General features: G+C 43.9%; 2 protein-coding genes across 3 annotated transcripts; both read left to right on the top strand.

Annotated features, from left to right (window-relative positions):
• Positions 1–22,998: 22,998 nt before the first annotated feature.
• LOC142767038 (uncharacterized) lies at positions 22,999–137,199 on the top strand. The gene is made up of 6 exons (XM_075868255.1): positions 22,999–23,080; positions 36,397–36,549; positions 47,708–47,739; positions 55,150–55,211; positions 89,729–89,821; positions 137,005–137,199. Exons 2-6 carry the CDS (start codon positions 36,397–36,399, stop codon positions 137,154–137,156), a joined length of 492 nt encoding a protein of 163 aa, XP_075724370.1. The 5' UTR covers positions 22,999–23,080; the 3' UTR covers positions 137,157–137,199.
• LOC142767591 (uncharacterized) lies at positions 115,598–127,013 on the top strand. 2 transcript variants are annotated; one of them, XM_075869561.1, is made up of 5 exons: positions 115,598–115,967; positions 120,932–120,994; positions 123,143–123,231; positions 126,408–126,567; positions 126,665–127,013. In XM_075869561.1, the coding sequence occupies exons 2-5, from the start codon at positions 120,991–120,993 to the stop codon at positions 126,925–126,927; spliced, it is 516 nt and encodes a 171-aa protein (XP_075725676.1). In that variant the 5' UTR covers positions 115,598–115,967; positions 120,932–120,990; the 3' UTR covers positions 126,928–127,013. The 2 variants fall into 2 exon arrangements, with proteins under 2 accessions (XP_075725676.1, XP_075725677.1); XM_075869562.1 differs by lacking the exons at positions 115,598–115,967; positions 126,408–126,567 and having other exon boundaries at positions 120,580–120,994.
• Positions 137,200–144,179: the final 6,980 nt, after the last annotated feature.

The raw sequence follows: 144,179 nt of genomic DNA, 5'->3' as shown, positions 1-144,179 counted from the left end.
GTTTAAATTTCCGGAGCCCTCCACTGTGGTGTCTCTCATAATCTCTTTGAGACGTTACACCCTACATATATATAAAATTATTTATGCATTTTACAGTGCACGGGAATCAGCGTTTGCAGACAGGTTTAATACATGCCACTACCATGTGAACTTTTAGGGATGCAGTGCACATGTGTGAACTCGATGGGTTAGCAGCCAATAACACCCGAGGTCGTGTCGTGTTTAATTGTCATAGAGTCTCCCAGTTGTGTAAACTTTCTGTCGCTACGTACCAACAGCTCCACTTTATGTAACAATATTTTCTTCAAGCTGAAAACATCTGCTCAGGCTAGGATGGACTGCTATGAATATATAGATAAGCACTGAGATGTATCTACCAACTAGGTGTATTAGAAATTTATAGACTTTTATTGATGATAAAACGTGTTGCGTCATGCCATTTCAGATTTATTTTGATGTTTGACGTCTCCATAGCATTCGGCTCTATGCGGTGCAATCGACATTTTTTCTGCTTTATAGCTTTTTTGCAGAAGTACTCAAGCACTAAGATGAAAAAGAATATTCACATGGGTGTCTTGTCATTGCAAGTCAAAGCACAACATCATCCCGGCATATGCTTCTTGTTTCGAGCTGTGAATCCATCTAACAGCCCTTGTGCCAGTGAATGGTAGGCACGTATTTAATAAAAAGCAGACTCAGACCGCGCTAAATTTTAACTGTTATATCTAGCCTACTGAACGGACAACGTTACACTATGGCATGGCTTCACCGATAAAAAGAGAGCAGAGGTTCTCTGACACAGCGTCAACAGCACATAGTCTGCTTAGGTGAGTACAATGAAACTGATGACTGCCGTGATATGTAGCTAGCGTCTCGGGCGCTGACAACGTTTGTTTGAAAACATCATGGCGGGACCATGCGGTTATAGGTTTTATAGGTTATCGACTCCTGGCTGTGGCGGCTGAATTTCTGATGGAGGCGGAAACGTTTTATGCCCGTGTGCTCAAATTTGAATGCACGTTAATAACTCCAAGTAGTCCAAATTTTCGGAGCTTTCCACTACGGCGTCTCTCTTAATCATATCGTAGTTTTTTGACGTTAAACCCCACATGTCATATAAATAAGCATTACCACGGAGTGAGCGATGGCGAGTGAAGCGAAGCATTCGTCCGTCCATCTCTCCATCGGTCTGTTTGTCCGTCTGAGGTCGAGGTCTGTTTGTCTGTGTGTCTATCTGTCTATGAGTCTGTCTGTCTGTCTGACTAATTCTTCGTCTGTGTGTGTGTGTGTGTATTATTTCGAAGGACATATGCGCGCAACGCCATCTATTTAGCAACTCATAAATAAATTAGAGGTGGCTACAGACTACTAAAAATACGAGTACTACAACAACAACAACAACAACTACTACTACTACTACAACCACTACTAATACCAATACTGCTCCTGTTAAGTATTGTTGAGTATTTATTGGAAGAAAGAAGAGAAAAAAGTGTGCGCATGAGCGGAGAGCTCGTGCCGGGGCTCCTAACGAACGTTTTCCCAACACTGGACGCATTTTTAGCTCGTCGAAGCCATTAAACCTTTGTTTTTCTCTGACTACACGAGCGAAGACACCCTTTCTTCTACATTCTATGGTGGAAAGAAACCCGGGACTGTGCCTTCCAAGTGATCCGACGAAAGGACTTCGCCCGCAACGAAGATGGAGTGCACCAAAGACAAACGAACGGCTGTGTGAGCTCTGCCCACGCGCTTACGAATTGAAGCACGGCAACTGATCTACTCCAACCAGTTGACTCATCGGACCCACATGTGGTGCATGACCAGCTGAAGGCATGCAACGAACGCCTGCGGACACTCAACTTAAAACTCGTTGCCCACCTCATTGATCAACCAGCTGCCGAAGATTTTGCCTTCGTGGCAGAATATAAAGACATCGTTCAGTCACCATATGAAGGAGCTGAAGGCGTCGACGTCCGGAATCCGCAACAGTATGGCAACCAACACTGCGAACGAAGGTATGCCACTTTAGGTAGCGATGTATTTAGCAATCAGATGCCACGCGGGTTCGTCGGCTCTCGTTTACCTAAATTTGAGCTGCTTCACTCCAACGGAAGCCCAACGCGGTGGCAACCTTCTGGAACTTGTTCAGGCACACGGTTCACGAAAACCACGGCCTATCGAACATCGAACGGTTCCACTACTTCAAGTACCTGGTGATTGGACAGGCATCGAAGGTCATCGACGGCATTTAAGCTATGGAGCAGTCATACAAAGACGCATTCACCCTACTAAGGGACAACTCTGTAAAAAAGAAAATCATCGAGCTACAATACCTGTGAAACCTACGATCCCTCAAGGAAGTAAAATCCTCCAGCGATGTGGCTTCATTGCGAAACCTATTGGACACCGTCCATGTCGATATCAGAGGACTTAAGGTGCTCGGATCTCTCAGCTTTTTTATGCTGCCATGCTCGTCGAGGTCCTCACCTCAGCGATCCCCGTAGATACGTTGGTGGAATGCTTCAAACAACAGAGCCGACGGACGAGCATCGATGCGGTTGCTACGTCAAAACCGAAAATGCGGGAGCTACTCGAGTACGTGCGCATGGAGGTGGAAGCTCGTGAAAGAATTGCCTTGGTGGACGCCAGCGATCGTGGTGTTCGAGATCACCAACAAGGCACCTTTCACAACGCTTCACCTATGGCATCTGCTCTGCGCAGCCACGCAACAAATAGGAAAGGTACTTGTTTTTTTTTTTTGATGTCTTCGGCGCACATGACAGAGGCATGCCCTTTCGACAATATTATTCAAGAGAAAAAGAGTCGGTTAGCCAAGGCCGGCCGATGTTTCAAGTGTACCAGCAAGGACATTGCACTTAAGAATGTGGTCTCAATCTGAGGTGCTCTAAGTTTAACGGAAGACACGCAACCGTTTTTCGCGACCCTGAATGCGCTTTAAAGCAGCGCACAAACAAATTAATGACCCCTAGCTTCCATATAAAACCAGTCAAGCTGTCATCGCGAAATTCGGAGAACATAGTGCAGTTACAAACTTTCGAAGCGCGGTTGACAAACTAGTGTAAGTCCAGTTTTATGAGAGGTGTCTTTGACAATGAATGCCAATGAGCATTTATTAAACAAGACATCGCTAAGAAGCTGAGAATATCAAAACTGCGCACCATCGAAATGGATGTCATGGAATTCGGAGGAGCTAGCGGTGCACCAGAAGAGCGACTCAGCATTGTCAAAGTGACATTCATGAGTCAATTTTATGATTAAAAACATGACATAGAAGCCGCAGAATATTGTACATTTGTGAACAACTGATTGAAATGACAGTGAAGAACAGGTTCTTACACCAGATGTTAAAAGAAACGAAGAACATCGCAGATATGGTACACATCACTGGATTAAAAACGGAAGACGGCGTATGCTTGCTCGTTGGAGCGGACCAAACTTGGAAGTTTTTGACTAAAAAGTTTTGCTAGACGAGTAACAACAAGGCCCAGTGGCGATCAACACCAAGTTTGAGTGGACCTTTCAGGGACCGATTTAATGTGAAGGGCGTCATTTTAAACGTGCTGCTACTGCTCAGATCTGTGTACAGCAAACAAGTTGCGTAGACGAATAAGTGTCACGCGCTCTTAATCAATTCTGGGATCTCGACAGTATTGGTATCTTGGACGCACTCACGAAAGACAACTATGACAATGCTGTAAATGAAATATTTGCCCAACTCTATCCAGAACAGCAATAGACGATATGAGGTGTCGCTGCCTTAGAAGCCGCTAAATTTTACTCTCACAAAGAATCGACCGGTGGCCACGCGTAGAGTTAAGGTTTGTTACGACGCCTCTACGAGCTTATGCAACGAGCTTATGCAACAATATGACAAAGCTATCAGACAGTACGAAGCAAAACAGTACCCACGACAAAAAATAAGTTTGAAACCGTAGAACCACTCAAATGTAACTACATGCCTCATCACGCAGTCATTTGGGAATCTTTAACGACGTTTGAGGGTGATATTTGACGCCTAACCTCACGCGCATGGCGTAACATCGCTGAATGACCACCTGAAGAAAGAACCGAAGATAAACAGTGACATGGTAAAGGTGCTGATCAATTTTAGGTTGCATAAGATTAGAGTTACCACAGATGTCCAGAAAGCGTTCCTACAGATAGGCATCAACAAAGAAGACAGAGATGTTTTACGATTCAGTAGTTTGAACGTACACCAGCAGCAGGTGAACCCCTGCCTAAAATTGAAAGCTACAGAATGAATCTAGTTCCATTTGGTACGACCGCAAGTCCATTCTTACTAACTGCGACATTACAGTATTGATTCAAGCACGTGTAACCAACCTTTGAAGATACAGCGAAATATCATACTCTGAGACATCATCTCAAGCTGCCAAGACAAAGGTTCTTGGTCTCTTGTGCTACACAAATGATGATCGACTCCGATTTACCATTGAGCCCATGTTAATATTTCTGCTAAATAAAGAAGGTACCAAAAGATTTGTGCTTAAGACAACCATGACAATTTTTGGTCTTTTGGGTGGCTATCTCCCTTTCTTTTCAGGATAAAGGTCCCCTTCCAACAATGCTTGCAGCACGGGACAAAGTAGGAAGAAACTGTGCCCGCACCACTACGCGAAAAATGGAAGAATTGATGTGCAGAACTTCAAGACCTTCTAAAGTTTTCACTTGCATTTTGTGAGCTGAAGCTTTGCTTAAATCAGTCCGCAACTTATAAGTTTCACCTAGCTGTAGGTGTCAGCACGAGTGCTTAGGGAGTAGTAGCATACCTCAAGGTTGTAGAAAAAAGTGGAATCGCTAACATAAAATTATTAATGTCTAAAAACAGAAATATCACAATGAAACAAATATCTTTGACACGTTTGGACCTGGTAGCCACAGTTTTAGCTGCTGGAATGCTAACGTTCTAACGTGTTGCTCTCGCATTAGAAACAGGAAAATGAATGAGTACTGTTCGACAGATTCAACAGTTACACTCCGCTGAATTTGAAGCTCAGCCATCAAGTGGAAGCAATTCGCAATTTGCGTCAAATGGAGTAATTGAAATACAACAAACAACTGATCCAGAACAGTGGAATCTTTGCCCTGGTATTCGAAAGCTAGGTAATCTGTTGAATCAGGCAATTCCACTGAAAGATGCTTTGAATAACCATTTGTGGTGGAAGGACCCTGACTGGCTGCCCAAATCATTAGACTATTGGCCCGCGATGGACAACCTCACTCCTTCGATGGCGTCAGATGAACGGCTAAATAGTGACTTAAAGACAGTTGTTCCAGCCCTGATCATTGTAACAACGGAAGCGTTATTTAGCCCTGAGAAATACAGCTCCTTGGTGACAAAAGTTAGGGTCACTGCTTGAATCACGCGCTTCCTGAACAACTGCCGTATAGCCAATCGCCACCGAAATGGAGTGTTATCGCCTCAAGAAGTTCAAGATGTGAAATAAATTTGGTTTTCAAAAGTGCAAATAGACACCTACGGGAGAGGAATAGCTTAACTCAAAGCGGGACACAATTAGGAGAAGAGTTCATCAATACGCGAACTACACTCATTCATCGATGAGAAGAGTGTTATGAGAATACGAACACGCTTTGACAACGCGGATCTCACGTGCTGCGAGAAGACACCAGAGCTACACCCGAACCATCATAATGTGACTCACCTCATTGTTATGCGGGCTCACAATACAGTGCTCCACGGCAGTGTTGCTGCAACGCTAGCCGAAATTCGTGCTAGGTTTTTGGTGGTGTGAGCCAGACAAGCCGTGAAGCGTATAATGGCCGAGTGTTAGACGTGTGCACGGTTTTGCGCGTAGGCGACAAGTGTACCAGAGGCCCTTCTTCCGAATGATGAAGCGCTTAACTGAAGGTCTTTTGAAATAAAGTCGTAGATTTTGCAGGACCCGTGCTCCTGATGGACTATGGTGGTGATGCTAAGAAAGTGTATATCATGCTTTTGTCTTGTGCATCATTGAGAGATATTCATACAGAGCATATACTGGATCTTACTGCAAACTCTTTTCTTATGGCGTTCAAGGGGTTCGGCGGACACCGACGGACATCACGCATTATTTACTCTGACCATGGCCCAACTTTTAAGAAGGCTGCTATAGAATTAGATTTGATGCACCATTTGGTACGAAAAGACGAGGTTGTAAACTACCGTGTCGACGATAAGGGGACTTCAAAGTTCTCAGGAGAAAAGGCTCATTGGTGGAGTGGTTTGGAAAGATTCATTCGAATAGTAAAAGACCGACGTTGCAGGTGAGTTGGTAGACGCATGTTAAACTATAGGAAATGATAACGTTTCTAGCAGAAACGGAAGCAGTGGTAAACTCTAGGCCTATTTCACCTATTTAAGCCGAAACGAGGCAAACGTTCTGACTCCATCTCGTTTTTGTTAGGACGCAGATGGCTGTCTACACCAGGAAATCTGGAAAAGCTTAGGGTAGAGACAACATTTCTGAATTTGTGGATTCACCGACAGCGTGTACCAAAATATTAGTGAAAGCGGTGGCTGCACGAATATTTTCTTCTACATCACAGTGCACTTTTGAGAAAGATACACAGTGATAACAGCGTTAAACAAGGTGATATAGTGATTATTTATGAGGATAAAATACCCATAATGTTTTGTAAACCGGCTATAATAAGTGAATGTATAAAAGGTAAAGATGAACTGGTCCGTGCGTGTAGAATGAGATTGCCACAGGGATCCAAAGCTGTGCGACCAGCGCAGAGATTGTATCCCCTCGAACTGTTCAAAGTTCGAGGGGATACAATCTCAGTTCGAAAAGTGTGTTAAAAATTGTTGAAAATTGAACGGAAGAAAGAAGAGAACGAGGTGTGCGCATGAATGGAGAGCTCGGGCCGGGGCTCCGAACGAACGTTTGCTGGACACTGGACGCGTTTCTAGCTCTTCTGACTCAGTAATCTTTTGTTTTTCGTTCACTCCACCATCAAAGACACCTTTTCATTCAAAACTCCTCCTACTGCTAATACTAGTGTTACTACAACTACAGAGCAAGTAACGACCCACACATGAAGGAGATTCGCCCTAAATGTTTGGAAGATTCCACGTACCTTGAGAATCGATTTTGTGGGAAGCTTGCGTACGCAACTTGACTGTGTTGTAATTATTGCGTGAACCTATACGAGTTTGCGCTAAACATATGTAAAAATGCACGCACCGATAGACGTGGAACAGCCGCATGTTTTATATAACCAGGTTACACCAGTTGTGTAAGAATGCCAACAGGAACCTGGATATTAGCAACACCAGAAGCGGTAAACTGATATAGAGCGCTGCTGCTCGCGAGAATCAATTAAACCCAAGTTCACCCAAGTTGTAGAAACCTGAATACAACAACTGATGTGTCCGCTTTATTGTATGAGTGTATATATATATATATATAAATATATATATATATATATATATATATATATATATATATATATATCTGTGTGTGTGTGTGTGTGATACCTAAGGGCTTGTGTTTCTGTGTTCTCACACAATATTAGGGCGATCTAACAGACCATAATGTCAAGGATTGTATAGGGGAAGTTAATAAATTTAATGTAATGTAACTAAGAAGAAAGAAAAGTTGCTGAAAAAATAACTTGCCGTTGGGAGGAATCGAACCTACCACCTTCGAATTACGCATTCGATGATCTACCACTGAGCTATTAAGGCGGCTACCCCCCCCCCCGCCACTTTATCGGGTTTTTATGTGAATGTCAACGCGGGAGTGTCAGTCAGCGCCATGTGTAGCCATGGTGGCGAGTATGGAAGACTCTTTTTATGAGCCTATATGGCGTCACGTAGCACGTGAACCTATTACGAGCTGGCAGCTGATCAATAGTCCCTCGTATACAACCTAATGGCGCCAAGTCTGCCAACACGAGACCCTCGTTAATAAATAATACAAAGACGTGTATACAGAAAGGCTTTTTTTCCGTGTTTTCACACAATAATATTGAGATAAAACAAACAATTTTGTGAAGGAGTGTAAAGGGGAAGTTAATAAAATTATTGTAATGTATATAATAAGAAAGAAAAGTTGGTGAAAAAATAACTAGCCGTGAGGAGGAATTGAACCTACGACCTTCTAATAACGCGTTCGATGCTCTACCACTGATTTCTCGCGACGGATATATATATATATATATATATATATATATATATATATATATATATATATATATATATATATATATATATATATATTGTGAGGAACCGCATTATTCAGCCTGGCTCGAGCTAAATCACGCTGGTGATGATATTTACAGTTGAAGAAGATGTACAGGGGATGGTGTTATCAGAGAATAAAGAGTCATTCGATCGCTTGTCGCGCTCACACTACCTTCCCCTCGCGGTGTAAGCGGCTGCCTGGTCGCTTGACAGTATTATGAAATGCGTCGCGCATAAGGCTTGAATCGAGATACGTGCATTATCTGTGTTCCTCGGCAACGATGATCAGGATTAGCGCTAAGAAGAGAAACGCGGTAATTGACAGGAGATGTCTGTTTGACCACCGTGTACGGCCGAATTAAGTGACAGTTGAATTTGTCGCATAGGCCGGAGACGCGTAGTGGAGTCCACAGAAGAACTTTGTCACCAGGGGAAAAACTCACAACACGGCGAGACGAGTCGTAGCGAGATTTTTGAGTGTGTTGAGAGAGGCCGGTGTTAACACGGGCATGGTGACGGCAGAGTGCGAGACGAGATAGAAATTCTTCAGAGAAAGGACCCGTCGAGGGTGCAGGGGCCGAAAGAAAAGAGACATGCAGAGTGAAACTCGGCCAGCGACCATGGACGAGAAAGAATGGTGAAAAGCCGGTAGTGCGTTGAGCAGCCGTATTATAGACGAATGTCACGAAGGGTAGAATTGCATCCCAGTTCGTGTGGTTGGAGTGAACGTAGATGGCGATCATGTCTGATAGAGTCCGATGAAACCATTCAGTCAATCCGTTGGTCTGCAGATGGTAGATAGAAGTGGTCTTGTGAACAGTGTTCGAGGCACGCAAAACTTGCTCTACAATGGAAGAGAGAAAGACTTTGCCACGATCTCCAGGAGAATGCGTGGAGCTCCATGCGAAAAAAAGATGGGGTGAAGAAAGAAATCGGCGATCTCAGTGGCAGTCCCAGATGGTATAGAATCTGTTTCTGCGTAGCGTAAGGTGGTCGACGGCCGTGACAATCCAGTGATTACCATTGGATGATATAGGAAGAGGGCCATAGAAGTCAATTCTGACGACTTCAAAAGGTGAGGCGGGACAAGGAAGAGGTTGAATTAAGCCAGCCGGAGCAGTTGTCGGTCGTTTTCGCCGTTGGCAATAGGCACAGGAGGCGACGTACTTGGCGACAGCTGAAGAGAGGCCACGCCAACAACAACGACTTCGTATTTTGTCGTAAGTCTTGTGATAGCCTAGATGAGCGGCGGTTGGATCATCATGAGGCTTCCAGAACTTCACGTTGTAGAGAACGTGGGATGACGGGGTACCCAATTGTTGCCATTGATGTGGTAAATGTAGCGACATAAAGCATCACAGACAAGCCTAAATTGTTTAAGTTGTCGATGGAGTCTGGCGTTAAGAGGAGTAGTAGAGCCGGTCAAGCGGTCAACAATGGTGCGGTAGTATGGGGCGACACGTTGTTGTGAAACAAGGACGGATAGGGTGGCAGGTGATGAACTTAGTGATGCGATTGGAGAGGTGCTGTCATTTTGGAGTATCGATGGTGAGTGGCTTCCGCTGGGCAAAGAACAGCGCGATAGAGCACCAGCTTCTTGATGCTTCTTCCCAGATCTGTAGGCGACATCGAAGTGATACCCCCGCTAGCTAAACGTCCAGCGACCGAGGCGACCCTATCAGTTTCGCAGCGATGAAAGCCAGCATAGGGCGTTAGGGTTGGTCACAATGGTAAAATTACGGCCGTGAAGATATGGTCGGAATATTTGCACTGCCCAAACAACAGCAGTGCACTCCTGCTCGGTGATAGTGTAGTTCTTTTCTGGAGCGGTAAGAGCACGACTTGCGTAAGCAACGACGCGTTCGCGTGAGTTTTTGTCACGCTGCAAGAGTACCGCACCAAGACCATGGCTACTTGCGTCGGTGTGAAGGATGGTGGGTGCGGTGGAATCGAAGTGGCACAGTACCGGATCCGACGTGAGGGCGTGCTTCAGTGCCGTCAAAGTGCTTTCGCAGTATTCGGACCAAATAAAGGGGACGCTCCTTGTGAGGAGTTGATGGAGCGGAGACGCAAGTTCCGCAAAGCTACGTATGAAGTGCCGGAAGTAAGAAGATAACCCAAGAAAGCTGCGCAGGTCCTTTTGACGTAGTGGACGAGGAAAATTGAGGACGGTGGCAAGCTCCTCAAGGTCGGGCCGAATTCCTTCTTTGCTGACAAGGTAGCCGAGAACCTTGATTGTCTTGCTAGCAAAGGTACATTTCTTGGTGTTAAGCTGTGGACCGGCTTTTGCAAGCATGTGAGGACTTCGTCAAGACGTTGTAGATGCTGCGAGAAACTGGATGAAAACACTACTATGTCATTGAGATAGCACAGACACGTTTTCCATTTCAAACCACGCAATACGCCGTCTATCATGCGTTCGAAGGTGGCGGGAGCATTACAGAGTCTAAAAGGCATCACAATAAACTCGTACAACCCATCCGGCGTTGAAAAGGCGGTCTTTTCTTTATCAGACTACGACATTGGTATCTACCAGTAGCCTGACCTGAAGTCGGGCTAGGAAAATACTCTGCACCCTGTAATAAATCCAGTGCATCGTCGATCCGAGGGAGGGGATAAACATCCTTGCGCGTTATTTTGTTTAGCGCACGGTAATCGACGCAGAAACGCACTGTCTCATCTTTCTTTTGAACGAGAGCAACTGGGGATAACCAGGGACTCAAGGAAAGACGTATGATGTTGCGTCGTAGCATGTATGAGATGTTTTCCTCGATGATCTTGCGTTCTGCCTGAGACACACGATATGGACGCTGATGTACAATACGAGAGCCGTCAGTCTGGATGCTGTGAGTAGCGGTGGTAGTCATGCTGAGGGCAGGCGAGTTCAAGTCAAATAGAGAACGGTGTCTTTTTAACAGGGCGAGCAAATCTTTAGTTTGATCAGGTGTTAAGTCAGTGCTTATGGTTGCCGACACAGGTGTGAAAGAGGCATTGAATGGCAGTGATTGTGACTTTGAAACATCGTTGTGGTTGTTGTTCGGAAAAGTAACAATCGCAACAGGCTCACTGTCGACCGCGCAAGATACTTTTGAGCCACAGGGGAGCAATACACACTCGGGCGTTTCATTTATGGCGGTTAGGTACGTAGACCCATTGAAGAAGCGAATAAGCCCTGGTGTGATCACAGTGCCCCTACGTAGGGTATGGCCGTATGGGAGAATTAGTACGTCACCATCCGCAATGTAGGTGCAAACAACACTTATAACTTGTTCGGTGTATGACAGAAGTACATATTCTCACGTGTGGACAAGGCGGATGCGTTCATCGTGTTCAAGTGGAGAAGAGTCAGTGGCATTTAGATGCAGGAGGCGCTGATGACAAGATATCAAAAGCGGACGCAGAAGACAAGAAATCCCACCCCAAAATGAAAGCGTGGGTGCACTCACGAAATACCACGAAAACAATGTGATGACGAATGCCTTCTATGCAAATACGAATGGTACAGTGTGCAAGTGGACGAACGAGAGCGTTCGTCGCCGCACGTAGAGATGGGCCGCCATAAGGCGTGGTGACTTTTCGAAGGCGCAAAAAAAAATCAGCACAAATAATCGAAACGGCAGCGCCAGTGACTACAAGAGCCTCAGTGGGTACACCTTCTACAAAAACTACTATCAAATTCGATGGCTGCTCAGGAGAAATTGTTAGCTGTCCGGTGGATGCAGTTTCCCCTCCTAAAACTGCATTGGGGAGTTTTCCGCGTGGGGGTTCGTGGAATGGGAGGCGGGCCGCAGAGGCGCCACTGAATGGCGACCTGGCGAAGGCGACCTGCGGCGAGACGTACGGTATTCTCAGGCATGTTAATATGGTAGGTAGGAAACGGTGAACGGTAATAGGACGATCGGGAGGGTGGTCGTAGGTAGTTCGTGATCGGACGGAAGCTTCGTTGTTCTTCAGGAGCGTAGCCGCGTGGCTCGTCTTGTTGGCACCTTCGACAAAACCGAGCGATATGTCCTCGATAGCCGCAGTTGTAACAGATTCGTCGAGGTGGGCGCTGAATTGCGTAGTAAGGTGGTGCACGCACTGGTGGTGATAACGAAACCACGGGCGTATGGTCTTCTGTTGTGGGCACAGAAACAGTGGGTGCAGCAGAGAGCGCGGCAACTACGGCGGACGTGCGCGTCTGGCGCACGCAGGGACCGTTGGAACACGTCGGACGCTATGCGGAGGTGATCTTTGTTTAATCAGCTCTCGCAAGCTATCTTTTTCAGAAGGGAAAGTAACCTTGCAGCACAGGAAGAGCAGCGCCCCTGAAGCTCTTCACGAACGATGTCACGAATAAGCGCATGAGAGTCGAGGGGTGCAGGCAAACGAATGTCGGCGACATCGTAGCAAAGGCGAAGAGACTGAAGCTCGTCAAGTCCCTGACAGATGGTTGCCACGTCCTGGGTGGTGGCAGAATTTTGCGTGGCCAGGGCGTTAAAGTCGACGGTGTTAATGCCTTCAATAATGTGGCGTATTTGGTCGTTCTGAGACATGCCGGTGTTCACCCGCTTGCACAGTGCAAGGACATCCTCAATATAAGAAGTGTGAGACTCACTCGGCAGCTGCGTGGGTTCAGCGAGCTTCTTCTTTGCTGCCTGAGTGCGAACTGCAGGGGCACCAAATATCTGATGAATTTGTTGCTCGAAAGTGTCCCAGTCGGTAAGATCCGGGTGGTGGTTAAAGAACCAAGTTTTCCCAACGTCAGACAAGTAAAATGGGACGCTGCGCAACTTTTGTGGATTGTCCCATCTATTCAAATCGCTGACGAGGTCGTAGTTCTTCATCCAGTCTTCGACATCATCGCCTCTGAGACCGGAAAACACAGGTGGATCACGCAGGCAAATGTTGTTGGGCGGAGCGGGTGTCGGTGGCTGCAGTAGGACGGCGACGTTGAATGGGCCAGGGTTTTTTTGGGCCGCCATGGCAGCAAGTTGTATGCGATGACCCGAGCGGCGCTCCAGCGAGAACGGGCGAGAGGACTTCAGGGAACGAAAAGCACCGTGCACCACTTGTGAGAAACCGGTTTATTCAGCCAGGCTAGAGCTAAATAACGCTAGTGATGATATTTACAGATGAAGAAGATGTACAGGTCATGATGTCATCAAAGAGAATAAAGAGTCATTCGCTTATAGCGCTAACAATATATATATATACATATATATATATATATATTTATATATATATACAGATATATATATATATATATATATATATATATATATATATATATATATATATATATATATATATGTGTATGTATATATATCTATACTATAGTGATGGGCTACTTTAATGCAAAGGTAGGGAAGAAGCAGGCTGGAGACCAGGCAGGAGGAGATTATGGATTCTGCACTAGAAACGCCACAGGAGAGCTACTAGTAGAATTCGCAGAACGCAATAATTTGCGGATTTTGAATACCTTCTACCGAAAACGAGAAAACCGCAAGTGGACATGGAGGAGCCTTAATGGCGAAAATAAGAACGAAAAAGACTTTATAATGACTGCACACCCAGGAATCGTGCAGGATGTGGAAGTGGTTGGCAAGGTACGATGCAGTGACCATAGAATGGTGCGGTCTCGAATTCGCCTAGACTTGAAGAAGGAACCACAGAAACTGATACGCAAGAAGCCAATCAATGAGCTAGCACTGAGAGGGAAACTACAGGAATTCAGAGTGTCGCTGCAGAATAGGTACTCGGCTCTTAGTGAGGAAACCAAGATTAGCGTAGATACAATGAATGATAATCTGTCGAGTATCATTACGGAGTGTGCAGTGGAAGTTGGAGGCAGGGTAGTTAGACAGGACACTGGCAAGCTTTCCCAGGAAACGAAGAACCTAATTAAGAAGCGTCAAATTATGAAAGTGTCAAGTACAACAGACAAAATAGAACTGGCAGAGCTTTCGAAGTTGATTAATAGACGTAAATTATGCGATGTAAGAAGGTATAACATGGAGAGAATTGAACACGCTTTGAAAAACAGAGGAAGCGTCAAAGCAGTGAAGAGGAAACTTGGGATAGGCAAAAGTCGGTTGTATGCACTAAGGGACAAAGAAGGCAAAATAACTACCAATATGGATAGGATAGTTAAAATAGCGGAGGAGTTTTACAGATATCTGTACAGTAGCCGAGACAACAACAACCTTAATACTATACGAACTAGCAGTAACCCAGACGACAACCCTCCAGTAATGATAGAAGAAGTCAGAAAAGCTTTGGAGAGCATGCAAAGAGGCAAAGCTGCTGGTGAGGATCAGGTAACATCAGATCTGCTGAAAGATGGAGGACAGATTGTGTTAGAAAAACTAGCCACCCTGTTTACGAGGTGTCGCCTGGCGGGAAGGGTACCGGAGTCTTGGAAGAACGCTAACATCATCTTAATACATAAGAAAGGAGATGACAAGGACTTCAATAATTACAGGCCGATCAGCTTGCTCTCTGTGGTATACAAGCTATTTACAAAGGTAATTGCTAACAAAGTAAAGAAAACATTAGAATTCAATCAACCAAAAGAACAAGCAGGATTTCGAACAGAATACTCAACAATTGACCACATTCATACTATCAATCAGGTAATAGAGAAACGCTCAGAGTATAATCAAACACTATACATAGCCTTCATAGATTAAGAGAAAGCGTTTGATTCAGTAGGAATATCAGCCGTCATGCAGACACTGCGGAATCAGGGCGTAGATGAAGTATATATAAACATTCTGGAAGAAATCTACAGGGGATCAACTGCTACCATAGTGCTTCATAAAGAAAGCAACAGAATACCAATCAAGAAGGGTGTAAGGCAGGGGGACACAATCTCCCCAATGCTATTTACCGCGTGCTTACAGGAGGTTTTCAGAAGCCTAGAATGGGAACAGTTAGGGATAAGAGTTAATGGAGAATACCTTAGTAATCTGCGCTTCGCCGATGACATTGCATTGCTGAGTAACTCAGGGGACGAATTGCAACTCATGATTACGGAGTTAGATAAGGAGAGCAGAAAGGCGGGTCTTAAAATTAATCTGCAGAAAACGAAAGTAATGTACAACAACCTCGGAAAGGAGCAGCGCTTCGAGATAGGTAATAGTGCACTTGAAGTTGTAAAAGACTATGTCTACTTAGGGCAGGTAATAACCGCAGAGCCTAACTACGAGATTGAAGTAACTAGAAGAATAAGAATGGGGTGGAGCACATTCGGCAAGCGCTCTCAAGTTATGACAGGTAGATTGCCACTATCCCTCAAGAGGAATATATATAACAGCTGTATCTTGCCGGTACTTAGCTACGGAGCAGAAACCTGGAGACTTACAAAGAGGGTTCAGCTTAAATTGAAGATGACGCAGCGAGCAATGGAAAGAAAAATGGTAGGTGTAACCTTAAGAGACAAGAAGAGAGCAGAGTGGATTAGGGGACAAACGGGGGTTAAGGATATCATAGTTGAAATAAAGAAGACGAAATGGACATGGGCCGGGCATATAGCGCGTAGACAGGATAACCACTGGTCATTAAGGGTAACTAACTGGATTCCCAGAGAAGGTAAGCGGGTTAGGGGGAGATAGAAGGTTAGGTGGGCAGATGAGATTAAGAAGTTTGCTGGTATAAATTTGCAGCACCAAGCACAGGACCGGGTTAACTGGCGGAACATGGAAGAGGCCTTTGTCCTGCAGTGGACGTAGCCAGGCTGATGATTATATATATATATACATACATACATATATATAATGCCACGTTCCATTTCCCAAGTTTCTGTTATCGTCCCAAAACACCACACGATTCTCAGCGCAAACCGCGCCTGCAGTTTTATAGAGGGTTCCGGACTGTAGTAGATCATTTCGATAAGATCACGCCCACTGTGCGAATGGTACAGATTGTTCTGGAACGTACGCCACCGCCAGCGATAGTGCTAGAACATTCGACGGCGGGAGTATAAATGCCGACGCGCTTCACCGCTTGTCAGTTGTCGATCGAAGGCCGACGCTCCGTTCGCCGCTATGCGAGACTGCTGCTGTAATTGGACTTTCTGTTTACCGGGCACAGGTTCGCCCAAATAAACAGTTAAATTCCAAGAAGAAGTCTCCTGTCTTCGGCCACGTCACGACCCCGTGACATTTGGTGGAGGTGCTGCTTCGTTCATGTACCGGACGCCCCCGTCAAGCCGTGAACCCAGCCCACGTCGCGGAGAAGACACCGACGCAAACCAGGAGCAGCGAACAAGCCGCCGACAGCAAGGGCTACCACCGGAGTACGGGCTTCTACACGACAAGCCGCGGAAGACCAAGGCCATGACCGCGACTGCTGCGACAATGACAACCGCAGCGTCCCAGCCCACAATGGTCATGCATCAACCCAGGGAACCACCAATTTTCCATGGGTCATCGTTTGAAGACCCGGAGTCCTGGCTAGAGACATACGACCGTGTGGCCGCCCTCAACCACTGGGACCATGACGAAAAGCTGCGTCGTGTGTTCTTCTATTTAGAAGACACCGCAAGTACCTGGCTCGAAAATCGGGAGTCCACGCTCCGAACGTGGGATGTTTTCTGCGGCGCATTCCTGCAAACGTTCGCGAGCGTCGCTCGAAAAGAGAGGGCCGCTGCTTTATTAGAGACCCGGGTTCAGCTACCAAATGAAAATGTCACCATTTTCACAGAAGAAATGACCCGACTATTCCGTCACGCTGACCCAGACATGCCTGAGGAGAAAAAAGTTCGTTTCCTCATGCGAGGGGTCAAACAGGAGCTCTTCGCAGGGCTGATGAGAAACCCACCGAAAACCGTCCAAGAATTTGTAGCCGAAGCGACCACTATTGAAAAGACCCTGGACATGCGCACCAGACAGTATAATCGTCGCCTGACTGCAGACTGCGCTGCTGCTCAAGCCGGTAACTCCGGAGACCTGCGTGAAACGATCCGAGCGATCGTGCGGGAAGAGCTGCGCAAGCTGTTGCCTTCGGCGCAGCCTCAATTGGATTCAATTGCCGACATTGTGCGAGAAGAAGTTCGGCAATCGCTTCAAATTCCCCACGCACCGCTGCCCGAGCCGGAAGCTATGAGCTACGCCGCTGCACTGCGCCACAACACTACTCCCCGTCCACGCCAAAACGCCGCCCCATCGCACTTCCGTCGACAGACGCCACCGCCGCCACCACCGACGTCATACCGTTCGCCAGCGGCCCAGCGCAGTGCACCGAGGAAGACTGACGTCTGGCGCACCCCTGACCATCGCGCGCTCTGCTACCACTGCGGCGAGGCCGGACACACATACCGCCGTTGCCAGTACCGACAGATGGGATTGCGTGGCTTCTCCGTCAATGCACCGCGCCCACAGCCAGGAGAACGACCACGTGACATCGCCGACTACCTGACAGGAACTCGGTGGACACCACGAAGCCCTTCGCGTTCGCCGTCGCCCAGCCGCCGCACGTCACCGCACCACCGACAGTACTCTGGCCCAGCGCGGGGCCGGTCTCCTAGCCCGTATCCGGGAAACTAAGGGCAGCAACCGGTGGAGGTGCGGTTGCTGTGCGACGAACTACCGAAGATCCGACGACGACGACGACGACGCGACAAAGCTTTCCGAACACAACGCCAACCAGGCAAAGCCCTGGCGGCGAAGCTCACTTACCGGAGGTGGCCTGACAACGCAACATGGAAGCAGCGGAACAAGCCGACGCAGCCGTGACCCGACGCCACGCCCTAACTGTAATGCGAGACGGCGAATTAGCGACCTCGACGTTCTTATCGACGGCCACAGTGTGACCACTCTCGTCGATACTGGAGCCGACTACTCTGTCATCAGTGGGTCGTTCGCCGCGAAGTTAAAGAAAGTTAGGACAGCTTGGAAAGGCCCTGAAATCCGCACAGCCGGAGGTCATCTCGTAACGCCTGCAGGAATCTGCACAGCGAGAGTCACCATTAACGGCCGTATTTATCCTACAGACTTTGTAGTCCTACAGCGTTGCTCGAGAGATGTCATCCTTGGCATGGACTTCTTATGCCTCCATGGTGCTGTCATCAACCTAAAAACAAAGTCGATAACGTTATCCACAGAAGAAGCACTACCGCCGCGCACGCCGTCTAGACACCATGCCTTGAATGTGCTGGAAGAACAAGTCACCATTCCGCCTCGCTCAAGCGTCATTATTTCAGTCGGCGCTCCTGAATCACCTGACTTCGAAGGCGTGATTGAAGGCAGTCAGCATCTGTTGGTCACCCGAAATATTTGCGTCGCAAGAGGAATTGCAGAGTTGCGGGGAGGCAAAGCAACGGTTATGCTCACAAATTTCAGCAATGAGTACAAACATGTGAACAAAGGAACAACGGTCGCATACATCGAAGAAATTGTCGAAGCCACCAGTGCTTTCGCCCTCGCCGATTCTGCGGAACCTGCTCGGAGGAACCAAGCCCCTCCCATAGCTTTCGACGTCAATCCCAGACTTCCGAACGATAAGCAAGAACAGCTCAAGGCCCTGCTCCTGCAATACGAAGATTGCTTTTCGTCGTCATCGAAAATTCGGCAGACCCCAATCACGAAACATCGCATCATAACCGAAGAAAGTGCCAGACCACTCCGTCAGAGTCCGTACAGGGTTTCGACGCGAGAACGTGAGGCCATCAAGAGACAAGTTGATGAAATGCTGCGGGATGATATTATCCAGCCGTCCAACAGCCCATGGGCATCCCCCGTGGTGTTAGTGAAGAAGAAGGATGGGACCCTACGTTTCTGCGTCGATTATCGCCGCCTGAACAAAATCACAAGAAAGGACGTGTATCCTCTCCCACGAATAGACGACGCACTTGATCGGCTCCATAACGCCAAGTACTTTTCATCAATGGACCTCAAGACTGGCTATTGGCAAATCGAAGTCGACGAAAGAGACCGAGAGAAGACGGCGTTTATAACACCGGACGGCCTCTTCGAGTTTAAGGTGATGCCCTTCGGCCTTTGCTCAGCGCCTGCAACTTTTCAACGCGTTATGGATACAGTACTGGCAGGATTGAAGTGGCAGACTTGCCTTGTGTACTTGGACGACGTCGTCGTGTTTTGCTCGAGTTTCGACGAGCATCTTCGGCGCCTTGAAGCTGTACTTCAAGCCATCAAAACTTCCGGACTCACACTGAAGCCAGAAAAGTGCAGATTTGCATATGAAGAGCTCTTGTTTCTGGGGCACGTTATCAGCAAGTCTGGAGTTCGTCCTGATCCACGGAAAACAGCCGCCATCGCCGAATTCCCGCCGCCCACTGACAAGAAAGCCGTGCGCCGATTTCTGGGCCTATGCGCCTATTATAGGCGGTTCGTGAAAAACTTCGCCCGCATCGCCGATCCTCTCACTAACCTTACCAAGGCCGACGTGGAGTTCAAGTGGGAAACTCCACAGGAACACGCTTTCCAGGAGCTCAAACATCGCCTCCAGACGCCTCCGTTACTTGCCCATTTCGATGAATTCGCCGAGACAGAAATACATACTGACGCAAGCAGCGTAGGTCTTGGCGCCGTTCTTGTGCAGAGGGCTGACGGACTTGAAAGGGTTATTAGTTACGCCAGCCGATCGCTATCCAAAGCAGAAGCAAATTATTCCACAACAGAAAAGGAGTGCCTCGCCATCATCTGGGCTACGTCGAAATTTCGCCCATACCTCTACGGCAGGCCCTTCAAAGTTGTGAGCGACCACCACGCCTTGTGTTGGCTAGCCACTTTGAAGGACCCTTCAGGTCGCCTCGCACGATGGAGCCTGAGACTTCAAGAATATGACATTACTGTCATTTACAAGTCCGGCAAAAAACACTCCGACGCCGACTGTCTCTCTCGTGCGCCTGTCGACCAACCGCTACCCGACGACCCGGATGACGACTACTTCTTGGGAACGATAACTACCGACGACTTCGCTGAACGACAGCGGGCCGACCCGGAACTTAAGGCCCTAATAGAATACCTCGAAGGCAGGACCGCCGAAGTCCCGAAGGTATTCAAGCGCGCACTTGCGTCGTTTTTTCTACGAAACGGTCTTCTACAAAAGAAAAACTTTTCACCGCTTCGGGCTAAGTATCTCCTTGTGGTGCCTTCAGCTCTGCGACCAGAACTCCTGCAGGCCCTGCACGACGATCCGACGGCAGGGCACCTCGGTGTTTCTCGCACGCTCGCGAGGATACAAGAAAGGTACTACTGGCCGCGTCTTACAACCGACGTCACTCGTTATGTGAGGACATGCCGGGACTGTCAGCGACGCAAGACACCGCCGACAAGGCCAGCGGGACTTCTGCAGCCAATTGATTCACCTTGCCGACCTTTTCAGCAGATTGGTATGGACCTATTGGGGCCGTTCCCGACGTCGGCTTTCGGAAACAAGTGGATCGTGGTAGCCACCGACTACCTCACCCGCTACGCCGAGACAAAAGCCCTGCCAAAAGGCAGTGCATCCGAGGTAGCTAAGTTCTTCGTCGAAAATATCGTCCTACGTCACGGCGCCCCGGAGGTCCTTATCACCGACAGAGGAACGGCATTCACTGCCGACTTAACTCAAGCGATCTTGGCATACAGCCAAACAAACCACCGCCGGACGACAGCGTACCACCCACAGACCAACGGCCTCACCGAGCGGCTTAACAAGACGATCGCCGACATGCTGTCAATGTACGTCGATGTCGAACACAAGACGTGGGATGCCATTCTTCCGTATGGGACCTTCGCATACAACACGGCGGTGCAGGAGACGACGCAGATATCTCCATACAAATTGGTCTACGGAAGGAGCCCGGCAACGACGCTCGATGCCATGTTACCCAACGTCACCGACGAAGAAAACCTCGATGTGAGCGAGTACCTTCATCGCGCCGAAGAAGCCCGACAACTTGCGCGGCTCCGTATCAAGAATCAACAGACGACCGACAGCCACCGTTACAACCTTCGACGACGCTTCGTGGAATACCAGCCCGGTGAACGTGTTTGGGTGTGGACGCCGATACGCCGACGTGGACTAAGTGAAAAGCTTCTGCGACGGTACTTCGGACCGTACAGGGTGGTTCGACGTCTCGGCCCACTTGATTACGAGGTTGTCCCCGACGGCATCACGAACTCTCAACGACGCCGATCGCGACCTGACGTCGTCCATGTCGCACGCCTCAAGCCGTTTCATGCGCGTTAACAAACTGAAACAGTGTTTTTTTGTATTATTGTATCGTAATTTATTCATTGTACTTTCTTGCATTATTATTGTACCTTCATCTTTAGTTAAAGCATCGAGGCGATGCCTTTTTCAGAGGGGGGCAATGCCACGTTCCATTTCCCAAGTTTTTGTTATCGTCCCAAAACACCACACGATTCTCAGCGCAAACCGCGCCTGCAGTTTTATAGAGGGTTCCGGACTGTAGTAGATCATTTCGATAAGATCACGCCCACTGTGCGAATGGTACAGATTGTTCTGGAACGTACGCCGCCGCCAGCGATAGTGCTAGAACATTCGACGGCGGGAGTATAAATGCCGACGCGCTTCACCGCTTGTCAGTTGTCGATCGAAGGCCGATGCTCCGTTCGCCGCTATCAGTCTGAGACTGCTATCTGTGCGAGACTGCTGCTGTAATTGGACTTTCTGTTTACCGGGCACAGGTTCGCCCAAATAAACAGTTAAATTCCAAGAAGAGCCCCGCCGCGGTGGTCTAGTGGCTAAGGTACTCGGCTGCTGACCCGCAGGTCGCGGGTTCGATTCCCGGCGGCGGCGGCTGCATTTCCGGTGGAGGCGGAAATGTTGTAGGCCCGTGTACTCAGATTTGGGTGCACGTTAAGAACCCCAGGTGGTCAAAATTTCCGGAGCCCTCCACTACGGCGTCTCTCATAATCAAATGGTGGTTTTGGGACGTTAAACCCCACAAATCAATCAATCAATCAATTCCAAGAAGAAGTCTCCTGTCTTCGGCCACGTCACGACCCCGTGACAATATATATATATATATATATATATATATATAGGGAAGAAGACGCACGTACGAAGTGATTTTATTAATAATAATAAAATCACTTCGTAGGTGCGTCTTCTTCCCTATACAAATAATCTTTCCCGGACCCAGCATCACTTTTGTTTTTGGTATATATATATATACATATATATATATATATATATATATATATATATATATATATATATATATATATATATATATATATATATATATGAGTGTGTGGGTGTGTGGTGTGTGTGTGTGTGCATGTGTGTGTGTTCATATTAAAATAGGAAAGGCACCACCGACACTACAAATAGCATTTGACGAACGTTAAGGTCTGCTGGAATGGTATTTCGAAGACCTGGCGTGGCTCTGGGGTAGAATAGAATGCTTCATTGCCATGCCGAATACTAGTATTCAATTCCAGCTGGGACAATGACATTTAATGTTTGCATTCATCTAGTCGACAGTGCTGCTGTCCGCTTTTTCTAACTGATGAAACGGTAAAATTACCCATGCGTGTTCTTCACATTCCATTATTTCAACAAACTGTGAAACATCTGTAACACAAGTATTTGAGAGCTTCGCCGCTGTCAGGTGTCCTACTACACTGCTCTGAAAGTGCAACAGAACCTTTTACTTAGAGATAGCGCAGCAGGCTAGCATACCTATGCAAAGGTCGATTCAAATGTAGACGCTGGACCATTCCTAATTGTATATTTGCTAAAGACGTCATATAGGAATCATTTGAAAAAAAAGAAACCATACCATATTCATAGAATAAATTATGATTAGGGGCAAAGCTAGAGAGGGGAGATCATCGGTAAACCACCACTCTGCCGTGAAAAGTTAGCCCATAGCATCATTAGAAGAACGTAAGACTTTTCATATATTATACAAATCAAGTTTTATTATGTTCTTCTTCTTTTGTTGTTTCATTTCTACGTTTGTTCTTTTCATTTCTTTGTTCTCATGGCGGCAGGATTGCGAGGTCTCTTCATTCATACGACTTTATGATCCGTGAAATGAAGTGAGAGATGTCCTTGTATTAGCTGCAGTGGAAAATTATTTAACACTAAGTATATGGGCGTCCCTTGGATCATGGCTACATATAGGTACATCTAAGGGCGCATTAGAAAAGCATGTGCTGCAAGAAGCAGTCATTGGAAATGAGGTCCATTCATTCGTGCGTATGTTCGTGCGTCTGTTCCTGTGTCTATCTGTGCGCCCGTGCGTGCGTCAGTCTGTTGGTTTGTCTCTGGATATATGCGTCTGTACGCCGTACGTCCATTCAACCGTCCGTGCGTCTCTCCATGCGTCCGCCTGTCTGTCTGCCTATCTGGCATCTGTCTATCTGCGTGTCCATTCGTCCACTCGTCTGTTTGTCTATCTGACCATTCGTCTGTTTCTCACTTACACTAGCACCACCTGCTGAGTGAGTCATACAACTAGGTGGTTACAAATCGGTCACAAAGAGACATGCATGGACAGACCCACAGCTTTAGGACCTTCGCCCTTCAAAGAATAGGTCTGGGGTGTGGCTTCACTGGGGACCACCCGCCGATAATTTCCTTTTTTTATGAGAGCAGGATTGGCTACCCAGGTTTAGTACTTGACCTATAAATCCTATGACTGAAGCCATAAATCCTTGGCCCTCAGTCCCTATCGTCTTCAAAAGATATCCGTGGAGTGAGCGATACCGAGTGGGGTGCAGGATTCATCCGTCTGCCTTTGTCTCTCTGCTGGTCCGTTCGTCCGTCCTTCTGCCTGTTTGTGTGTCTATCAGTCCAAGGTGGCGATCAGAGAAGGGTGCTAAGAATCTATTGGCCCAGACACGCCACCATTGGAATCTGAACTTGGTTACGTTCAATGCTAGAACGCTGTCTAGTGAGGCTAGTCTAGCTGTGCTTTTTGAGAAATTATAGGGTGTGAGATGGGATGTAGTAGGGCTCAGTGACGTTTGGAGGACATATGAGCCTTATACGGTTCAGTTAAACGGACGCGTTTTATGCTACTGTAGATAAGCTGACAGAAAAAACTAGGGGTGGCGTATCTTATCAATAAGGATTTGGCTGGCAATTCAAAGCATTGCAATACCATTAGGGCGGCAAGTATTATAACAAAACTTTAAAAAGGTACAAGATAACTATGGTACAACAGAATCGAAAGTGGGGCTAGTTGTATATGCATAGTATAACTGTCAGTTCAAGCGCACGAATAAACAGAAAGAAACAGAAGAGAAGCGCTTTCTCGCAGCTAAACTGTTTATTAGAAAGGGAAGAGTGATTTTCTTGTGTTCAATACTTCCTCAAATTTTACGGGAGATCGTGTGAATATTTTCCTTTGAATTGCCGCGCCTTAAGCAACTACAATGTCGAGATCTTAACACTGTTTTCAAACCCCAGCATGTTTGCTGGTAATATTGTCCTAGATCCGTAAAGCTTATACTCAATTACAGGTCGAGTCACTCTAAGCTAGTGAAGAGAAGTATCGTTACTACGAGTTTAGGTTTTGCTCTGAAAAAGTTCTGTCAACACAGAATGAAAATGAGCTTTGATAGTCAAGTAAGCAAACTAGTACAAGCAGGGTATCCTAATGATGCCATCACGTCCGTTTGTAACAACATGATTGAGAAACTTAAATTTGAAGGGAACCACTCGGGGCGTCGTGATGAGAGTAGAAAAGGCAGGAGGATAGCAGTGATTCCTTACCTTCATAAGACATCGCATCAACTTAAGCAACTCGCTAATAGATATAAAGTCGATGTGCTTTTCTCAGCCAAAAGCAAACTGTAGTCTATTTGTTCACGCATGCGCAGAGAGTTTCCGCAATGTCGCATGAAACACAGCAAAAAGTTCGTGAACTGCGCAATTGGCGTTGTTTACATGACTCCTTTTAGCTGTGGTAAAATGTACATCGGTCAGTCGAGAAGGTGCGCCAATGTTCGTCTCAGAGAGCATAATTCTTCTTTGAAGTCCTTGGGTGCATCGCATCTTGCAGCTGATTGCAGAGAATGTGGTTGTTATCCTCTTTTTCTGGATACTGAAGTGGTCTTTTGATCTAACAATCAATTAACTCGTGAGTTCACAAAAAATTTTCACATAAGAAAACGAGGCTAACAATGCGTAAGCTAGCCTTTGGTATTGCTGCACGATAAAGAGTTTGCTTTTCTACATTACGTTTCGAGATAATCTTTCTTCTTTTACCCTGTGTTCGCGATGTGCCAGGGGTGTACGTTTTTGCCTGCACACACATGCGTTGTTTTTTGATTGCCTGTTTATATATCCTTCCCTTTTTATTAAACAGTTTAGTTGCGAGAAAGCGCTTGTCCTCTGTTTCTTTCTGTTTATTCGTGCGCTTGAACTGACAGTTATACGATTACGGTACAGGCCTGGGTGCCTACATCTAGTCATGATGATAACTTAGTTGAACATTTCCATGAAGACGTGGAGTCAGCTATTATTATTGTAAAGACACAGTCTACTTTTCTTATTGTCGACAATAATGCTAGAGTAGCCAAGAAACAGGCCAGATACCATGCAGTAGAGGCAGATATCATCGGCTCTAGAAATGACACAGGTTTTATTGGTAGAGCTCGAAGACGTGATAATTTACGGGCCCTAAACATCTTTAAACAGCCTAACTCTAAGGGGGCATAGCGAAGTCCTAATAGTGAAACTAAAAATTAAATAGACTTCATTCTGTGTGCACACCCAGGCATTGATTAAGATGTAGAAGCAGTTGGCAACACTTCTTGCAGTGATCATACAATGGTAGGAGCTCGTATTCTAGAATTTAAAAAGCAAGAGCCTAAACTGATACGCAAGAAGCCAATTATTGAGCTAGCGGTGAGAGTGAAAACACAGCAGTTCAATTTTGATGCAGAACAGATTTGAGGCACTAACCAAGGTAACAGACGTTAGCGTTGCCACAATAAATGATGTTCTTATTAGTACCATCAAAGAGTCTGCAACAGAAGTCGGCGGTACAGTCAATAGATAGGACTCTGGTAAACTTATTCAGGGGATCATATATCTTATTAAGAGAGAACAAAGCATGAAAGCCTCAGATGCAACCGACAAAACAGAGCTAGTAGAGCTTACAAAGTTAATCATTAGACATTAGTTAGCCGACGTCAATAAATATAGCAGAGAGAGAATGGATCAGGCTGTAAAAAGCAGAACAAGCCAAAAATCTACAGAAGAAATGCGTACATAGGCGAAAATCGGGTGTGCATTAAGGAAGAATGAAAGCAATGTCATAATCAATAAAGACAGGACAGTCAAGGTGGCAGAGGAGTTCTACAAAGAGTTGTGCATAAGTCGAAACCGTCCGGATGATATTGTGAGAAAGAAAATTAGTCCAGAGGAATTCTACATCTTACCAGTAACGACAGAGAAGTAAGGAAAGCTCTAGAAGGAATGCAAAGAGAAAATGCCACTGGTGAAGATAAGATAACAACGGACCTCCTGAAAAATGGCGTGAAACTGTGTTAGAAAACTGGCCACCTTATATACGAAGTGTAGCTTAAGAGGAATGGTACAAAATTTTCGTAAGAACACCAACCTATTCTTAATCAATAAACAGGAACATGCCAAGGCCTTGAAAAATCACAGGTTAAGCAGCTTACTGTACGTTATCTAGATATTTAAAAAATATTAGCTCATAGAATTGAAGCGACATTACATTTCAATCAGCCAAAGGACCAACCAGCATTTCGTTCAGGCTACTCCACAAGAGACCATATTCATACCATCAATCAGGTAAGAGAGAAATGCCGGGAATACAACCAATCCTTATACGTACCTTTCATAGATAACTAGAAGACATTTTACTCACTCCAGACTTTCGCAGTAATGCATATTATATGGAATCAGGGCATCACAAAACTGAACGTAAAAAATTGGAGCAGTCTACAGTGAATATACTGCCACCTGAGTTCTTTATATAAAAAGCTAGATAATCCCAATAAAGAAGGGTGTAAGCCAGAGAGACACGTTCGATGCTATTCACCCCGTGTTTACAGGAGGTTTCCGGGACCCTAGATTGGGAAGAAGTAGAGATAACAGTTAACGAAGAGTATATAAGTAACCTGCGGTTCACTGATGACATTGCCTTGGTGAGTAACTCATGGGACGAAATACAGCTCATGATTACTCAACTGGACACAGCTGAAAAGTAGGCCTGCAATTTATTATGCACAGAACTAATGTGCAATGATCTCGGTAATAAACAGCCGTTCGTGATAGTTGCAGAGACGCTGGAAATTGTAAAGGAGTATGTCTACCTAAGATAGGTAATAAATGTGGACCCGAACCATGAGGATAAAAGAACTTGAAGAATAAGGAGGGGATGAATCACATCCGGCAAGCATTTTGAAATCAATAATGGTAGTACTCTACTAACCGTCAATACAAAGGTATATAACAACTGCACTTTGCTGGTAGTTACCTACTGCGCCAAACCTGGACACTTACACAGAGGGTTCAGCATAAATTCAAGACTACGAAGAAAGCAATGGAAATGAAAGGGATAGGTGCAACCTTAAGATACAATGAAAGATAGAGTGGATAAGGCAACAAACTAGGATTAAGGATATCCTAGTTGAAATAAAGAGGAACAAATGGACAGGGGCCGGCCACGTAGCACCTAGGCAGAATAACTGCTGGTCATTAGGGGAACTGACTGGATTCCCAGAGGAAGGCACAATCAAGAAGGGGAGAGAGGAAGTTAGGTAGGCCAATGAGATTGAAAAGTTTGCAAGTATAATGAGGCAATGAATAGCACAAGATCGAATTGTTGGCGGATCATGGGAGAAGATGCCTTTGCCCTGCAGTGCGCGTAAAGATATTGATGACGACTATGACGAGGATGAACCACGACAAGCACAATCGAGAAGTTGCCTCATCACACGTAACTACGTAGACGCTTCCGGCCCTCACCAAGGGGGGTGGTACACGGCTGCAGTTGTCCGCAAAAATATCGTGGTGAATGACCTCACACTCGGAGCATTGCACATAACAATTTCGGAGAAAGTGGTCATCACGCTAGCCGCCATATACCAGGATCCACACGTCATCTATATGGATTAGAGAAGCGCATGCAGAAATATTGAAGGTGGGTACGTCTGATACCTGGAATATCACATCTTACAAACCAGCAATTACGTCGGAGCCCCCACGTTCCGTAGGATCATTTAGGCTCTAGTCAAACAGGCCACAAAGGAAATGGAATGGCTGACGCCGTTGCCCGCGCGCTTTATCTCCGGGTAAAGCCTTCAGACCTTTCCGAAGATAATACCGAACCCAATCTAGCCCTAAATATTTGAGAAACTACTCAATTCTATTGATTCGGCCATGAAATTTATCATGAACCCTGTAAGGTCCTTACAAAGGCAAAGAAACTCTTACTCCTCCACCTTTACACCAAAAAACTGCTCGGCAGAGAATTTCTCGATCCTGCCTGTCCCGGAGAATACCCGCCCTGTGAGGAGAAGTCTTCTGAAATTTTCTACATGATGTGGGCATGCCAGTCGACTCCGCACCTCACCACAAAACTAAACTCCACCTGATAGGGCTTGGAGGCATCCCTGCTCAGCTGTTCCGACCTTGCGAGCCAGAACACCCTGTTCAACCGAGCTCGAGTCTGGTTGCCTGCCAAATGGACTTCTGTAACAAGGAGCCCACCTAGTAGCCTGCTACAAGCCACCTCCCTCATACTTTTGGTGCATATATATATATATATATATATATATATATATATATATATATATATATATATATATATATATATATATATATATATATATATATATATATATATATATATATATATATATTCTCCCCGCCACGGTGGTCTAGTGGCTAATGTACTCGGCTGCTAAACCGCAGGTCGCAGGCTCGAATCCCGCCTGCGGCGGGGTGCAAATCATGTAGGCCCATGTGCTCAGATTTGGGTGCACGTTAAAGAACCACAGGTGGTCGAAATTTCCGGAGGTCTTCACTACAGCGTCTCTCCTATTCATATGGTGATTTTTGGACGTTAAACGACACATTTCAATCAGTCACTCTATATATAATTATATATATATTGTTGTATACGAGGGACTATCAGTTAGCTGCCAGCTCGTAATAAACCTTAAACTTCACGTGCTACGTGACGCCACCCAGGCTCATAAAAGAGTGTTCCACACTCGCCGTCATGGCTACATATGGCGCTGACTGACACTAGCTCGTTTAAATTCACATATAACCCCAATAAAGTGGCTGTGGGGATAGCCTTAGTGATAGCTCAGTGGTAGAGCATCGAACGCGTTATTCAAAGGTCATAGGTTCGATTACTGCTCACGGGAAGTTGTTTCTTCACCCACATTTCTTTCTTCTTATATACATTAGATTGATTCTAATAACTTCCCTTATACATTCCTTGGCAATATTGACTGTGAGATGTCATTATTATTTTGCCAAACACAAAAAACGAGCCTATATATATATATATATATATATATATATATGGGAAAAAACTGTATACCTAAGGGCTCGTTTTTCCGTGTTTTGACACAATAATAATGAGATCTAACAGACAAATATTCCAAGGAATGTATAGGTGAAGTTATTAGAACAAATGGAATGTAAATAAAAGGAAAGAAAGGTGGGTGGAGAAATAACCAGCCGTGAGCAGGTTACATATATATATATATATTTATATATATATATATATATATATATATATATATATGTAGAGAGAGAGAGAGAATGTTTTTTAATGTTTTTCTGTTTTTATTGTCGCCCGTAAGTGTTCACAGCGGAAAGCAGAGTTTGCACTTGTGCATCTCAGACTGAACAGCAGTTACCGACGCGCGAGTAGAAAGAATCTCGCCAGAATGTTTCGAATAATGACGACAACTATATTTTATACAATGCAAAAATAACAGAGAGAATAAAAAGCATATCATTCTCAATCCGGCAGAATATTAAAACCGATCGCAGCACTCAGCGATATTTTTATACGAGCAATAAAAAAAAGTGGCCTACATTGCAGTGAACACTGCTCCTCGACGAAAATGAAGTTCTTGCGGGCGATGTTTTGCAACCAATGCTTCTAATGCAGGCCATCGCGCTTACTTATAATATCATAAGATATGCTTAACCATTTGCACTTTGGTTGTTTCTCTTATAGGTGTTAGGGCATGGCATAGGCTGATGCTTATAGCCCAGTAAGCAAAGCACGTTAAATGTTCGCTTCGCCGAGCGAAGGTTCAGAATGGTGTGAGAAAAAAAGGAAAATACTTACAAAATGAAAGATCTGCGCCTCTTCAAGGCACCAGGAAAAAAGACGGAGAACGGTTGAACTCAAAAACAGTGAAGAAGAAAGAAAGTTTAGCACGTGGTGGCAACTACAAATGCATAGTGGTGTTTCTCTACAATCAGGGAGCTTTGTCTTCACGGTACTGAAGTGGCAGATTCTCCTGATGAGCAGAGCATGCAAATTTAACTCGAATCAGCTATCCTCATCATCGGTGATACTTTAGATTACCTCAGACTTGAGCTGTCACCTGAAAAGGCAGACAAAATTGATTAGCAAGTACAGAAAAAAGGTGACTACAGCAAGCGAATAACACTACTCAACGATGAAAGCGCTATGACGTCTGCTAACTGAGAAAGTAGGGTTCTTTTAGCACAGACTGCTGGTTACGAAAGTCCCCAACAATGATTCCAAGCCTTGAGACGCATGTGGAAACCAACGCTGCACATGTTCCATCGCATTTCCAAAAAGCATGGTGGAGAGACGGAAAAAATTCTAAAGACTTGCCAGAGCTGTTGCTGTCGAAAGGATTACTTACGGGGCACTGGCTTACGAACTGCATAATCAAAACCTCCGTGGCATTGAAAAGTTACACAGGGCGATCCTTCGTACGATAGATGAGCTCCCGAAAAATACAAGAAACGAGAAGCGGTTCAAACTTGAGCCACTACCTCCAATGAGGGACGCAATCAATTAGGTGAGGATTCACACGCGACGCCAGCTTGCAAACATGCCCGAGGGCAAAGAAATCATGTAAGGGGACAACGGACTTCATGCGTGGTCAGGACACAAGGAAACGACCCTAGCACCACCATGGGAAGGCCCGCTGAGAGCACAGAAACAACTGCGCCCTATCGCCAGGTGCAACACTATCATCAGACAACTCTTCGGAAAAAGGCAGCGCCTCCGCAAAACTGAAAACACAGTTGACACCTACACTGATGCTGCAATTACAGACGAAGAAGCTAGTATGACATGGGTCAGCACATTCACATCTCTCCACAATGGTTGTCATAGGTGAGTGAGTCGTTGAGAATCACCGCGGTGTCTGTACATGTTGTGGTTGCTAGAGCGATTGCCGATTCTTCTGCGGCGTCTGAATTGAGTGCGTTGACCGTGGCCAACGCTAATTCTCAGCCTTGAGAATTGACGACGCTGACAGCGTACGCGTTTCTATGCGGATACTTGGCAGCGTCAGTGTAGCGGGCGTCCGGGTCTTGCTTGAACTTTCGTCGAATAGCGTTAGTTTTAGCCTTGCGTCTACTTTTGTGGAAAGTAGGATGCATGTTGCGTGGAATAGGTGCGATGGACAGCGACTCTCTAATTGTACAGCGGGATGCGCTTTTCCCGTCAGCATCGGCGATGAACGTGTCGCTGTAGTTGAGGTACCGGAGCACCGACCTTCCCGTGGGCGTCAGCTTGAGCCTCTCCAGCTGGCTGTTCCTATGCGCTTCGATGAGCTCTTGCCACGTGTTGTGGACGCCCATATTTAGGAGACGTGTGGTAGAGGCCATTGGTGGAAGTCCCAGAGCTACTTTAGTGGCCTTTCTTACCTTGATATGAATTTTTTCAAGTTCAGCGGTTTTCAAATTCAGGAACGGCGTGCCGTACGTAATGCGGCTAATGAACAGACCTTGCATTATACGTAACGTGTCGCGCTCTTTGTGCCCGTTTCGTTGATTCGCGATCCTCTTGATGAGGTGCGTGAGTTGTGATAGTGTCCGTTGGAGTCTAGGTATGGTAAGGCACGTTGCCGGGCTAGTTGGTTGGGATTCATCATTTTCACTGGTATAGCGCACCACGACAAGGACACACACAAAGGAGAGATTCACACACACACAGCGCTAACTTGCAACTAATGTTTTATTTGCGATCACACACGCTGTTTATACAACAGGAGACGGATAAAACATGGATAATGTCACGTCAAGAATACAGCACAGCCCATGCACGTGTCATCACCGATAGCGACAATCTACTCCAGCCCGTCAAAGCGAAAATTCCAGATACTTCTTTTCTTTAGATGATAATGCTATGGAAGCCACACTCACACATTTTTCTTTCATTTTGTCTATTTCAAAAGCTTCAATAATTTCACGTGTGGTTCTGTCACGGGCCTTAAAGAGTATACGTGTGTTTTGGAACATAGGGACGCAACCGCACCTCTGACAGTGAAGGGCCAAATGACCACATATAGCTCTTTCTACATTGTACTTGTGCTCCTTTAGTCTTTCATTCACACACCTTCCAGATTGGCCTATGTATTCGCAACCGCAAGTCAAAGGAGTGCTATAGACAATACCACAACAACAATTCACAAATTTCTCCCATTATTATCATTATTGGCAACGATCAGATAGATGACTATCTGATCGTTGCCAATAATGATCATAACAATTTTGACGCAGTTGTCACTGAAACTCTAACCATGTTTTTGACAGTGTTATCTCCCTTGGTGCTGACGCATGAAGTACCACATGACAATTTCATAAAATGTCTTGACCTCGGGCTGTATTTTTCGCCAGCAAGAGTATGCTGGAGCTATGAACCGCGAGGGAATAAACCGGTTCTTCCGTTCACGTCCGCTCATTCGAAATTGGTAAAGCGTGCGGTGATAAAATCCTGTTTTCAGAATTCACTGATGAAGTCGTGCCACCACAAACTTGATGAGAGCTTGTGGGCTCAAGCAAAACGTTTATTAAACTCTGGCTACCCCTCGCACTTGTTGACCGCTGTCGCCGAATCTATAAGCAGGAAAGGAAGGGCAAACGGCAAAGACCAGGCAACCGCCACTAAGGCAGGCAAGGTTGCTGTAGTGCCTTACATGCATGCCATTTCGCATAACTTGCGAAGGATAGCAAGGAAGGCGGGTGCGGATGTAGTGTTTTCTGCTCCCGAAAAGTTGCAAGGAATGTGCAAAAAGGTCAATGCAGAGAGTAGCGGGAAACAGGTTTGTAAGATTAAGCACCGGGAGAAATTTGTGAATTGTTGTTGTGGTATTGTCTATAGCACTCCTTTGACTTGCGGTTGCGAATACATAGGCCAATCTGGAAGGTGTGTGAATGAAAGACTAAAGGAGCACAAGTACAATGTAGAAAGAGCTATATGTGGTCATTTGGCCCTTCACTGTCAGAGGTGCGGTTGCGTCCCTATGTTCCAAAACACACGTATACTCTTTAAGGCCCGTGACAGAACCACACGTGAAATTATTGAAGCTTTTGAAATAGACAAAATGAAAGAAAAATGTGTGAGTGTGGCTTCCATAGCATTATCATCTAAAGAAAAGAAGTATCTGGAATTTTCGCTTTGACGGGCTGGAGTAGATTGTCGCTATCGGTGATGACACGTGCATGGGCTGTGCTGTATTCTTGACGTGACATTATCCATGTTTTATCCGTCTCCTGTTGTATAAACAGCGTGTGTGATCGCAAATAAAACATTAGTTGCAAGTTAGCGCTAGGTATGGTAGCAGCTCCAGATCCATCCTTGTAGATGTGAACTCCAAGCACTCGCAGGGTCTCGAATTTTGGAATTAAGGTCCCTTTCAGCGTTACAATAGGGTCGGGCTCGTCGTTTATGGGGGGGGGGGGGTCTGCCCCTTGTTCTCGCTTTGAGGACGAGGTGCTCGGATTTCTCGGGGGATTAGCAGAGACCGCAGTTTCTGAGATACTGTTCGATGGCATCTACGGCAATTTGTAGGCAGGTCTCTTGTCTCACAGAGTTCGAAGCCCTAGTCCAGAGCATGATGTCATCAGCGTAGATCGCATGCAGTAAATCAGGTACTTTGTCGAGAATTTTTGGCAGATTGATCATAGCCACATCGAAAAGTAATGACGAGAAGACCTAACCCGGCGGCGTTCCTTTTTACGGTAGTTGGAAGCTTTCGCAGCGGATGTTGCATATGCCCACAGTTGCCGTACGGTCTTCCTATTTTAAATGCAAAAGAAAATCACACTTGCGCAAGTTAGGTGCGTTTCAGTTAAGCTATTCTTTTTCAAAATTTAAAGAAAACCACTTGACTCACTTTTTGCGCACATTTTAGATCAAATAGGCCGCGTGCCAGAAAATTGCTGTTTTGTAGTTTCGTCCAAGTTTTCTGGGACAAAAATAAAATAAGAGAAAATAGTAAATATAGCCAAGAAGAATCATACATGAAGGAAGGGCATTAAAAGTGAGGATGCCTGAAATAAAATAACTTTGCCACTATTAAGCAGAACAATAAAGGCAAGAGCTGTGAGGTAAATATGTAACTTCGTCCAAGAATACATCAATAAACTAATAATTGCCGAAATTCAAAAATAAAATATTAACGTTTGCAATCATTTTGTGCAGCATTGAGATTCATATTGTGTTTCCGGCTATTGTAAAAAATTAGCAGATCCTACCTATTGTGGGAATCGATGATAAGCAATGCACGAATGAGTAAGATAGATATGTCATTTTAAATGAGCACAACGTTACGAGGTAGACGTAAGTTACGCCGTACATGACGTCCATGCCATGACTATATAATGTTTAGAAGTGTCATTTATCTTCGTTGTCTGTTCACGTCACGTAATACCGAATTTTGTATTTGTGGAGCTAGTGAACCGGCATCGAGCACAATATAAACATAGCAGGTAGCCATGTTTTACATGAAACGCATATCAAGATTGTCATGTTTGGGCGTGACTTTTACCTTCGTCGTCCATTCACGTCACTTAATACCTAACTTCATGTATACGGAGAAAACAAAACGGCCACGAGCACGCTATGAGCGTAGCATGCACTCAAGATTTACATGACACGCATATCATGATTATCATGTTTGGACATGTCAATTACCTTCGTCATGTATTCACGTCACGTGATACCAAATATCGCATATGTGGAGCAAATGAAACAACTGCGAGCGGGCTATGAGCATAGCATGTATCATGTTTTAGATGACACGCATGTCATCATTATCATGTTTAAACATATCATTCAACTTCACGTCACGTATTACCAAATTCAGTATTTGTGAAGCTAGCGAAAGGGCTGCGAGCGCATCTTGAGGGTGGCATGTAGTCATGTTATTACATTGCACGTATGCCATGATTATCATGTTTGCCCCAGCCATGTATCTTAGTCATTAATTCACAACCCGTAATACCGAATTTGGTATATGTGAAGCTAGTAAAACGACCGCGAGCGTATCATGATCGGGGCATCTAGTGAGGATTAGTCAAAACATGTAAATTATGACATGCATGTCATAACTTCCTCGGGGAAACCTGCCTCTTATGTTCGCTGTCAAGTCAGGTGATACCAAACCAGTTTTGCTATAGGTCATGTGAACGAAATCACAGTAAAAGCAGAAAGAAGATTACATGTATATGATGACATTCATGACATACCTATCATGATTTTCATTTTATGAATAATCATTTATGCTCGTAGTAGAGTCATGTTATGTTATAACAAATGTTTCACGATACCATTATCGAGACGGTAAAGAGAGCTAAAAGTCATAGTTGGCTAGATAGATAGGTAAATAGATATATAGATAGATGTAGATAGATAGATAGATAGATAGGTAGATAGATAGATAGGTAGATAGATAGGTAGATAGATAGATAGATAGATAGATAGATAGATAGATAGATAGATAGATAGATAGATAGATAGATAGATAGATAGATAGATAGATAGATAGATAGATACGCTCAAAGACGCCAAAGTTCGCTAAGAAAGCTTCGAGTTTAAAAACGATGAGCAGTGACTTATTCAGTGAAAGAAGAAAAATAAGGAAATTATACACATTTCTTTCCTTCGAACACATAAAAGATAAGCTTTTATGCAACGACACTTAATGTTTTTCGCACTTACTGCAAAGAATGTGAAATTCTCTATTATTTCATTGCAGATGCTGAACGTCACCGAAAAGAACCTGATTTTATTTATGGGGCAAAATGGGATACTGATGCGGAACCAGCGCATTTGTTGGAGCTCATCGTTCCTGTATATGGCCGGCATTGGAGTGATGCACAAACTGATGTTTTTTCAAAAGTTCACGGTGGTAAGACCTTAATTAAATCTGCTAATAGCACGTGGTTATCGTCTTTAATTGATTATTCATTTATCAAATAGTTTCACAATTTCTGCTGGGCTTTTGAGAAGTGCTTTAGCAATCACAAATGTGGAATTCAATATTACCTGAAGTGATATTAAACAGATATGCAAAAAACTCATTGCCAACTGGATCTTCTGTAAAATCTTACAGTGCAGCAAAGAAAAATAGTTACTTTATACTCTAAATTAATGGCAATTGTTTTGAGAGACACCAAAATATTGAGCATATATCGTGCTTTCACGAAGGAAGGAACAAGCCAGTCAATAGGCGCGAAAAATAAATATGTAAATGCACTAATTTCAATCTGCACTGATGAAACGTCCATCCACACTTCAGCCTGTTTAATTATTTTCTTTGGACTCTGCGCCGATATATATGGTTCGTCACTTTGTCTGCTTTTCTGTACGTTTCCTCACAATTTTCTGATATATTACGACTTTGCGCGTTCATGCTTAGACTGTGCATTTTCGTTGCTGCTATTGACGCCAATCGAGATTTTGCGCACTCTAGGTAAGGCTTCAAACTCGAAAAATGTTTGCACGGTATACTCATACAACTACACAACTCTGTGCTTACTACCGCAGTACACCCTCACAGGAGCATGATTGTTCTAGCACTTCTCTCTAAGAAAGCCTTCAATAACGTGAAGTCCAGACATCTTAAACTAGCTCACTTGGGTGCCAGTGAGTCTGGCGAGGATGCCTTCAACTACTTTTAATTGTAGTTTTTTACTGACCGAGCTGCATACATTCGCATTCAAGGTCAGTACTGCGGTCTTTATCTATTGAACGAGCGAGGCGCACAACAGGGTGCAGGGTTTCCACCACTTCTTTTCAACAACACAATAGTGCCCCTCCCAGCCCAACTGGTCGCTGCCGATAAGCTAAAGCATCGCTTTTGGCGGATAATATCACCTTGTTGGCCACAGAGGGAAGTCCACATGGACAACAACCTGATAACTACCAATCATAGAGTGGATGAACGTCTTCCCCCTGGGATACCACTTTACGATGTATTTTCAGAACTATAGTACATTCAACCCTCCCCAAATAAACGTCGTCATTTATATTTGCCTGCACAGTAGATATCATTACTAAGCACAGGATATTCGTGTCCTTGGTGTTAACTTTAGCTACGACCCCAGAGTACATAGAACTCTTTACAAGGTTCGTAAGGTTGAATAACAGGTGGGCTGCATGGTGCGTCAAGACTGCAACATAAGAAAGTGTGTGTTACAAAGCAAGCACACATGGCATCTCGCGCACGCTTTTGTCATTAGTAGCCTCTTGCAATTCACTCTGTCCATGCGCTTACAGAATTACGGTGGAGATCGCCCTCCTCAGAATCATCACTCGAGGCCTACATCTGCCCATTTCTACTTTCCCGTGCGAGACTTCTTCCCTTGGGGGTAAAAAAAAATTTGGTGGGACCATCGGGAAGCGCACTTAACAAACAAGTACGCCCGTCTGGCGCTAACCCCCTCAAGGAGAAGATTACTGGATTGTCTAGGGAGGTGTGAGAATGGAAAGTGAGGGTAACGAGGAGTGGTGCCAGAGATACGACGAGTCGAAAGAAGAGGTTAAAGTAGAGTATAGATGTACGTCGTATGGTATAACGAGGGATGAGCTAGTGAGAATGCGAAGGAGTGACGAGAGGATGAGGGTAAGGAAAGAAAATAAAGGTCACCAGCTGCACTTTTCTGACAGTATTTACACCAGTACAGTGTGGCAGCCCCAAATTAACCTTTCAATACTCATTTTTTTATTGCACGTCTTATTACTTCGTATAGTGTTTTCAATAAATATTGGTCTGCGGCTACAAACTGCAGATGCAAGCATCTCTTAGAATCGAGATATTTCTTTGCGTACTTCAAACACATTTAGCATCTATCTATCTATCTATATATCTATCTATCTATCTATCTATCTATCTACCTATCTATCTATCTATCTATCTATCTATCTACCTATCTATTATGAGTTACCTTCGTCTGGGCGTTCTCATGATTGCGTATTGACTTGGGACGCACCAAAATAATTACGCGAGGGTAAGATGGTTTTTCAAATACGTCTCGCTGATCATGTCATGAATATTGTCATAATCTGGTCACCTACATCGTCAAGCACTTCCCAAAAAAAAAAGAGTAGCACATACCTGGGGGCAGGTAGGTGCCACTGGTATGCGGGGATTTGCCACAGGTGATAGAAAGTTTATATCTAACCAGCACCGGTGACTGCTAAATCAAGATGGGATCCCGCAGATAGAAACACGTAGTAGGGTAATCAGCGTGAACAGCCTGAATGCCTAAGACAGGCTGGCCCACGTTTCGATAGGAGGGCTTAGCTATCTTTGTGAATGGCGCCTTGTCATCATTGGCGTATAAATTGTAAGTGGGTTAGTAGTGACGTTGTTTCTCGGTGATGGCATCTGTACCTGTTAATAATCACCCTTTGAAAATAAAAAAAATCTAAAGCAAAAGAGTGCAGCTCTCGATTTATTTGAGGTCATGTTGCAATGGTACAAAGTATTCTCTTCTGGGAGGTTGGGGGAAGGTAAAGCAAAAAGAGAGGAGAAAGGCAGAAAAGGGGTGGACGCAAGGTAGGTATGGTGTGTGACAAAGCGGTGGCCGCTAAAGAAACGAACGATGAAAAATGGGAGAATTACTTTCAAAACAAGCTGCTGGAAGGCACCGCAAAAGTATGTCGACGAAAGCGGCACACGCCTATTTCCAGAAAGCTATGAATGGGAAGAATAACAAAGAAGCAGTTACAGGAATAGCGAGCAGCAAGTGGTATATCTCTATGTCAACATCATCTTGACCTTTAAAAAAATGCCTCCTCCTTCTCGTGCAAAGCGATAAACACATACACATGCGTGCCCACAAACACACCCATTCACAGCCTAATACAGTTTTTTTTTTGCACAAATCACACAACCACCGAAAAAAAGGAAAGAGCATAAGACGCAGGCCTAGGAACTAGTTTTTTCGTTGAAAATCCGCTCTTCGTTTATACATCGTTGTCCACGGGAAACGTTAACGGCAAGGAAATTTCTCCCCTTCGATGATCATGGTCTTCGCTTCGACAATTTTACGAATGCACTTATCTTTGTAATAGGTGATAAGGATACATTTTCATTTCATTTCATTTCATTTTATTTTATTCGGACATTTCCGCAGAAATGCCCACGAAGGGGGCAAAAGGAGAGTGTGTCTCCTGACTTGGCCCCTCTTCGCGAGGCACCTCGGGCAGGTAGAGCAGGACAGTACAAAACACCATAACATATTTTGAAATACAATACAAGTTGAAAAACAGTGAATACTATAAATATTACATACATTACATATTTCCTTTACATACACTGTAGACTTGTGTTCTGTTTATTACATTGTAAATTCGTTTCTTAAATTGTGTTATGTTTTTAGCCTCCTTAGCGTATTCAATTATTTCAGGAATCCTGTTGCACAGTAGAATGATTTGGTTATTAATTGACTGTACACCATAGTTAGTCCGGCACATTGGCCCGACCAACGCAACAGTACGCAGATTATACGTAAGATCTCTGCTTAAGTACACATCAGAAAAAATCTGGAAATTATCTTTAATTTTTTTGAAGATTAACATGGCTAGTTGCATCCTATAGCACTCTGGGAACGGGAGTACATTATACATATAAAAAAGAGACATATTAGTGGGGACCGAGGTACTTATCAAACCTAGTGCGCGTTTTTGAAGAAGAATTATACTTTCTGTATTTGTTTTGTTACACGTACCCCAGACTAAAATGCAATAAATGATTTGCGAGTAGATAAAAGAAAAGTAAAGCTGCCGTTTAACTCTCCCTGGAAGGAGATGCTGTAAGCGTCGAATTAGACCGATCGATCTTGATATTTTTATTCGCAGGTTGTCCACATGGTGGGACCAACTAAGGTCACTTTGAAAACACACACCCAGAAACTGAATTTTATTTACCTGCGCAATATTTTCTCCATTAAAAATCAGAGAGATAGCATAATCTACAGGCCTATTTTTTTGTTTGAAGAGCATAAATTTAGTTTTTTTTATGTTTAGTTCTAGCTGATTGACTGTAAGCCATGATTTTAGTTTATCCAACCAAGAATTTGCAGTTATTTCAATATCGCGAAGATCTAAACCAGAAAAGAAGGCATTGGTATCGTCGGCGTACATGACTATGTTTGGTGTGAACTGAATGTTAACTATGTCATTGATATAAAGTATAAAAAGTAGAGGACCAAGTATCGATCCTTGGGGAACCCCATACTTAATTACGCCCAAATCAGATTTATAATTGTGGAGCTGTACATATTGTTTCCTGGCCCAAAGATAGCTTTTCATTAGATCAAGCGCAATCCCGCGTATTCCATACAGTTGAAGTTTCCTAATTAATATATCGTGCTTTATCGAGTCAAAAGCCTTACGGAAATCGAGAAATATTCCCACAGTGTAAAATTTTTTTTCAAAGTTATGAAGTAGGCTGTCCTTAATACGGAGTAAAGCAGACTGAGTTGATCTACCTGGTTGGAATCCACACTGTTCTTCACAAATGACATTTCTGTTTGCTATAAAAGAAAATACCCTCTTATATATCAGGCGTTCCGCGACCTTAGAGAAAAGCGGCAGAATAGAGATTGGGCGATAATTTTGAAGTTCATTTTTATCACCTCCTTTAAAAATTATTGTTACGCGAGCTATTTTCATGGCACATGGAAAAATTCCCGTCAGGAAGAGTCTGTTGCATATGTAAGTGAATGGGGCGACAATCAAATCAGCAACTGCCTTGATAGGTGCTGCGGAGATGCCATCTTCTCCTGGTGAGCTGTTCTTTAGTGAGCATATGACAGTGGCTACTTCCTCCTCGGTAACGGGTAATAAAAACAAAGAATTAGTGGAAGAGCTTTCAATATAGCATTCAGCCGGTTTAAGGTCAGTCGCTTGTGTTATATTACTTGAGGATCCTGCCTCAAGAAAATGAAGGTTAAATTTGTCTGCCAGTGCCTTGCCACTGAAGTGAATATCGTTTATCTGTATATAGCTAGGGACAGTGGCTTGTTTTCTTCCTATCAATTTATTAACCGAGCTCCAAACCATTTTTGAGTTGTTAATCACTGTAGAAAACTTGTAGGCATAGAAATCTATTTTCGCCTTCTTGAGGTCTTTGTTTACTTTGTTTCTAAAATTTTTAAACTCAATGAGGTCAGTTTGTTCTTTTGTTTTCAAAAAGTGCTGGAAAAGTTTGTTTTTTTCATTTATCCGCTTAAGAAGTGCCGGCGTAATCCACTCCTTTCTTGCTCTCTTGTGTTTCTTTACAACAACGTACGGAAAAGCAGTATTGTAGTTACTAACCATTTTTGACATAAACAGGTTGTATGCCTTAGACGGATCAGGTTCTCGGTACAGGTCATCCCAATTGCAGTTAAACATTAGAGAGCGAAAACGGAGAATATTTGGATCGTTTATATCTCTATGCATGTATTTTGGAGAATTCTGCAGTTCTGGCATTGTTAATAGTGCAAAAAAAGGTAAGTGGTCACTTATACCAGAGCTGAATACTCCGGCTAATGCACTGTCAGGGGATAAATTAGTGAAACAGAGATCAATGATCGTTTCTGATGTGCTTGTTATTCTGGTAGGAGTGCTAATGATGTTTTCGCAGCCATGAGACAACATTAACTCCATTAGTTTTAGCTTAATAGGACCATCTTTTGATATATCTATATTAAAATCACCAAATGATATCACGAACCATCGATTAGAATTAGCATGATGTTGAAGCTTCTCTAAAAACTCAAGAAGTGAGTCAGTATTACCATTCGGGGGGCGGTAGATCAGTACTATTACAACCTTGTTGTGTATCACAGTAACTGCTTCGAAATCACTACACACAACACAATAGTCGGGCCACGCCTCATAGGGCAAATTTTTTTTGATATACAAAGATACACCGCCACCGCGTTTTCCAGTTCTGAATACTGATTCCATATTGTAATTTCCCAAACTGACCACGTCTGACTGTGAAGAAAACCATGTCTCCGAGAAGCCCATGATATCAAAGTCATAGTTGAGGTGTACTAATTCGCTTTCAATTTCCTCACCCTTGTTCCTCATACTCTGTGCATTAATATGATAAAGGGAAAGACCACGTTCAGAAAGAAAGTTCGAGTCCTTAATCAAATTCTTGAAAGAGACAGCATTGTAATGCATCGACTTGATCATCAAAACAGAAAAAAGCCATAAAAGGCGATAGGTACAGTAAGTGTTTAAACAATCTTGTTTAGATCATCTTCAGATGCAATTCGGATTGCGCGTGCTTCTGAATTCTTTCTGACAAAAATCTTTCCCTGTGAAGACCAAGTGAATCGATAGTTCATCTCGGTGGCTCTAGTCCTTGCTATCCAAAGGAGCTTCTTATTTGCAGGAGTTAAGTTATCAAATAGCTGAACATTACTGTTTTTTTCTCTTAGTTCGGCACGTTTAGCAAGCCATGCTGCCTTCAAGCTCAGTCGAGCGAATCTTATCAGTATAACTGGGGGTTTCCCTTTACGGGGTGGCAAGCGATGCATGCTTTCAACGTCACAGTCAGATAGTGTCTGCAGGTCAAGCCTCTTCGCAAGGTCGTTAACTCGTGACAGGGTATCCTCTTTTTCAATAAACGGCATGCCATGAATTTCCAGATTCTGGCGGCGACTATATTGCTGAAGGTCATTTAGTTCTAGGTTTAGCTTGCGAATTTCTTTTTCGTCAAAATTTTGTTCCACAGCTTCTACTCTGTTGCGGAGGCTTTCTATGTCTCTATCGTGCCTTGCGCTGATTTCAAGAAGCTTGTCATGCGTATCTGACATGTGCTGAATGGATTGTTCAATGCTGGTGACTGTTTGCTTTAATTCTGTAAGGTCATCGACCTTAGTTGTCAAGTGCGCCAAGCATTTGTTAATTTCCGCAAGTTGCTGGCTCAAGGCTTCCGTTAAAGCTGATTGATCAGCGTTATTATTCATCTGAGTGTTCCTAGATGAAGGCACACGGCAAGTCTGACATTTTAAGGCTTTCTTTGCCTCTTTCCCTTTCTTTTTATAGGTACGTTCACTTATTCCGATACATTCTCCGATGTGATAGCATTGCCGGCATTCTGCACATGTTATGACATCCTCATCTTCAGAAAAGTATTGTTTACAGGATTCACATACGTCACTCATTGCAGCACTTGTCTAGTCACAAAATACAAAACTCGAGGACAGCAGTAGCGGCAGGAGCAGTTTCAAGCGATAAATAACGTACCAAAACTAACCAACCTGCGCATGGGCAAGAAGACAGTTAGGACCGTGCTCCGCTGAACCGTCTGCCGCCACTGCTGCCCGAAATGTGGTTGAGTCCCACGATGCGACCGAGTATATAAAGGGCGGGGGGCGTATCACCAGCTGGTCCGTCAAGTGCCCGCGCAGCGCTGTGGTGGATATGCGGATAGTACCAACTTTCCTTGGTTTCAGTTGGTCATTCCCGGGGCACTGCAGGCTGGTATGGATGCGCGGATGACGTCCACTTTGCGGGGTTTCTGCGCATGGGCAAGAAGACAGTTAGGACCGTGCTCCGCTGAACCGTCTGCCGCCACTGCTGCCCGAAATGTGGTTGAGCTTCCATTGATCCATTCACGTCCTGTAATACCAAATTTGGTATAAGTAAAGCTAGTGAAACGACCGCGAGTGCATCATGAGAATGTCATGTAGTCATGTTGTGACAGGAAGCGCATGTCAATATTTTCATGTTAGGGTCTGTTGCTTGCGTTCTCCATGCAATCATGTCATACCATACCGGTTTTGAAACATGTCATGTGAACAAAACTGCCGCAAGAGCTGCAGGACCATAAAATGTAAATCATGACATTCGTGACATAGATATCATGATTTTCATGTTTTGACAAGTTAAATATATTTTTCGTACGGTCATGGTATGCTACACCAAGTTTGGTAGTGATACCCTTATTGAAACTGCCAGGAGAGCTAAAAGTCGTAGGCGGCTAGATAGATAGATAGATAGATAGATAGATAGATAGATAGATAGATAGATAGATAGATAGATAGATAGATAGATAGATAGATAGATAGATAGATAGATAGATAGATAGACACGCTCAAGTCACCGAAGTTCACGAAGAAATGCTTCGCATTTAAAACATGACAACATGCCACGCTCATGATGCTCTCGCAGCCTTTTCACTCGGTTCAGATATACCGAATTTGGTATTACGGAACGTTAATAGATGACGGAGGTATGTAACTGGCGCATACATGATAAGCATCAGGTGGCTGTCATGTAACAACATGACTGCATGCCACGCTGATGATGCGCTCTTGGCCGTTTCGCTATAGCTTCACATATACCAAGTTCAGTAGTATGGGACGTGAATGGATGACAAAGGCATGTCACAGGTGCAAATATGATAATCATGAGATGCGTGTCGTGTATAAAGATCAAATTAGTCACACTCAAGACACTAATACACTGTGATGGGAACCGGCACGCGTGCGTGCCGGTGTTTGTTTCGTCGCGTCACGACGGCGATGCCACGTCAGGCGCCGATCTGCCTGCCCTAAAGGGCCACTCACCAGGCTTTTTAGCGCCTAGTATGTAGCCCTTTAGGGGGCCACTAAATTTTAGATAGACAATGGAAGTTGTTGAGTGTCCGTGATTTTGCCACAAACATTTTTTAATCGGTTCATCACGAGCGGAGAAAACGGGTTTTTTGAAGTGGCGCAAAATGAGGATGAGAGGAGACGAGCTCGAAATCTTTGCCGCTCCTCCGCGTAGCCTTCGCAAGCCAAATCACCTTCCAACTCTTTCCGGCTTTCGACCAAGAGGTCACGTGCGGATGACGTGCCCAAACAAATCTAACCCCCGAGCACGCGAGTGGCGTTGCTTTGCTGACCAGCGTTATTTTGCGGTCTTTTGCCTGTTTCTGCGGGATGGTTTGATTGATTGATTGATTGGTTGATTGATTGATACGTGGGGTTTAACGTCCCAAAACCACCATATGATTATGAGAGACGCAGTAGTGCAGGGCTCCGGAAGTTTCGACCACCTGGAGCTCTTTAACGTGCACCCACATCTGAGCACACGGGCCTACAACATTTCCGCCTCCATCGAAAATGCAGCCACCGCAGCCGGGATTCGTGCCCGTGACCTGCGTGTCAGCACCCGAGTAGCTTATCTACTAGACCTCCTCGGTGGGGCTGCGGGATGGTTTGGAAAGCTGGCTTAGACGCGGTCATGAACGCCTCGTCTGCGCATTGCGCTTATCAGCTCAAGATTTTAAAACCTGGTGAGTGGCCCTTTAGGTTCACGTCGCATTGTGTTGCTTATACGCATGCGCGTTTGAGCGCAGCCGGCGTCTCTCCGTCACGAAGAGAGGCAGACGCAGTACTGTCTGGGTAACGTCATCGGCGCGAAATGCACATTGTAGCTTTTCGCGACGGGTTGCCGCCGGGCCGCGCCGACGAACGCTGGTCGAACCAGTCGCACCTGGCTTCAGACTATACGCACTCGGCAATGCAGTTTACGAGATCTGATGGTAGCGCCAGAACACACAGCCTAAGGAGTAAGCGCAGCAAAACCAAGTCTTCCAATGCGTACCCAAGCGAGTAGACGCAGGAAAACCGAACTTTCACGTGCATATCTATCTCTTTTTTTTGTTGTGAGCAACTAGTCATGGCTGATTATGCAAGCGCCCAGGAAGTGTTCTTTGAAAACGTGCCAAAAAGGGCACTGACACTTCAGCGTGTCACTGTCTTCAGCAAGCGTTCTATTTTCTTAGTATCCCTAGGGGTCAGTACCAACAATGCTGAGGCGGCCCAAAGAGCTTCGTCACACCCTCTAGTCCACGGTCGGGTGCCTATAGAGTTGTGCTCGCGTTCTGCAAGCGCGGCGTCCTGGTGCCCAGCTTGCACGCGCGTCAACGTTACGTCGTAATGTATTGGGTCATACATGATGCGATCGTGGCCGTTTCGCTACCTCCACCTGTACTAATTTTGTATCAGGTGACGTGAATAGATAGCGAAGTAAATGACACATTAAAGCAAAACAATCATGACAAGGAAGTCATGTAAGGCATAATGTACGCCTACTTCGTTACGTTCGTCTGATTTTAAAGTGACATATCAACCCTCCTCATTTGTGCTTTGCATATGAAAGATTCCCGCTGTACGTGGGATCTGCCAACTATTTGTTCTGAGAACTTCTGTCACGACAAAACAGAGGCGCAGATGAAGGTTGTGTCTGATGTTACATTATTAGTTATTAAAAAACGGCACGCACGCTTCGTGCGTGCAGATATTGTGAGTACAACAATCCTTTGCGATGAGGGATACTGCGATCCAGGTGTGACACCTCGCTTAGCAGCTTTCCCTGAACACAATAACTCTAAGACACCTTGACCAACTGCCAGCAAATTCGTGGCCCTTCAAAGTCTCAGCCTGGCGCTTCATTCACGCCCGAGAAATACCTGGTTGTTTGACGTACAAGCAAAACTACGTGAAGACAAAGAGTACCTGAATATTTTGTTCGTATAACGTAAACATGAAAAAGCGGCGTCTTTTTTTAATTCTGACTCGCGGAACCCTAAATATGAATATTTTTGTAAAAACATGTCAATACGTGGAACCATATCACTGATTATTAATGCGAAATTATGTCCTTATGCAATTTTACTTTCGTCTTATGGGGCGAGGAATGTTTTATCTGTGAACCCCGGTCAAATGACGCCGATCGGCATTGCGCGAGCAGTTTAATCATTATTTCTATATATTTTGTGAAAGCTTAAGGCCAATATACTGGCTGTCTGCGCGCCTGTTCGTGTGTTATTCGCTCAGCGCTTGTGCGAAAGTCACATACCTTTGACAGCTATCCATATCGCCCGACTGCTGTTTTTTATTTTGTATTGAGACGTGGTCGATGTGTCAATTAGGCCACTAAGCCTCGGCATGTATGGTCAGTTTTTATCTTTGTATGAATGAACTCACCTTATTGAGCTTTTTGTTCTTTATTTAACTTTATTTCTTTTTTAACTGCTTGTTTTCTCTGAACTATTGCGTTTTCAGGATTTCCCCGAGAAAGGAGAATGGAATACAAGGTACGTATTAAATTGAGTCAGCAATTTGCGTGATCATCAGTAGTTTCAGAAAAAAATGAAAAGTAAAAAGAAGAAAACGGTTACTAAGAAGGAAATGTGGGCAAAAAATGCCAGACTCAAAGAAAACATGCAGGACAGTCACAACAAAGGTAGAATGCGGATAGTAATAAATGAATGAATGTTATATTTATGAAAGAAAAGAGGACTTTTCATGCCTGTTCTGAATGAGATGAGAAAGATGTAAGTGGATAAGAGGGGCAATTACATGGCTTACGTGACCTTTACGTGACTCAGGCGACATCTTCTACAATCGAGCTCTGCTACACTACTCGAAAGAAATTACTATGACTAGCGTATGTTGTCAGAGCTTTGTTCACCTCATGGTCAGATTTATTTATTTCCGTAGAGCTATCATGACAGTGGTCACCAGATGGCCAATATAGAAGTTTGTAGAGTGGCCTTCCCAATGCTCGTTGAGTATTCTCTTCAAGCTTCATGATCTATGTATTTCCTCCTTGCAAGGACACTTGCAAGGAAACAAATACATAATGCAATACTACTTTTGTGAAGTTGATACAGCCCGTTATGTCATCTTTAGATATTCTGTGGTAAATCGAGTTTTCACTAGACAATAATAAGTAATTATGAGCACTTTTAGCGCGAAACAACAAAAAATCTAGATTCGAAGTATCGCTAGAGTCAGTGCCAGCGTGAAGGGTTGTGAGCGAAAAACGAGCGTAGCTTATTGCAGGAAAAAGTGGGAAAAAAGCACAGCACACTCACGGAGTGAATGATCATGAGTTGCACGAAGCGTTCGTCCGTGTGTCTATCCGTTCGTCTTTGTATCAAACGAACGGTCAAAGACACAGACGCAGGGACGAACGGACGACCGGATGGAAGCACGAACAGACAGAAGCACGGATGGAAGGAAGCACAGACCAACAAACAGACGGACGCACGAACGCACGGATGGACTCACGGAAGCACGCCCGGCCGGGCGGAGACAAACACGGACGAACGGACGGATGGAAGCATGGACGGGAGGTCAGAGAGATGCGTGGGCGTAAGCATGGACGGACAGAGACACGGATGGACTCACGGATGGACAGAGTGATGGACAGACACGACGAAGCCTGTACTAGAGCACTGAAAAGGTCGAATTTGTCGGCCCGGCCTGAAAAATTCGTGCTCTTGGCCGCCTAAGCCCAGCCCAGTGTTTTAATGATATAGCGTTAGGGAGCCTTTAGAAAGCCATCGCCGCAACCGTGGCGGGCACTCAAACTGGATATTATCTTCACAGTAATGTGTTGACCAGCGTCCCGTTTTCGTTCAGTCAACTGGAGCTGCCCGAATCTTTCAAAAGCGCCGCACGTGTGGCCATGGTCGCTCGCCGAGAGCAGGCGAGCAACGTAATCACAGTGGCCTCCGCCGACGCGGCGTCCCTGGCCACAGCTGCCAGCGTGGACCCTGGTGCCTGCTACCCAACACTTTCGCTGCCTGCGACGTGCTCCGTAGGCCCACAGCGGAGGCACCGAAAGCCTTTGTGGCAGCCTCAACCCCTGCCGAAGAAAAAAGCCACGGACTTCGTCGTCGTGCTCAAACCCCAGACTCAGCTTTCTTTCGCCGATACGTTCCCTGAGAACGGGGCTAGAGGCGCGCTCATCACCCACCTAGTAGTGACTGCGACATGGCTAATCAGTGTTGTGATGGTGCGGGAACAAAATCTGATTCTTGTATACACCTCTAACCCGCACATAGGGGACGAACTTATCGGCGAGTTTGCGGTTTTCTCACCAGCTGGACTAGTGCCCCTGTTTGGGTACTTGCACGCGGGCACTCAAGACTCTTGTTATGAAGGAGTCACAGTACGAAGCTCCGACCCCGAAGATGCTCTTTGTGAGAGCCTATATCGGCCCGAAGGTGACATTCTACACGTGCGGCGACTGAGCACTTCCAATAAGGTGTGCCTCATCTTTTCGGGCAAGGTGAAGCCGAAGTGCGTTGCTTACGACGCCCTGCTCATCACAGTGCAGCTATAAAAAGAAACTATTCCAGCCCGCAGTCAGTGCGGCTCCGTTCGACGTCGACCCGACGCCTGTCCTGGCCTGAAACCAGCCTTTTGTGGCATCCGCGGAAAGGCAGTGCCACTCAAGAATGGTGCCCGTGCTTTTCATGAGTGTACGCACAGGTGTGCTCATTGTGCTGGATCCTATATCACCGGGGACCGGTGCTGTAAAGAACGCTACAGGGCACCGCCATCCAAGCCACCCTCTCCTGCATCGGTAGGTCAAGCTGGCCGCGAGAAGAGAAGACGTCGGCGCCGACGAAAATTGGGTTCTCGGTCGTCGTCACTGGCGGCTTAGCCCACTGCCATCAACCCTGTCCCGCCCCCGCTCCCTGGCGCGGTGCCTCTGGGGCCTCCACTACGAGGCATAAATACGGACGGACATTCAGCGTGAAGGTACACAGCGAGGCAGCCTTTGCCTGCCCCACCCAAACCGAAACCGTCGTTTCATGGACTTAAACATACAGCCAAGGCAGATTAATCGTGGGCCGACCGCATCCGATAAGGATCTCAGGTTAGTGGCTCGGGTGGAAGAGCCTCTCCCCCAACACCTTCGGGGATTTCCCAACGCAAATTTCCCACCCCTTACACTACCGTGCAAGACCAAATTGAACTCGGAAGGTTGCAGGTCCAAGTTGCCCCTATAAAGCAGGTGGTGGAGGCGCTTGCAAACCACTCGTCCTCACCTTAATTGACACATATTTGGCAGGTACCAGAGGTGTTCGATAGTACCCCGTCCGAGCGCACCGACATGATGGAGCACCTCGCTCCGTAGGAGGCACGCCTCGACAGCCTAAAGGTCTAAATGGCGTCTGTAGTGAGCATGACTGAGGATAGATTGGCTGCCAATCTGCGAACCGTTTTTGACCGCATTCCGGGCATGATAGTTTCTCAGATGACTCAAGTCTCTGTTGGGACTCGCCATCGTAAGCTTAAGCGGGTGTCTTAATCTAAAGCATGCCAACCTCTTTGCCAGGTAGCTGAGGCAGACGCCCACTTTGGCAGCTCGACGGCGACCTCACAAGCGAGCACAGGATCGAGCAGTGAAGCTTCTATGGCTCACTTTGCTCTCTCTGAGGCCCCCAAGACGCTCATAATGGCAGCAACGACTCTAGATCGCGCCGCTTCCGTGCAAATTAGGACCCTTTTACAATCCCACATTAGAGTTGTCGGAGATTTAAGGCATGCACTAAGGAGGCTGTTTTCCCGCTCCACTTAGAAACCTGTACACATTTGCCAGTGGTAGTGGCCCTTGAGGAGTCGGGCGAACACGCTGTCCTTACAATTATGCCATGTGCCAAATAGACGTGCAAACCACACTCAACGTGCACAGAAATTACACCGCCAACCTGGTTGATATCGACTGTGATCGGCTTTATTCCTATGTTATGTTGACTCTCCTCCCGCTTCAGAAGAAGGACCTGTCGGTACATGTCGAAAACATGTACAGTTCTCTGAAAATGCCTAATGTAACTACTCTGATGTATTTAGCAAAGCTCTAACATGGCAGGCAGGGGGCCACTAATCATTGTCGGCAACGTTAACACCCCTAGTCCTTACTGGGGTTACCGTAAGAAGGAATGGCATGAAAGAATGTTGGCGGAACTTATTTCCATCCTGGGCCTCACTATCCTTACGGACCCTGCACACCCGACCCGTTTTGGTTCTTCTGTACCTCGAGACACATGTGCCCATCTCACACTTACTAAGCACATCAAGTATGTAGAATAGGTAAACACCGAAGAAACCCTCGGCAGTGAACGTTTCATTCTTCTAACTACCATTCGGACATATCGCCTTACCAGTACCCACTAACAAGCGAAACTGCTGAACTGGCACAAGTTCTGTTCGGAGTACACGAGTCAGGCACCCATAGCTCAACAAGGCTACGCCTCTTGGTCTCACCAACTTGTGACGTCACTTCGCCAAACGGAGTTGATGGTTTAGCTCTCAGAAGCCATGCCGGCTATGGATAACTATCTCTGGTGGCTCTGGTAGGCTTGGCGTAGCCTAGGCTGCCGATGGCGCCTACAAAAGCATAACCGTCAGCTCGAACTCCACATAGCATCACTCACTCAGGAAGCAGCCGAGTACGCGGCCCAGCTCGCTGACTCCAATTGAGTGGAACGCTGTAACGATGCCGCCAAGCATATGTCAAAGCGCAACCCGTGGTGTTTCTTTAGATTCCTCATCGACCCTAGTGAAACGCGCAAAGAAACGCACAAGAATCATCAACGTGCACAGCATGACTACGTGGTTGACGTGGATAAATTGGCACACGCCCTTAAGGATAAATATTGTAACGGGTCCAAGAGAAGAAACACCAAAAACTTACGACGCTTTTGCAAGTGACATAAAATGTATTTGTTTATCTCAAGAGGAAATGCTGTTCCTATAAAGTTAGCACGGCAGCGTGAGCATGTACAGAGTTCTCCTCATTATGGCTTGTTTCCATTGAACGTATCAGTATCGGAAGACACGCCATTTCAATGAAGAATAAATGCCAGAAGCGTGCATACAGTTATCAGACAGCTTAACTCGATTACTCCACAGCATGTCTTGAAACAGTTTGCTTTATGCCAGTGTGACGTAGGTTAGGGCTTTCCTGCCAACGTGTTACGCATGCATGCCAACCTACTACCCAAGATTAGAGAGCTTTTATCTCAGCAACAATGCCCAGAGTTTTACGGCTCAACCCATTCACGCAACTCCAGGTCACGCTGCAAAGCGTCGATTACGCTTTGTGACGAGTATACTGTACGACGTGATTTAAGAGCACCAGATAGTCAAAAAGTCTGGACATCTCTGTTACAGTGCACGCATAATCATATTGTGGTTTTGGTATGTTAAATTTCCAATACTAATACTGAAACCCCACATAGGTGTAAATTGGTGTATCCTCCATGGTGCCTCCACAGTTTCGCAAGTACGTCTTTCAATTCCAGGAATACCGAAAAAATCAACTTTGCCTTTGTCAGCCCCAAAAACCTTGAGCTGGCACCTCTTCAATGAAATGTACAACAACCACGTTCACATATACATAGATAGTTCAACCACGGCGTCTGGTTCTGGTGGTGCGGTGGTAACTTCAGCTAGAGGAATCACTCTGCGAGTCAAGCTGTCACACGTCACTACGTCTACAGAGGCAGAACTTGCGGTTTGGCGTGGCGCCCTAGAGTACACAAAATTCCAGACTGCGTGAAAGGCCTGTGCGTTTTGACTCAGAACCGACCTTACAGAGCACGTAGTCAGTCTTTCGACGAGGTTGCCACGATTAGTTAACATACGAGGATACCAAGCTTCTTCACCTCGTACAACCACTTGTCGTTCATGTCTTCACCACGTGCAACCACGTGAAGTCGTTCATGTCGTGCTTTTTAAGCTATTTTATACGTGTCAGCGTGCTTGAGTACTGCACAATAACGAAAAATGCGACAGAGGCTGCAAGAAGACTGGAGAACGAGGAACTCATAAATATACGGTTCCGCCAACAATGGTGTGCTCGTATACCTATGAGAGGTACGAAGGTTTGGATTCCATGTAAAGTTTTGTATTTAGACTTCGGACGTTCATGCAATGCCTTTTGAACTCGAACTTCTTTGTGCTTTGATTCAACGTAAAAATAACCTACCAATCCCTAAATAGGACCTAGAATTGACACCGAAGCAACTCATAAACAACATATGACAACCTACGTACAAACGACCTAGAAGCAACCAGATAAGTGCTCAGAATCGTCCCTGCTTGCTCTTTGCAGCCTTCAACTCAATTTCAGGCACACCTCCTATGACTGGCTGCTGAACACGGTCGATGGAGCTAATTCTTGACGTACATGATGTCTCGAACTAAAGGAGGGCTAGTGATGATGCAGAAATTTTTGATGTCTCGTGTAGAAATATCAACGTTTTTACCTGTGGTGCTTTGTATATATTAACAGTAAGTTGTTCTATCTGATGTCAAAGAAGATTAATGCCTTGCACTGTCCATGGAAGAGAAATAAAAACTTTCAGTAGGCGGTAGTCAAACCCTTAATTCTCCGTAATCTGCAATAGTTGACGCGTTCTCTATTAACTGCACCATGGTCCCCTATGCCGGAGGCTTCCTGAGCTCACTTATTATGTTTGAAAATTACGGGCTTGTGTGTAAAGATGTGGAATCGCCATTTGGGAGTATTGGTGGGAAGTAACGTGTGGCCTCCTCGAAAAGAGCTGGGGCGCGCAGATGTACCATTTTTGTTACGAAAGTCAAGTTCAACGCGTTTGCAAAAAAAAGCAAATTTTGATCAGCGCCTCAACAAACCACGAATGTTCGGCTTTAGTGCGAGCTGCGTTCATATCATCCGTGAATAATAAAATGAGCTCTGCGATGCTCCCCTGGCTGTCATACCTTATTTTGCTCTCGAACCTTGAAAAATAATGTCCAGAATAGAGTAGAGACATGGCACGTGTCACGTTTGCGATCATCTTGAGAACATGAGTGAGGTGTAATATTGCCGTTAAATCTTGAACATCTCGCGGGCTGCCGCCCTTAGCTAAGTGAGGACTCACCAACGCTCTTCTCACTGCCAAACTACTTTTTCTGATCATGTTTTCTATGTGTCAGTATAATAACCGAAATAGTACTGTACTTGGTTACAAATCAAGAGCATCGTAGATATTCACAGTAAAAGAACCTTATTCGGTCAGTCGCGTCACTGCCAACGTGACGTCGCGACCGAAAACATTGCGCCTACAGGCAGCGCTTGGACCCAAGGCTTTTTGAGTGCGTTCACACCATGAAGTACTGTGTCCTAAAGCCTTCCTTTTGAAGGCTTTAGGACACACTACGATACACACTACGAAGATAAAGCTTTAGTTCAACTCCTGTTATTGCTCAGTTGAAACAAAATACGTGAAAGAGGTTATTCGCAACATGAAGTGATGAACGACCACTTCATTGCTGAGGAAGGATTTCTGCTCTCCCGGATTCACTCTCAGTCTTTGATTTTTCTTTTGTGTATAAGTAGCTATTGTCTTTACCAAACACTCAAGAAAACACATAAATACTGTATTTCAAGGAATTTATTGAGAGATGTGAATGAACAGCACTAAAGCCAACTGGCGAGCGTGCGATCTTTCTGACGGCACCCATGGGTTGTAGCGAACAGAGAAGATGGCAATTTTCTTTGAGAGCTGTAAGCACAGAAGAACACCCTTTTCTATACAATTATTTACTGGTTCAATAGCAAAGCGTAAATATTTCTAATCATATATTCTGATTTCATTTAACCAGAATCAAAGGAATTATGCTCACTTTTGAAATCCAAAAAATAGTTGCTATAAATATTTTACGCTTCTATGTTTCAGATATGGCACCTACTACGTAGGCCCTGTGAATGACACGCCCACACTTCTACTACATACATCAGGTAAGCCGTAATTTTTGGTGGAGTACAAAATGAATGCGCATATTGATTTTCACTGTGATATTTCGTTGATGCTGTCCGCCGCGAGTTCACGTGTATTGCGCTCCACAATCTGAGCATAAAATATAAACTTCATGCCTGTCCACATAGAAAACACACAACCCATCATGGTCCTTTTTTCATCAGATAAAATGGTTAAGCCTAATAAATAAAAATAAAACATCGCGTCTATACATACAACAAAGACGCAACAAAGAAAGACACACAAAACAGCTGAAGCGCCAGCCTACCATTGCTTATAAATTATCATCTTGTACGAAACCAAGAATTTAAGAAAGGTGTGAATAAATAATAAACATTTTCAGGCCTGAGGAAAGACCAAACCCTGGCTCTTCGCGTGTTAGACAGGGGTCAAACATACTGATTCACCATCACCGTGCGGATGGAAGCAGCCAGGATATGCAAGAGTGGCAAGGTCTACCTTTACCACAGCGGGGCTTCGGAACCGATGAGCATGTGAGTCAACCTGGTTCTTCCAGGGTTTCCTACATCAGGGCACCAACACTCGTTTTGGAGGTGATGAGGGAAACTGAGGACGTCTCAAACGACGTAAGCTCTGTGGAAAAGGTGACAGCGGAAAATCAGGTGAACAATATGCAGGAGCGGACATCGACCTACTTCTTTATTGATGAAGATATTGAATCTCATAAGGAAGCAGATACTTTTACTCAAGTGGAATATAAAAATAGAAGATTTTGGAGAATTCATGTGGTATTCTGACCAATAGAGGCAACGAAAACCTCCTGGAATATAAGCCCAAACGTTGAAGCCTCGGAAAATGTTGCACTATCAAAAGAGAAAGTGTTTCTTTTCGAGTGAACAAACATGGAAGTTTCTCAGTCACTGTGAGTTCTCTTGCTTCAGCCAAAAGCTTATTGCCGTGTACACAGGTGGCTGGCTTGCTGGTGAAGCCATTCATTCCGGAGTCATATATGCGAAATGTAAGGAAAATCAGACGTGTGCCTCTGGAGTACACCGACGAACAACTTACAGAATATTTAAGACAGGCAGGAGTGCCATCGGCTTGACGCCAGACCCGTTACATACGACAAGTAGATGGCACCGTACCATCGCACCCACTGAGAAGTGTGATTTTACAATTCAAATATGACGAAGCTCCTCCAGAGAAAATATCCCTTGGATTTACCAGCCATCCAGTTGAGAAATATCTGGGCCCAGCAAGGCGCTGCTATAATTGTCAGATGTTCACACATTTGGCGAAAAACTGCCGAGGAACAAGAACTGCAAAATGAGCGCCGTAGACCATCATCACATGGACTGCAAATAAATAACACAATGAAAGAGTGCCAAACGCAAAGGGCCCCATGCTGCTTCGTTCTTTGGATGCCCGCAGAACAAAGTGGCTTCTCTTCAATACCAACATGACACCGTCTACAGTCGCACGCAACAGCATGATGCACCTGAGGCAAACATGAACACCATGAATCCTGCATGGTCTCCTCAACCGCAAGGAATAAAATGCCAGGACCCTGTAATGACGTATGCGCAAGCTGCAAGGGGACAACGAAAGCAAGAGAAAAGTGCAGGTACATCAACAAGCCAGCAGCAAGGTCGATAAGAGTCTCAGGAGGGAGCTCAAGAGAAAAGTAACCACCTGGTTAACATCTAAAAAAGCGCGAGCACATCGCGTCCAGTAAGTGTAACGCCACCAGAAAGCTCCTCTGTGTCGATAGCTCATCTTGTCATACCAATGTTATTCTCGGCTTTAAAACCCATACTAGACACGATCCCACAAGCTAACAACCTTTCTGAGGTCAAAGCCATCTTGTCTATGGTACAGGTAGTGTTACAATTAGCCACAACAGTCACTGCGCATACAAGACATGCATAATTGTTATCAAAATGTAGTGCCCTACTGAAACGTTCCGCATATACGGATCCGTACATACGCAATCATTGGACTACGGAAAGCCGCATCATGCGGAAAGATGCGAACATCCGAAGCTTACGGAAAGCGCCATATCGTGCGGAAAAATGCGAACATCCGCAGCTTACGGAAAGTGCCATATCTTGTTAAATTACCCGATAAGCAGCTTACGGAAATCAGCATAATGCAGAAACCATGCAGCTATCTGCTGCATCTTGCAAAGATCAAATGGACATGCTCGATCTCGAGTAAAAGCAATTGGCCATTCACGTTGTTTGCAAAATCAAGTACTGTGTAGAAATATATATGAATATTTCATTCTTAATATGTTGCATGAAGGTGAAATATGTTTGCTATCTGAAACAGCCTTGATGAGTAAACAAAGGCTTGAAAGAAACAAATGTGTTAAGAAGCTACTTAATGAGGGATTGAATCATCGGCATCTTTCTAATTGTCGTGAGGCGGAAGCAAAATTACCTTTCAAATAAAATACATTATAAAACTACTAAATTAACATGCTAGCGATCATAAATGGTGGTTACATTGCAACAGAATAATGCAGTGTTCTATGCAAAACCTAAAGAACTTATAAAGTTATTATTATCAATAGAGAAGCATCATTATGCACACCAGCCCTGCTACAATCAATATATTTTTTTATTTGTCTGTATGCTCCAGCTGTGAATAGTGACATTGCAGTGTTGATGGTGCACAAATGAGGTGACTGCACCGTAATTTCTCGAGCTCCACCTAAGCCACAGGATGGTGGCACAAAACACATTGTAACAGCAATTTTAGAACGAAATGTTTAAACATGAATAATAATCATAGCACTGTGAAAGTGTGGCGCTGTGTTTGTCTCATGAACGCCTTGTGGAGATCGGCGAAATGCTGCTTGAGGCTCCGGCACCACTGTAAATTTGGAATGTCACTGCCATAGAACTTATGTGTCCTTCATAGGCACCTGGAAATGAAAATAATTGGCACAAATAATGTCAGAGACACCTGTTAGCACATTAGTTCACATGCACAAGAAATATAACACACAGAATGAAACGGAGAATGTAAGGCACACAATCCTTCATGTTATGCATATGTGAATAATACAAAGAATGAGTGTATCAATTAGTTGTGCCACATCAATGAAAACAGCATGCTTATCACAGTGAAAATAACTAGTTTGTCACGATTTTCAATGGTATAGATAATCGATTATTATGTCCTTATGAAATTATGATCTAAATGCTTCCTGCACAGTAAAACTTTAGAAACTGCAAGTGAAAGCTCTCAATGTACATTTAATAGTGTGTGCATGTACATCTGCTGCCTTTATACTATACAGTTTGTGCACGAAATTGGCATCTTGAACAATTTTGAGAGTAAACCTATGCATCTTATGAAGCTTAAAATCACCATGAAAGCAAGCAGGACCAGGCAGGTGCAAATAAAAATCTTTGCAAGCAAGATAACTATAACCAAACTGCACACATATAGGGGAGCAAGAGTAACAGAAATTCGGCTGCTGACCCGCAGGTCGCGGTATCAAATCCCGGCTCCATATCCGATGGAGGCAGAAATGCTGTAGGCACGTGTGCTCAGATTTGGGTGTACGTTAAAGAACCCCAAGTGGTCGAAGTTTCTAGTGCCCTCCACTACGGCGTCTCTCATAATCATATCGTGGTTTTCGGACGTGAAACCCCACATATAAATCAAGAATAACAGAAATAAACTGCCAACAGAAAAGTTGGGTGCATGTGCTATCTCTAAGTGCTTACACCTTACTACATACAGCATGCTCATTCCATTTTAAACACAAATATTGAAAATAACTGCTCTATTAGGAATGTAAAAGGTAAGGTAGAACTGAACGACTCTACAAAAAGTAACCCTATTATGACATCACGTTTTATTATAACAAAATTGACTAAGATTCTGAAATATCATTATGCAAGAAAAAATCTTCAAAAGAACAATCAAGTTTGAAGTCATATATTTTTAATATGGCTACTATCACTATAACCAAGAAATCGACCTCAACATGGCTAATGTTAGTTTTTAAGGCCTATGTTCACTAGACAGTGAACTATACCACAAAAAGCGCAGCGTTCAGGCAAAGCACCACACAAAAAAGAAAGCAGTCCTTTTTGTTATTACCTACAATGCCTTTAAAATGGTATCTTTACCTCTACTTTCCGCTTTTTATCTAAGTAACTGGTGTGAAACAAGTTAGCCGAAAATGCACTGTGCCTCCAAAACCTGTTGGTTGAATCTGAATTTTTTAAAAATGGTGAAGCTTGCACGAAATTAGGCTCCACAAGCCTTGGAACAGCGAGACTGCATGACTCTTAGGACTACTTTGGTTACTTGTGTTTTGTTTCTGGGCCTAAGCATAAAGACATGGGCTTAACTGAATTGCTGCTAATAAACATATGCTTTCGAAATTGCCTGAGCATCAAAGGATGCTCAGACATTTGTTGTTTTTCGCACTGGGCTATTCTACACCAAACATACAAACCATACTGCCTGGCGGCCATCACAGATGTATAGTTTAAAAAATGATGGTAATTTACTCTTCTGAAAATAGTTATTTGCAGAAACGTTTTGAAGAGAAAAAAGTAGTGGTCACGTGGGTACCTTCAGAATTTCGCAGAATGTCGTGCGGGTGTTATTTGTGAGAAAAATTTCAAAGTACTGCTTTTTCTTGCCATATCAAATTTGATCTACATATTAAGTAAAGGTGCTTCTTAAAGTATTTGAAGCCGAGTAGCATTAGTGCAATTTTTCCGCTACATAGGCTTTGAATAATTCAGCCAAACTGTTTATTGTTTGCATTTCTTGTATGGCAATACTGCACTTTGTATGAATATTTGAGCCACAAATACTCACTGCACAGAAGTTATCTTTCATGAAAAAAATAATGTTAGGTCCAGATTACAAATATCACTATGTTATCGTTTTTGTCTACATTGAGATGCAACTTGAGCTGTGTGTTTGTCTAATTGAAAATTACTTTTATGTGTAAGTTGAAAGCAAATAAACAGTTCTTGTTATATGACAAGTGTTATCATTACAATTTTTGTTTAAATGAGGAAAATGATTTTTGAAGTCTCCTATTGAGGGCCATGGGGAACTTTGGAACGGAAGCTGTCGTATATCAAATGCAGAAAACAGTCATCATAAGAAAAGTTCAAAAATTCATTTCTACTTTAAGACAAAGTGTAATCATATAACTTGCCATATAAAGAGAACTGCTTCCTTGCTTTTGATGTGGCAAAAAATTGCACTAATATTACTGAGCTTCATGCACTACACACAATCACCTTTACCTAATACCTAGACCAATTTCGTGTAGAAGAGGCAGTAATTTTGAAACACTTTTTACTTTTTACGAACAACACCCAGACGACATCCTGGGAAGTTCAGAAGGCACCAACGTGGCCTAATATTTTGTTCTCTGCGATATATTTTAGCATTTTGCTGTTTTCAATACAGTAAACGAGCACAATATTTTTTTTTTCAAAACACATTTAGGACGGTTGGCAAAATGGCTGGGATGTTTGATGTGTAATTGCTTCACTGACAGCATTTATTCTTCCAAAGCTCAAGCTATCACCTCTCTGTTACTGCCTCCCTCACATACAATGCCTGCATAGGAAAGAAAAAGAAAGGCAGGTCCGACAAAGTTCACAAGGCAATATATTTTCATGATGGATAAATTCATTACCATAAACAGCAGCAAAATAACATTCATTTTGAGTAGTCCAAGACACAAGCTATATACCAGCATACTAAGAGCCAAGCACAAACTTTTCATTTGAACATGTGTGGTGATAGACAGGAAGCACTTATTGCAAGACTGATCAGTCTGCAATTAACTGAATGAAGTACAATGCACTGTTCAATCCAACACCACATAGGCATCTTTGCTATAGCAAAGCCATGTGTCATTGATTCATGCACTAGATGGGACAATGGAAATGTAACAAAAAAGGTGAAAAAAGAAAACAAGGAAAAAAAAGAAGAAAAGGGGGGATGCAAAGTAGGAGCCGTGTAGCACTACTTTTACTTTGCATCCCCGTTTTCTTTCTTCTTTTTTTTTCTTTTCTATCATTTATCTTTTTTTTTGCTTCCCTTACCCTTAACCTCCGACAGGAGAGCACTTTGTATCAGCGCAACCTAACTTGAAAAGAAGCAAGTTCTGCACTCTTCTGCTTTATAGGTTTTTTTTTTCAGACAAACATTTCCAACAGGCAAACACGCCAACACCAAAAGATGATGTCTTTACTGACCCCATTTAAACTAACACGCCAAGGATGACAAGGTGACTTCTAAAAAATGGGCCCTATCGCAACATCGGCCAGCCTGTCTGAGGCACTTCCACTGTTCACCCTGATTACCCCACTAGATGTTTCCATCTGTCGACTCACATCTTCATTTTGGATAACACTAAGACGAGCTTACATTGATGAATACGCACGAAAGTTTAGTGGTGTATCATGTATCAGATTAAGCAACTCTGTTCAAAAATTATTGATAGCTTGCTTCCAGGCTTTTTATACTGTAGCCTGAAACTTCGTAATATCTTCTATGCACATGAACCAGATTCACAACGTGATGCACAACATGCTTAAGAATACTGCGAGGAACATGATAACGACAAAACGACCGGCCACCCAAATTTTTCACTGTACATGTTTATAAAATGTTCATGTACACCCAAACGAGGTGCTTATGATACAAGCCGAAAAAACCTACAAGTAGGGCCTTGGAGCCTTCTGGAAGTAGGCGTGTTGCATTTTTTCTGTGGAGGGCTTTACACCCATAAGTGAGGAACAAAACTCCTGTATAATGAAGAATGTTGGCAGCTATCAGTTATAGAAAAACCTAATGCAGCTAATCTTCCCCGACACATCTGTACATTTAGAGAGGTGACGTAGCTTCTGTGATTGTGGCAGTAACTCCAACAGGACCAGTGCGAAAATTGGCACTACTTGGCTATACAAATGTCCAAACATGCCTGCCCGACTCCCTCTAGCCATTCCGGCTGAATATGACACATGATTTCTTAACTGCTGGCTGGACAAAAACAAAACCACTGAAGCACTCACAATACACAGCGTGAAGTTCCTCTGGAGTGGTCAACTTTGTCTTCTGCGATGAAAGAGCAGCACAGTGTACTGATAAGGCACTCCTTGCAATGGTTTTCAATGCCACACAGTGACCTTGCTGTTCCTGTCGAAGAGAGCTTCGGGAGCTTGGAGGGTGCTTGCTCTTTTCTGGGGGCTGCTGCCGCTCCTTGTTTTCTGCTCAAGGTCAACCAGCACAAAGTTGTAGACGAGGCTTTAAGAGTTGTATATAATGATATGCAAATTTTCGCTGAACACACATTTCCTCGTGGCACACTGAGGAATTTCTCATCAAACTTAAGGCCTCGCATATGCAAACATATACAATCGGTCCGAAGATGCACTCGACTCTAAAGGAGCAAGTTTGTTATGTAGTGTATATAAAGAAAGGTCATTCAGCACAACCACAACTACAGTTGCACACGAAAACGACATTTTACACAATCCTGTTTATTTACATGGTCCATTTTATTTTATTTACACGGTCCATTTTACACGGTCCTGTTTTACACGATCTGGTCTGCATGAACTTTTGAACCGGGCACCATATAGATTGACAGGCACACGCAGAGTTTGAGACAAACCTAGTTTCCTGTGGAGCATCCTCTTGCACTATAACAACACATCTCAATTTAGTTAGTTGGTCAGAACGAGGTAAAAACAGCTCGCACTTGAAAAGCACGGGCAGAAGGAATGACGCCTGCACCCTGTGCTCCCTGTAAATTCTCGTTGAGGGTGCAGTTTTCACCTTATTCTTATGCAATTTCGCATTTATAACGTTGTTCGCTGCATAATATTTGTGGCATTAAAGTGTGTGATACCGTCATGTGTATCCCATGTAATTTATAAAAATAGAATACAAGATAGCTTGATTCAAAAATAACAAAGTGCATCCAGTGCCATGTCCTGTAGCCATTCTTTAGGCAAGTGGCAGAATCATTTATTCTTCAAAACATATTTTACTTGTAACCACTGCAAGAGCTAACTCGTACACTGGCACATTCTGTTTGCCTCTTCAGATTAAAAGGTACCTTTTTTACACCAGAAAATCTTCAAGAAGAATAGAAGTGTGGTAATTGTGAAGAAAGGAAAGTAGAAGGAAAAAAAGATAACCTGCACTGTACAGGGACCGAGCCTGCGAACTTCGAATAACATGTCCAATGCTCTATCAGCTGAGCTACCATGGCGGCTATCTCTCTTTCATTTTGTACGGTATATATGTGCATTTATACATGGAAGAGTCAGTCAGTGCTGCCTGTTACCATTATGGCGAGTGTGGGACACCTTTTTTGCCTACTGGCAATTACATTACGATTGCAATTACGTTACGATTACTTCCAATATCTCTATACTTCTTTGGCAGCATTATGCATCTGTCAGTTCTCAGAAAATCTGCTAGTCACAGGAGGTGGCAATGGTTCACCCTCCCACCTAAATGCATGTACTTGAAAACATGCACAACTGATAAAAAAAAAACAAGTCACACACCGCTAAGATTACTGAGAATCACTGTTTCAGATTCATGAGTAAAGGAAAGAACTATAAATTTAAGGGTTTGTTGTCTTTGTAGAACACATTATAATGAGAACTAGCAGAAAATGATGTCAAACAAACTATAGGGGATGTTATCAAAAGTAACTTTAACAAAATTGTGAAAAGAAAAGTGAACAAAAACGTAACTTGGCAACGTTTTTTGACAATTGAATTGACATTACTTTTTATAACATCCCTATAATTTACTAGGTAATGTTGTCGGGTAATTCTCATTATTAGAGTGGTGAATAGGCTGACAAAGAAAGCATATGGCATTGATAGTTCTTTTGAACACCTGATAGTTTGAGGACCTTAAAAGAGCGGAAGCTATGTTGAGTAGACCAGAATATTTAGTTGGAGGGAAAAAAACGTACACACATTTTTACCAGGCTTTTAACAGATTTTGTGACATAAAAGTGTATGCTGCCAGTAATGTTAAGTACCATTAATTTTGTCACACTATGCACTGTAGCAGGTGTAGTTAGAGTGGTGATAGTGAAGGATTAATCAAGCACGCCACCAACTGCGTTCACATCAATAGTCGCGTATTTTAAAAATAAACCAGCTGTATAATAAAAAAAGTTTAGAGCATTTATGTTTTTATCCAAATCAAGTTAAACCGACTGGGTAAGCAAACCATTTGCATAAAATTAAAAGGCATAAAGTGATTCATGTATTATAACTATGTGAAAAATTTCAGCAACGCAGGGCAAAGTGACAACAGTTCTACTACAAAACCCCTATCATTATATCATGCATGAAAAGCACCACAACAGAATATTTTATAGTGCATGTAATATCGAGACTACTAGACTGTCTATTGACCTTTTAGAGTGAGTGAGTGAGTATGAACTTTATTAACCCATTAATTCCCAGTATGAGAAACATTTTTCCAAACTTCAAAATATTTCTTGGCCATGTCCTTAGAGTCACTAGGAGTCCAAGTTTTCAATAAAAAACATGAAGATATAGTCTGCGAATTAATAATGGGATGTTGCATATGTGCAACAATGGGCAGTAGTGTATAAAATGAAGGCCAATCCAAGTGAAAGAAACTTTTTATTGCTACCAATAATTTTGGCGAATTTTCAAATTGAAGAAAGCACAATACAAGCATAGCTGTTTGGCGCCTATTGGTGAAAACTAACAAAACAGTTACGGTCTTTGTTGAAACACATCACCTTACACTTGGCACACGAAACATAGGTGTACCCTCCTGGGCATGCCTTGCAGCGGTTCAGTTTTGCATTCCATGTGGGCCAGTGCTCGTTGCTGTCTCTTCTGACATCCCGGGGGACATTTAGGCACACTTTCTTGAATGGTGTGACATTCTGAATCGAAGGGCGCCCTGGTGGTCGTTTGTTGAGCAAGATCAGACTCGTTGCGAGCTCAGAGAGGAATTCTCTCAAGGGTGTAGGCGGCAGTTTGTGCTGCTGGAGAATTCTCTTGTGCATGAACCATGCATTAACAGCTGCTATTTTGAGCGTGGGCCAAAACAATTACATATACCAGCATTTAGACCTGATAGAAAAGCGATAGGAGAAGCACATTTTGTCTAGAAGATTCACGCCGCCCATTGATCTGTTGTAGGAAGAAATGATCGCTGGACAATCGACAAAAATATGCTTTTTCTCCTTGCTGTCCAACCTTTTGACTGATGTAAGCGGGTCAGCACCAATGCAGTTCGAAAGAATAGTAACAGTGCGGTTGTCATGCCACTTCACTGCCACCATTGTCTTTTGGTCACATGAAGTGACTGAAGTATCACAGGTGTCCCGACCTCGCTTTTTCGATTTCTCATCCATCAACTTGCTGCAGCTGAGTCTGTTTTCACGAACCGTACCAATATAGGAAATTCCCATTCTTGAAAGCTCCTCTACAAGCTGAGGGCCTGTGAAGAAGTTATCAGCGACAACTAGGTTGTCGTCTCGCTTCGGTAGGCTGGAACACAGTTGGAGCACGACACCAGCTCCCAACCCAAGCTGGTAGCCACCCTGGCTGCCATAAAAACCTTTGTTGCAGCGCAGGTAGACATCGAAATCATAACACAGACCTGATTCCCCAGAACGTGCTCAAAGTTCTAGACCCCATTTACTCTTTAGTTTATTAGGCATGTACTGACGAATGTAACACCGCCCACAGAAAGGGATCAAAATTTCGTCCACTGCAGATTTTTTTTCTTGGGGCAAGACAACCATGTTGCTGCTCAAGGAACTGAGCCATGGGCGCACTTTCCAGCATTCGTCTTCTTTTACTTTGTCATTGGCCGCTTAATTATCGAAAAAATGCAGGTGGCTTGTGATCTTTTCAAATCTGTTACGGGACATTACCTGGGCTACTAATTCATATGTACTTCCATTTTCTCAATAAGCACGAACCCTGTGCATGTTTACGAGTCCCATCCTGAAAAACATGCCCAGAACAGATGTAAGTTCTTTCACGGTGAGGTTTAGAGTGGCTCCATGTTTTTTAAAGTAGTACTTATTGCTTTTATCGACGACAGCCTTTAGCATGGATCGAGAAACAAACATGTCAAAGTATTCCACTGCACTCAGCGGCTCTGCAGGTGGCAGCGGAAAGTTGTTCTCGAAACTACCTGCCTCGATATCAAAATCCTTCTTCACCCATGTGTACCGCCTTTTCATGTTCTGCAGTATCCGATCTACCGGAGGCCCATCTGTCGAGGTAGCAACCTCTTCCTCAGCTTCTTCTACCTCAGTTTGGATGGCATCTCCTTCATCACTGCTGTCTCCAGACACTTTTTCGCCACTTTTTTCATCAGCGGAAAAATCGCTCTCATTAGGGTTGATAACATCCAGCAGGTTTGCATGAACAAAACGCTTCGGCCTCTCTTTTGGAACAGAATAGAATGTTGAGGTTGAAATTGCAGTATGTCCCTGAAAAATTGTTAAAACAGCAAAATTAGCAAACAGACATCCGTTCACACACTCCACATGAATGCGTGTCACGATATGTAAGACGCGTTTCAAGCAGAAAAGCAATGTTGCATATCTGCAACAATGAAACTTGTGGCATTTAGTGCCCACTGTTGCATATGTGCAACACACCACGTGCAAAAAATATTTTCTCGAACAGAGCAAGCAAAAAACTAACTGTTGGGTTCTAGATTACTGTCAAGAGTGTTTCGAACACACATTCAGTGAAAAAAGCAACGCAGCTTAACTTGAGGGCTCATAAAAAAATATTTACAGTACCTTGATTGCAGAGCTCGACGACGACGTGGATGCTGCCATTTTGCAGACTGCAGATACGACGAATGTGGCCCCCAAGCGGCTTAAACTGGTACTGGGTGGAACGAAGAACCCTCGAGATAGCATAGTATGGAGAACTTTTACCAGTGCATTAGGATCCTTGCAATCGGTAGGGCACGAAACTGGGTGTTGCAGATATGCAACAAGGGGCACTAATGGGTTAAGGTCCTGAGAGGAAAGAAAGCGGTGCCGAAAGCCCCGCCATCAATCCGGCGGCTCCACCCAGGTCGGGACCGGTAGACAGAGTCTCTCGGCGACGGCCCGGGCCCTCTGGACAGCCTTGAGCTGGGCGATGAGCTCTGTGCTTCGAAGGGCGGAGTCCCAGGAGGACTGGTCAGAAAATTCTGTACCCACGTTGGCAGGGCACAACCAGAGCATGTGGTCGAAATTGTTATACTCGTTTCCACAGTGTGGACATGCAGTGGAAAAGTCCGGATTAATCCTGCTTAGTGTCGTTGGTGTGATGTATGTACGTGTCTGCAATTGTCTGTAAGTGATTGCTTGTGCTCTGTTCAGATCTCTGTGAGGAGGAGGAAAAGTTCGACGTTCTAATCTATGATGTGAGGTGAGTTCGTGATATGATACAAGTGGGTCTTTGTAATCGAGGTTCCTGCAGGCTGCATTTAAGCGAGGGGGCGAACCACTGACGCGGAAAGTGAGCTCTCGCGCCAGTGTGTGTGCCCGCTCGTTTGGGTTGCCAGCAAAGCCGGAAATGTTTCCCATGTGGGCTGGGAACCATGCGATGTGTGTAGACCGAAAGTTTTCCTCCTTCGTCTCGTGGTTGAAAAGCCTGTTAACGACCGCAGCTGCCTTCGAAGAGACTAGGGCCGCCGAAAAAGTTCTTATAGCTGTTCTAGAGTCCGAGTAAATGACAGAGGCTTCAGTGCAGCTTCGAAGGGCTAGCGCAATGGCCATTTCCTCTGCTTCGTGGGTGAAGTTGGTAACTACCGTGGCTGCGTTGACGAGCGAGCCGTGGGCGTCCACCACAGAGACTGCATAGGCACCTCGATTCCAATATTTTGCGGCATCAACGAAGAGGACCTGCGTATCGTTGCACATGATCTTGGCGAGTATTGCCTTGGCTCTCGCTTTTCTTCGTCCTTCATTGTGGGTTGGGTGTATGTTTCTGGGAATCGGGTCAACTGTTATCGCTTTCATGGCTTGTGTGCAAAGTTGGGACTTTTCTGGCGGCATGAAGAAAGGCTGAAGACCGGCTTCAAACAATATCTCGTTGCCCGCCTTTGAGAGTGAGAGCCGACTAATCTGTGCATGCCGCTGCGCCTCAAAGAGTTCGGTAGCTGTATTATGCAGGCCCAATTGTAAGAGTCGTTCCGTACTAGTGTTGCGAGGGAGGCTCAGGACCCTTTTCAATCCTGTTCGAATTAATGTATCAATTTTGTTGAGCTCTGTCTTCTTCCAGTTGAGGAAGGGGGCGGCGTAAGTCACGTGGCTGATGAGAAAGGCGTGAAATGCTTTCATGAGGTTGTCCTCTTTCAGACCAGCCCTTCTACTGTTGACCCTTGATAATACCCTGGTGAAGTTGAAGACACTTTTCTCTATACGTTTGAGGGCCTCCGCGTTGTCACCGCTGTAAGCACCAACTACCATGCCCAGGACCTTGATTGTGTTACATATTGGGATACTACCTCCGTCCTTGGTGTGTAGGTGAACGGGGAGGGAGCTAAGGAGCTGTCCCTTTCTGGGGCCGTGTTTGCACAGAAGGAGCTCTGATTTGCTCGTAGATAGCTTCAGCCCCGTATTTTGTAGGAAAGCTTGTGTGGTGTCTAGGGCATGTTGTAGGTTCTGCTCCAGGGAGCCTAGTGGGCCACTTGTGGACCAGATGGTAATGTCATCTGCGTAAATCACGTGTCCTACCCCATGAACTTTCGAGAGTCGGTTCGCCAGATCGTGCATTGCGATGTTGAAAAGAAGTGGCGAAAGCACTGACCCTTGGGGGGTGCCGACGTTTCCCAGCTTGTGCTTACGGCTTCTGATTTGTCCGATGTTTATGGTAGCCGTACGGTCCGCCAAAAACGATCTGACATAGTTGTGAAATTTTTCTCCGAGATGTAAACTGGAGATTTCGTTGAGGATATGTTCGTGCCTGACCGTATCGAAGGCCTTCGTTATGTCGAGCGCCAGGATGCCCTTTACGTCCCGTGATTTATTGTCTATCACAGCACTCCTGATAAGGAGCATGGCATCTTGTGTTGATAGTGATTTTCGGAATCCTATGAGATTGTGGCGAAAAAGGCTGTTTGCTTCGATGTGCTCTGCAATTCTATTGTGAATGACATGTTCGGCGACCTTTCCGAGGCACGAAGTAAGGGATATTGGTCTCAAGTTCTCGGCATGGAGCGGTTTTCCGGGTTTGGGGATGAGAATTATATTGGCAGTTCGCCATTCATCCGGTACGCGGCCCGCCGTCCATACCTCGTTTATTTTCTTTGTAATGATTTGTATGGCTTGGTTATCTAAGTTTCTGAGAAGTTTGTTAGTTAATCCGTCTGGACCAGGGGCCGAGCGGCCGTTAAGGCCATGAAGGGCGTGCACAATCTCTGAGACCTCGAATGGACGATCCAGTGAGCGTTGAGGTGTCCCCTTGTACTCGCATGCCGGGTCGTCCCAGGGGACTGATTTGCTTTCTGTCGGCAGGTATATGTCTGCCAGGGTGTTAGCAAAGTCCTGAGGACTAGTGCCTTCAATCGTGTGCAGGTGGACGAGTCTGTCGAGCATTATTCGAGCATTGCTCTTGGTCGGTTTGTTGCTGTCGGCGAATAGGTTTTTGAGGAGGCTCCACTTGCTTCCCCGTCTCATTTTACCATCCGCCTCATTACAAACCTCATCCCATTGTTGCGCACTCAGCTCTCTGGAATGTTCTTCGATTTTTTTGTTTATTTCCCTTAGTTTAGATCGCAGCCTCCTGTTTAGCTTCTGCTTTTCCCATCGTCGTCTTAGCGCATTCTTCGCCTCCAGGAGGTGTGCGAGTCTGGAGTCCATGACTGGAACCTCCAGGTCCAAGGTTATTTCTTTAGTGGCTTTTGCCACCGTACTTTTCAGATTTTCCAGAAGCTCTTCAAAGGTTTCCCCTTGGCTGTCCTCGCTACCCCTTATTCTTCGGAAAAGGTCCCAGTCGACGTATCTGTACGTCTTAGGTGGAGCGGGTGTGATACGGACGTTGATTTCTAAGATGAAATGGTCGCTGCCAAGGTCCTCTTGCAGATTGTCCCATGACCCTTCCGCGTTTCCGAGGAACGTCAGGTCGGGGGTGGTGTCTCGCTGAACAGAATTGCCTCTGCGTGTCGGAAACCTTGAGTCCGTGATTAACTTCAAGTTGAGGTTGTTTGCACACTCCGCAAGGTTAAGACCTTTCCTGTCATTGGTACTGTAGCCCCAAACGTTGTTGTGCGCATTGAAGTCGCCGGCAACGATCAACGGCCGGTCCTTGGCTTGCGACACCGCCGATGACAGGAGTTTGGTAAAGTTCCTGAGTCGGTCGGTCGGAGAACTGTATACGTTCAGTATGTAAAGGTGAGCTTTAAGAGTTCGACTCGGAATGATTTCTGTTATCATGGATTCCAGGCCTTTCTTGTATGTCGGGGTGTCCCTTTCCATAAAGCTGATGTCCTTACGGATGAGGGTGGCAATGCCCCTGGCTTGTTTGAAGTCGGGGTCCAGGGTTGGCCTGGAAACCCTGTACCCCGAAAAGGACATGTTTTGAATGTACTTTTCCGCCCCGCACTCCTGTAAAATGATGACATGTGGTTTTTCTTTACATGATCGTACTAATTGCGTTAGGTTAGCTTTCTTTTTGTTGAATGAATTACAGTTCCATTGCCAGATCTTGAAAAATTGTGGTGTGCTATCCATGGTGCTGACTTGGCATGACCCCCTGTGTGTTCGCTTCACCTATTGGACCTGGTGGCTGAGGGGATGTCGGCAGCGCAGGTTGGGGTCCCTGGGAAGACATGGACCCCGGGTCCGGCGTGGGAATTCTTCTCGTGGCTCTGGGTTGAGCAATTGGTCTTTCCAGACGATCGAGTCTACCGCAAATTTGTATGAGTGCCTCTTTAATGTCGGCAATTGCTGATTGGAATTTACTGAACTTACTCTTCGTCTTGCGGTGCTTTTTGGCTTTGTTGTCACTAGCTAAGGCGTTAGAAGGAGCTTCGCTGACGTCGGACATAAAGTCGTCTACGTCTGATGTGTCGTCATCTGTCTCGGTGTTTACGGCTCTGCGTTTATTTGGGCTACATGATGCGACCACAGATCCTGATGATTGAGGGATGGGTGGCGGTGTGTCTTTTAGGATACGTCCTTCTAGCCTGGCGAGAGTTGCCTTCAGTTCAGCTAGTTCCTGTTTGAGTGCTTTGTTTTCCCGTTCTAATGTGTGTATTCGTGGATCTGCCACATGCTCTGGCTGTACCTTACCTTGCTTTGAAGTTGTCGGTGTTGTCGGTGCAGAGCCGCTGTCGCGAACCATGTCGGCCCAGGTCATTTTCTTGCCAGGACATCTCGACCAGGATCGGCCCCTGGAGCAAGAGCGCCCGCTGGATTGAGAGTGCGCTGTGGAACGGGAGCGCCGTCTGGAACGGGTGCGCCGTCTGGAACGGGAGCGTCCTCTGGAACGGGAGCGTCCTCTGGAACGGGAACGCCCTCTGGAGCTGGAGCGCCGCTTGGGAGTGGAACCATCTGCCATCTCCGGTTGCATGTCCGCGAGGTCGTTAACCTCGTCAGCGTTGGCTTCTTTCTCGGAGCGGTGGCGTCTTTGTCTTCGGCGTCGTCGCACGACATATGGGATGTGGTATCTTTTGCTGCAGCAACGGTCACCTGTTGGGTGATCACCTTCACAGAGCTTGCATTTCGGAGTGCAACGGTGGGCTTCTGCAGCATCGTTTGAGAGTGCGTCTCCGCAGTTGTGGCATTTACTTTTCTCTGCCTTGCTCTGGTGGCATACGTCGGCCCGGTGCCCGACTCGGCCGCAGGCGTGACAAACATCGACTTGGCGTTTGTAAAGGGAACACGGCACTAAGGCCGTTCCGCACATGACGTTTTTGGGAACTCGAAGCCCATCAAAGAGTATCACAACAACGTGCGTGTTTTTGATTCTCTTGACTTCAATGGCGGTCGGGTTTCGTTGGTTGACAATCATGCCTCTGAGGGTGTGCTCTTCTATCGAGGGGTCAACATTCCTGATGACGCCTTTACAAGTGTTTTCCGGGGCGGCTAAGTAGGCAGAAACATCAAATGCGCCGACTTTCGTGTGAAGTTTCTGAATTCCAGCGTATGCGACTGCGTTGGATCTGACCGGAGTCGAAATAACAAGAATATTCTGTACCTTGTTGGGGCAGACTGTATCTTCCGATGCTTCTTGGTCAGTGAGCCCAGCTGCCATAGTCAGAGCTCTCGACAGCAGTACCATGTCCGTCTTCGAAACGTCAAGCCCTCCGCGGGGCCGTACAATGACCTTTATCTGGTCTCTCGGCAGCCGAGGGAGTCGCGAAGCGGCTACAACCTTCTGCACTGTTGAGAGGGAGCGAGCGTTGAAACCATGCTTCTTTGCTGTGTTTGCCGTAGACTTTGCAGCGGTAGCAGACGCTGCGTTCCTTGCCGGTTCTCGTTTCCGCCGGGCGCCAAGGGCGGTGGTCCACCCCGCTCCGTCGAAATCTTCCGGAGTGATATCCATGCCTTCAACTGTCACCATCTCGGGCATCCTCGCTGCCTAGTCAGGTGCGGCAGGGGCCTGACGAGGCCCGGCGCTGCCTCGAAGTGAACCCTAGCTCCGTGCTCGTAGCCGAGTGGTTAGTCCTAGAGACGCGTTCCTCGCTTCGCACACTTGAAGTTCAAAAACTCGCCGAAAAGTTCACTCACCCCAACGAGATCGATGTCGTGAGATAGCTTGCACAAAACTGGTTTAGGAAAGTCCAATGGATCGGTGGAGAACACAAGAAAGATGTCCGAAAACATTTAAAGAAGCGGGAGCAGACGCGGCCACGTCTGCACTCCCGGACGCCACCTAACGGACCCTTGACCTTTTAGAAGAAGGGTATCTCCTTCACATTCAAGGGGCAACCACTTAGCCTTTTCCTGAGCTTTTCTGTGAATATTTCCTGAATTTCAGATATCATTAGGATTGATTTAGAGTAAACAGATTTTGCTTACGCATTGAAACGTAGTTCTGTATGTAACTGCAATTATGGGTGCCAAACCACCTCCAATTAATTTTAACATTTAAGTTATTTTTAACGGCAGCAGCACAACTAGCTATGGGTGGCCAAAAAGCAGCTAGAAACAATACCTTTACCTCTTTGAGCATTTTGGAAGTGTTCAGCTTCTCAGTGCACACCTTACATCATTTTTGTTTCAAATACGTTTTTTGTGCCCACTACTCTTGCTCCTTGTACAGTGAGGAGGAGCACATGGCAAAAGAGACAAGAAAGAAGCATAGCGAAAAAAAGCGAAATAAGCGAGGACCTCTTTTGTATCGTACAATGTGTGTAACATTACCATTGCGACAACATATAGACAAATTATCACGGCTATGCATCCATTGTAGAGTCATACACAGCTGCAACACCACGACTAAATTTCAACCTTGTGTTGGTTTAGGATCCCTTTATAGTGGCAAGCTAATGATATCTGCATTTGTTTGGCACACATTGAGTTGCAGCGAAATGTGATATGGTAATATCATATAGAATGCGCGTCATGTGGCTTCGTTGTATATGTGGCCACAAGTAACTCTGGTTGCAAAGCAATATGGCAGAGCATAAACGTACGTCACCGACCACTCCAATCTGAACTTGCCTTTGCAACTTGCCCATTATCATCCCAGCAAAAAATGAATAATTGAATCTGCTACAGATATGTGCTAGCTTATGCTAAGGACCAAGTATGAAGGGTGTTTTCTCATTATTGAGATCAGTATTTTGTTCAAGAACACTTGCTGTCACACACAAATACATTGCTGTCGAAGCATCAAGACTCAATTATAAAGCAAAAAGAAGTGTCTCTTTAAAAATTACAGGCCACGAGGTGCAAGATAAATATTTTATATACTTGGGATGTAAGGCACGCACAAGAAGTGCTGCCATATTATACTTTTCCTTGTGTTGAAACCTGCTTGCTTTACTCACCCAACACATCTGTAAAAAAGCCGTGAAAACACCAAGGAGCTGATGCAATAAGGTTGAACACATGTCCAGGGATTCCACTATTTCTAAGCAGCCCTACAGCCTCCACAATCTTGCAACCATTTGTAAGATAAACAAAGTTCTACCCGAAATTCATGGTTTACAGACACATATGCAAGACGCATAACCACTCTATAGGAAGTTTGCATGATAATGCGCTGGGTAGCGAAACGGATGCCAATATCAAGTATCCCGGCTTGCCGCTTCTTTCTTTCCGTTCTTAATTAATCAATCCACGGTTAATAAATGTTCCCCCAATGTGAAGTGTACTGGCAGTCCGGTGAAGAATTGCAAAGTATTTCAAACACAGTCCAATTCATGGCAATGAAGCATGCAATAGCGTTTTGTCAGCTGTTCGAAAAAAGAGCATGAAGTTTAGCTAAAGCCCATGTTTTTTTATAAACACCATTCAAATTGATATAAAAGTTGTGAGCATTATGTGAAGGAACACGGATTAATGTTTAATCAATGATTTCTTATTGTTTACTGATATGAATGCAACTAACTGAATATGAAACGATAATTTTTGCTTAAGAACTTAGAGTTATGAACACTATCGCACTTGCAAGCTGCATCTTGTACAAAACAGCGGCAAGATAGGCTAGTTTGTGTAGGTGAGCAGTAATGAGCAGTGCAAAGTAACAAGAAGAAACACCAGTAACAACAGTATGGGGCAAGCACAGACTGCCAACTGTATAATTGATTGCACAAAAGTTCGCCTGAATATCAGTCAGACAACTCGTACAAATGAAGGTCCAGTTGGGAATGAACAAGTTACGAAATCAACAATGCCTGCTTTCACTAACAGGACCGTCATTCACATAATGTATGCAGCGATAGGCCCCTACCGAGGTACGTCACAGCATGATGTCACTGGCACATGTAAAAGGTGTGGCTGGAAAAACACTCCCGCTGGTGGCTCAGCCCGGTACAGTCGCGCGGTGTTTGGGGCAAGTTTTAATTTTTCAAAGCTTACACTTCACGTTACAATGTCGAAATAGGAGCTGTAGTATGTGTCAGCAAACATCTAGCTGTGTGGTAAACTGTGTGGTAAAATATTTGCCACGCTGTCTGTTTATCTTGAAGAAGTGAACACATGTGGTGGCCTGTGCGAGGAACAGCGGCATAGTCTTCAAAAATGTGCACTGTTGATTGCGGCATGTAGTGTGCATTGAAATGTATTAAGAATATTGGTTCAACTGAGAATATTGTCTGTGGTGTGTGCAGTGTAAATAACAATGTGTCTTGTTTGCGAAGACGTTAGCACTCATGGCAGGGACCGGTCGATGAAAAAACTTGATTCGACATTTTAGTCAAGGTGAATATGCACTTGACGCGACCATCTGAGAGTGGGTACATCTCGGTGTTTGCGGTGTGTGCAGAAAAAAATTGCGTGGTCACCGGGCTGGAAGATACCATTTGCTGAAGCTCCATGTATGAATCGTCCCGACGAGTACGCAAGCCCAATAAAGCTATAACTCGTTTATCGAAAGCCTCATATGTCTTCATGTAATAAGCAAAGATTCTTGTTTCACATATACTCAGTACCTTTACCGCTCGATATTCATGAAGTGACAATGCAAACAACAAGTTTGTGTGTTAGGTCCTAAGGGAGCAATGTAAGTATGCAAATAAGTTGTAGGTGTCAGATGCAGAGAGGTAACTGCGCAAAAGAATACGTATATATTAGGCTACAGGTTTAGAATCGCATACATCTCAGTGGTCTATCAGGAACGTCACAAACAACTTCCTTGCCAACCAGCCCTTGCACAGAGGGAGGGAATGGCTGGCACGGTGCTCGAAGTGACGTCATACTATTTCCAAACATAGAGAGGTTTCTTACATAGGCAACATTTTGCACAATATATTTTTTAGATGCAAGACTGTACTGGTCCACATTGATCATACTGATGTCTTTTGTTGTTACTTTGTGCTGTGAATTACTAGGCATTTAGTCACCATGATCTTTAAAAGCTAATTTCAGTGTTCTCTTTCATAGTGCTGACAACTGTGCTGTTGCATAAATTGGGCAAAAAAGCAACACAGAAAGGCTGTCGCAATAAATACACCAACATGGGTATTCTCCCGCAAACAAAAGTCGGCACTGGTCCTGTCATTACCCGTCTTCCTTCTCTCTTTGCCTTGTTTGTGCTGAAACAGCCAAACACCTGATGAGTTAGATGAGAAATATCAACGCATCAAAACTATAAGTGCTTGCATCAGCAACTACAACACAACAGCGTGATAACCGCACCCCTGCCACACAGCAGCGAAACATATTTTGAACATGCTGGCAGTGTATTATTTTATAAAAAGCAACTCTGGCAGATTACAAAATCTCACATTGCGCATGCAAGTTTTCTTCAAAGTCAGGCGTACAATGTAGGTGCTGGCCGGTACATTATTAGTTACAAGCAAAGGCGTCTTGCAGGTACACATGCAGATTGCACGAACACCTCTCTCTCTCTCTCTACACTAGGCACACACATTATATCTTTCAACAAGCACACGCCACTGTTTAGGGGCATAATAACGCTCTACCGTGAACGTATGCTAATCAACCCACTTAGGCGGTTGGCTAGGTGAATCGAGCCAAGTTACAAATTGTATCGCCCGCGAACGTAAACAAAATGCTGCTTTGCATAAAATGGCACTGCAGGCTTCGTTTAATCAACAACGTAGCAAGCGCCATGTGCGTCTTCCTCACTACATTGCACATATGAAAAAATCGATCACCATACACATGCATGTTGTCGCAGTTGTCTCGAATTAGCTTCAGTAAGGCCGTGCCGATGCGCCATGGCTCTGCTGGCGTTAGCGTTGTCAAAGCAAATCGGCAACCACACTCGCAAAGGCACGTAAGGTTGCCGTTCCACGATGCCTCGTTCGAGTGCAGCAACACACACTTGCACTGAGTGGCATACTTGTTCTACATAAAAAAGTGTCCCCCTTACCTTTAGTTTCTTTCACACTGTCCTGAGGGAAGCAACCACAGGCGTTAGCCGTCACCTCGGAGTCCTTCGAGCGCCCGCCCAACCCGCCGATTCCTTGGACGACTCGCACTTGATCCGTACTCGAACAACCGCGGGAATAGGGCGCAATCTTAGCACATCACACGAACGAGGAACGGCGCTTCCTTGCGTAATTTTAACATTTCGTGCTCTCGTGTGTAGCAGCGCGAACACATGAGAGACGCACCGAAACGGCATGCCCAGGGAAACAAAGACAAACAACATGTGGCTTTAGCTGTGAATGAATTTGGCTTGGATATCTGTGTGAGGAAAATAAAAAAAAACATGTGTCGCTGCTATAAACTAAAAAAATGTATGTTATCTGGCAAAACAACTTTAAAAGTGATAAATGGTTATTCAAAAAACAAGTTCCAACTTATGACTATTTTCGCAGGTCTTTGTTTTGTTTTTGTTCTAGCATACGAGAGCCTCCTACTGTTTCTACGACAGACGTAGTGCGGTTTAACGTTCGGTGCGTGTCGCCGATGCAAAGCTCTACAGTAGTGATATCAGAGTTATCAATTCTCAATGAATCATAGGACGGCTACAAAGCAGTAACATTTCGACATAGTGCAGTACGCAATCTTTCAAGGTATGACATTTCTTTGCTCTGAAGCAAATCGAAGCAAGCGGGCCGGCGCAATCAGCTGATGTCGCCACTACGCGAGGCATGGTCGTGCGCAATAGCGTCGCGCCCCGCGCTCGATTTGTCATCAAGCGATAGAGCTACTACGTGGAATGCAGCTAGATGCAGGGATTAGTGGCATATTTATTTTTATTTATTTGTAGATACTGCAATCCCACATGAGGGATTATAGCAGGGTGGGAAGTACAATCATAAAATGTTCCTAGTTGAACAAGAACAAAATACGGAAGCAAAGTACCGTTCTCGGAATTACAAAAAAAAAGGAAAAACTGATATACAAAATTCACGAATACATGATCAACCATGGCGACAAAATACAATTCAAAATGTACAGGATAATAAATATTCCAGAAACAGAGTCACATACGCAAGGATTGGAAAAAAAACACACGGGTGATAATTCTACACAATTTCAAATATATACACATATATACATACATATACATACACACATATGCACACATATATATTATGCAGTTAAACACAAGGCAAACTTTTCAAGTGATGGCTGTAAAACAACGTCATTAGTTAGGTTGTTCCATTCCCCGACTGTTCTCGGAAAAAAATGAATACGTGAAGCAGTTATTGCGTGTTTGAAAGGGCGTAATGGAGAGGTTATGGCGATGCCTTGTCGGATACCCAGAGGAGAAAGACAATAATTTGCTAGTGTCTATCTTATAGTGCTTCTTAATTAGTTGATATAAAAATTTGAGACGAGAAATTCGGTTTCTTTCAGTTATTGGTGGAAGATTAGCTCTCGCTAGCAGTGCACTAACAGATGTGCGACCATAACTGTTGTATATAAAACGGGCTGCCTTTCTTTGTATTTTTTCAATCTTCTTTTTATTAGTCAACGTAAAAGGATCCCATATAACGACTGCATAATCTAGAATGGGTAGAACTGTTGATTTGTACGCCAGCAAGCGCACAGTGGGAGTGGAGTGCTTGAGAACTCTCCTAAGAAATGAAAGTCTTGTGTTAGCACAAGCTGCAACATAATCGATATGCTTATTCCACTTCAAGTTGTTTGTAATGTAAACCCCTAGATACTTGTAATACTGCACCTCAGCAAGGTATATATTGTTACAGCAATATTGGAACAAGAGGGGCTCTTTTGTGTGTGATATGCGCATAAATACGGTTTTTTCAAAGTTTATGGGCATCTGCCAACTGTCGCACCAAGATTTAACTTTTTGAAATGCGGCATTTAACTTTATTTGGTCATTAGAATTTTTTACCTCGGAGTAAATAACGCAGTCGTCTGCATAGAGTTTTATGTTAACGGGTATGTCATTCACAATGTCATTGATATATAAAAGAAAAAGAAGCGGACCAAGTACCGAACCCTGGGGGACGCCAGATTCCACAGAAACCCTCTCAGAGCATTTATCTTTAAATACAACATATTGCTGCCGGCTATGAAGGTAAGATAAAATCCATTTAGTTAACTGCTTGTTTTTGAGTATGTTGTCTAGTTTGAAAATTAATTTTTTGTGAGAAACCTTATCAAACGCCTTTGAAAAATCCATAAAAATTACGTCAGTCTGCTCACCATTATTAATTGTCAATGCAAAATCGTAAACGGTCTGAACTAATTGGGTACAAGTAGAGTAGCCTCTTCTGAATCCATGTTGAGACTCGGATAGGGCATTATGATCAGTTAGAAATTCCGAAATATGATTATGAACTATATGCTCGAGCAACTTACAAACTGTTGACAATAGTGATATTGGCCTATAATTACTAATTTCATCTTTCTTACCCTTTTTATGAAGTGGTTTCACTTTGGCTGTCCTCCAATCGATTGGCAGCGGTCCTTCTTTCAACGATTTTGTAAAAAGAATGCAAAGATCTTTGGCGACCCATTCAGCGTACCTTTTGAGAAAGGCATTGGGTATTTCGTCAGCACCACCAGATTTTTTTACATCAAGTTTCAAAAGCATGTTGAAAATTCCCTTTTCACTTACGGTAATGTCAGGCATCGGCGGTAATGGTGACACAAAATTAGGCAGTTTGCCATCATCATTAGTAAAGCAGGACTGAAACTGCCTATTGAATGCATTTGCAATTTTTGTGGCATCAGTAATTTGGACACCATTAATGGTAAAAGCATCCACATCAGTATAAGATGGGGAAATTGCTTGCCAAAACTTCTGCGGCGAACTAGTAATGAAACTAGGTAAAGAAACTGAAAAATATTTGTCTTTGTCAGCTGCAACTTGTGTTTTAACTTTGTGAGACAAATCTGAAATTTTGGATTCCAGGTTTACGCAGTCGCCTACAGATCGACGTTTTTTCTTTAACCTCTTTAACTTTCTCTGCAAATGTATAGTAGAACGACTTATCCAGGCATTCACACGTTTGTTTTTCTTGCGTATCAATGGCACAAATTGTTCAATACATTCATGTATAAGTTTTGTAAAAGAAGCCCAAAGATTGTGAACATTTGCATCAGTGCGAGAGAAATTATCTAGATGAAACGAAAGCACGTCTATTATAGCTTCGTCATCGGCTCTGGAAAAGTTTCGAAAATATGAAACTTCGTTAGCTTTGTCGACTTTAACATTGCTGAGGCTAAGGAAGACGGCCTGATGATCGGAAATTCCTGGCATGATTTGAGATGTGGCGTTCTCGAAAATGCTACCGCTTACGAAGAAAAGATCTAGTAGAGTCTTACTGCTATCCTGAATTCTTGTGAAGCCTTCAACAACTTGAGTAAGGTCAAAGGCAAAAGCAATATCAAGCATTGCCTCTCCTACCTTGTCATTACGACTTTTGGGGGACATTGTTAGCCAGTCAACATCAGGCAAATTGAAATCACCAGATAGGATTATCCGATCATCAGGTTTGACATGGTCACATAAATACTCCTTCAACACATCCATGGTAGAAGCATCAGAGTTAGGGGGTCTGTACATGGCACCAACAATATACCTAAGGCCGCCACTATAGGCTTTGCAGAATAAACACTCAATGTAGGCAACTTCAGGCATCAAGAATACATTAAGTGCACTTTTGTAGATTATACAAACTCCACCACCCCTACTACCACGGTCTTTCCTGTAAACTCGGTATCCTGATGGAACGAATTCACTATCGTATATTTCATCACTGAGCCATGTCTCAGTCAGTATAACAATATCAGGATCGTTAGCGATAATTAGCCCCTCGAGCTCTGTGCTTTTATTGACTACGCTCCTACAATTGATGTTAAGAAGTTTCAAGAATCGATCATCATTTTGCCTTTGTCCAACCCGCCTATCACTTTTCAGCCGAAAGCGGCATTTCTTGTCACTGTCCCAACCGTACATAACGCCGTTTACACTTAGCTTATCATAGATAAGCTTTACCTTAGCCCCTTTTTCCTTTTCGTCTTGAGCAGTTTTCCAAAGCATCCTTCGCTGCTCACGGACATGATGCGAAAAATCTTCCGCAATAGACAATGAAGTGCCTTTAAGTTTATGCGAAACTTTTAAAATTGACAGCTTTTCTTTATAATCCAGACACTTTATTACAATTGGACGATTTTTATTTTCCATACTGCGGCCTAACCTATGAATTCGCTCAATGCTGACCGCTTTAAGTCCCAGTTTATCTTCTACAATGTCCTTATTAAATTTCTTTTCCAATTCTTCATGTGTCTCATTCTTGGGTTCATAAAGACCATAGATGATTAGATTATTTCGGCGACTCCTATTTTCTAAATCATCTACTTTGTCCCTAAGCGCCACGAAGTTTCTATCAAGGTGGGACATTTGGTCTTCTAAGTTTTTAATCTTATCGCCCAATGTGGCAAGACTAGACAGCTGTTTCTCCTTTGCCTCCATTCTGTCGCTTACTGAAGACAATTTCTTTTCTATCTTCTCATGAGAAGATTGTATAGATGCAATGGTTTCCATTATTTTTTGTTTTCCGGCCAGTAACTCACGCAACGTATCACTTTGGGAGGGACCGTGGTTTGTTTCAATGTCGCCACAAAGTAATAAACTTTTTGCTAGGGTGAAAATATAAGTAACAACATTTAGTACAAAGTGTGGGCAAGGCAGCAGCAACAAATAAGGGTTGTCACTACGAAAACAATGCGATGGCCGGTTATCACCAACCTGAAGAACGAAGCAGAAGGGATTACTGAGCATCCCGCCGGTAGTGCTGCTGCCTGGCCCACTGGGGTGGCTCGCCGGTTCACGCCCTTTTGTAGCTTCCAAGATGGACACGTGATGTGACGTCACCGAAGATGGTCGCAATGGCCATCTTGCGGTGTGAGGACTTTTGATGCTGCTGATACCGTAGTCGGCAAGCGGCGATGGCTCCGGTCCATTACTGCGTAGCAGTTCGGCTTGCTTGATTCCAGGGAGGCAGCCGCGCTGTGATAGCCGAATTTCTTGAAGCACAGCCAAAACCTGAAGAACGAAGCAGAAGGGATTACTGAGCATTCCGCCGGTAGTGCTGCTGCCTGGCCCACTGGGGTGGCTCGCCGGTTCACGCCCTTTTGTAGCTTCCAAGATGGACACGTGATGTGACGTCACCGAAGATGGTCGCAATGGCCATCTTGTGGTGTGAGGACTTTTGATGCTGCTGATACCGTAGTCGGCAAGCGGCGATGGCTCCGGTCCATATCTGCGTAGCAGTTCGGCTTGCTTGATTCCAGGGAGGCAGCCGCGCTGTGATAGCCGAATTTCTTGAAGCACAGCCAAAACCTGAAGAACGAAGCAGAAGGGATTACTGAGCATCCCGCTGGTAATGCTGCTGCCTGGCCCACTCTAATTCCCTGTGGTGGCCGACTCGATCCCAAGAGAGCCCCGGGAAACAACCTTCAACTGCTCAAGCTTGTGTGCGGGTGTAAAAATACTTGTTTTCATCCGCGGCGGGGCAGCAATCTATAGTTGAAGGACATGCGAAAAGCATGTGACATATATACATTCACAAAACATTTGCACACAACAATAGATATGATCGCATATCGTACATAGATAAGCCAACACATAGCGTGTAAAAAGCAAATTTATATACATAACTTAAACTCGCGTGCACTTTTCAGCGCGAATAGCTTAGCAAGTTAACGCACTCAGTTCACGTAGGCGAGCACAACTAAGTGGCGCAGGTTCGAGTCCCGCCAAGTCTAAATGTTTTTTGTTTTATATTCAACGTTTTTATTGTACTGCTATCTTTTCTAATGCCTTAGGTTCTAAAACAAAATAAAAGCAATATTGCGTTCAAGTACGTATGTGGGACTGTGTTTTTTGCGCAACAGTTAGTATTTTTATTTTCATTATTATTTTTTTATTTATTTCATAATATAACAAAATTAAGGACTAAGGGGAACATTGGGTCTGCTTGATTGTGAAGGGACTCGAGAACTGAAAAAACTCAAACCAAAAAATTTTTTTGAGAAAAAACTGAGCATTTCACAGCCGGACCAGTTTCTTCAAGGGTAGGCCCTAGGTATGCGCGAGACTTGCTATATGACTCATCTCAAGCTGTGGCAGTTGAGGGAAGGCAATATCACCGAGAAGCAGTTCCAAAATATATTGTGGTTGATGTTTTTGATTCCTCCAAAATAAGTGCTGCACAATTGTGATCGAGCCAAACCAAGAATTGCGGGCACGAAGTCACGAGACAGTAAATGAATAATGTTGATTGTTTGAAAATCCTCGCCCTTAATAAAAGGAAGAGTTGTGGAGTGCTACGTAGCTTAACTCGCAGTAGGAATTTTATATATACATATAGATAGTTTAAAATGGACAATGTTGCACACACACACATTGGTTAAATTTCTTTGCAGCACAGTTGAAGCATCTATGTAGAACTGAAGTTTCAAGAAAAGCTCATGCGTCCTCACTTTATTGCGCTTTACATAGCTTGTATGCATCCATGCAGCCATGATATGATATATTTTAAAGCATTTGTTTAACCTATAATCTTCTTATTCATTAAAGCTGGCCCATAAGTTGTGTCTTATGTAGCACTACAATTGAAGCGTAATCTGCATGGTGCTCTGAAACAATGCTTTTGAAAATCTCAAAACGACCCAGTTCTATACACGACCATCCGTGCATCAATGATAAGCACCATTATGTGTCCGTACATATCAGTTGTGCTCTCATACTTAATTATTTTTCTGACCACTCCCTCTGCCCCTACCTCGTTTCTGTCGTGAAGCTGTGGCAAGTTGTGTATAGCTGTATTTATATTGTAGGAGCACATACTATATAAAAATTATTTTTAGGCTACATGCAATTAGTTTTCATAGATTTTCATTTCTTTTGTCGGTGCTCAGGAGAGCTAAGCTATAAGTCGATAATTTAAAATGACATTTCTCTTTGCCAATGTTAATGAGAACAGTTTCAATACTATTGACAAGTTCATTCACATTGAATTTAGTTCTCATTATTATTGTTTCTACCAAAAAACGAGCCCTTGAAGTTATGCTTTTTTTGCTTGATTTGTTTTCGTGTGACAGCATGCAAGTAAAATGATAGTTATTGTCATTCCTTGTGAATGACACATTTTTCGTGTGGCAGACTTTAGCACCTGGTCATCTGCAGAAGTTGCATTCATTCTGGAAAAGGGCGAACAGCGGTGACTGACAACACAGACTACCCTGCGTTATTCTTTTGTACTATATATGTCACTGTGCAATCATTTATAACTTCATAGATCTCAGATTTCCTGCTGAAAATGTGACAACAACTGTAGAGTTTACACAGTTTTGCAACAATGCACATGCCTTTCATACACCATTGCACATTTTCGTAAGCACCTCACAAAATCTGTATATTTCCACAAGACCTTACAATCTGCATTTTCCTTATGAAAGCTTCTGTACACTCCATAAACTTTCCTTATCCTTCCATATCTTCAATAATGAACTCTCCGTATGCTCGATAAGTTTCCTTATCTTTCAATATTTTCCATAAAACTCACTCCATCCACGCCATAAAACTTCCTTATCCTTCCATATACTCCATAAAAAGCTTTCCATATATGCCATACATTTTCCTTAACTTTCCGTATACTCCATAAAAAGCGTTCCGTATACGCCATACAATTTCCTTATCCATCCATATACTCCATAAGAAGCTTTCCGTAAATGCCACACAACTTCCGTATATTTCCATAAAACTCCATATTTTTTCGTATGTAGCATAAGGAAATGTTACGGAGTCCATATATTTTCTGTAAGATTTTATACGGAATGTTTCAGTAGGGTGATTGCCAGTGTGATGCGATTAGTAATCGCCCGAATTATGCAGAATGCAGAAAATTTGTGGCTCAGAGCTCCTTTCCAGAGTGATGATTACAGAGACCGGGGTAAACAGTACTTTTTGGATAGCGAACTATGTTACGTATATGTCCTCTAGATCTACAGGATCAAGCAGAGCGATGATATATGGGAGAAAAAATTTGCCATCAGTACGGTTGAGTGATAGATCATTGGATTACCCAGAATTTGTAGCATGTGAGTTTAGACATGGGTGAGTAAATATAACAATTGTCTGTGTTTGTCTCTCGCCTTTCGCAAAAATCTCGCCTTCTGCATTGACAGCACTTTTTCAGACGTACACGTAAGCTGTGATATATTGTGGAAATTGTATAGCTCACAATTTCATTTGGGGAAGAGCCTCTGCTATTGTCGCGAAAAGTAACTACAAAAAAGAATTCAGGATAGTTCATTGTGGTTGTTAAATGATGGTTCAGGGATGTTCCTACAAGGTTTAAATTACTCGAGTCGCCTAGGCCTCACGCTCTACTCACTCGGTATTGCATCTGGGGTTTTAAGGCAAACAGACTTTGAAACAAGGGGTAGTGATCATTTACCTAACCTAACACAACATTGAAAACTACGCTTTCCTAGATATAGGCCCTGAGCAAAGATGAGTAACTGGCAAGCATTTCGTTATCGTTTGTCACACGAAGCTGATACGGTTACTGACACGGACCACTTAGTATCACTCGTAGAACACAAACTAAAGCAGTGTTTCAAGTTCGTTCAAATTCATAAAGGTTACGCTTGAGTGGACGCTGAATACGAAAGACTTAGGGCCATTTGCCGAAGAGCTGAAAGAAAATACAGACGCACGGGTGTACTTGAAGATTACCGCGACTGTGAAAAACGCATGATCGCATGAGCCGACAACTGGATAAACTAAGCACAAAGCGCTGGCGGGAATTCTGAACTTCGCTAATGCCACTTACACCCGAGTCAAGTCAAAACTATGGAATGTTCTATGCTTTTAAACTGAGACAGTAACACAATAACAACCATTTAGGGCCTTGGCTTTAGGGAAGAATGTACCAGAAACTACCGTTGCGGACAAATTTTGTCAGCATATTACACGACCAAGTGCAGCCGGGCACACGCCTGAATACATTAAGGCTGTTGGAGACATTAAAGTATTGATTAATTCTTCTAACAATAGACATCATAATGACCCAGATCATCCATTTTTTGGAAGAAATAAATAACGCACTTACAGCGTGTCTACTCCGGACAGGAGCTGGTCCTGTTGACAAAACATAGCGGCATTAGAAGACATAGGTCCTATGGCCACAAATACTTTGTTGAAGATATTTATTGTTGCATGAACAACAGAGTGCCTGCAATCTTCCTGGAAAGTTGCGAGTGTGGTTCCAACTCTCAAACCCGGCGAAACACCTTTATCCATAGATTCTTTGCGTCCTGTCAGCCTGACTAGCTGTTGTTGTTAACTTATGGAAAAGGTGAGTGACGCTAGATTTCAGTGGTGAATGGATTGTACGAATGTGCTTCCAGAATATCTGGCAAATTGTCGTATATGCCGCTGCCCCTTGGATGCCATTCTAGACATTGTAACTTATGTACATCATGAGAGGAGCTGTGGAAGAATTGTCGTTGCAGTATTTCTAGATATTAAGCGAGGATTCGACACAACCAGCGACGCTGATGTACTACACGGTTTAATTCATTTAGGAATAATCGGCAGACCACTAAGATGAATTGCAGAATTTTTACAAGACAGGAAAATCTTCACTGACACAGCTGGCGGTGAAAGCAAAGGGCATGATGTTGGTCAAGGAGTTTTAAAGGGTAGTGTACTAAGCCCATTTTCGTTTAATTGAGTTATGGCTGAATTATTTCATATCTTTCCTACTAGTTTGAAATATTCACCATATGTAGATAATCTGTGCATTTGGGCATCAGACACGAATATTCAAGCAGTTAAGCAAAAACGTCAAGATAGGCTGTCAATAAAAAAAGGCTTTTTTAAAGCAGAGGCATGATTCTTTCTCATGAGAAAACATCTGTTCTTTCATTCACAAGGAAATGCCTTGAGATATTTAAACTTCAGATAGACGCTCAGCGCTTACAACTTTTGCGACAGCACAAATTTCTAGGGGTTATTTTAGACAGACGTATGCCTGTCTAAATTATCCCTAGACAGATATATAAATATGATAGAAAAAAGTAAATTCTCTGATCAATATAATACGTCGAGTGATCGGAGTGAGATGGGGTAGCTCGTGTTCTTCTTTATTGCGTGTACATTCAGCAGTCATTCGAAGATTGTTGGCCAGAAGCCTTCGTATCTTGGTCTGCCGCTAGAGTCTGCCAGTGCTTTGGTAACTGCGAACTCTCGTCAAACGACTTTCTATGCTCTGAGATTTACGGAATCTTGCCGGCATTATAATCGGTTGGCAACTCAACACGCAATTCACCCCCTATACTGAGCTATTCGGGAGAGATCAGCTGCAGGAATATAAAAAATAATAGAATAATTCAAAAGTTTACTACCAACACACGAATACTGGCCTCCATGTGCATCCCACCCACCAAGTCGACTCTCTCTCCAAGATATTACAACTTCGAGTCCGGGATTGAATTGTAAGACTGATATGCCTCTAATCGTAATAAAGCAATTAACCTTAACACATTTTTATACCAATTACAAAGACTATATTCACGTGTACACCGATAGAGCATGTCTGAATCAAATCTCTACGTCGGAATTTTTCGTACCAGCATACCGGGCGAGAAAAGCATTTAAAGTGAGCCATTTAGCAACATCCACAACGGCAGAACTCCATGCAATGCTCTTTGCTTTACACTTCGTGTGTTTACAACCAGGTCCGCTTCAACGGGTTATCAGTCTCTCGCAGTCCTCGCTAGTTTCTTTAAAAAGAATCAGCTTGGGCAACAAAGCTAGTGAGCTCGCACATGAAATACAGAGAACATACGCTATAGCGAAAGATTTATGGCACACCACTATGTTCCAGTGGGTGCCAAGCTACTGCGGAATCACAAGAAACGACATAGGTGATCATATTGCACATGCAGAACACAGAGAAAATATTATATCACTGCTACCTTTAATAATCAGCAATGCACGATGTCTAATAAATAGGCTGAGCTCTCAAATGTCTATGGAAACTTTGTTCAAAAATGGTGCGCAAAACTCTCAGTTTGATCCTGGTATACAATTTATTGATTCTGGTATACAATTTAGTATTCGTTAAAAGTTAGCCGATCGGTAGAAACAATCATCTGTAGGCTTCGACTTGGGACCGCCTACACGAAGGCATTCCTGTATAGGATAAGGAAAGCTTGCAGTCCTACCTGCTGATGAGAAGAAGATCAAGAAGCAAGAAGATGTGGAGCACATTCTTCTACATTGTAAAAATCATGATGTACCTCGAAAGAACCCTTAAAAAAACTCAATTCTTTAGATAAGCGACCTCCATCATTTGAAAAAATCTTGGCTTCATGACCAAAAGGAAAGCTACAAGCCACTGCAGCGCGTGCAGTCGATCACTTTCTGGACGAATCAGAAATACCTCAAAAGTACTCAAAGTGTTTTCAAGTTTCACTATGATATTTATTGGAATGCCATTCTTAAAACAGTTCAGTACTTGAGCGACAAGATCACCTAAGATATTTTATTGAACTTTCACGTTGTGTGTGAACACCTAATATGACATGAATACTTGTGTTTTTACAAACTATTTGTGGTGTGGGCATATTTCCCTGCAGTGTGAACACGTTTCTGTGTGGTGCGGACACTCAGTATTGAAAAACGAGTACTTACTGTGTAAGCGCTGTGCTATGTACATATTTAGAAAGTTGTGTTTGCTACAAAATATGCGATGTCAATTTTTGTGCAAGAGAAGAGGAGTAGCCGGCACCACGCAATGGCACCATTTCTTCATATACATTTATTTAAAAAAAACACTATATGATTGTCCCGTAGCACAACCAGTTTCCCGAATACATCATATACTGCGTGGCTGAAGCCTCAAGATGCGCCGAGTTGGAAAAAAATGCGAATAAAGCGATCAGGGGTTATTTATTAGCACTACTCATTACAAAACGCACCGCCAGATTTGATCATAAAATTATAATCATAACTATCCACAAAGTTAAAAGCTGCGTAGCGTTCACGTGCATCCCTACAGACGCGTAAGGAGCCTTTTGCTGATTCCCAAGAGAAACAATTATGGCATTGTGGGCTCCAAACAACTGTGCTTGGATTAGGAATTGAACGATACATTCGTTTTTTTTTTAGGGCGCGGTTGAGTCATGCACCGAGAATTAAGCTGGTTAGCAGTTCAGAAGGCGGTGCGCAGGAGGCCCAATTACGCTATTGTGACTTGCTCTTGACGCCCAACGTCAAGCGTCTTTCAATCAATTTTTTTCGTGTACCGGCGTTAAAGCTGTGGGCGAGTTTGATACATTCACGTTAAGAGTGTGGACGTATAAAAAAAAAGGCATTCTCTCTGGCACCATAGATGCGATTACCACGTTTCTTTTTTGCAGTGCACACAGCATTTGATCGTTTAACCAGTTTTGACTATATAATTTACAATGCCAGCGATGTGTGCTACGTAGTTGGAAACCTTAATATTACAGGTAAGCTGAATTTGCCACATTGCAAAACTGAAATGGTAGTTCAGTGCCTTCTTCTGAGCCAAAACATCCATGCTGAATCATTTGGACACTGATGGTGTTTATACGATTGCTATCGCATCATACCGACACTCTCGGTGGGTTTTTGCCTTCACTGTTGTCTTCGTGTATTGTTGTCATCATGGCATCATTCACCTGCCAGCAGGAGCTGCGGTGTGCTCCGTATAACAGAATCTCGACAGCCTCGCACATGCATGGCGTACTGTCAAGGTATCGCTGAAAACGACGGGATTGATCCTATCTAGCCGCCTGCTGATTGAACAGGGAAAGCCGACGGACACGTCAGAACGGCTACTAACAGTGCGCGCCATTCCCCGACAAAGGAGTACTTAAAAAAAACCAGGAATTACGGTGACTGCATAATTCGTCTGGCAGCAGGGTCATCGGAGTGCTCAGACTAGCAGAATCTGAACATCTTTGTACATGCAGGTTGGTCTTAATCCTCCTATTTTTCTCGAACTTAGCTGATCTTAAGTGCTGCCTCTGCAGCCTCTGCTGCTGTTGCCGTTATTTTTTTTACTGTTTTCCTGCTTGTTACGCATGGTGTTGTGGAGTTGGCTGCCGAAGAAGGAGATACTTGCTTATCATGTTATCAAGATTTTAGCGACAATGAATCTGTCATGAAGTGTGCTGACCACCTTCAAACCTACCATTTTGAAAAAGGTGTTTGGATAACTTAACGTGTGTACAAAGGTAAAAATGAAGATACAAGGAAGTAACTAAAATGTCCCACATGTCGTGTTATAGCGTTTAGCAACCATTCTAGCACAGATAAACAGTTTGTCGCGCAGCTTGCATTTAATATCAAGCAACTCTGTGATATAGCCAAAAATCTGACCATACTTGCAACAAAAGTAGACGACCTGTCCGTTTTAAATTTAAGTGTATCGAACATTGAACAATCAGTGCAATATATTTCAGGCAAGCATGATCAATTGCTTGAAATATCTACAAGGCGTAAAAAGGAGACTGATAAGCTTCAAAAAAGTGTCGATGCTGTCGAAAACAGCCAAGTAAAACAAGAAATAACCAAAGTAAAACAAGAATTGAACAATCTGTAGCAGCATAGCCAACGCCATAACTTGGAGGTCCATGACTCGCCCCACAGCGATAGCGAGAACCTTCTAAAAAAACTGAGTAACCTCATTCAAAGGCTTGGCTTGCTGCCCTTGAGTGACAATAACTCAGAAACATTCTATCGTCTTTCGCTCGGATAAAAACAAATTTCCAGTTACACTAATATGCTTTCATACGTTGGCTATCAAGAAAGTCTAGCTTGCAAAACGTAGCAGTCTGAAAAACATTGGAGACAACATTCGTCTTTTGCCCTATCTGACGACCCAGAACAAAAACAATTTAATAGCGTGATAAAGAAAGCAAGAGAAGCCAACTATATTGCTTCGTGTGCTCTCCCAAGGGCACGATCTTTGCAAAAAAAAAAACAAGAACCTAACGTCCTTGTGGCATGGGTAGCCTCCCAAGACAATGTAGCTAAGATCCGGTGAACCTCTATTGCGAGCAGCTAGAAGAGGTTTTAATCTTCAGCAGCCAAAACGTCATACTTTGACTCAGATCTCTTGACTAATTTAGTAAAAAATGATTGTCAACCTCTTAATCGAACTCCTTCCCTATACCATTTAAACGTGCAAAGCCTCAGAAACAAAGCAGAGAAATGTGTTTCAAATATGCAAATAATAACTTGCTGCTTTGACATTACTGCTCTGACTTTGGCATTTTCTAAACATGGTTTAGATCCAATATGGATGTCAAGAATCTTCCGAGTTACAACATTTCTATGTTTCATAAAATAAACGTGTAGGTGGCGTGGCCATGTATATAGAGGCAAACCTGCTTTATGACATTGTTTATAAATATACTGCTAATAATGATGCCTATAAATCAATTTGTATCGTTAATAACAATCTCAATGTTCTTTTAATAAATCGTCCTCCTCAAAGTAAGGTAGAAACGTTTCTTGAATTTTTCTAGTCTATTTTTCGGAATTCGCTGCTCTCAACTAATGCAACGTGAAAATGTTTGGTGACCTTAATATATGTTCACTAGTAAATAGCAATATTAAAACAATTCTGATTGAGACATTGCCGTCCTATGGCTGTTAAAATGTCGGTAATAAACATAATGGTCACTAAACAATCTGCCACATTGCTTGATGTCTGATTTACAAGTTTCCTTTCGGAAAACATTCTGTCTAGTGTGTTTTCGTCACAAGAGGAGTGGCCACTTGTCATTTTCAGGGGCGAAGCTCCTTAGGGCGTGGGCTGTGCGTCCCCTGTAGCCTGTATGTAGCCACCTCTAGTTTAGTTCTTGCAGTGTTCACTAGATGGCGGTACCGTCCCCTGTATGTAGCCAACTCTAGTTTAGTTCTTGCAGTGTTCACTAGATGGCGGTACCGTCTCCTGTATGTAGCCACCTCTCGTTTAGTTTTTGTAGTGTTTACTAGATGGTGGTGCTTGTAGCTGATGATGAAAAGATGCAAGATGTTATAAACTAGAAAGCGGTACTTAGTGTTGATGAAAGACGCGAGATCTTATAAAATAGGAATGATGTCACATATGGCGCGTGTCATTGGTTGAAGGCAATCGTTCGATTTAGTGCGGCGACGTACGCTAGGGGGAGCGATGTAATAAAATCGAGTGGGCAAAATGTACAGAGGATTCATGGTTTACCAGGTTTACCTCCTGAGCATCGCCCACTCATCATCATTCACTTCGTGGATATGGCGGAATTTTTTTTGTTCTGCCCGCTTTAAAAAAACAGCTATCAAAAGTAATTACACGCATCGGATAATAAATTCTGATAGCGTTACAAACTTCTCTTCTTTATTGGGTGAAACAAGCTTGGATCAACTGTACCGTGAATCTGATCCATCAAAAGCCTACGATATCTTTTCTACAAAGAATCACTGGGAACTATAATCATGCTTTTTTACGTGTTATGTTTAAAAAACACAGAAAAGCTAGAAAATAGTGGATCACACCGTAATTACTCAAAGGCAATAAATAAAAGAAACTTCGTGTTCGCTCATTTCCTGAAAACAGAGATATAGGCAGTTTTAGTCGCGTTTAAAAAGTATAAGCATAAATTAGGCTTGAACCTAAAAAGGCAAAAATGCATATAATCAAAGTATCATTTCAACCATAATTATTAAGCCGAGATTATTTTGGGATGCTGTTAACAAATATAAAGCAATTGAACGACCACCTATACCCCCCCAACTAAACATCAATGAAACAGCCTTTTCTGGCACGATGCTTGCAAATTATGGTAATAAGCATTTATCAATACCAAGTGCTTTTCTTCGCTTTAAGATAGGACTCTCTACAAAATATGGTAATTCCTATAGTTCTGCAGCCTACAAACATTAGGTTTTTACACGTATGTTGGATGAAGAGATAGCTCTACTATGTGCCCACTGAAAGACGCATGCCAGCACGGTTACGATGAAATCAGCATTTCACCAATTAAAGCTGCTATCTGTGATCATTCTAGTCCACTAAGTTATATCTGCAACAGGGTGTTAGAGATTGGCATTTTCTCTGAAAAAATGACGGTAGCGCGTGGTACTGTTATTCATAAAGGTAGCAGTAAAAATTACCTCATTATTTATTCACCAATATCGGTACTACCTCTTTTTTTCGAAAATTGCAGATCAGAAATCGCAATTTGATAACGATCACATCATTTTGTTCAAGTTAAATATATTATCTTGAAACACCAGTATGGCATCCAGTCCGAAACTTGGTCAACTCTGTTCTACTGCAGGTAAACGAAAGGATACTCAGCAATTTCGAAGAGCGATATTTTACAGTACAATTTTCTCATGACTTTCGAAAATCGCTTCATTCGATCAAACACCCAATCTTGTTTGAAAAGCTAAGGGCGTATGGTATCCATCGAATGGTCTTCACATTATTAGAGAGCTACCTCGAATGTAGAATTCAATACACGCAGCCTAACAAATTGAAATCAGATATGGGTAACATAAACTTTGTGGTTCCTCAGGGATCTATTTGCGGGCCTTTGCTCTACCTTTTATATATAAATGGCATTGCGAACATTCATTTACCCCCGCTATTGCTCTGTACGCCGATGACGCCAACGTTTCCTTTTTCGGTCTAGATCTAAATTCATTAAACCAGCGTGCTGACAACTGCCTAAACGAACTTCATACCTGGCCTAATGAGAATGAAATAAGCCTAAATGTAAAGAAAATACAGTACCTAATAATTTGTGTAACAAAAAAGAAACCCCCTCTTCCTCGCAACGTAGAATTAAGTATCAACAACATTATAATAACACCCGTCAACTCGTGCCAATTCTTGAGAGTCGTTTTTAGGTTTGACCTCAGCTAGAGTGAGCTTGTAGATCATGTTCGTGCTAAGTTATCGGAATCTCTTATATGTTACACGGGTTAAAATATTTATAGCCATTGCACGTTAGAAAACAATTATATTTTGCTTTTATTCATCTCCAGCAAACATAATGTCACGTTATCTGCGGTACGTGCAACAAGACTTCTGCCGAGCGTGTTTCCTCTTTACAAAAAAGAATCTTCAAAATAATTTCGTTTCAACCTCTCCAATCAACCAGCTCCCTGTATAAAACAATGAACGTGCCATCATTATCAAAATTATATCAGTTCTTTTTGGCAACAATCATTTTCTGCGAATTTAAACATGATCGTACATGTTCTCAAAAAATATCTAAACAGAGAAGTGGCACATGATGGCCAACGGGATCAAGACTAAGAAATACTCATGGCTATAAAACAATAGAATATCAGATCATTTTATTGTTGAATGCATACCCATTCCTAATCGGATTCGGCAAACAAAACTCAAGTATGCCATGTTTTAAAAAAAAGGTAAAGCAAGGTTTTCTGCCCCACTGAAATTGACAATTGTTTTTCAATGAGCGTTAAAGTTACGTAGATTTGTTTATATGTGTAACATTGTATAATGGGTAAACCTAAGCCATGTAAACTTTCAAATATTTTTGCCCAAATATGTTTTTCCTTCTAATCTTTGTTTATATAAGCTGTGCAATGGGCATTTCACCTCATTTTTCCTGCTTTCTCTCTACCTATTTTCTCTGGAGCATTGTACTTAATATTTCTGGTTTGCTCCTGACTATCCGACGTATGAGTCCGGGGCGAAGGACTCGTCAGAACACGTACGGGTCTCCTTTAGCCTTGCATCGTGGACATATTTTATGTTGTCGTGCAACTATGTTTGAAATAATAATAATAATAATAATAATAATAATAATAATAATAATAATAATAATAATAATAATAATAATAATAATAATAATAATAATAATAATAATAATAATAATAATAATAATAATAATAATAATATCTGGCGTTTAACGTCTCGAATTCATAAAATAATTATGAAAGACTTCGTAGTGAAGGGCTCCGGAAATCTACATCTTTGGTTGACATCGTACAGTAAACGGGTAGCTACCATGTCCTTTCCATTGAACTGCGGCTGCCACGGTCGGCATCCAACCCGCAACCTTCTGGTCATCAGCCGAGCACCAAGGATGACCTTAGGCAAATTTTCTGGCGCCACTAGAAGCAACAAGAGGCCTTCAGCTTAGTAGTTCCTCTTGTATATCGTCATTTGAATTTGTAGAATGCTTGTCAGCGAAGTAATGCGCAGCTTCCAGCAAGGATTGCAAGGTAGAGTCACATTTTTGCTCACGTTTGAAGCTGCTCATATCTGGGAAGTGAGAATAAAGAGAATCTAAATATTCATTAATGCTATTGTCAGTAGCAGTAGTGTGTACTGAAGGAAAGCGGGAAAAGCAGTCGGCATCTGTGTAACATCGTCCACTTTTACGGGTCACTGAAAAGCTGTACTCTTGGAGGCGCAATGCCTAATGAGCCAGCCTGCCAGACGGGTCGTGATTTCTCACTAGCGAGTAACGGTCGGTCACTTCTATCAATTCGCGGCTATTAAATTACGGTCGGAACTTCTGAATGACGAAGAAGACTGCTCAGCACTCGAGATCGGTGACAGCGTAGTTGTTCTGGGCTGTGGTCAGTGTCCGACTGGTGTAGGTTACGACATACTGGCGGCTGCATCAGATTTTAGACCACCACAGTGCCAACACCTAGCTCACTCGCATCAGTATGGAGTTCAGGGAAAGCATCAGGATAAAAATTTTTCAGGATGGATCCTGAAGTCACGAAAAATTTCAGCTGTTGAAATCCAGCCTCATATTATTTATTGCTCGAGTACGGCGTGTTTTAATAAAAAAAAAAGACGTCTGTGCGCACGCAAGTTGTAGATTTATTTTGATAAACCAGTGAAAATGTGAGCAAAGACCTAAAATACTTCGCAGGTTTGTGGTTGCTCAAAGTCACGAACCACGGTGGTCTTATGTAGGTCAAGTTGTACGCCTTTTCTATCCATAACAAAAAGACTAATACGATGGCTTGACATTAGAGTTCAAGACAAGGCCAGCTTGTATAAGCATTCAAGCACAAGTGAAAAGCGGTGGTTGGGCTCTCAAAAATATTTTCCGTAGATAATTTCGTCGAATAAATAGTAAGTGCATATTTCCCATATTGTTCACGGATCACTGTATCAATCAATTCCTTGAATGTCGCTGGAGCATTCCACAAACTGAATGACTTAAAGTTACACTCAAAATACCGTTAGGTGTCGCGAAGGTGGTCTTCTCCTCTTCTGAAGGATGCATACCATTTTAACAATGTCCAGAACACAATTCAATCAAAACGGGAGGGGAAATGCGGGCAATCGACGACGTCATCTGTACGCGGCAATTGGTAGACGTCCTTTTTTGTACTGGCGTTTAGGCGGAGTTAGTCTGTGCAGAACATTCATGAATTGTCCTTTCTTACGACAATGACAGCAGCTGCCCAGAGACTACGCGAATCTTGAATCACGCACTTTAGCTTATCTTGGTCTTTTTAAGCGATGACTTTCCTTTCGGACGACAATACGCGATAAGGCTTCTGGCGTATTGGTGGTGCTTGGCCCGTATTGATGCGGTGTCGCGTACGTGAAGGTGGTGGCATCGCGTAGCCTGCGAGCACCTCCTGTCGCAGAAATCATTCAGTTGAAGGAAGCCACTCTTACATTATGCGCTCAATGTTGGCAGAATAGTCAGGGTAGGAGTCTGCATAGGGTTTTTTACGGCCCCGGACAGTTCAAGTGACCGCATAATAAAAGGAGTTCTTTCGTGATAGCTTGCCACTTTAAGTCCTGCAGGCACATTTATAGGCTGTACGGAAACGTTCGCAGTCCCTAAATTGGCACAACCGTCGACGGTGAGCACGAGGCAACGAGGCACAGTGACGTTTTATTACATGGGTTACTAGAATTTTGCTAGGCAAAGCCACAGCAAGAAGAGCTTGCGCGCAAACATCGCGGTATGCGGGGCCGAACAGACGTCTCGAGACAACGAAAACTCGTCTGAGCTGTCATCAACAATATCTTCCGTCAGTAAAGAGGGCAAGACAGTGCGAAAACTAATCGTGCCATCACCACAATTGTGAGTGGCATCGCATTCACGCAAAAAATCCATACCTAGAATGATGTCGTGAGTCACATGTGCAAGCACCATTAGTTCAATTCCAAGCTTTTGTTGTCCTACAGAAATTAAACAGCCCAAACACCAACCGGGCTCAACATTGGCACCCTTACGTCAGGGAACACAGAAATACGCTTCCAAGCAAACATTACTTTTCTCCTAAGGCGATTTTCAAAAGACAGGCTCAATATAGAAACCGTAGCACCGGTATGAACAAAGAGAAAGTACTCACGTTGTTTACAAAACCACTAACTTTGTTCTTAACCAGTACATTACAAGGTGGTCTTGAGAAAGATGATCTTGCGGCCTCGCTCCTATCGGTCACACCAGTTATCTTCTCTCGTCCCCGAGTGGCGACACGGTGACGGGGATCACTGTTGGCGTGCTGGTCGTAGTGTAACGCCGTGGTCGCAGGAAGGGAAGTCAGTGCGTGCTTGTGTTTTGCCTTTGCAAAGAGCTCAGAAATGATCGAGACTTGTCGGCAGGCGCATGGGGCGTTTTCACCCTGAATCGTGGAGCTCACTACTGACGGCAGCAGCGGTACCTAGCAATGCCTTCAGGCAGCCCACAGCTGTAGCTAGTAGGGCTGTCACGTTTAGTCGGCCCCGTTGAGGTAGACCTCGTTGGTCATTAACAGCCAGGAGAGGATCATTGAGGAGTAAATCGCCGTGATGCAGCTTGTCCAGAGAACACAGAAACTGTACTTTTGTACTGAAATAACATAGCGCCGGCGCTCTGAAGAGTAATACCGCGAGATGAGATGGTCGTATCATAACTATTATCAATGTTCGACAGACTCATTTTTTGCTGATAGTTTGGCGCGCTACAGCTGGCTTGCGCTGCCGCGCCGCTCACTCTTTGTGGTATTTTGTTTTTTTTTTCTCGTTGCTTAATCTCGGTTTGCGTGTTAACTTATCGCCAGGTCACCAAACTGGTCTTGACTTGTGAAGACAACGTCAATCCAGTAAGTTTACACCATTTATTGCGAGTTCTCAGGCTGGTACAGTCCATCTAGACTGTTAAGAACGAACACAAGTCACTCATACATATCGAAAGCTTCTGCCTCAAGTACAGACTCTTAAAGTCCAAAAAACATATGCATATAACTGAACATAGAGATCGCTGAATGAGCGTCACTTTCATTGTGTTACAACGTTCGAATTTATACGTTGGCTCCAGAACAAAAAAATCTGATCCTACCATCCACTATGCGGCGCTTACCAAGTAGTGGTGAGTTGCAAGTGAATAGATGATGTGGAATCGGAAAAGAAACTTCGAAATTGCTGACAGATAACTTGTGCAGTGAAAGCAATGTAGTTTTGCTAAATTTGTTACTTAAACAATCGCGGATGCATGCAGTTATGAATCTTTCTCGCTCTGCGATGTTACCTTGATTCAGTACTATATAATAGGTTAATGTCGCCTTGTGTCAACATAGTTGGCATGAAACTGTATTTCGCGGCCGTGAGCCCCTATCATTGGTAATATGTATTTAGGTGATAGGCATAAAAATATTTCAAGCTTGTTATGTTTCTCGTTAAAGTTACGTTACACGGTTATTAGAACCAGATTTTCTCGTCTCAAGTATATATTCGTAGGTGAGTATGCAGTATGAATTGGACGAGGGCACGCCACCGCGTCAAATTCGGTCATGAACTTGCCCTTTCTAATGCAGGCTGTCCTCCTCTGGGCGGCTACCTCACCCGTATGCGCAGACAGCACCGCTACGCTCCTCGACTACGAGGTGGACGAGCTGCCCTGCCAGTTTCCGACCCTTTTTGGCACAGACCAGAAAGAGGCCGCCCTTCTGCCGTTCTCAGTCCTCAATCAGTTCCTCATCTTGCAAGCCGGAACAGCTATCTGCGCGCGATCATCGCCATGCCTTCATAAGCAGTCGGCTGTCACGGACTAGATGGGGCACGCCACCATGTCAAATTCGGCCATGAATTTGCCCTTTAAAATGCACGTTAGTTTTCTGCCTCATGCAGAATGCTGCCGTTCAAGTGATGCATTTCTGTTCGCGGTGTCCTGCCCCTCTGACACCCTTGACGCTTGGCGTAGATTGCTGTCCCAACAGTTATTTTTGTATTGTGTTAAGTCTCAACTCAACTTTCTTTTGCTAATCCTTTCTGGCGACGTGGAGCTCAACCCAGGTCCCATAACTCTCGCTCCAACCGTTGGATCAAACGCAAGTAGAATAGCGCAGTTAGAACTCGAACAAAATATTGTGAAAAACGAGTTGGCCGCAATTCTCACAGCCCAATTGAACATCGGAGGTATGGTCGCCAGTATTTCCTGTCGTGCTGACACTTTAGACAACTTAATCGGTACTTCCCCATCTCCTGATGGCAGTACCGGTACCAAAGCCACCGCAATCGTTCAAGAAATGTCATGTGAAATCAAAGCTATAGCCGACAAATATGAATATTCCGAAAACCGCCTTAGACGTTATAATTTGATTTTTTTTTTCGGAATCCTGGACATTAGGAACGAAACCTGGCCCCAGTCGGAAACAAGCGTAGTTTCTTTCTGTTCCGAGAGAGAGAGAGTGAGAGAGAAATAACGTTTATTGCACCCGTCTAAAATGACGGAGGAGGAGGCTTCGGCCTCTGCTCCCAATCATCCCCCTAGCCATTGGCCGGAATCCCTTGGGACTCGGCGGCGGTCGGGGTGAGACCGATGACTTCACGCTGTTCTTCAGCGTCACGGCTGTGTAATAAGGCCTCCCAGGATTCTACGTTTCTACTTGAATCATTGTAGGATGGGCAGGTCTATACCATGTGCACTAAACCCGCAGTGCTGTTGCAGTGCGCACATCTGGAGTTGAACGCTTCCGGGTGCCATTTACTGTACAGGTGAGGGTTTGGAAACACCCCGGTTTGCAATTTTGCCACATAATTTATTCCTTTTTGCTTAGCTGTTTAGCTGCCTCTGGATAAATCTTACGGTGGAGTTTATAGTGTGCGGTGATTTCCTGAAACGTTCGTAGTTCGTCTCTTGTGGAGAGGGGCTGCTCGCACGAAGGCGGCGGGTCAGCGTCGATGGACCGGAAAGTGAGCCCTCGAACGATCGCGTGCGCCTCCTCATTCCCCTTCAGACCTTGATGGGCCGGGGACCATACTAGTGAGATTAGCTCTGCGGGTACTGGTCCTTGTCTTAGAATTTTGGCGGCTGTAGCAGAGATCCTGCCCATATCGTAGTTTTTAATGGCTGACTTAGAGTTGCTAACAATCACTCGTGTGCCTTTTTGAGATATTGCCAAAGCAATCGCAAGTTCTTGTGCCTCTGTGGTGGTTGTGTTCTTAGAGGTGCAGCACGAGACCAGGTCCCCGTTCTCGCGAACCCCTACCGCTGTGTGTGCTCCCTTTCTTTCGTGTTCTGCAGCATCCGTGTAAAGCACGCCAGATCGACCTTCAAGTTTCGCCTGCAGGGCTACAGCTCTAGCTTTGCGTCTGCCTTCATGAAACGCCGGATGCATGTTTTTCGGCAGCGGTATAATTTTCAGTCTTGCCCTAGTTGATTTAGGTATGCTAGCGGTCTGCCTGGAACACTCCGTGGGCTTGAACCCCAAGCGCTCCTTGATTTTCCTCCCGGTTCTACTTCTCAGAAGTCTTTAGTGCTGTGACATCAAGGCGGCTTATATTATTTCATCTAAAGTGTTCGCGACACCCAGCCCAAGACGTTTAACCGTAGAGGTGTTCGGGGGAAGCCCTAGCGCAGTCTGGATGCCTTTCCTTTTAATGGCTTCAATTTTATCTTTTTCTGCTCTACTTAATTTAAGATAAGGGGCAACGTGTATTACACGGCTTATCACGCCAATCTTCTAAGATCAGTTCAAGCTTTCGTGATAAGCCGTGTACTATACGTTCTGTTCCGAGAAGCTCAAAGTATTTATCGCTCCTACACATTGAAGGAGCGATCATAATAGGCCGCTAGCAGGATGGTAAGAACCACCCAATTATCGTCAAGCTAGGCCGTTTTAAAGACAAATCCGAAATTCTCTCCGCTGGTCCTCAACTGAAAGGCACAGATTTCGCGATCCGGGAAGACAACTCTGCACGTGTACGCCTTGCAAGCAGTAAACTTTACGAGTTTGGCCCACACACAGAAGCTGATTTCAAAATACGTTTTGATAAAATAAGCAAGGAGATAAAAAATATATTTACGAAGCAGCATCCCATTCCGTGATTGAACAGAAAGCGTAGCAGCTACGACTGGCTTCCAAGATTCCCGCGAGAGCGGTCTTACCTGTACCCAAAGACCGCAGCCCTATTTACGATTCCGCATCAGTTTTACTTGCGAACGTCCAAAGCTATCTTCCCAAGAGGGCAGCTTTTCAGGCCATCTTGGAGGATAATGCCACCGACTTTGCGATACTAACAGAAACATTGCTGAATTCTTCGATTAATGACGAAGAACTACTACAGGATAACACATCATACCACGTGTACAGACTTGACCGGACCGAGCGTAGAGGTGGTGGTGTCTTAATCTTTGTCAAAAGTGCTTTGCCTTCCTTCCATGTTAAAATTGACACTGATCATGAAATTCTTTGCGTAAATATATACTTTCCTTCTTGTGTAAACATACTTATAGCGTGTTATCGAGCTCTTGACTCCGATATCTCGTTTCTTTATGACCTTCATTCCATCATGCATAATATTTACTGTCGCTTTCCCCATGCCAATTACCTCATATGTGGCTACTTCAATTTTCCCGATATCGAATGGAATAAATACCCTGTCCGCACCGTCCCGTTATTACAATGTTTTTCTGGACTTCGTAATAATGTTCAATTTCACCCAAGCAGTCACTATACCGACACGTAGCGGAAATATTCTTGATTCGGTTATTCTTGATCGTGCATAAATGGGCTATGCGACCACAAAACTGTTCTGTTCGACAAGCGCATTCCGGTTCTTCATCGATTACCTTCGATAAAATATCTTCGGAATTACAAAAAAGCCAACTTCACTTGCATCAACACTGATCTTGAAAACTTCTACAGCTTTTTTAAGGTTTCCGCCCTTCAGAGGACCGTCGAACAAAATTGGCTACTTTGCAGGTATAAAATTCAAGAGCTAATTGAAAAGTATGTTCCCCTCGTTCGTATTCGTGGCAATTCAAATCAACCATGGTATTCTAATGCTTAAAAATAGTTTTGCAAAAGAAGAAACGTCTCTTTCGAGAGGCAAAACGCTGAACCACTACAGCGAAGTGGTCTAAACATTTCAAGTATCTTCATGATTACATGCGTCTTCTGCGACGCTCTAAAGAAACGTTTTATCACCACGACATGTTAAGCATTTTACGCGTTAACCCCCGTAAATTCTGGAATCTCGTAACCCCTAAGCACAACCACACACATACAAGTTCTTTGAGAAATTTTGACCGTTCGGAGTTACCGCAGGACCAACAGTTTGACGTCATGAATACATTTTTTCTGTCCGTTTTCACCTATGAAAATAACTTTAAATGCCCCGATTCACCCTTCCAACATTTCTCCCAAATGCTTCCAATTAGCATTGTTGCCTTGGGCATCGCTAAACTAATAGCAAAACAAAAAATATCTTGTGCCTCGGACCAGATAAAATCGCAGCAAAAATACTTAAAGGCACGCTAACGTGTTCCAGCAAAATATTAGAAATAATATTCACGCAAAATTTAAAAGACAGTACGCTTCCGCATGACTGGAAGCTAACCAGCATATCTCCAATATTTAAAGTGGGTGGTCGGTCCGTTCCTTCAAATTATCGTCTGATTTTTTTAACTTTAATACCTTGTAAGCTGCTTGAGCACATAATATACTCTAGCGTGGTAACCCATCTTGAAAACAACTCCTTCTTTTTTAAAAATCAGCATGGCTTTCGCTGAGATTTTTTCTGTGAAACACAACTTTTTGAGTTTACAATGGACCTCCCCATAAATCTCGACTCTTCATTTCAAACAGATGTCATCTTCCTCAATTTTTCTAAGGCGTTCAATCGCGTTCCTCATGAGAGAATTATGCTTAAGCTTTCTTCCCTTAATCTAGAACTGCTCATTCTGTCATGGATACAAGCCTTCCTCAAAGATCGATCCCAATACACAGTCATCGGAGGTCACCGTTCCTCGACTACAAATGTAATATCTGGCGTACCTCAAGGTTCTGTCCTTGGCCCTCTCCTCTTTCTAACTTTTAATAATGACCTTCCCTCAAATGTTACATCTTCGATACGACTCGTCGCCGACGATTGTGTCGTTTACCGCCATATATGTGATGGCTCTGATCAACTTTCCCTCCAAAATTTTTTAAATGTAATTGAAAATTGGTGTTCTTTATGAATGATGCAACCTAATATTTCTAAGTGGAAATCTATGAAAGTTTCCCGTAAGTGTTCAAACCTGAATTTTACTTATTCCCTGCAGTCTAACCATCTCGCTCTAGCTGAATCATACCGATACCTGAGTGTTTTCATCAACAGCAAACTAACATGGACTGACCATATCGCAGACCTTACTGTCTATGCATCCAAAATATTAGGTTTCATCAGAAGATCCCTGTCCTGTTCACCAGCCTCAGTTCGTAAACTCGCCTACGAAAATTACGTCAGTAGTAAACTCGAGTATGCCTCTCCAATTTTGAATGCACACCAATCTTATTTAATAGACGCCCTTGAAGCCATACCTAATCGCGCGGCTGGTGTTTTAACCTCCAATTACAATTTCCGCACAAGTGTTACTACTATAAAATTATCACTGCCTCTCACCTCTCTGGATCTTAGACGAAAAATAGCCCGGCTTTGTTTATTTTAGAAACTGTATTTCAAATATTCTTACTTACATGGCTCCCTGCTTCTCCCACCAATTCGAACTTCACGCCGTCTCTTCAATTCTTTGACTGTCCAAAATTTAAAAGGTTCAACCAACGCTTTCAACAAATCTTTCCTTCCGTTAACAATTGCGTATTGAAATCAGCTTCCAAATGCAATAGTCAACGATCGAAATACCGTGAAGTTTAAAACCTTACTAGAAACCCATTTTACAACCGCACCATCGTGATTTCTGTGTAGACAGCTGACTTTCTCTCATTTTTTTATCATGCTATTAGTTGTATAACGAGTTCTGTTTTTACTATTGCCCCTTAATTCCTGTTCTTCAATTTTAGGCTACTTTGTGTTCTTGGTCTCAAATTGCCTTTGTGTATACTTGTTCGACCCCCCCCCCTCTTATGTAATACCTCGTCAGGGGCCCTTTAAGGGGAAATAAGTGATGGTATTTAACATGTATGCTAAGAAAATACATGTAAGGTCAGTGCTTTCACATTGAATAGGCAAAATTCATGGAAAATAACCTTTAGACATGCATTGTATACTTTTGTTGCTTGTACATGGGTGTTGGTGCTCGTACAGCATAAACCAATTTTAAGGTCTGGGCACAATCGCTTTTTTTATAGACATGTCGATAGAACTTGAACACTCCCTTGCAAGCAAGCACCCCTGAAATCATTTGGTGAACGCGACTCGCACTTGTCGTCGTGTTCACTTTTACAAAGAAGGCTGTTATGAGATCACAACTCGGGTCTCGCACAGTGCCCTAGTTGTCCACCGCCGCTGCTGCCACCGGTGTGCGTAACCACATCATGCGAAATTAGAAAAAAAAAGGCAGATACCACGTACTGTGGGAATCGATGATGTGTGAAGCATCAATGAGAAAGGCTTAGATGTCACTTCAAATTCAGCAGAACATTACGCGGTGGAGGTAAATGATGCCCTACATGACTTTCGTGTCATGAATATCATGTTTGAATGTATAGTTTACCTTCGTCATCTACACACTTTACGTGATACCATACTTAGTATATGTGGAGCTAGTGAAATGGCCGCGAGAGTATGGTACGTTGTCATGTTTTTACATGACACGCGTGTGAGGATTATAATGTTTGCACCAGTCATATACTTTCGTCATTCATTGACGTCACGTAACACAAAAGTTGGTATATGTGGAGCTAGGAAAGCGGCCACGAGTGCATCATGAAGGGCCCAGTATACTCCAATGTAGCGTTGATCTGCGCGCACACTTGGCACAGCGACGCTGCGTTAGCAAAACGCAGCGGTACACCGAATAGTCCGAGGCGAGGCGTGACCGGCACGACCTTCGTCTGTCGGCACAGCTTGACAGCAACCGGCACGAAAAGCGACATTCTGCATTTCACGCGATGCGTTACCCAGACAACACTGCGTCTCCCTCTTTTCGTGACGGAGGGACGCCGGGCGCGCTGAAACGTGCATGCGTCAAAGCAACGCCGCGCGGCGCGCGCCTGCGTGTATATGGCAAGACCGGTGCCTAGCGTGGCAACGTCAGCGTTACGTTACGAAATGAACGCCGGCGAACACGCCCACCGCGTCACGTCAAAATGTATTGGCGCCTTGACTGTGGCATGTAGTCATGTTCTCACATGACATGCATCTCATGATTATCACGTTTGCCCCAGTGGCATACTTTTGTCATTCATTGACGTCACGTAATACAAAATTTGGCATATGGGAAGCTAGCGAAACAGCCGTGAGCGCATCATGAGTATGACTTGTAGTCAGGTTGTTGCATGACACGCATGTCGTCATTATCATGTTTCGATGTGTCATTTGCATTTGTAGTCCGTTCGCGTCATGTATTACCAAGTTTGGTACTGTTATGACTGTCATCACTGTTGAAGTCTTTCTGTTTTTGTGAACGGGACGCAAATATTCCGACGCATTCCAAGCATGAATGTACCCAGGCAGCACAGAAGGTTGGCCCAATATTGGGGATAGATCGGCATTGCCTGGCCCATGAACGGCCCAGTTTTCACAACGTACCGCCAAGATTGGCTATGCCAGCCAAATAGAACGGCGACGTTGGACCAGCGTTGACAACGTACCCCCAATATTGGTTCTGCCAGCCGAATAGAACGGCTATGTTGGACCAGCATTAACAACATTCCGCCAATGATGGCTGTGCCAGTCTATTAGATTGGTTATATTGGGCCAGCTTTCAGAAATTTCCGCCCATATAGGCTGTGCCGGCCTATTAGAACGGACACATCGGGCCAGGTTGTACAAGTAGCAGCCAATATGGGCGGAGCCATCCAATGAGACCGGCATTATGAGCCCGTCGTTTGAACGTTATTGCCAGCGTCAGCTGAAAAGTCAACATCACGATGTCATAATATTAGAATATGAGCCAATTTCTGCGTGTGCTGCTTTTTGGCGCTGTTCTGGCCCCAATTTACGCGCCCATTTTTCAAGTTAGAGAGAGAGTAATATATGTGCCGGGCACAATATTAGAACTATCTTTTCGTCATTAAGCCATGCCCTGCCGCGGTGGTCTAGTGGATAAGGTACTCGGCTGCTGACCCCAGGTCGCGGTTTCGAATCCCGGCTGCGGCGGCTGCATTTCTGATGGAGGCGGAAATGTTGTAGGCCCGTGTGCTCAGATTTGGGTGCACGTTAAAGAACCCCAGGTGGTCGAAATTTCCGGAGCCCTCCACTACGGCGTCTCTCATAATCATATGGTGGTTTTGAGACGTTAAACCCCACATATCAATCAATCAATCATTAAATCATGCACAGCTCGTTGAAATGCATAATCGTTGGTTGAAGTTGTGCAAGGTAGACTTTTTAAGTGAGAAAAAATTACCGATCAAGTTTCTCTGTCAGACGTGACGTCCGATGCGGTGCTATCCGTACGTAAGACGAAGCTGCTGCGGATACCGCTGTCTTACGCGTGCATGTAGACGTCGAATATCTGACGCAAATCTTATCGTATCATGTGTCGGGCTAGCTATCTACGCGACCTATTCGAATCTGTTTTGCGTTCACAGCACAGTACGGTTAACGGCACTTGCTGCTGCTTGACGTGTGGGAAGAGCGGGGGCCGTCAGGTGCGTTATGGTGACTGAATCATACAACATATGCATTTGCCGTGATCTAACACACAGACGCGCGTGCGCACGCACGCACGCGCTATATTCATGCAACGACCACACGAATTCCCAACAACATCGCAGCGAACGGTTGGTAAGGTGTTGCGGAGTGTGTGGGCGTCGTAGGGCACCCTATCGGTGCCCAGCTCGTTGCGAACGCGAGTTTCGGCGTGGAACGCATCTTTTTTATGCACTTTTTTTACGTGTGCCCAAAACGGTAGGCTGCGCGATACGAGAAGTACGACACACAAAAAAAGAAGAAACGTGAATGCATAGGGCAAATCGTTAATAACAAAAAAAAACACGCACGCTCACGCCACTGCAGTGGCGTGAGCGTGCGTGTTTTTTTGTTATTAACGAAGCACATGTGCTTCCATAAAACATGACAGCCAAGAATGATGAAGTATTCATTTACATACAAATTACTATGAGTTGCTGAAACTCACGCAAAAGAACATAATTTTCTTCCTTGGATATTGATCGAGTGCCTTGGAATTATGCTATGTGAATTTGACACATCAACAGTGCATTATGATTCCCACCATAAGGGGCCACAATCTTGGCAAGTAATAGAAGTACTCTTCCCACCTGATGTGCACCTAACGTAAAGAGGCCTTGTTTCTCAAGTTAGCAATATATATATATATATATATATATATATATATATATATATATATATATATGTATGTATATATATATATATATATATATATATATATATATATATATATATATATATATATATATATATAAGCAATGGAAAAATAAAAAATATACCAGGTGTAACCAGAAAAAGGTGCACCTGCAGTTTTAAAGTTTAAAAGAAGCAATGACATGCCAACCATCCAAAATAGAACGCCCGGGAAAGGAGCATCAATCAGTATTACAGCAGCTAAAAGCCTGCTAACAGCTGAAGGTAGTCATGCTGCTCTTCCATTCAAGTATAGTGTACACTGAGAAAAGATACTGAAGATACACCATCAGCAAATGACAAAAGCAATACAGACAGAGCTTTCTCTTATAATACAAAAAGTCTTTAGCTGAGGAGGCAAATAAGTCATTGGCACACAATAAGTGCACAAAAAAAAAAGCTGTCGCACGAGGCTGTCAGCGCTTAGACAACACAGGCAAAAATACAGTAGACTGAAGAGGGGAAAACCCATAGCAAAAGTTACCATACTCCTGAGTTCTTGCTTTGCGTGCAAATGAAGCTAGCGTGAAGTTGAACACTAGATTAAAGCACCACAATCAAAATCTGGAAGTCAATGCTTTAGGAATAATACAAAGTATTGAAGAAGCATGCAAAGAGCATTCCTGTGAAGGCAAATATCAAAAAGACTGAAAGCTCTGTGGCCCTAAACAAGACAACACCACAACCAATCGAAGAGCCGTTCGGACACACCAGCAGTTCTGGCCAACACTAAAAAGTCACAAAAACATACCTTTAATGCCTTTTTTACAAAAGAACTTCAAAAGAAATGTGCATACACCAATGCCAGAAGTATCGATGGAAGCTATTACTCATATTCAGCTCTTCATTGAAACACTGACAGAAGATACTTGTACCTGGATGCTTAATTACTTTGGTACAACGCAAGAGAGTCGACGCCAAGTGGCAAAAAAATTATGATGGAAGACTACAATGTGATCAAATGCACACGTCAACCACCAACCAAGGTCCTATGCTAGAGTGAATATCGCAAAAATTCTTGAACGCCTAATGTCACTGGCTCATACTCAGCGTTCTCAATCAAAATCTTGACCTCCCACACAGCATATTATTTCAACAACCTGCCACCTCTCACCATGTCATGAAACAAGCTCGAGTATACACAAACCCTCCTCACCGTTAGGTAGTTAGATAGCTCCACTAGTGCTTCACTCTCGGAACACATAGACCAGGGCCGTAACTAGACGGGTAGTGAGGAGGTTCTGAGCCCCTGAAGTATTTTCATGCTCTGACTTTTCGTCAACAATAGCTTAATCTGGGCAAGTTGGTTCATCGTGGTTGTGTTCTAGTAACAGTGAGAGAAGTTCAGGAAGAGACAAAAAGGACAGGAAAGAGCGCTGACTGCCAACTAAATTTCATTGAAGGTACTACGCCCACTTTTTTACAGAGTACAAGAACAGTGCTCATGCACAACGACACATGTGAGACCATGATAATATAATCTTAACTGAGAAAAGAATACTCTTTCTCCGAATGGATGAGTGAAGGTATACTGATGCACTGATCCATGGCCTTCCTGACAAGAAAATGCTTTCACAGCCTCTCTTTCATTTCTTGTTCTTGCTTTTTTCAAAAACAATGTTTTATGAAACATACAACTGCACTTACATTCTTTACAGTGTATGGCCATGCGACTACCATAGCCATTCTTAACATTTTAAGCATGCTGTCTTGCTCAAACATTGGGGCATTGCCCAGTTTGTCTTATGTTTACGTTTCCACGTGTCAATAGTATCTCATACATAACATTATATTGGCATTCAGTATACCTATTCTCGTGACGAATGGTGAAATAATGGCTATTCCTGTTGCTTTTTAGTACACACACTTTTGAAAACTTGCAAGGAATGGCAAGTAACAAGATAAAATCATATCGGCTCGCTATTTTCTTTATATTGTGAAACACCTTATGCACGTACGGTATAGCATGCAAAGATCTTTGGTCATTCTGTTTTTATTTTGGTCCTGTTTTGTTTAACTTGACTTTCTGCAGGAGGGTTTAGCACACGGGTGTAATGGTGCTGTTGGGATATCCAGCATCCTTTAGTCTTTTAATCTGGTTTTTAAGGCTTACGTCATCCTTGTGCTCACATGACTTCTGAAGGGTGGCCTCAATGCACGTGGTGGCAATTCCTCTGTGTAAATTGTGTAAATGTGTAATTATGTGTTATGATGTACTAAAAAAGATGTCCCAAGAATCAGAATAAGTGACAGTAGTCAAAGTTTTTGTCACTCCCTTTATACAAATACCAGTTTATTTGTTGCCTCCTGCAGTATTTTAGGGCCTCTTATATAGATAGGATGTTTTCTCACTTTTATTACATTTTTGTATTGATGATGCCATATGCTCAGGAGGTAGAATGTCGTTCTGTTCTTTCTGATAACTTCTAGCTTCTGAGCTAAGATAATGTTTCAGAAAAATAAAAAAAGGCTAGCATAATATTAAGACATGGGAAGAAAGCAGAGTTTATCAAAAATGAATGCATTAGTTGGGAATGAGAAAAAAAGATGGATGACAGGTCAGTAATGTCAATTAATTTATATTAGGACACATGAAATGTAGCAGAGGGTGGCAGCTGATTAGTTCCAATGAGATCGAGAAATTATCAGCCATAATATGAAATTGGCTCATACAGGACAGGGAACATTGATTGGGCTTCCACCCTGCAGTGGACATAATATAGGCTTAACGCTAACAATGAGCAAAGCCTGTGAAATTAATGCTCCATGAAATGAGCAGTACTGCACAGATTGCTGTGCTAGACTTCCCATTTTGCATGTTTTTACCAGCTTATCCTGCTCGCTGTTCAGACACAAAGCTTCACCAGAAAAACAATGTTATACTTGGCGAGGATAATGCCAGTGAATCCAGTGTTTTATCTACACCTTTCCTTGCTTAAGTCCTCCTCCAAACTATACGATTTTTCTTGGAAATGTTCTGCTTACAGCACACCAACCGATCAAGTGAAACAACTTTATTGGGGTCCTGCAGGACGCGCCCTAGAATGCAATCACCATTTCACTTCACGTTACAACATACTGGTGGTAAAAATATTCTCTGGCAGGGTACAGAAGTGCATGCACTGAGCTAGCTTGTGCAGCGCGGTCTATTCCAGAAAGCTGAACCTATGTTTGGTACAGAATTTTGTAACCACACGATGCTTGCACAGATTAAATGTGGCCACACATAGCAACTTCTGAGCTTTTTTATGAAATGATCTCGTAGTATCTGAAAACATTTGTTTTCTTGTTTACTTCATAGTTCCCAGTGAAATATTTCTCTTGTTCCTCTCATTGAATAATGGCATTTGGTGTGACTAAGGTGTTCCTAATGCCTCACTATGAGATCAGAAAAACGATTCTCCTTGAAATTGCTTTACAAGCATTTCCTAAGATATTGAATGACACTGCTTGCACATGTACAAACATTTGCTAGTTTTATTGAGGGTTGATGATAAAGGGAATCAGTTGGTGCATCCAAGCCGGACAGAGATTGACTGGCCCTGAAAAGGGCCGTTTAGTTATATATCTTGCAGCTTGATCCAGGTAGACAGGGCTTCATTCTGTAGAAATGGTAACTCATCACACTGGTTCCCCAGCATGAAGAACATAACTTGATGCTAACACTGACTCAGATGTTCTGAAATGTCATAGAGGGTACATGAAGGCTGGGTACATGAAGGTTTCAGTTATACTAACTGTACAGTCAGCATGCTTGTGTGATATGTGCATAGCTGCATCAAAGCCACGTGTGAGAATTGCGTGAACAGCTGAAAATCTCAATGGCAGCATAGCTTAAGAAGTCTGTCATCCCTTTTTTGCCAGTTTCCAATATCATCCTTCCCTTTTCATGCATCTTCTTTCAATATATCTGGGGTTTTAATTCCCAAAACCACGATATATTAATGAGAAGCAAATTTTGAACATCTGGTGTTCTTCAACATCTTCACTTGTTTGCAGCGCAACACCAGAAACACAAGACAGGGAAGGAGCAAAAAAGAAAGAAAAGACGGCGCCGACTCTGAAAAATACGGCACTGACATCATGACACGCACATGTCGTGATGTAAGCTGCCCAAAGAGTGGCCTCCCGTGAGAATAGTGAAGAATTGGGAATAGGATCTACCAGTAAGGGCTTTGTGTGCAATTCACAAACAGTGAAAAAGATCCACCAGGGGTGAACCACAGGTACATGGTGCACTCTGGTTGAGAGAGAGCAGAGTAAAACAGATGTGCCAGACAGGAGATTATAAATGGTTTTGTCTGGAGCTGGTGCCAGGCCGAGCTCTGATTAAGCGTAAGGGAGTATTGAGCGCCAGGCCAAATTGCTCCCATTCCTGTGATGGGGTGCAATGTGATGACAGGTGCGAATTCCATTTTCTTTTTTTCCATGGGTTTAGGGAAATAATTTTTCAGGGATCAGATGAAAATACTTCCGACATACATAATTACATGCTTATTCTTGGGCGTAGTCATGCCTAGCCACCAGATTGGGAGAAAAAGGAATGTTTCCCGAAATGTGCGATAAAGTGTTTGGTGCTACGCCTTGATGGAAGTATTGATAGGTGCTTTGAAAATCGGTACGCCATTTCTGTAATCGTTAAATATGCAACTGCATGTGCCACTGTTAGGGATAGCGTGACACTCCCAGCCATTTCGGGGTAAGCCGTTTTATTCTACATGAAGATGTTAATGAGTCCGTTCTCCATCACAGCAGTAGCTGTGGCCATTCCTTCAACTAGGCCTACTGCAGCGCCAACTAAACGTCTGCATGAATTTAGCCCTAGTACCGTACATAATAATCAGCACGTGCTTTGGGTTCACTTTGATGGTGTTGTGAATTCATCTTGCGTGACAATGGTTTAAGTTGCATGCGTGCCTTAATCATTATTGCAATAGGAGACCATGATTTATCGTCACGCATGGTGTTGCTTAGCTCGGTCCTCAGTGTTCGAAGCAGGTTCCGCCTTGTGAGTGCATGAGAGAGGCACAAGAGTTGATTTCTGCTCGGTGTTTCTATAATTCCCTAGCCTTTATTATACAGGAAGCGGATAGTGCTGGTGTGCATCAGCTGCCTCGGTGCGCTCTCAACCGCCTGCCTGGTAAGACTGATAGCTCATTCTATCAGCGCCTTGTCGTACTCCCTCCTCACACTGCGACATGTCCTCCACTTGGAGGACATGATGACGGAACAAGATGATACGAAGCCCAAAACCGCAATGTTTACAAGCCACAACCCGAGCAAACAATTCAACGGTGAGGCCAGAAAATCTACCTGACTAGGCCTGGAGCAACAAGCCAGAGAGCATATTCTTGGCTGGATAAATGGATGGATGTGGCCGTACCCTTTAGATCGGGCGGCGGCTAACGTCACCTAGCCGTAATGCTTAGTGAACTAACCACTAGATTTTTTTTCCTTTAAATAGTAAAGTTGGACGGGTACTTTGAAGTGAAGGGTTTAATTTTCAATCGTGCCTTGACTTTAGCCACCAATCAGATAACCTCCTTCTACTTAAGTCTACCCGCTTAAAGTCTATTTTGCCCTCCCTGTCCCTAAACACCAGTGCTTTCAAAAACTCTGCGCCATCATCTTGAACTATAAGGTGAAGCCCTTTACAGAGCATTGTCAAGTGTTCGGCAGTTTTTTCTTTCTCTTCGCACGCACTGCATATTGTGTCTACCTCTTCATATTTGGCCCGATATTTCTTGGTTCGCAGTACTTCCGTCCTGGCCTCAAACGAGAGAGAACTACCCCGAGTATTATCATAGATTCTTTCTTTGGCAAATTCCTGCTTAAAAGTTCGATAGATCTCTAGTGCGGACTTCTTAATCATGCCAATTCTCCACATGTCAGTCTCTGTTTCCTGCAGTTCCTTTTTAACCGATAGTTCTTTCTGGTTTGGCCACCTGCTGTTTTCTAAGTATTTACCAGTCAATTTCCTGGTTCGCTTCCTCCATTTTGTATTGACATTCTTCATGTACAAGTAGCTGAAAACCTTCATAGCCCAACGCTCCTCCCTCATTTCTCTCAATCGCTTCTCAAATTTTATCTTGCTGCTAGCTTCCCTGCCATCAAATGATGTCCATCCCATATCACCTTGTACTCCCTGGTTTGGGGTATTCTCGTGAGCTCCTAAAGCAAGCCTACATATTTCACGTTGCCTAATTTCTAATCTTGCTTGAACTTCTGACCTCATGCACAAGACCGCGTTGCCGAACGTCAGCCCAGGAACCATGACCCCTTTCCATATTCCTCTCACAACATTATGCCTATTGTAATTCCACAGTGCCCTATTTTTCATCACTGCTGCATTCCTGTTATCTTTAGTCGTCACGCATATTTCGTGTTCCCTCAGGTACTCGGTCCCATTGCTTATCCATACGCCCAGTTATTTGTATTTATCTGTTATCTCTAGCGTGACTTCCTGTATTCTAAGCTCACTACCTTTGTTATCATTAAAAATCATGACTACTGATTTTTCCTAACTGAATCTAAAATCTAACCTATCTCCCTCATTACCGCAGATGTCCATCAACCTCTGCAAATCTTCCTTGTTGTCGGCCATTAGCACTATATCATCTGCGTACATTAATGCTGGTAGTGCCTGATCAATGAATTTTCCTTGTTTGACTAAAGAGAGGTTGAAGCCAAGTCCCCTTGCCTCTAACTTGGCCTCTAATCCTTGTAGGTACATCATGAATAAGAAGGGTGACAGTGGGCACGCCTGCCTAAGTCCACGTTTCACCACTGTGGGCTTGGATACCTGTTTTTCCCACTTTTTAACTACCTTGTTAGTTTTATAGATTTCCTTTAAACGATTAGTGACTCCATCTTTTACACCCAGTGTGTCTAGTATTCCCCACAAGTCCTCTTGAACCACGCTATTGTACGCTCCCTTGAATTTCTGCAGGCCTGTAGGAAGCTTCACAGCGCAGCGCCTGATCTTGTGAAACGGCGCAGCCATGCAGACAGGGCATTCAATTCCCTCCCTATTTTTTGTATACTACTGTCCTTGTGTACAGCGTAGAACACATAACAGTAATGATAGCAAACAGATCATTGATTCGGGTATGGCCGTTCATACAGAGCCAAAAGCCGCTGCAGCAAACTGGATTGCGGATCGTTGTTGTTGTTGTTGTTGTTTCCCTGTAGAAATGGCTCGTACCCAAAGAAGGGGATTGGCCGATTTTAAGGTGAATTTGCCCTAAACTTTCAGCATTGTGTCATTCCTACAATTTTTTTTGTAACTTAATTTTGATTTGAAATACCGATATCAAGTTTGCAGAAAAAAATAAGAAAAAATTTTGAGACAGCAATTTAGCAAGAAAATCGTTTAGTCGCAGTGATGTATACTTGAATGGCGAATAAAACATCCCTGTGGCTGAAACCCAGTTGCGGATCGTATTGAGACAAAATATTTTATACACTTCTGTTTTCTTTGTTTCATTTCTCTAATTGCTCTTGTGATGGCGTGGACCGCGCTTCGTGATCTCATGTACCGGCGCACTGCTTTTAAGTTTAGTATGGCGCACGATAATACATGATTGCGTGCTTTAATTTAAAAAGGTTCGCGAGTATGGCAGCAACACTGCAATGTCGGGAAGAGGCACGGGGAAGAGGATAGTAGTAGAACCAGTAGCAGCTGCATGCCCGGGTGGAGCGACTGATGCCCAGATGGAGGAATGTCAACCCGATGCCTTTTGTGTTGGCCGTTCTGGCAGTTCTGCCGACTTTATAGAAAGAGACGACCCCGTCGCTTGTACTCTTCTCTTTTCCTTCGGGCATCAGCGACAACATTGACGGACGACGTGTTCGACTTCACCGTGCACGTGAGTATAGGTTGGTTTTTCATTGGAGTGAATTCTTGTTCAGATTTGCAACTTGTCGACTTCATCCTGATCACCTGTCACCGGCAATAAGTCACATACGTGTGATATTTAGGTGAAATAAATGATAATGCACATTTTCTGCTCTATTTGCGTGACTTAGCTACACCAGGACATGAGGTAAAGCCTTTGTCGCCTAGCCACTAGCAGGCAAGATCGATCACTCGCATCCTTCAGTTCACGAATCAACGCGCCTGCCTTAAAATTAGTAAGCTGCTCGCAAAGAAATCTTACCGAGGCAATTTTGTTTTCTGTGAACAATGCACCGTAGATTTGTCTTGAATAACAAAAAAAAACTTGAAAAATAAATGTCGCGACCTTTTAGAAAACGCCGTGTCTAAGAGCTAGGCGCGGCATTTTGTAAAAGGCTCATTAAATTCAGTATGTTTTCGTAGTTTCTGCTTGAAATTATTATTGTCTATGAATTTCATGGCCCAATCTTTTGCTTTGGCTGAATATCTCGGCGGCAAAAACTTTGTTCAGTGTCCCTTTATGGGCAGGTGTAGATGCCATCATTTCAGTCGCAAATCTTTTTGCTAGTTGGTCGGCTGGTTAACAATAAGGGTACTAACTAGAGTTCCAGATTTCATCAGTAACACATCGTCATGGCTTCATCAGATGCTGCATTATATACATTCTATCCTCGTTTTTTAATAGGTGTACCGTATGGTCCACTGTTACAGGAAACAAGCGAGCTCATGGACAGTGAGCCATGTGGTGCTAACTGGCAGCGAGGCTTGTGAATTGGACGCATGCGCATAGAATCGGGGTGCGCCCAGTTTTGTCTGCCATTTCTCCGCCTGTACGCATGACAGCATTGGAAAGCGCATCCGTATTTTAGCTGCGCAATTTATCTAGCCCAGTGCCTCCTGCTTCAGGGATTTCCTGTGAGCACAAAAAATGCATGATTTTAATCGTTGCTGCAGTGTTTTGCAAGTTGTCACCGTAAAGCACATCATATTTTTCGCATAATGCTCGCTGCAACTAGCAAGTTTCGATGACTCAAAATGCTGTTCAGGTCTGATGTAGCAAACATTTCAAGCTCGTCCTCGTGACCATGAAGTATTGGTTTATTAAATAATGGAAGGCAGAGTTGGTATCAGTTGATTTACAGTGTGAAAATGAAAAGTGCGAAGGACCGTGCCTCGCAAGTAAGCCCCGAGAGCATGAGCAGAGAAGTAGCAGATGAGGATGCTCATGCGCTGCATTTCCAAATCTCACCAGCACTAATGCTTGACGGACTGCTGGCCATGCACTAGCGTGTTCTTTCTGAAACAGGACTTTGGCCCTGTAAGCAAGTTCTTGAAGGGCATAAGTAAAACCTAGAATGGGCCCCCTAAATGCACCCATCCTTGAACCATTGGGCTTATGAATTAGTGCCCTTTTCAAAATACAACTATTCTGAGCTATAAATTGTGACAGACAGTGCACGAAGTTTAAAAATGGGAAAAAAGTCTTTAAATGTCTCCTTTATACATAGTGTTCCTGTGATGTGTTTTCTGCCCTTGTCGCCTTCTCCCGCCATGCCCGGGTAACTCTCTGGGTACCTACGGCGTTTACGTGCTGCAGTGCGGTTTGTTGGGGGCTCGTCATCTGTTGCTGTGAATGATGTGGAAGCATTGTGGTTTTTGTTGTCTTACTTTAACGAGCTCATTGGATTAGGAAGGCCTCGCTCGTTCACTCGATACAAGATCAGATAATCAAGATGTGTGACACATATACCAGCCACGGCGTACACCGGCTGCCCGCCACAACCTATGAGGGCCTATTATCTTGCTTTCACTACAAATTGCCTGGCCCAAAAACAAGTGAAAGCTCAAAATCTCTCGAGCCGCAATTTTAAAAGTGGATGTGCGAAGCGCAGCTGCTCCCATCGAAAACTAGTCATGCAGAGCTAGGCAAGTTTACAAGATATAATATTATGAATATATTGTCACGGCCTACTCCACCAAAGTAGCAATGCCCCCCCCCCCCAAGTGTTTTAAACAGTGCTGATGTTGAGCTTGAGCCTCTTTGATTGCAATTTGTGGAAATAGTCGAGGAAAATATCATACAAGGCAGATAGCGACTTTGCGTGGTGTGTGCCGCGGTAATGCCAGTCATCACTTTATTTTTCGCGTATGCTTTAACACACTTTTCACTTTGTATTTTGCTTTTGTTGTACGCTAATGTACAGTGGAGTCACTGAACATGATAGAGACCGTGTATAGAATTAATTGACTAATTAAAAAAATCCTGACGCCCAACTTGAACCGATCGGCTATACTTCAAAGTGAACTAATATTGTTTCCCATTCTTTATAGTTTGTTTCAATGCAATACCAAATCTCCGCGATTGCCATCACGATTTTAACCGCCTTCCTCGCTATCATGATTTTAACTGCGGACAAGTTTGTATGTACAGTATCTTGGTAAGCTATATCTGTTTGCAGATAAATACTTGGCTATGGCACTTACCCGTAATGAAGTTGCACCTGAAGATGCAAATATTGCAAAGTTTCTTCAAGTAGCTTTTGTTAATCTGCACCAGCCAAATACGCTGGTACTTTTAGGAAAATCGGAATGTGCGTTCTCAATTTCAGGTTATAACTTTCAGCGAAGAAACACCCTAAGCTCTGCTCCCTCTGCGTGGACTACTAAATCAACTTGCCTCACTAGCAGCTCATAATTTCTCAAACTTGCATTGTGAGGCAAATCTAAACGGGTGCAAGCACGAGGAGACAACATGGCAGTTGTAGGCGATAGATTCGGTTGGTGCCCGGGCATGTTGGTGGCGCATTTCGGAAGTGACGAAAAGGCGCTGCGAGATGCACGTGCACACTTTGTATAGTTGCTGTATTGGACAGCAAACTTTTTTTCTTATCTGAGCAGTTTTACCAAAGGAAGCTTCATCATATGGCGTGATAAATGAAACGAATCCACAGGTTGAATCACATCATAGCCTCGCTGTGCTTTTGTACTTTTTTTTAGCTCGCAAAATTTATTTGTACATATAAGTGACAACTTGCCAGTAATAAGGCAGCACTTGTTTCTTTACCATATGATCATCTCCGGTGTGCTGCTGCCTCAATATTTTAAATTCTAAGCATTTACACCATTGTATGCTAACTTTTCCTTCAAAGTGAGACAAGCCACATGTGTATCGTAGATCAAGAAGCATGCCAGTTTTACGTACTTGCAAGGTAAACATCAGAAATGCACAGTTGATCAAAAATACTAGTTTAATGGTGCATCTACATAACAGAGCACCTGTGGCACCTCGGGAACAAGATAATGCCACATATGTTACAAGAGATAATTAAAAAGACAGGGGACGTTCTGTGAACAAATAGAAGCAAAAGTAAAATGGCACGTGGCAGCGAGCGAAGGCGGCAAGGGGGGGGGGGGGGAGCCCGTGGGACTTCAGCGGCTGAACGTAAAATGTGTGTTTAATATGTGGGAGAAAAAAAATTCAAAATTTTGGCGACTGAAATGAGGGTGACTTAGTCAGTGCACTCATGACGAGAGTAAACACGGTTATTATTTATTATTTTTTTTCAAATCTCTTTTGAAAGCCACAAAAAATCTGTATGTGGTGCAGCCTAACAGAAGGTTCGTGAAGGCAAATTATGAATTCGTCGTCACACAAAGGCCTTTTTTTTTCTTGCGCACCATCCCCGCCGCGGTGGTCTAGTGGCTAAGGTACTCGGCTGCTGACCCGCAGGGCGCGGGTTCGAATCCCGGCTGCGGCGGCTGCATTTCCGATGGAGGCGGGAATGTTGTAGGCCCGTGTGCTCAGATTTAGGTGCACGTTAAAGAACCCCAGGTGGTTTTAATTTTCGGAGCCCTCCACTACGGCGTCTATCATAATCATATAGTGGTTTTGGGACGTTAAACCCCACATATCAATCAATCAATCATGCGCACCATAAATAGTGCTCAAAATTTAATTGCATATGTTGTTTTCATCCTCGCTGTATTCCGTGCTGTTTATGGTGTAAAAAAAAAAGAAGTAGCGCGCTGAAGTGGTGCTGCTTTTGGGCAACAGTTGAAAATGGCGGGGTGCATGAATGCGGAATACTGCCGCTTACACTCAAATCACTCTTGTGGTCACCGACCACTGTTTGCAGCATGTGTTGTGTATACACAGCTGCATATTTCCTAGCTAGAAAAATTTGATTTGAGGTGTTTCACGCCATTTTCCATGTAACTATTCCACAATATCACACACTGATCAGCAGGCTTTCAATTGCGCTGAAGGACACAGGTGCCATAAAATTCATAGTCGATTCTTTCAAGAAACCGTATGTAAAGGCTGAAGCTTCATGCGTACATACACACACACATACCATATTGTTTTTTGTACTTTGTGAAAGCTGCGAAGGTCTTATGTGCCTCCAAGCGTAACCTGTCTTATTTATTCTCCATCACCGCAAAAGTTTTGTGAGTTTCAAATAAAAGTTCTTTGCGCATGGCCACTTTTGGGTAATTTTTTTGTGTAGGTGTTATTTGAGCAGCCTACAGTGTTTACTTTATAAGCCTGTATGTATATGTTGCATTATAAGGATGCAGAATGTGTGTAGCTGTACAATATAGATGAAGTGTAAAAATTAAGTGTGTCTATTGTAGTGTTCTTGCAACCAATCTTACCCCCGTATTCTAGAACGTCCCTCCACTCAACGCTTCACCTTCACTTGAGATGGCTGATGGGAGCGCCGTCTCTAAGCAGAGAAAATTGCTGCATGTCAGCAATAATCTGCTGTGATTCTCGAGTAGCGCAGCGTCGCTTTCAAACGAGCAGCGGCACAGTGCTCAACTCTGTCAAGTGAAGGGTGAAAGTCGAGTCGGGGAGCGTTTATGAATATGGGGGTTAGTTTTGTTGTCTTGTTAACCTGCCATTAACACTGGATTGATGCTACTTTGCTCAAGCTGTACAGTGCTCTCCAAGGCTCAAGGAGGCACCGCATGGGGAAGGCTCGGAGCAAACCATGCGTGAGTTTCCTTTCATTGTTACACTATGCACGTATTAAGTGATAGACTTTAATGTATGCTATTTGTATTGTGCAAGTTTTTGGGGACATACAACTTCCAACACTTATATGTTCTGACAAAAATCACGCAAGAATGAGAGAAGCTTGTGCAAAAATTATGCAAGAGTGTTAGAAGCTTTTGCAGAAGTCTGTGAAATGAAGTTTTGAAATTTTGTGGCAATGTGTCATTGTACAGTGGTCAACAGTCTTGCTCAGCATGCTTGACTGCAGGGCTCCCGGCTGCACAGGCGCATCTACGGAGTGCCTGATGCATGAAGGGCCAAATGTCAGCCTGCACACTGGTGCCTCTTATCCCCGTTTGTCTGTTACATCAGCGTCTCTTGTAAAGGGGATCAACTGTGCTACCTTCTTTTTTCGAATGTAATGAGTTCTTTTTCCAGATTATTGTTGTTTGAAGGTAGAGCCTCACATTTCTATCAAATACTGAGGATTCTATTTTTCCTTCTAGATGCTATGAAGTCACTCCTTGTGTTACAATAGAGTGAACACTGTTATGAGAAAAGCTACTTTATGGAGTTAACTCACTCCATATTGACTTAACACACAGAATTGGTGAAAACTACACTCCATTCCAGCTGCATTAGGAATAATATTCATTTGCATACTTCTGTTTCTTTTGTTTGTTTGTTGGCTGGAGGTTTGGAGTATAGGGTGGCCAGAGGGCACTGTGTAGTCTTTCTTCATCTTCCCAATTTTGTGAACATCAATTGATTGCCGTATGGGAAGCAGCCAGCATGCTGAAACAGCGGTGCAAGCATGCAAGATGTTCACCATTGCATGCAGTCAGTTGCTGTGAGCAACCTACTGCATACAATTAACTGCGAGTGGTGAACTAACGCTGCACTATGTGTGCCTCCTGGAAAGCTGCAATGGTAAAGTGCCACAATCGTATAGTAACATGGATAACATCGCAATTTGTTTGTTGAATAATTTTGCAACAGAATCAGTGGAGTTTTGGATAAATTTTTGTATCTGCCTGGTTCATCAAAGCTACAGAGTCAAATGCTGTATATACTCGCGTATTATGTGTACTTTTTTTGTCAATCCGGTCATGTGCGAAGCTAGTAGGAATCGCTGGCCTGAAAGCTCAACTGGGAATATATGTTGCAGGCGCTGTCACAGCTGTCTCAAAGCGGATTGTCATTTGTTTGCTAAGCCTGTTCAAATGCCCCCATTTTCTTGAAGTTCTTCCGAACAGTGCTCACAAAAACCAGTTCCCACGACAGGGTTGTACCAGAGAACATAAGTACTTTCCAATAATTGTCGGGAACCCAACGTAAAGTAAGATGCAGACAATGAAGCGCGATGCCAACACAGTGCTGTGTGTGTCGCCCTTCATGTGTGTGTGTGTTTATTCCTTGTCCCAGTCTTCTATTGCGTTGTGTTCCCTCCGATATCTAACCAACACACCCAAGCTTCTATGCTAAGTCTTATTCAACGCACTCTTCTGCTGGCTCCCATACTGAATATTGCATGTCGAAGAACTCCACGCTGATGTGCTTAGCGGTAGCACGGTTTCAGTTTTCTTCGGTAAGCTTTATAACAGCAATCTGCCTCGTATATAATTATTGTAGCCTATCACAAGGAACGGTAAAAACGCAATGGCCAGATGGCGAAATCGAAAAAAAAATGAGTGCGAAAACCTGCCTCATCTAGTTGATGTGACAGGTCCTTGCACGCGTTCAACATCTGTGCTGTGTCTCGGGAATACATTCTTGCCGTGGAAGAGGTGGGAAGATAGGAGGCAAACCTTTAGGCATTTCGGACTACACATAAACAGGTTTCAGTTTTCAAGTTCGATATTCTAGGGAAAGCATAAAAGTTCATGGAAGAAGGGACCTTGACTCAGTCCATTTTGTGTAAGACTGCACTCGCCTGCTCGACAAGAGATGTGCCTGACCAGAGCATCATGAAGTCAAATGTGTCTGTGTGTGTGCTCGCAAGGTGGCTCGGGCTGGTTGGGGAGGGCAAAGTATGCGAGCAAAAAGTTTCTTGTAGTAAAGCAGGCTGGCTAATTATACTGGTGAGCAAATTATGTGAGGATGCAAATTGTGTGAGTAAATATGGTATGTACTCTTGTATGTTTCAGCTCTATTGCTACGGATCCTGCGGATCCAACTTGGCATCCGGCAGCAACAAAGAGAGGTTCTGCAGGAGGTGCGACAGCTGAAGCACAAGGTACGGCTCTTGTCCGTGCCTCAGCACGCCCAGCCAGCATAGCGCCCCTCTGACCTTCCCCGGCTGCCTGCTGGTACGATTGAAGAAGTGGAGGCAGCAGAGGCAGCTGTGCAGAGTAAAGCTGTGGCTGCGGCTTTGGTGTATATTTCTTGATTTTTAATATGCCTATGTAACATGCAGAAATTTAGTACTGCTTTAGGATACTGTGTTTCGGGAAACAAACTAGTCAGGTTATCTCATGAGCCACTGTACTGCAGTCGAATATGAATAATTCGTACTCAAAGAGGCCAGAAAATTTGTTCAAATTAAAAGAAGTTCAAAATAATGAAAGTTACCGTAATTACTTGAATCTAACACGCACCTTTTTTCCGGTTAAGAGAGTTCATAAATCGCATGTGCGTTAGAATCGAGTACGAAAAAAAAAATGAATATGGTCATTCTATTGCCATCGCCACTTACAAAATGGCTGCCCCCTACGTGCGTCGGCATGGCACGTCGGTAATTTCTGCCTATGTGTTTCCCATGCGCGGCACTTCATACGTGTGCTGAGGAGTTCGTCATCTTGTAGTACATTAGCATCGACGGCATGGTAGGGCCGACTCCGAAAACTCGACGAGTGCACCACAATGCTGCTTTTAAAAGAAAAGTCGTCGCGTGTGCCGGAACGGACAGAAATCGGGCCGCATCGCGGTGATTCGGAGTTCCCGAAACGTGCGTGCGGGACTGGCGGAAACAAAAGCAGAATATTGTCGACAGCAAAGATTCACGCAAAGGCTTCAGTGGACCACAGCAGGGTCGGTTTCCACAAATTGAAGAGCTGCTCGGCGAGTATGTGATTAAGCAGTGAGCGGCACAGCGGCCCGTGACGACAGAACTGCTCCAAGTGCAGGCTATGCAGTTAGCCTTAGAAAAAGGGCTTATGCAGAGCCATTTTAAAGCGAGCAGGTGCTGGCTAACGAACTTTATGAAGAGAAAAGGCTTTTCCCTCCGAAGGCGAACGGGCATATGCCGGAAGTTGCCGGAGGAGTACGAAGAAAAGCTTCAGAGTCTTCAGAGGTTCCTCCTAAACTTGCGGCACAACAACGGCTACCTGCTTGGGCAAATCGGGAATGCCAATCACACGCCTCTTTACTTCGACATGCCTGGCACCACAACCGTCTAGGAGAAGGGGGCGAAGCAAGTTTGTGTACTGATATCGGGCCACGGTAAAACTAGAGTGACAGCAATGCTCTGTTGCACGTCAGATAGGCATAAGCTTCCCCCGTACTTCATATTTAAACGGAAGACGCTCTCAAAAAGAGTCGTTTTCGCGAGTGGTGTGATCAAGCGGGCCAACGAGAAAAAAGGGTGCGCGTCGCAACCGATGTCTTAGTTTTTTTTTCTTTTCTTTTTTGTTGTGGAAACCGGGCGCGCATTACAATCGAGGGCGCGGTAGAATAGAGTAAATACGGTAAACGAGCGGAGGGCTCACCATGCAGTGATGCATGTGCATGGAGAAGTTTTATTCACAAATTACAGGACATCCGTCATTAATTAAAGTAGTCAATACATGTCTGTACACGTTGGCCTTGCAACGAGTCAACAAGTTTTGCGTGCAGTTTGCAAAGCATTTGTACTTCGGCTTCAGTATTCTCCTGGCAAAAGAAGTTGCGCGCGGCAATGTCCAGTGCTGACACTCTTCGTAGACAACCGTGTTTCCACTGTTACCATCTGCGATGCAGCCGGAGCGTGGCCAGCACATGATGAGAATGGAGGAGCGTCTCCACCTGGAGAAAAGCAGATCAGCATTCGAGAGAGAAACACTCCACGGCAGCTTTCTTTTTTTTTTCCTCTCTTCATGCGCGATGTTGAAAGGAGAAGAGTCTCTACATAGCAGGAATGAAAAACAAGGAAGCGTGACACCGGCGCGTTGCAGATCGGCATGAGAGAGCCAACTCTCTGCGACAGCTTTTTTTCCCCTCTTTCTCTTCATGCGCAGTACTAAGAGGAGAAGGGTCTCTACGTGGTAGGGACGGAAAAAGCCGAAGCGGGGCACAGGAATGTCGCAGATTGGCATTTGGCAAACATTCCACCGCAGTCTTTTCTTTCCTTTTCTTCATTTTCTTCTTGAAGCACAGCGATGAGGTGTCTGAAGTGCCACCGCAGGATTGGGCGGGGTGCTGAGAGCATTTTCGGAGCGCGGTATAGCTTTGATAAGACCACAGCGTCAGTTCGAATTAAGTGTGTTGGAATTAATGAGATTCGACTGTATTTACTATAGTCTGTGAAGTCCGAGTGAACTGTCCTAAGCTAGCAGACGATGTAGGCGACATCGTGTGTTTGATGGGCAGTGACTAGCAATAGCCTGCTTAAAACAGACATTCAGTAATTTTGTTCATTTATCACCCTATTTCGTGTCCGCTGCGGCTCTCTCTACTTTGAGCTACAGTTCACCCTGCCTTGTGTTAGCCGATTTCTTACTTTTTTAAAAATCTAACATGCACCCAATTTCGCAGTGTAAAGAAAAATGCACCTTTGTTTATTGTGATGAGATTTCTATAGCGACATGCCTCTTTGTTGGCTATCACAGAAAAATATAAACAGCAAATGGTGCGACCATCTAGTGCGACCTTTATTTTTCTATCAGTTTCATCTATGACCAAGATTTGGTCACTCTAAGGTTGTCTCTTAGTACGCCTTGATCATGTTCATTTATCTTGTTGTGCTCTGCTTACAATGCATTGATTAAAAACATGTTCAAGCTTCTTTTTGAATTCCACATATTTTATCGTTTTTCACCTGTAGAAGCTACTCCTGGTCAACATTTAGGCAAAGACATTGTAACCTCAAAGAAACGTGTATTGGAATTTGAGCACTGTACAAAGTAATTATACTATTTCATAGCTAGAATCAATATTCATTAAGGGTTATAACAGTGTTGTATTTGATTTCATAACAGCGAAACTGCATTCAGAGAAGGACTCTGAAAGGTTCTCACACTGAGTGTGAGAGGGCTGATGTGGAAACCATTTTAGGTCAAGTGAGTTGAAGTTAGCGTAAAAAAACAATGAAATGTTGTGATGCCCAAAAATTCAAGTTGTTGTTTTCAGTGTCCTGTTCTTGCAGATTTTTATCATGAAAACATTTCGATGTGCTGTTGCGTTTACCCCATCTATGCTTTTTGCATTTTTTTACAGCGCAAGCACCTCCTGCGGATTGGGGGACGTGGCCTCCGAGAAATTGGTGTGAATGCCATGAAGGCTGTATTGGCACATGATGTGCAAGTGCTGTACAGCCTTCATGGCAGAAAAGAGAAAAGGGCCTTTGTGAACCTGAGGCTCTGTAGATTAGTGACAGGTTAGACTTGTTCATTGTTTTATGTGTGTGTACCCTTGTGTATTCTCTGTACTGCAGTGCTTCATGTGTACTGTGGTATTTCTGTTCTTGTATGCAGATGTCATCTGCCAAAAAGCAGGGTGCGACCAGGCGGAGGCCCTCAACTTTATTAAGAGGTGGCTGCCAGGGTCTGGTGATCGCTGTGGGGGCAGGAAGCGGCGCTTCAGAGAAGCATTTGTTGTGGAGCAGCCCGATGATCCCCACTCTCAGAGTGCAGATTATCGGCTGCTCGCGGCAGCTGGCTTCCTGCCCAGCCACAGCAGCCAGGGCCTTGACAGCACCACTGTCACTGTGCCCCCAACGCAACCTGGCCTGCAGTAGAGCGGGCCTTTTTTAGTTGTGTATATATATTTTTCAATGTATACATTTTTTGTTGTACCAAATAAATAAAAAAAACAAAAAATAAATAGTCTGCAGACTGTCGGTGGTGCACTGTTCGGCTAGCTTATGCTGATTCGGAAGCACCATCACCATGTTTTAGTTACAAAAAAATGCTCTAAACTATGAATATTCTCGATTACCATGTGGGGGACATATGCGGGGATTGCAAGTGGGGAACATACGCTTTCAACATTTACTTCCTAACGACTTTTTTCGATCTGCTGTACCAAATACCAGTACCAAATAAAGCACTCGCTATTGCAAAAGATAAATTGGTAAAAAATTAAACTACACTTCTAGTGTTAGCAAAGGGAATGAGGTATAAAAGATGAAATAGATCGAGTAACTGCTTTCAGTTCTCAGCATTCAATTTTCTGTTGCCCCAAGTATACAGGGCTGCAAAGCTACAAGAGCGGGTCATCGAGGCATATTGTTTAAATCTTCCGGTAAGAAAAATTCCCTACTAATAATGGTTACATAATGGCAAGCCAATCAGTAGCCAATATTCGTCGTGCAGGAAACATCGGTGTAATAACGGCATTTGATTGGCTGCAATGTGACCCTGGATTGGTCTAATGTCGGTCGTACATCCGTAGCCAATATTCGTCGTGCAGCAAACATCGGCGTAAAAATGGCATGTGATTGGCTGAAATATGGCCCAATGTTGGCCGAACATTGGCAGCTTTGTCGGCAATACGACGGGCCTTCGTCGGCCCAATGCTGGTTGCATACTGGCTAAAACATCGGCAAAACGTCGGCCCATCATTGGCTTGAACGTCGGCCCGACATTGGAAGAAGTTGCACTTCCGACGTCGGCCCGACGTCGGTGCCGATGTTAGCCGATGTTGGTCCAAGATTGGTCCAACGGCGGCGTGCTGCCTGGGTATCGTCAAGACGGGTTGGTTTCCTGTCAGCAAAACTGAAAAAAGGGGTCCAGGACTGGTTCGCACAAATAAAACGCACGAGCTAAGAAAAGCCATTGTGAGCTTGGCTCTATGCAAGGTTATCGAGGCAAACAAGGAAGCAGCTGGGCAATTTTCAAATCCCCCAGGATCTGGAAAGATGGGAACCAGCTTGGTATTTGCAGTTTGCGCTGAAAGCTAAAACCAAACTGGTTGTGTATGCACCTTGCGAGGCGAAGCGGAGCCCCGGATATTCGCAGCTAAGCCGCAGCTTCTACCAAACAACAAGGGGCTGAATGTGTGGAAATTAATAAAGCACTATCGGCTGCAGCCCTGGCAGAAGCCCGCCTTAGTGCTTCATCGACGAGAGATTAGTCGAACGCTCAATCTTCCCCCTTTTTCCATAGGATCAGCTGAAGGGAGTGGCACGTTTTGATGATAAGCTGGCGGACCACTACTTTGTCCTACCCGAACGCTTTCAGGCGAGTTTGGCACGTGCACCAGGAGCCGGTTTTTCGAACCTCATTCAACTGCCAGAATAGTTCTTGGAAACCATGGTCATTTAAGATCTTCGGAAGTATGGGAAATCTTGGTGACGTGTGCGAAACGTTGGTTCAGTGTGTTTGTGACCATATTTGGATTTCGTGTATACTGCACCCTCTCCACGTGCATTGTGTGGTGTCTTTCCCCGCCTTCGCGGGTAGAGCACCTAGACCATCGAGCGCCGTGTTTGCTGAAGCCGCAGAAACTGCGCCCAGGGTTCGGAATGCGGCGCTTTATAAGCGGAAGACTTTTGTATGTTTTAGGTTTTACAGTTCATCAGTTCTCCTGTACAGTTTTTGACTTCATGTACTTGATCACTTGATCAGCTCCTTTCGAATTTCCCGTTACTAACCATGTAAATTAGCTGTTGTCGTTCTTACGAGCGCCTCATTTGACTTGTTTGACGATGGTTCCTAGGACGAGGGCCCACTACCAAAATGAGACCAGCAGGATACGCGGTCGTTACAGTACATGTGAAGCTAGCGAAATGGCCGCGAACGTATCATGAGCGTAGCATGTATTCATGTTGTTACAAGACACGCATCTCATGTTTATCATGTTTGAAAAAGTATCATATCTTTGTCAATATTTGACATCCCGTAATACCAAATTTGGCATATGTGACGCTAGCATAACGGCCGTGAGCGCATCATGAGCGTGGCTTGTAATAATGTTGTCACATGACACGCATATTATGATTTTCGTGTTAGCGTCTGGCGCTTGTGTTCGCCATGCAATGATGTCATACTATACCAGTTTTGCAACATGCCATGCAAATGAAACCACCGCAGGAGCTGCAGGACGAGGAAATGTAAGTCATGTGATTCGTTACTTGCATATCATGATTTTTGTGTTATGACTAGTCAGATATGTTCATCATACAGTCGTGTTATGTCATACTAAGTTTGGTACCGATACCATTTTTAAACGGCCGGGAGAGCTGAAAGTCGTAGGCGGCTAGATAGAGATAGATAGATAGATAGATAGATAGATAGATAGATAGATAGATAGATAGATAGATAGATAGATAGATAGATAGATACGCTCAAAGTCGCCGAAGTTCGCTAAGAAATGCTTCGCATTTAAATGTAATACTAATGAAGCATTGGGGCTCAAAAGCAGGTCTCCTGGGCGCCAGCCCAGTATTCTACCACGGAGCCACGACGGTGCTTGGAACTTGTTGGCAAACTTGCCTTAGGCAGGCTTGATTTCGGGAAAGCAATCACGTTATACGACCTATAAAGCGTTTGAACAGCGGAATAACAAGCAGCCATCGCACAATGTGAATATCCTAATGAGTTTGTCATCCAATTCTAGATTTCAACACAAAAGCTTGTTCTTACTCAGCTATTAACTGCGGCACACACCCACTTCAGGCATAATTCCTCATCGTCGTCAGCCACTGCATGAACAATTGGCACAATATTCCTCGCAGTAGTTTAGCGGAAACCACGCTTCTAGGAATAATAAGGAAAATTAGTAGAGCAAATGCCGACCTACAACCCTGAATTTTTTATTATTAGTGCCGTAGTGGGCATCAAGCAGGTGTGCTTGGAGCAGTTAACCAAAGAGTGTTTAGAAAGGGCTCTGAAAGGTCGCTCTTATAGCTTTCACTCTGACTGTGCTGCACCTTTCGCGCAGGCCTGGCGTTTTATTTTGTATATTGTGTCTGGAAGCTAAAGTTGTTTTGTTTTTGCCTCTTTTAGAGGTTTCGGCTTGAAAAACGTACAAGCATGCAGTGTGGCTGTGGATAAGCCACATCATGCGCCCTTTAACTACCTCTGTGATTCCCTACACTTCCCTACGACCGTACTCTACAGAATTTCACTCCGTAGTGGTAGACGCTGCAGCTATAACAGACTACTTTAAACAGAAGCAGTTGTGCTGAAAGAACTCTGGGACGTTTCCTTGCTTCATGAAAGAAACACTACAACATCTAACAAACCCAGTTTTGCTCATCACGACAACATTCATGTGCTTGGTGAAGCTGTGCTGCAAGTGCTCCTTACCTTTCTAATTTATCATTTGAAGGAGCATATATGTGTGAAGGCTAATGCAAAGGAGTGCAACTTTGTGAGCTTTGGCGACACTTTTTAGATGCGGAGCATCTAATACTCGAGGCTTGTAGTGCGGCACCGTCCACAAGCTTCCTCCTCCTTCTTCCACCATCTGTGCATCCCTTCCTCCTCTACACACCGCGCGCGCTTCACTCCTACACCATCTGTGCATCCTTTCTCCTCTACACACCGCGTGCGCTTCTCCTCTTCACGAACATTCGCTAGCTGTATAGCGTAGCGCGCATGCGCCGTCACGCTTCGAGAACATCGGCAGCTGACGCGCGCGCATGCACCGTCGCGCTTCGAGAACATCGGCAGCTGACACGCGCGCATGCGCCGTTGCGCTTCTCCCCCTTCTCGAACATTCGACAGCTGACAGTGCATGGGCCGTCGCGCTGTATATATACTCAAGGTCGGCGCTCGCTCGCTCAGTTGCCGCTCGTCGGTTGGTTTGTACGGCGCGTCGACGTCCAAGGTCGCGGTGAAATGAATTCCAACGAATCCACAAACACAATGATCGACGTCTCTTCGACCAGGGCCACCCTTTCGCATACGTGTGTACGTGTTCACTCATTTAACACCCCCTCCTACAACCACGTTAACCAATTTAGCCATCGACCCAAGTAAGTCGCACTTTAACACCCCATTAACCAATTATATGCTCGGCATCCTCCTCAGTGTTCACCCGAGGGAAGCTGCGGGCAATGTTTTTGCATACATTGATGAAATAAACACAGTTAATTAAGGCAAAACATTTCTGAGTGTAGTTTGTAAACTGTCTCACAAGGTACAAATAAATGATGGAAAGTTTGTTAATGCCCCTCACAGCGCAAATATTCGATTTGGAATGCAATTATTAATTTAAGATGATTAACATGTCAACTCTTACATGAAAATCAGTAATAAAGTAGTCGGCAAATACAAAATATTTTTGGCGGCATGGGGTTAAACCAAATGACATTGAAGCCTTGCAGGAGACAAGAGTGATAGTCGAAACATTTGTTCTGACACCTAGTGTTGACAGAGTTTTAAATCTTTAATCTTTCAAATTTTTAAGCTCAGTTTGATTCACCTGCACTATTATAGGTGGTTATTGACAGTGCACGAGTTCAGAAATTGTGCAGAACGAGTTCAGCAGTGCATGCACAGTGCGACATGGCAAACGAATGACAAGATGGAAACTTTACTTCTGTTGACTTACTTTATTGGGGCGCGAACTTCTTAACAAAATACACCGCATTCGGAGAGATCTGTACGTCACCTACGTTTGGATGCGGCGTCGTCTGTTCGGCTGTGCGTGCGGCTGCACTAAATTGGCACCGTCAGTGTAGGAGCTGCAGGAAAATTAGTAACTAGTTTTACTTTCGTACCTCTCCTGCACCTTTTCAACTTAATTGTCAGGTCCAGAAGTCAAAATTGTTGCACATCTGAAACGAATGACAAACCGCGGCACCTCGTAAAATGAATCATGAGGTGCAGGTGACTTTAACCGACCCTTAAGAACACGAGCACTTTTGCAATTCACCCCCGTCAAAATGTGGTCAGTATGGCTGGGATAAAACTTTTGTTGTTGAGCTCAGAAGGGCCACGTGATTTAACTAATGCGCAGAAGTAGTGTTTCATTTTCAACATTATTGAAGAGTACATTCCCTAACATCGTAGACAGCCAACTCTTGTGGCCAATCAAAGGCACACCTTCACTAAATGTGTGCTAAAACATTCACAAATAGAGCATTGCAAGTGTGAGGTCCAAGATGACCTGTTGTAGCGGACATTCAGATGTGTTAATGTGCTTGCAGAGGGGACATTCGGGGGTAGCCACCCTGTCGTTGCTAGGCAGTTTGAAAAAAAGTAACATTACCAGATATCGATATGCATAATCAAAGTATATAATATTTTCCCAGGTGAAGGAATAAACTCAGTTAACTAGTAAAGAGCATTAGGGTATACATATATGTATTGGTACCTCATTTTACATGTTTTATTACTCTGGGTTGCTTTTTGACAAGGCATGTCATGTAGCAGGCACCTTGCCGATTGTACACAGCTACTTTTATGTCAGGTAGACCAGGAAGCTTATGAAGTAATTCTGATTTATGTGACGCATTCTTTGTCACACTTTAGTGAACCACACCTATAATTATGTGATGCTTCTCAAGAGCGACTGCAGCAAACTAATAAATTGTAGCTGTTTTGCACTAATATATGGGCTAGTGACAAAAACGCAATCGAGGAGACAGTTATGCATTTGCCTTCTTTCATGGCAACGGTCTGAATCACGTTATCGGGCGAAAAAAATTCAGAGTTCGCTATTGAGTCAGCGACTTGTTCTCTCGTGTAGACACGCCACAAGTCCCGCATGTTTTTTTTTTTTTTTTGTGGCAGATTATGACACGTTAAAAAACGTATCTTGCAATTCGCCACCACCGTGTGATTCCTACGCAAAGGCATTCAAAAAACTACATATGTTGAAACTAACCAACTAGCTCAGCAAGCAACCATCCTTAAAAAGTGATGTTTTACTCATCATTATGTAATTTATAGGCTTCAAACAGGTGTTCATTGGATAAAAGCTTTAACGGTCACTTCCTTGCCCCGAAATGAGCTGAATGCCCTTCGCGAAAGCATTGTAACGAGCCAAAATACACATAAACAAACAGTGTGTCGGTCGGCAGTGGCTCAAAATACAGCGAAATGAAAGAGCGGGATACCCACCCGAATGCACCGTGAGCCGTTACCTGCCATTGCTACCATTGGCCAGCAGCTATTTTGAAATGAAGATAATGATGTCGATAGGCTGCTGGTAACAACGAGTCGGCTGGAGCAAGGACAGCTGGAGCAAATACAAAAGAATTTAGACGCAGCACATGGTTAGGCAAAACTACTCGGTATGCGAACAACTTGGTATAGTTAGGTGTAGCGCTACGCAAAGATGTAGACCCAGATCCGCTGGCCCAGTATTCTTGCACTGAGCCACGCCGGCGCTTGGAACTCCTTAGTAAACTGGCCTTAATTTAGGCATGCTTGATATCGGAAAAGGAATCGCGTTAGGTATTAAAGCATTTTAGAACACCAGAGGAACAATCAGGCGTCACAAAATGTGAATCGAGTAACTATAGTGGACGTCCAATGCTCAAACCATGTATAAAACCTATTCTTAATTGCCTAGTAACCGTGGAAAACACCCACTTCAGGCATATTTCTTTGTTGGCATATAATTCATATAATATATAGCAAATGTGGAGCGTATACCACTCTTCCTTGAAGAATGACCAAGGATAGCATAGTGAACGGATGCCTACTACACAAAATCTATGATTATGCTAGTGGCCCACTTAACTTTTGAAAGAGTTTAAAATGTGTCGGAACACGTAATTACGGGGCGACCAAATGCATGGTGCTCACCGCTGCCTTGACATACGCTGATTTTTGTGTTCTGAAATATTGTTTATTAGATCTGTAAATAACTAACTTTTGAAGGAAAAATGATACATAAAAATTACAATAAGAAAGTTGTAGATCGGCTTGCAAAGCGTCAAAATAGATAGTTTTGAACTTTATACCTGTTAAGTATAAGTGTATTTTTTCGTTAGTGCAAATGCCTATAAAATACAAAAAAAATTATCACGTGACAACCCCGCTCGCGCGTCAGTGCGCACGTAAATTCAATAGTGCTCCCTAACGGCCCGGGTACGGACGACATGCTTCACTCGCACCAGTTCATGTAGCAATAAGCAGTCACGGCGGTTATTGTTTTTGTGGCCAATAGCAAAACGTGTTCATCGTAAAGCCACCACCATCGTCGTGACTCTGCCGAGACAGCACAATGGGGCAAATGCTATGGTCGTGCGTACGCGGAACGTTAGGAAGCACTAGAATCATTCTGCGTACTGGCGCACGAGCGGGTTTGTCGCAAGGTATGTTTCGTATGTCGTTGGCATTTGTAATTAGAAAAACACTATCATACCTAAAGTTCAAAACTGTCTAATCGGCCGTTTTGCGAACCTATCTACTTCTTTCCCATTAAATGTTTTATCTGTCTAAGTTTCTTGGAAAGATAGGTTCAAAAATATTTGAGAAAACAAAAAATATTTGGACTAACTCCAGGCAACGGTGAGCAACATGCATTTGGTCGCGTCGTAATTACGTGTTCCGGCATATTTCAAACTCTGGCTTAAGTTATGTGGGACACCTTGTATATAGCGCAGTGACTACTAAGCAAGTGTGCTTGTAGCAGTTGCCGAATGGGTGTTAAGCAAAGGCTCTGAAATGCCGTTCTTCCAGCTGTCACTGCGATTGTTCTGCGCGTTCCGCGAAGGCCTGACGTTTGGTTTTGTGACATTTTGCGATACTGGTTACGGACACCGACGGCGATAGCGGTGAATAACTACGGTGTGGCCGTGTTCTGACCTCACAACAGCTTTTGCTGTAATGTAATGAATAAAGGAAAGAAAAATCAAAATAGGGTCGAAAATAAGTGAATTTACGTCTTCGTTTAGCATTCTATTCGGTTTGTGGCTTGTTTGAAAACCCATATAGGTTGCTCCAAACGAAATAATCATAAGAAGAGAGATATATTTAAACCCATGCTGTGGAGATATTCCTCTAAGGATTTTTTGTTTGATTTGCCAAAAATGTGCATGTTTAGAGGCAATGATGTGGAAGTTCACTCTCGTTGCAGCGAAGGCATAAGGTGGGTTGTACTAGACTCGACGTGTATAAATAAAAGTTCAATGGAAGAACTTTGTATCGTAATGTGGTGTTTGATATGCCTGCTCGTGTAGAACAGCCTAATTAATTTTTCCAAGAATACAGAAGGTGATAAAATGCAGATATTACCAAACAAGACTAAGCAAGCTTACTAGACAAGCAAATTTCTTAATCGTTCCTCAGAGATAAACACTAGCATCCACACTACAGAAATTAAGTGACCGTCATATGATTCAACTGCATATATCTATGCAAAATTATTGAGAATGAAACCTGTGTCACCAAGTGCCCACACCAAGTGAATGAGACGTAAGTGTCTCAAGCCAAGAGAATTAAACATTTCTTGGCAATTAACATTATAGGTGCAGGTAAGAATGAACAGAAAGACGGATAGTCTGTCAGAATGACAGCTTCTGTTATTTACAAGGATTTTTGCGTGAAAGTAAAACAATTTCATGCAATTACACTTGATAAATTGGCATAACGTCAGGTAAACACATCGAAAAAGACCATTCTAAACAGACGATGCCATTTCTATTTCTGTCTTTCCTTCACAAGCTGAAGCATTATGTTTTGATTACGATGTTTCTTTATAAAGTTGGCAAGTGGTCCTTCAAAATAGAATTTAGTTACCTATGGTGTAGGTTTTCGCACTTATAAGAGAATGTATCGTAAAATTTTAGTCTAAGTCTTCGAAGAGGTATGTTTAGTACCAGTATTTCACTGATGTTTACTTGGGTTGGTTGAAGAGTTCCTGCACGACGATGACTTGTGGACACTTTACTCTAGGCCACCGTTGGTTTGAAAACGTCGTAGATTCAAAATTAAAACCATAGGGCTACCTCCTCTGTGGCGTTGCATATCTGCTATGTGCTGTTAAAATTTGGAACCATGTTCGCAGAGAATGCAAGCGCGCTTTTTTATTGAAAAAAGCATTTGCTTCAAGTTTTCGAAGTCTAAGACATGACCGCGAAAATTCGCGTTTCAGAAGAACCAGTGGGCGAATTTCGCAAGCGGGCTTTGTAACTTTCTGTGTTAGTCACTGTTTCTCACCTTTTTATCTGTTTATCTTTTTCTCGTCATATATACTGTACATTTATTCTGATACCCATCATTGTTAGGGTAAGGATTTTATTTTACTTGTGTGCCTAAATGTGTCGGTGTGCTTGCATTTCTGCCGAAGTATTCAAGATAATGCGTTACTTATCACTTTACGTAGGAGCAAATTTCAAGTTATGTTTTTATAACTACCTCTGTTGTGTACGCATCGTGTAATAAATAGGTTGTGTTGAATGACATTACTTTCGTCCTTGAATATGGGTGGAAGCTTCAAGATACATAGTAATGGAGTCCCAAGAGACGGGGTGCTTAGGCACAGCGTGTAAAATTCTTCTACCCTTCCCAAGATGATAGAAAAAATATTCATCTTAGTTAAAGTCGCGAGACCGCCAGTTTTGTGGCCTCAAGACACCTTAGCCATGAAAACTCTTGAAGTACGCTCATAAATAACCCCTTGCAGCCTATTGGTGAAATTATTGGGGTATTAAAGCAGCCCTAATTCTTTTGATAATTACTCTCTGAAAACATCTCAGTGTGTATACTATGCCCGACATTTTAAGTAAAACGTTGAGAAAAAAAAGCATTTGGCAGGTGTTTTAAACGAGTGTGAATGCTCGGAAGTACGTTCAACTGTATATCTTGAGATTCAACGTCAATACCATCTATTAAAGAAGTAAATGCCTTACGACAATCAGAAAATGAAAAAAATAACCAACAGTATATTATGTGCTTTTTAATATTTACAGAGAGACCACCATGTGCTCTATGGATACAAAACGGTACAGAAAAACACAAGCAGGACCTTTGTGTGGAGGCATACAACTCAAGCTGCCGCTCTTATATTAAAGCAAAGTTGTACGCCTACAATGAAACAAAATGTAACCACTTAAAGCGATGAAGGTTCACTAGAACTCTAATAAAAATCACTTGAGTTGGTTCTATATGAGACCGTTATAATCAGTAAAATAGTATTACACGAGACTCCACGTGAGTCGTCACACATGCGCAATTTCATTGCGCGGATGTCTAAAACATGAGATTATCGCTAGCATTCTTTCATGTTTCGTATTTAAAAGATGAAAAAGGGTTATTGAATGTGTACACCCTTTAGCAAAATCTTACGAGAGGCAAACTTTTTTAGGCAATAATATCGTCAATTTCTATAGACTGTCCTCCAAGTCAATGCACCCGCAAGTAATAATTTCGCGACCTGTGTTGTAACCGGCTAGATTAAAGACCAACTCTGGCGATTTTTCGAGGTCGATGAATCTCCATGAAATTTACTGGGTATGTTCCGTTGCACATTTTCGCCCTTTATGCCAAATCACAGGTTTGAGTGTTGCACTGATCGTTTCAAAATGAGTTTTAAAATTGCCTCGAAAATGTCAGTTCTCTTGCCAAAATTATTGGCAACACTCTCTGTGTGACGTCATGTTAGCCAGGTCAACGAAATTATCACAGCCAATGGCATCGCTACTTTGGCCGCTACAGCGATTATTGTGCTTTCCACAATGCGATGGCGGTGTTGTTTGGCACGGGTACAACAAGGGAAAGCTTTCGCCATTCTTCTGTGATGTTTGGCCCGTGCTTCGCTGGACTGGCTTTCACAGTTTCCATGCTCCGCGCCAGCGAAACTAGTATACGGCCTCTGGCTCTACCAAATAGTACGTCATACGCAGACAGGGTGCTCCATTGGGTTCCGGTTTTGGTATTGCAGATTTTTGCTTATTAAAAATTGTGTACGACATTTCTTAGCATTTCAGCTATTGGGCTCGTGACAGGAGTGTCTCAGCAACATAGAAACACCATAATCTTGACGTAGTTCCAACCGGAGTTGCCTTTTAATTACGTGATGCACAAAAACACTTGAACCTCGCGCTTACCGAACAGCCGATGACGTTCCGTTAGGTTTCGTTGCACGATGTAGTTATTAGGTTCACCATAACAAAGTCAGCTCATCCTACCAAAGTGTACATTCTTGAATGTGTGATGGCAGCCTTGCGCATACATACATACATACATACATACATACATACATACATACATACATACATACATACATACATACATACATACATACATACATACATACATACATACATACATACATACATACATACATACATACATACATACATACATACATACATACATACATACATGTAGATGGAGTGCATCAAAGGCAAATGAACCTATACGACTATTTCAATTAATCGAAGGCTACTGTTCTCACAGGATATTCCTGCGTTGCACGACAGGCTAAAGGCGTGGAAGGACGAGCTGTGGCCTCTCAACTTGGAGCTTGAAAAACATCCCGCGGACAATGAAGTCACCGACGATTACATCTCCGTGGCAGCATATGAAGATGACAACGCTGCTACGCGGTCGTTGCTTTGTCACCACAAGGAGGAGCTCAAGACGTGAACGTCAAGGATCCGTCGCAGTGCTGCAACTAACGACGTCAGAACTAAGGTATCATCACTACATGAAAACGTGTCCTTGCAGATCACATAGGATCCAGGCTCGCAAGCGCTCCTCTTCCTAAACTGGAGATGCTTAATTCAATGAAAACCCAACGCTATGGCAGCAATTGTTTTTGGATATTTTTAGGCCTGCTGTTTGTAAAAATCTCAGTAGGGCAACGAAAGCATGGTTCTGCTTTCTGAAGAACCTCCTGAGTGCACAATCTTCTAAGGTCATCGACGGCCCTCAAGCGACGGACGCATTCTACGGAGAAGCCAGTGCACTTTTATCAAATTGAATCAAAAGTTGATCAAGCAGCAATACTTGGCAAACCTGCGAAGGCTCAAGCCAATAATGTTTTCCACCGATATGACTTCGTTGCGCAAACTATTGGACACCATACAGGTCAACATCAAATGACTCAAGACACTCTGATACCCGGATCTTGTCCATGGTGCAATTCTCGTCGAAGTCCCCACAAAGGGGGCCTCAAGTGATGTCTTGGTGCAATTTTTCATGCAAAAAAGGCGTCCAAAGAACGTTGCGACGCTTAGATTGTCGGAAGCGCATCGGCAAGAGCTTCTCAATTACGTCTGCATGAATCTGGAGCCTAGTGCAAGACGTGTTTTTGCGCAGCGTTAGAAGAATCAAGTAAGTTTGAAAGCTCCATGTCTCCATCTGTGAAGGAGGGTTGTCCTAATGATGGTCGCGAGAACTAGCGGAGCCGCAGTAAGACTCTCGGCGCATTGTCTGCTACGGCGGTGGTGCACCCCAGTGTTCCTCGCGGCGCTTTTCTTGTTGTCAAACCTAAACATTTATCAGGCTTCCAGTCACACTTTCGCGTCACATTTGTGCACTGCTTATGTCGATACGCACAAGCTCACGTGCATACATTTGCCAGGATGCATTGCTCATTGGAAATTGGCTAAGAATTGATGTGTCGCATATATATGAGCTGTCTGTATTGCACTGAACCTACAAGTACGCAATTTTCTAGGCCTATAAAGTTTTCCGAGTACTTTCTGTACCGAGCGGTAACATTTTAGCCACAGCCGTCTTCCTGAGACGAAAAACATCTAAAAACGCCAGTAAAAGCCTCAACAGGTTAATATAATCCATACAATATCGCTCTAGAAAAAGATAACTGGTGTTTTCTACCACGTACAGTTCATCAGACAAATCATCGCGATGGCTATCATTAGAGTGCTGAGTGCGAAATGCTAAAGCAACATCACCATCTTTTTAGCATTTCCCACCTTCTCAGAAAGCTCCTGGTTGGTTTTCTTGCAAAAAAAAGAGAACATCCTCATCGCAATGTAAAACATCGTTCTCTAGCCATCACGTAAGCATCATAAGCGATACAAATCAAAAGACGCAGTCGCAACCACTCCACCTTTTCAAGCACAACCCAAAAGACGTCACCATCATAAAGTTTTCGTCAGATGCATCTAGACAGCTTTTTCAACTGCTTTTAATGTAGTAAGGCCACGTGAGGGCTCTTGTAAGCAGCTTTTTCGAAAACACCCCATCATAGCGATTGCGCTTTCGTGTGGTTTAGGCGCGCTTGTTCAATGGATATTTGTGAGGGAGGCTGGGCAATTCTTCAACGTTGTCACCTATAAAATTTCTTGCAACCGTACCAACCAATGTAGTACCCCTACGGTGTGTTATTTCCTGGCGCTCAACGCTGCCCTGGGAGTCAATGACACCGACATGTGCAATGACCCGTTACCCGATTGATGATTGATATGTGGGGTGTAACGTCCAAAAGCCATTATATGATTATGAGAGACGCCGTAGTGAAGGGTTCCGCAAATTTTGACCACCTGGGGCTCTTTAACTTGCACTCAAATTTAACCACACGGGCCTTCAATATTTCCACCTCCGTCGGAAATACAGCCGCTGCTGCCGGGATTTGATCGTTCGACCTGCGGGTCGGCAGCCGAGTACTTTACCCACTAGACCACCGCGACAAGGCAATACCCCGTTACCTGCTGTAAGAAGCAGAAATGATAACACTGTGATTGAGCAAAATATATTGCTTTGACATGAAGGAAATGTAAGAAAATCCTGTCCGTCGTGAAACATGATCAACTGTGTCGGTTCACAATTGACGCATAAGGATGGAAGCTTGATCTAGTGGGTATGCGTTCATCTTGGTTTAACAATGCACACAAGACGATAGCGAAGTAAATAACACAGGCAAGTGCTGACTTGCGAAAGAACAGCTGATATATAAGGTAAACGCAACTTCACATAAAAAGAAGAAAAACAAATAGTATTAGATCAAGATACGCTACAAGCAAAGAAAAACTATACAGTGGTAACATCATCTCGAGGTGCTAGAACGATAGCTTAATTCTGCGTTGCTCAGCGCAATTGACGGCATGCTGACACACTTCTTCTTTTTTCTACATATGTGGAAGGCTTCAATCACTTCTTTTGATAACGATTTTTATGGTATTGACGCATGTCTACATGTGGACTCATACGACGATATGGTGGTGAGTGGACACCATGTAGTAGGCCTCTGGCTACTCGAGAACGACGACGACGATCTTGCTGTTTAGCTGCTTAGAACATAGCGTTTCCTAACATACATACACTAGAGGGAACTCTGGCGCTAGTGTCAATAGAAGCTGCAACGTACGGCGCTTGAGTGAGCATGGGAATAATGGATAGTACACACATTTGTCTATTCTTCGTACTTCTGGCCTGCTTTCGGCTCCGTGTGTGTTCGTGTGGCTTGAAGCTGTTTTCTCTCGCAACAAAAATTACCAAATGTTCAGCAGTTGCGCTTCACTTTCTTATTATCTTTCACTTACCTTTCTATATCCGGTCACAAAGTTCAAAATAAATCTTTCTTTCAAAACAAAACTGAAACAGAGCAATAAACGGAGCCGCAAGTACGATCGCAACCCGCAAGTACGAAGACAAGGCAAATGTGTGTACTACCCGTCATTACCATGGTCGCTGAACGATCACAACGCCGGAGTCCCCTCTAGTTAATATTAGCAAACTCTATGGTTGAGAACACCCTTTCGTTATTACACGGCATTGACCTAACCTACTTAAGAAATATGTATATGATTGTGCCTCAATTATTTGAAAAATTTATATATTTCACTTTTTTACCTTTCTCACATTGTGCCAAAGTAATCCCGTATTATCAGAACAAAGTAATCACCTTTCTCTAGTCTTCATAATCTGCTTGTTCAGTTACATTACTGTCAGCTTCTTGGTAAGTTCCCCTTTGTGGGAAAGAGCTATAAGAGAGGATAGAGCAAGCAAGCAAGAAGACGCTGCTTTTGCTATCTCAAAGTGTACCTGTGCATTTCTTTTTTGCGTAACACCACAACACACGTAGACGTACTTGACCACGACTCTGCCTGATGCTCCACACTCCCGGTGCGCAGTCGTTCATTCAGTTCGGACGCACTGTCACCTGTTGCAACTCTTATTCATCGCTTCAGTTGACGGTTGCGAGACCTCACGCCAGAGCTCACTCCCTCTCCAAAACATTCAAGGCACCGCGCACCTCCACCAATGGTCAACGCAAGCCCACAACATGTGTCTTAAGGCAGCTGTTCGACACACCTACCTTATGGTTCTCATGGGAATTTCTTTCAACCGCTAGTTCGATATTGTTTTAGTGGCTGCACCCATGAACATGGTTACAAATTGCTCGAGCACTATCAGTGTGTTGCAAAGAATAATCAGTGGCTGGAACATTCTCGCGGCTATTTCTACCTTGAAGACATTGCTCGTGCTTGGTATGAGAATAGAAAAGTCAGTTTGTCAACATGGACCGACTTCCGGCTTAAGTTCGTTGACAACTTCGCCAGTGTCGATCGATGGGACCATACGTAGCTGCTATTGGAGCTACAGGTTAAAAATTGAATGAAACCGTTGCAGTGTTTGCCGAGGAGATGACTCGTGTCTTTTGTCGACCTAACCCGCACATGACGGAAGATAACAAGTTGAGGTACCTCATGCGCGTTGTCAAATAGCCGCTTTTTGTTGGGCTACGGCGCAGGTCTCCAAGTACCGTGGTTCACTTTATTCAGCAGACTACGGCCATCGGGCGCGCCCTTCATGTACGCTTCAGGCAATATGATCGCGTGTCCAGCAAAGTCCTGATTGATGCTGCCACGAGGACGTCTTAGAATCAGAGCTTCTTGCGAGACTTGATTAGGGAGATACTTGGCGAAGAACTGCAGAAGTTCCGGACTCCCGTTGCTAAGAATATCATTGCGCCGTTCGTTGAAGTCATAAGCGATGAAATTCGCCAAGTGTTCTCTACCGCTGGTCGTAATGCTGAGCAGTGTCCTATGAGCTAAGTAACCTATCTCCGACGTCCCCCACCCGCTATGCTAACGCCGTAATGCCAAGCGCCAATAGCCCCTTCGGCATCGCCGCAAGAGCAGACACTGCACCAACCAACCACCTTACCGTCATACCACCACCCATTTGCCATGGGCATCGTCGAAGGAGGAGATGTTCAAGTGCCCACCGATCCAAAAAACCTATGCATAGCCCACAGTTCTCAGGAGTCAACTATGCTTTAACTTCTTCCACTGTGTCATTCGTCGTTATTGCCGCATGCTACGGAGTTCAATTCCTTTCATGATTTTTTTCGAAATCGTGGCGCTGTGATCACTATGTCAGACAGTTTGGTTGCCTACTGCAACAATCCAGGCTTACCCGATTTACAAGAGGCACGAAGAAACTAATTGCGTCTTACAATTGACGATGTGGTCCTCGTTCTTAGTCACGCACGCTTGTTTGCGTGGCCGCCAGAACCCAGCTTGATCCCGAAGGAACTGCAGACCAAATAGGCTCACTTCCTGCACCCACAGTGTTTCCGTCGAATCAGGTATCGTCAGGGTTGCTTCTCAACACACTGAATCGCTGCTTTATTCCTCAGTGCCGGCACCTTCCAAAAGGCAGGGCTCTCGCTTATTTCGACGATGTCGTAGATGCCAATACTGCTTGGCGGTATTCAACGAAGCGCCAAAACTTGATTCAGCTACTGTTCTGGACAATAGCATTATTTGCCAATAGACGAGAGATGCAGGCTCTTTGAGCTACTGGCCGAATTTTCAAAACTGCTTTTCGACAGCATCAAGAGTTGGCCGCACGCCTCTAACCAAGAATAGGATAATTACCAAGAAGACGGCGAGACCTATTCAGCCGAACGTTTATGGGGTGGCTCGAAAAAATGTGAAGTCATACAGCAGCAGGTAGACGAAATGCTTGAAGATGACGTCATTAAGTTTTCACAGATCTCTTGGGCGTCGCCTTTGGTCCTCGTTAAGAAAAAGGACGGCCGCCTGAGCTTCTGTGTGAAAGACTTGTTGTTGTTGTTGTCGTTGTTTTTGTTGTTGTTGTTGTTGTTCACCTGTTGTGCGTGGCACACACCCACTATGGGGGATTGGCCAAGAATTGTGTGGTTTCA

Source organism: Rhipicephalus microplus, chromosome 7, assembly GCF_043290135.1.
Source record: "Rhipicephalus microplus isolate Deutch F79 chromosome 7, USDA_Rmic, whole genome shotgun sequence".
NCBI classification, from domain to species: domain Eukaryota; kingdom Metazoa; phylum Arthropoda; class Arachnida; order Ixodida; family Ixodidae; genus Rhipicephalus; species Rhipicephalus microplus.
Note: the sequence above shows the minus strand (reverse complement) of the source record. Positions and strands in the feature narration are given on the sequence as shown.

Coding starts and splice junctions, on each gene's coding strand:
- LOC142767038 (XM_075868255.1), top strand. CDS start 36,397: ATGCTGAACGTCACCGAAAAGAACCTGATTTTATTTATGGGGCAAAAT. Junction 36,550..47,707: donor TTTTTCAAAAGTTCACGGTG/GTAAGACCTTAA, acceptor TTGCGTTTTCAG/GATTTCCCCGAGAAAGGAGA. Junction 55,212..89,728: donor ACTTCTACTACATACATCAG/GTAAGCCGTAAT, acceptor TCTTTTTTGCAG/TGCACACAGCATTTGATCGT.
- LOC142767591 (XM_075869561.1), top strand. Junction 123,232..126,407: donor TGCGACAGCTGAAGCACAAG/GTACGGCTCTTG, acceptor ATTTTTTTACAG/CGCAAGCACCTCCTGCGGAT. Junction 126,568..126,664: donor GCTCTGTAGATTAGTGACAG/GTTAGACTTGTT, acceptor TCTTGTATGCAG/ATGTCATCTGCCAAAAAGCA.